Source organism: Taudactylus pleione, unplaced genomic scaffold, assembly GCF_031769625.1.
Source record: "Taudactylus pleione unplaced genomic scaffold, aTauple2 ptg000201l, whole genome shotgun sequence".
NCBI lineage: Eukaryota > Metazoa > Chordata > Amphibia > Anura > Myobatrachidae > Taudactylus > Taudactylus pleione.
In genome coordinates, this window is record NW_028284603.1 from 61623439 (window position 1) to 61767617 (window position 144179).

Below are 144179 nucleotides of genomic sequence, written 5' to 3' on the forward strand. Positions count from 1 at the left end.
CCCCCAGTGGGGACCAACCCTAACCCACTCCTGGGGATACACTGCAATTTAGATGACCGTTAGGACACACCTCTCCCAAATTTAATTCTCTCTGTACATTTTACCCTGCCCCACCTGCAGTGCAGCATGGTTTTACAAGATGCAAAGTTAGTTGCTCTATCTCACTCTATTACCAAATCTAAATCAGGCCCTTAGTAACGAAGGCCATCGGATGGGATGTCCATCGATGGTTACCAGAGATGGCATAAAGACCATCTATGGTGAACCATCAATGATCTGCCCCCCTCGATGGCCACCGCTGCGGAACGACGGGCCACGGGCCAATCAAAAACAAGGGCTGGGCTTAGTTCCGTCCCGTAAAAATAAAAATTGTCTCCCACTCATCCATCTATGTCAGGGAACCATTGGCTCTCTTCCTTCAATGGTAAAAGTATTTGACATCGGCCATAATCCATGATGCCCACCTCCAGCCCTTGGGAGCATGTCAACATGTACAAAAAAAAGTTACCTGACATTTAAAAATATAAATTACATTTTAGCAGTAACTAAGCACTATGTGGACCAGTAGTAGCACTTGCATACAATAAAAATGCTATTGTAAATTACCCTTATGTATCTACACTATGGGCCTGGTTCTGGCCGCACGTAATGAGGTTGTAATTCTGTCCGCTTTTAGTGATAGGAAATCCATGCAAATATCCACCTGTATTCTGTGTCAGAAGCATCTATGTGACCACACCACACTCAGTCCCCTGCTTGCGAGTGCAGCCATCATGACTAATATCAGCATTTGCACCAGCCCCATCTTTGGTGCAGGAGATGTGAGTGAAATCAGACCAATTTGTGACTAGCCAGCAATTAAGTACACACACCCACGGGAAGCTCTTCTATGTGCGATTAGTACCATTAGTACCCCATTGCCCCATTCAGCCGCATGTCAGACACAGCCGAGATGTGGCCGTCTCATGCAAGCACAGTTGGCTAAAAATCACGAGATTGGTTCACATTCATAATTGTGTGCAGCTCTGACAACTGGCCCTATGGCACTTATTTAGAGTTAGGAGCAAAATCAGGTAACATTTGGAAAGGTGCACCTGGACAATTCATTGTTATACAAGGGGTAGAAAAAAAAAATTTACTCTTTATATGCATAAAGGGATAAAACTACCTTTTATGGCATGCAGCACACAAACACTGCGCAGCTCTATTTTTACACTGAAGATGTAGAGTTGAGTACCAAACTCTAAATCTCTCCACACATTTCAAAACCGCCCCACCTGCAGTGCAGCATGGTTCTGCCAAGGTGCCCTCTGGCTGGAGTTACCTCTCCATAAGGTCCTATAGCCCTAAGCTGAAAAGGAGATATTCTGAGTCTGGACAACACATTTACAAATACCTGTGCACAACGTCCTGTGTCTGAGTGAGAAAGGGAGTTGAAATGTTCTCTGTAAAGATATTTATAAACAAGTCCGACCAGATTACGGACACTCATTGTGGGTGTTACTACATACTTTCTAGTTTCATAGAAACTATTCTGTCAAAATTACATGTATCTAAATATACAAAAACACATAGATAAATCCTTATAAAAGTGTTAAGCAAATGATCACATTATATAATAAGTATAAATAAGAATATATCTGTGTATATAAAAAGGTAATACAAATTATCCTGTTGCATAAAGACACTGCAACTATGACACCACGTAGTACAGTAACAAGTATATAGCGCCAGATTAGGAGGTGGACGCAAATGCAATTACAGACGCAGTGGACTTGTGGAAATATGCAAATGACTTAGCTGATGTCATGTGCAGAGAAGCCCGCCTCTGGCGCCTCACATCCGCCTCATACCAAAAATGAAAAATCGGTCGCACATCGAGCATCTAAGCAACCCTATGCTGACTCAGCATGTCCATCTCACTTACGATGCCGGGACCATTCCATTTGGCATGAATTCGCAGATGATCACTAGGAAACACCCAGAAAATGATCCTGATGTGCCTAGGCTTTCGCAGCCCCCCCCGTTATTTTTCCCCTACACTGAATTCCCGTCACTGACATTACTAATCAATTCTCACTGTGTGCGACATCTCTAATCCGTCACCATGCGTGCATACTGTACTATAGCTTTGGTGCTTGCACAGTGGCAAAAAAATCGCTCCACTACATCAGACATCGAATCCACCATCGAATCAGGTCCATAGTTACTACAAGTTACAATAATATCATAAACATATTTGTACAGGAGATGTATAAATGGTTTCTCACATTACAGTTATTTTCATGTTTGGCGATGGCTAGTTATCAGCTAGAAGAACTAATATTATGAGGCTTCCTCAATACAAGTTATTCTATTTCTTTACACATGTACATTTCATGTATGTAGAAGCAGCTGTATACACAGTACTTTACACAATACATGTAATTATATTTGCTTATTTTAAGTAACCATCTTCAAATTATAAATAATTATTAGGAATGGAAGCATTCTGTGCTGCGCTGTATACAATAAACCCTATGCAGACATTCTTGATCACAAAAGTAGTATTAGTGGCAAAGCGGTAAACCCAGAGGTAATTACTATTAAGCAGCATAAGTAGACATTATTTATGCAGAGTACAGATCATATAATTGGTGCAATATTAAAACAGATCACTTAAACAATATCAGACTTCAACTTCTGAATAGAGGAGACTGCTCAATCAGATTTCAGTTACTACTGACATTACTTGAATATCTTGAATTAAAAAAAGAGGAAATTATAGATTAATATATGCAAATACTTTGTGCACAAACTATTTCTAATTATTGTACCTGTCACAAGTAATTATGTAAAGCTTATTGCACTATACAAGTGAATGATTAAGTAACAAAGTGAAGCTTATCCAAGTGATTTCATCCCCTATTCATATCACAGCAGGTATGAACATTATTATTCACGAATCTGGGTTATTGTAATAAATCATTCAGTATTAGACCACGGCAATGCACAAATATTCTTGTCCTGTGAATTTAAGTTGGACCAGTCACCAACAGCCATAATAATTGTCACAATTAATCAACACCAAATACCCCATATCAAATAAAACAAATGAAAACAACCAGCAAAAAAAAAAACCTCAGAGCATTTTTCCTTTCTTTTATTTTTTTAATTGAGTATTTTATATTGAAGTTTCACAACTTACACCCAAGCATCAGTAAAAGATATAAAACAATTGAACTGAGGCAGATGTGGAAAAAAAATATAGCATATGGTGGGCAGAAACATAGTGATGTACATAACAGTAGATTATGGTACATAAATAACAGGATATATTGAGTACTCCTTAACATATAAATTTAAAGCAAAAAGGACTCGTAGGCACCATTCGAGCATGATTCCAGACATAAGAGAAATACAGTATACAAGCATAAAAAATTAAAAAATGAAGTGATAGACTCCAACCACATCCAGCTTAGCTATAAAGATCACATATCAAAATAACAGAGAAAATAAAAAACATCCACATCTATCCAAATATGAAAATGATATATATACCCCCTACATAAAACATAACCCCGACCCCATCTTGTATAGCCTAACCCCACCCCAGGTACACTTGGATCCCTAAAAGCCTCCCCCATCCCGCTAAGCTACACTAAACTAGCATAAACACCACCCTCCCCATTGAAGGACAGCAAAAAAAACCACATGACTAAACAGAGGCAATATACTAAAGGACCCTAAACTACATTAAACCAACTCTCCCACCTTATAAACAGAAAATGGGGTTCCTTTCATATATAATGCTTGGTATCAAACTAACATAAAAAGCAAACAATTAGTTTGAGAAAATGATCAAACATTAATGCAGAACAATAGTTTTCAAAAATATTAAATATATTAATCCAGCCAGGTCTCAGGTTACTGCAAAAAGTGCAGCACACGATACAGCCTCTGGAGCCGGAGACAGGGACACCACACGCTACAAGAAGAGGACCTGGCCGCTGAGAACACCGGGGATATATCACGAGAGGCTCCCAGCAGGATTCCACCTCCAAGCTCCTGATATGCAGTAGAGGGTACCCCACAGTAATTGTCAGCTTGGAAAGCAACAAACCATAAAGAGCAGGATTTTTATTAGGATATAGGCAGGAGAGCCGGAAAAAACACTCAGTTCTCCTAGCTACTGCAGGCCACATCTCCCAGAGTATTTTTCTTTTAATTCAAAATAATAACAGACATGTGGTTATGACACACCAAAAAAAGAAAAAAAAAAAAACCCTGGTGCAATTAGTTATCTTCAGGTCACATAGCTGATGGAAATGCACCTTCCCACCTACAGTGTGCCAGGATACATTTGGGAGTCTCATAAGTGGAGGAAGGTTAATGGTCAGATTAAACAAAGATGGAACTGTAACTTAGCACTCGGCACTATGTTTGGCGCAAGTCTAACATTGCACATCAGTCCTACCATGAAGCATTGATCCTGAACGCTGGCATGCCGAACCCAACCTGCGCTCACTGCTGAAAAGAGCCACGACTCTAGTTCCCAATGATTGCAGAAGTTGTGGTGACAGCTGCCGTCACCAAGGAGACTATGGAGATCCCCAAAGGAGGAGGCTTAGTCACTAATATTATTTTAAATAAAGGATAATAATATGAATCTGTGATCCATTAATCAAAGAATCCAAACTACAGCCATGGCCAAAAGTTTTGAGAATGACACAAGTATTGGTTTTCACTAAGTTTGCTGCTTCAGTGTTTTTAGACCTATTTGTCAGATGTTACTATGCTATACTGAAGTAAAATTACAAGCATTTCATAAGTGTAAAGGGTTTTTATTGACAATTACATTAAGTTTATGCAAAGAATCAATATTTGCAGTGCTGACCCTTCTTTTTCAATACCGCTGCAATTCGCCCTGGCATGCTGTCAATCAACTTCTGGGCCACATACTCATACTTACATTTTTTTACATATACACTGGAGAAATTCATTATGATCTGGGATCTACATTAAAAGAACGGTTATCGCCACGGCTCCACAGCGCATACACAGAAGGATTAGGTATCATTCGCTGTTGCTTTCCTTATAAACTATTAGTGTATATCCAGCGCCATTTTACGCTCAGAAATCTTTGTTTGCATATGTTGTCAGTGTGGTGATACCTTTTTCCTGAGAGGTGAATAGGCTGCAGGACTTGCGCACCTCTGGTATTTCACTTTTTCTGCATTTATCTGGGCAACATACTGACTGATGGCCGCCCATTCTTGCCTAATCAATGCTTGGAGTTTGTCAGAATTTGTGGGCTTTTGTTTGTTCACCCGCCTCTTGAGGATTGACCACAAGTTCTCAATGGAATTAAGGTCTGGGGAGTTTCCTGGCCATGGACTCAAAATTTCGATGTTTTGTTCCCCAAGCCACTTAGTTATCACTTTTGCCTTATGACAAGGTGCTCCATCATGCTGGAAAAGGCATTGTTCATCACCAAACTGTGGTGTATAGAGGGGGAGGAGCCAGCTACAATTCTGAAAAAATTGAAAGTGCATATTTTAAATTACCTTAATTTACACCTGGAAAAGCGCTAGGGGAGATTCATACACTTCCCAGATTTCTAAAAGTTTGTCTGGGTATTCCCAATATTTAAATGGAAGAATTTCATATGCGAACAGTCTTTAGGAGATAGCCATTCTACTAAAGAGTAAAGCTAGAATCTGGTGTGAAAAAAGTCCTCATTCAATGGATCAAAGAGACAAAGTATAAGCAGGGCTTGGGAAACAGAAGGTAAGATAGGTAGGAATCGATAGTTCTCTCCTAACAATTGATTCCTGCCTATACCTTCTAAACAATATTCCTTGCTATACCTTCTAAAAATTGTCGATATCCAGCGTAATGAGTCGCACAAGAAATAAATGCTTTCAGACTTTGAATGCTTTGTGGTTCCAAAGCACAAAAAAATATTATTCAATATAAAAACAGATGTAATGAGTCGCACAAGAAATAAATGCTTTCAGACTTTTTGTGCTTTGTGGTTCCAAAGCACAAAAAGATATTAGGTTACACGCTGTGACCTAAATACAATTAGCGCAAATAAATCATACAGACCCAAGGTACAGTTGTTATATACGCACGCTCTCTGGGCCCAGATACCGGCATCAGCATTAGAAACCTCCATCAACAGCACAGCAAGAAGACTCAAGACTGGGGTCAGAGAGCGCACTTATATACTCTTGCAGGGATAGGCAATACAATAGACAAGTTTGATGTGATTCCATTGGTTCTTCTTAAAGGTGCGTTTGTTACAGGATAGTTCATAGGTCAATTCAAATAGACACAAACAGCCTCCAACCGCCCTTTGTGTCCTTTTTCCCGCTGCATGCTAATCTAAGCTGCTAACATTACAAAGTACATTTAATGTTTTAACTCTCTATAGTCCATAATTTGCAGACGCATGTTCCGATCTTCTCACTGATTGTATCGGAAATCTGTTGAGACACAGTGGATCAGTGCAACACCAAACACGGTCTGGTTACCATGTACTAAACCTTAGATATCAAATAATCTTTATTTCACAACATTAATAATTACTGAATGAACCTTGAATATTACACTTTAATACTAGGGAACCTTTTTTGTAAGTGTGCAGTGTATAAGTATTGTGGAATAGGGAAAAGATGCTAGTTAGCGCTGTGCGACTGTGTGTTTTGTGGAGTACACCATGGAACGTGATTTGCAGGGTTAATCATTTTATGTTTTAGTGACTGTATTTACATGGTGAGGACTTTTAACTTCTATTACGTGGGAATCGCACAACGCAAAATAATAGCATCACCGTATGTACTTATAATGACGTGTTTCACTAAAATGGCGCTGGGCGGCCAGTCGCAAAATGGCATCTCATTGCTATTCGCAAAATGGCGTCGCCCCGATCTAATTTTAAACCGATCCTGTCTCAGCCAATTATCCAGCTTCGACAGAACCCCCACCACCTCTTCCCAAAATAAGCTTCCAGGACAGAGCATTTGTTACACAAGTTGTTGGGTAGTAGTTCTCCGTAATGGTACAGGACTGGGCTTACATATGCTTAGAACAAAAGTTTAGATAATTTATTATGTGCCAGGATAGCAATTGGAGGATAGTTGTTATGTTTCTTCCCAGTAATATACTATTAACAGTCCTATTTTATAAAACACACCATAGAACATACAGGAGCACCGATGACAAACTATATGTCACAATAGTGATATATGTACAAATAGTAAGTATAGATGTGCACATGAATGATATGGAGAAGTTGATTGATAACAGGATATAAAGATTGCAGCAGGATTAGGAAATATGTGGTTGTCCAACAAATTTCAAATTGCAATTCACAAATAGCTCAAAAAGTGCTGAAGGGTAGTTATACAGACATGGGCATGCAAGATTAAACCAGAAAAACTAGTCGTAGGCCTAGAATGACAAAATAAATTGCCCAGGGTGAGAACATGGTGGTCAAAAGATAAATGATCTGTTCCGGAAAGTGGACGAATCTCCTTTGAAAACATTTTTTCTTCTAGTTCATTGTATAGAATTCCAATCATCTTCGTAAAATAAATATCTTGTAGTTTTCTTTTTTGTGCAGGACACCCTGGAATGTCCAGGTATTTACATTTTGAAGCACGTAATCATGAAGTGTTAATGAACATTGTATTGTAGGAATAGGGGTAACAGTGATTGTCAAGATACTCATTTACAACTACACGGTTTAAATTAAAAGTAGCAATAGGATCTATATCACAGAACTATGCAAACTCATCCACGACATTTATTCCATTTTATCCATTTCCAGTCACCAGGTAATCTGTATTACTGTAAAGAATCATCAGGTAAGTGGATTCAGGTTTTCAAACGTAGTTAATAAGTAAATTTAAAAAACCAACACTAAAATAGCATACCGTTTGCTATGTAATAGGATTTTTGATAGATTACTCTATTTTTACATAATTTTAGAAAGTGTTTTCAAAAACTAATTCTTGGCGTAGCTGAATCACCCAGCCTAAAGTGAGAGGTGTCACAATTCAGTCACACGTACAGTAAGTACCTTTATACCTGTGATATGGAAGTTGATTCCTAAGGTTGCCAGCAGATGGCACTGTTGAGCAATGCGGAGCAGGCATGTGTAGTGAAGCGAAATTCAAACAGGCACAAATGAAGCTGCAGTCTGCAGAGAATTTTGCAGGAAACTCTGGGGTGCAAACAAGCTGGAATGGGAAGTGAAGTCGTACAATGGTGTGACACGGCGGCAGGATGATCCAAGCATAGACAAGCTGGGACATAGTGGCACCGTACAGCAGCATGGCACCGCAGCAGGATGGTGCAAGCACAGACAAGTAGGGACACAATGGAGCCACAAAGTAGCATGACAGAGTAACAGAATGAGCCGAGCACAAACAGGCCAGGTTGCCATGGTAGCAAACTACAGTGACCCGTACCTAATGACCAGGTGTCAAAACCGATCAGACCTCAGAGTCCTCCACCCCATAGACCACTGTAGCAGACCTTCCTGTATTCCATAATACACCATCCTGTGATGCTCCGGTGAGTTGCTACAGAGGTAGCTGCAATCTCATAAGCTATGACCGCCACATTCATCTCTCCTTTTATTGACAGCAATTGTTGCTGTGGCCTTTCAAATCCAAGATGATATTTTTGAAAATGGAGATAAAAATCTCCATGTTACAGTGCTATCACTTCACAATAGTCACTAATGCCGGGCATACACTGTCAGATAAAATGTCTGTCAGACCGACAGACGTTATATATCTGACAGCCTAAAACCTAGCAGATAATGTGGCCATAAAGTGTATGGCCACAAAATCTGCGTTCTTCTCCTGGGAAGAAAACATTTCTCAGTTCCTCCTCTGTGAAGGAGCAGGGAAATAGGATTAGTTTAGTTGTGGATGTTGAAGGATTTTTCATGCCCGACCGTCCAATCATCACTTATCGGTCGCGAACATATATTTTAGGATTATCGTCCCGATTCGATCTGCAGCAGATAAAACAATGAGAGGTCCTATGTTAGCTAAAGGTCGACAGTGTCCCTTCAAGTCCAGTCAGCATCCTGAAGCAGTCACACTGGAATCGTGTAGGAGTGCGCCAACGTCAGAATAGAGGATACCGATGGTGTCCAAGTGAATCCACAAAACATCCAAGCATTTCTTCTATAGACTTTTCCAAAGGATGGTTTTCCTGGTGGAATTGATTCTTATTTATGTCAAGGTCCATTGATTGATTGGTTAACAGATTTTGGAAAATCATGCAATGGGCCTCAACATAGAAAAAATAAAAGTCAATTCCCCCTGCAAGACCAGCCTTGGAAATGTGTTTATATAGATGAGTTGAATGATTTTTTTGGACTCATTTGGCCACTGTCGGCAACACTCAGTTGTGATGCCAGTGCACTCCCACACCATACCAGTGAGACTGCTTCAGAACTTTAACTGAACTTGAGGGAACACCATTGACCGCCAGCTAACACAGGATTCTAGGGACAGTAGTAGGGTAAGAGCACCATTTCTCATTATTTTATTTGCTGCAAGTCCACAACACCACCAACTCTTTTAAGAGCTAATTATATTACTCAAGTTTTCAGTGCCTTCTGACTTGCTGACATCTCAGGGGCATTGCATTTGGATGCTTATTGTAATAGATTGTCACACCACATCATATACCATTTTGTGCAATACTGCTCACATTATATTTTATTACATTCCACAGTACTTCTCATAACATTTATTACGTATAAGCACTCCCATCCCATTACAGTCTAACTCCTCCATTAAGAGAATTTAGACTTTAATGTGGCAGGGACTGTTGTGATTTATTATTATTAGCCTATATTTATATGGCGCCACAAGGGGTCCACAGCACCTTCAAAGTACAAAATCAGAAACAGTGTGAACAAAAACAGGAAGGAAAGTGACATACAATACAGAACATTGCAGAACATGGACATGGTTCATAACCATAATACTGAAATATGGAGCAGGGCAGCAGAACCCAGACAGTAGGGAGGATATTGTGGTAGAATCAAGGGTAGGAAAAGCATATGAGGGAAAGGGCCCTGCTTGAGAGAGCTTACAGTCTAAGGGAGAAGGGGGGGCAGGCAGACAGGGGTGATACAGAGAAGAGAGACGGATATTCTTTGTAAAGCACTAGGTATTATTGTGGCGCTATATAAACAAGTAAAAAATATATAACTGGCCACTGAATCCAAAATACAAGTTGTTCCAATATAAAAAAAATAAATAAATTTGTATTTGAAAAGTAAAAAGGTGCAGACCCTTTACCATTTAACTCTGCAATGCAACAATTAGACCCACAACATCCCATGATCACAATCCAATCTGAAATACAATTACATCTATATTTAAGGTGCTGGCAGATCGATAAAATATACTTGCATTTAAAAAGTGATCAGTTAACATCTACAAAACAATTTATTGATCGGTATATATATATATATATATATATATATATATATATATATATATTGGGTAAGTGATGCCAGCGCTCATAATCCTGATGCCGGCATCCCGAAGGGGTAGAATACACCCAACCCTCCCTGCAGCATAACCCTCCCCCTAACCCCAATACTTATGTCGGGATTCCGACGCTGGTATCCCGACTGAATGTCAACTACATCATTATATATATATATATTCCATCTATCTCCTAGAAGTTGCGGCACTAGGAGCAGAAGGCAGCTGCAGCTCCGCCTCCCGCCCCCATGTATGGCCACAGTTATTGGGCAGTGTGTATGTACAGTATGTGTATATATCTATCTATTTTTTAGTAGTTGAAAGTCTAGGCAGAACAGTAGGCTGAATATCACATCAGTTTTTTTTATAATAAATTCATAAGGTAAATATTACAAAAGCATTTATATACAGAGACTATAAAAAGATTGAGGCGCATGAAAACATAAACATACATTTATTTCTTGATTTTAGACATTGTACTTTCCCCCTTTGCATAACTGTGTTAGTAACATGTAAGGTAACTGTATGAAACAATGTGTGTGCCTTAGCATAAGATTTATATTACAAATGCTCTCTGAAATGCAAAGCAAGAACACCATGCTATGTTCTAGTTAACACAGGGTTATCCAACCCTGGCTATGCATTTAACTAATATAAGTGCATATAAATGTATCCGGTACTGGAAACAGTTTATTTTAGTGTTACAATACTGATGTTTTTGCCTGTGTCACCATTTTCCACAAGGCTACTTGTCCCATTGTTTGCATTTAGTAAAAGCACATTTAAAGAGCTCGCATTGCTAGCTATAACAACACAGGTAAAACTCTAGTAATTATAGGGCCTGTTGTAAAACTGTAAGGTTCAGAGAGTAAAACACATGTATGTATTATTCTGTAAAACCCATCCATGACTATGCGTCATAGGTACATGTTGAAATAAATGATAAAACCAAAACGCTGTCTGTTACTTTATTAAAAGTTCTGGTTTTGTTGCCTTATAACTGAAGTGTGTGCCAGAGTCTTAAAGAAAAAAAGCAAAAACAAGTTCCCAGGAAAGGAGAATGGGTGGTATCCAATTGCATGATAATTGTAGAATGTTGCCAGTCCAAAGAGATTCCCCAAAACATGATACAGTATATGAGAGTTCTTTGCCACTTTCAACATACAGAGCTGGTAAAAGAGAAAGGAAAGCAGCCGCGCTAAAATAAAGTCATTGTTTGAATTGAGCGAATTGTCCTGGAGTGTATGTTCCGTATCTGCTGGCCACGTTTGTAAAACCAGTCCGCAAACCTTGTGTGCTGCCAAGGCCAGGTACACCAAGTTCTGGGCTAAACATTGCACCATAGGGTGCAGATCCATAATGAAGTCCTAAGCCATATGGCCTTGTCTGAGTGTTTGAAAGAATGACAGGGTTCATATTTTTACCTGGTGTATTAAATGCAAATTCTGGGGGTGGGCTACTGGGTTTGGATGGTGTGGAGGTCAATGGACTTAATTCATCATTTGGAGTCTTCAGAGGTGGCATCTGAATAATATGATGTTCTGGAATGTTCAACACGTTGGGTGGCATGGGACCAGAAGACAAGACAGGCCTTGACCATTCATCCTTGAAGATCTGAACTGTGAGAGTTGCAACCAAAGAACTGAGTCGGCTTGTAACATGAGCAAGTACCAGCTGTTCATTGGCATCTCTTCTAATGCGGACATGGAGTGACCCAGCCTGAAATGCACAAAGAGATTTGCTATAGCTTGTATACTAAAGCATTATAAAGCAAAGGCGGAGAACCCCATTCATCAGCAATTACATTAATTTTCTGTAAATATTCTGTCATAAATGCATGTCTAAAGATCTGTAATCTTAGTGTATTTGCACATATATTAATGAGTGTATATGCCTTCAAGATACCACAAAATACCATCCATAGACTCCAATAGCATAGTATCTAATCTAAGTCACGTTATCATGAAAATTGTACTAGTCATCAGAGGTTGTAGTACAAAACATTCATGGGTTAATACAGAAGTACTATTTATCAACCCAAACAATAGATTAGGCTGAAGACATTCTGTAGATCTGAAGAATAATGCATTGTTATTAGCATGAGGAATAAACATCAATTGAGAACACATACCAGTAAATATGAAAAAATTACCAGTCAATACTTTTTAAAGACACCTGGAACTTCAATGGGCACCGCAATGGCACCAGTGTACACAAACCCATAGATGCACAAATTTGAAAATATTATTGTTTTTGGGATCCTCCCATTAGGTCCTATATATCTGATGGTTGCTTTATATACAGTAGATGACCATATTTTTACAATTGGAATGGTGAAGCAGTGAATCTTTTTAACTCATAACTTGGATACCATTTATGTTTCTCTTTTTACATCTAAACGTTTTCTATAACTGATCAGTAGATATAGACTAGTTTACATAAAAAAAGTACTAACAGAAACACAGCACAAAGTTTCACCCTAATGTGCTAAAAAAAAAAAAAAAAAAAGGTATTCCATATTCACAAACTGTTTTTTAACACATAGATTGAGGTTGTAGTGATCGTAAAGAGGAAGTGCCTGAGACGGAAGCCATGGGTCTTTCGTTTTCAGTACAGGTTTATGACCAAGAAATTATTCGCCAAAACTACTTATTAAATATACAACAATGGACAGAGATTACTTTCTACAACCTAACAAGAAGGGATTTTACCAAACAGCGTTTTCCAATAATAACAACTTATTAAATGGCTTCTATAAGGGTTAAAGAAAAAAGTTAAAGTCACTGGTAATTACTGGCAATGGAACCAACTTTTGATGAAAGAAATTAAAACACAGTCTTGTACTCTCCCATATATCATTATATGTCCCTGCAGTACTTTTTATGCAGGGGAGACAGTAAGAACATAGAGAAAGAATGGCTACTCACGTATTCTATTACAACATTGTCTATTGTCTAGCGAGTGTGATAGACCTGTGGCAAATTAATTTTGCATAAAGTCAGCAAGGATTACTGATCGTATCTTACATGGCTAAGGATACTGTATTTCCACAATATTAAAGGATGTAACGTTGGACTTACATAAATACAACGTGAAGCCAAATGGGTAAATCATTTGCAGATAGCTGCTCCAAAAGGGTTGCATAAATCCCTAAATCTACAATATTATTCTAAGACCTGTGCATTTACCCATCAGCTGATCGGTGTGTGATACAATACTAATTTTTTTACAATGTCTTTGTTCTTGGAAACGTATCTGTGGGACTCAAACATAACTCTATATCTACTTCAGTAAGAATCCATGTAGCAGTGTTGCACATTTCTCAATATATTGCAAAACCCCAACTTTTCTCCTTTTCAATTTAATATTAAATCACTTTGCACTTTATATGGATTTCTTTGTATGACGACTATCTGTCACACTAGAGGGATTCCCTTATTGTCAGAGATCTTATGACTCTCACAGTATAATGAGATGTGCATCATATGTAGTCAACCACACCTATTGTGAGTATTTATGAAGGTGTTTCGTGGATATATATATAATATTGTTTATGTATATATAGAAAGCCACCAGTTACGCAGCACTGTTCAGAGAATATTTGTCATGCACATCATATATGTCTTTATAGAGCTTAATTAATTTGTATCATAAGTTAAAAGTAAATCAATCTTTGTCAGATATTACTAAATTAGATAATACTTCCATTTCAAGCCATCAATCGTGTGCACTACTACCCCAGACAAAAAATATGAGATATGGTAAGAACTTACCCTTGTTATCTCTATTTCTACGAAGTCCATAGGGTTCCACAGGATACCTTGGGGTATAGGTGTGACGTCAGTCGCAGGGCACCAAAGAGTTAAGCTTTCAGCCTCCCAGGATGAACTAGGTCCCCCTGCTATACCCCGCCCCCGGGCCAAGGCACCTCAGTTAGTTACCAAGCCATAGGCCGGAGGAGGAGAAGGAAGAGAGAGAACAAAGATCTGGACACATACAAGAATCACATTCTCACCAGAGGGAGACGGAAAACCGGTGACCAGAGCAAAGCCCATCTGCAGCACAGGTGCGACAGGGTGGGAGTCCTGTGGAACCCTATGGACTTCGTAGAAATAGAGATAACAAGGGTAAGTTCTTACCATATCTCATATTTTCTACTTCAGGGTCCATAGGGTATCCACAGGATACCTTGGGGATGTCCCAAAGCAGTATCCTTTAAGGGTGGGGACGCTCCTGTGCAGAAAGGAGAATCCGCCGCCCGAAGGAAGCATCCTGAGAGGCGAAGGTGTCAAACCTGTAATACCTCACGAAGGTATGGACAGAAGACCACGTAGCAGCCTTGCAGATCTGAACTGCCGAGGCACCACGTCGAGCTGCCCACGAAGGACCCACAGACCTAGTGGAATGAGCCTTCAGAGAAGGAGGGACCGGTAGGCCTTCATGAAGATAAGCTTCAGAAATAGCCATACGGATCCAGGCTGCCAAAGTTTGCTTTGAAGCAGGCCAACCCTTTTTACAGAAGCCATAGAGGACAACAAAGCGTCCGACTTCCTAAACAAAGAAGTGCGGTCAACATAAGTCCTTAAGGCCCGCACAACATCCAAAGAGGCCTCACCCACGGAAAGACCCGGTGAGTTAAAGGCCGGAACAACTATTTCCTCGTTAACATGAAACTGGGAAACAACTTTGGGAAGAAACTCGGGCCGAGTGCGGAGCACTGCCCTGTTCCCATGAAAAACCAAGAAAGGGGGTCTACAAGAAAGAGCCCCTAACTCAGAAACACGTCTGGCTGAAGCAACGGCCAGAAGGAAAACAGTCTTAGCTGTTAGCCATTTAATATCCACTGAGCCCAGTGGTTCAAACGGCGGTCCTTGGAGAGCCCTCAGGACCACAGCCAAATCCCAAGGCGCCACAGGTGGAACAAAGGGCGGCTGAATACGGAGAACACCTTGCATAAAGGTGCGCACATCCGGGATTGTAGCAATCCTACGGTGAAACCAGACAGATAGGGCCGAAACCTGTACCTTCAAAGAAGCAAGGCGAAGCCCATGATCTAGTCCCGCTTGCAGGAAGGCGAGAATCCGAGACAGACGAAACTCCCGCGGTGCATAACCTCTCGGTCGACACCACTGGAAGAACGTATGCCACACGCGATGGTATATCCTCGCGGAAGACGGTTTCCGAGCTCGTAACATGGTACGAACCACAGAGCTGGAAAACCCCCAGGACCTCAGCATGGCCGTCTCAACAGCCACGCCGCCAAAGACAGCCGAGTCAGGTCCGGGTGAAGACAAGGACCCTGAGACAGAAGGTCCGGTCGTAGCGGCAACCGCAGAGGACTGTCCACGGACAGACCCTGAAGGTCTGAGAACCAGTGCCGTCTGGGCCACGCGGGAGCTATCAACAGGAGCGTCCCTCCTTCCTGTTTGAATTTCCGGATTACCCGTGGAAGAAGGGAGACCGGAGGGAACAGGTATGCGAACCTGAACGTCCACCGGACGGACAGAGCATCCACCAGAGACGCCCCTTCGTCTCTTGTGCGAGACCCGTACACCGGCAACTTGTTGTTGTGCCGGGACGCCATGAGGTCGATTTCTGGAAGACCCCACCTGTCCACCAGTAGTTGAAAAACGTCCGGGTGCAGGGACCATTCCCCTGGATGAACGTCCTGGCGACTTAGAAAGTCCGCCTCCCAATTTAGCACTCCCGGGATGAAGACCGCTGATATGGCCGGAAGATTGCGCTCCGCCCAAACCAGGATCCGAGAGACCTCTACGAGAGCCGCCCGACTGCGAGTTCCTCCTTGCCTGTTTATGTAGGCCACGGTGGTAGCATTGTCCGACTGGACCTGCACCGGGTGACCCTGGAGAAACCGCTGTGCCTGCAGGAGAGCATTGAAGACGGCACGGAGTTCCAAGATATTTATTGGAAGCTCCGCTTCTGTCGGTGTCCACCTGCCCTGGAACAAGTGTGGACCCGAAACTGCTCCCCAGCCCCGAAGACTGGCGTCCGTTGTCAACAGGACCCAATTTGGAACCCAGAACGGACGTCCCTTGTTGAGGTGGGTCGTCTTTAACCACCACGCAAGGGACAGGCGAACCTCCGGGGTGAGCACAATCGTCTGGAACTTCAGAGACTGAGGCAGCCCGTTCCACTTGGACAGGATCAGGTGCTGCAGAGGTCTGGAGTGAAACTGGGCGTATTCCACCATGTCGAACACCGACACCATGGAGCCCAGTAACCTCATCGCCGAGTGTAAGGACACCCGGCGGCTGTGCAGACAACTGCGCACCCTTGACTGTAAAGCAGAGATCTTGTCCTCCGTCACCAAGATCCTTTGCTGTCCCGAGTCCAATAAGGCTCCAAGATGCAGAATCCTCCGAGACGGGATTAGAGTGGACTTCTGCCAGTTGATTAGCCAGCCGTGCCGTTGCAGCAGTGCAATGGTCAGGTCCAAGTGGTGTAACAGGAGCTCTGGAGATCCTGCCACCAATAACAGGTCGTCCAAGTACGGCAACATGCGGACTCCTTGCAGCCGCAGAGAAGCCGCCATGACCGCCATAGTGTCCTGTATGTCCAATGACACCATGTAGTCCCCAGGTTCCAGCGCCAGAATGATGGACCGTAGGGTCTCCATCCGAAACTTCGGGACCCGCAAAGACTTGTTGAGTGCTTTGAGGTTGAGAATCGGACGATATGACCCATTGGGTTTCTGTACCAAAAATAGATTTGAATAGAAACCCTGGCCCCTCTGGGAGAATGGAACAGGCACTATAACTCCAGCCTGGAGCATAGTGTGCAATACCTTCCGCAGCTCCGTAGCCTTGTTCCGGTCTGATGGTAGACCCGTGGTGAAGAATCGAGCCGGGGGTCTGTGCCGGAAGGAGGGCGTACCCGTGAGAGACCACCTCCAGAACCCAAGTGTCTGTCGTAGTGAACGACCAACACCGGGAGAACTGCAGCAGGCGGCCTCCCACCCTGGGATCCCCCAAGGGGAGACCCGGACCGTCAGGCCGCAGGCTTGTCATCTGGCTTGGGGGCCGGACGTCTGGTACTCCATGCCTGTTTCCGGGGCTTGACCGATTTCTTAGGGCCAGCCTGTCGAGGAAACGACTGTGGTTTGGGCCTGCCCTGGGCCCTAGATGACCGAAAGGACGATGGTCCAGAACCAGAAGGAGCAGCGGCCGACGGGAGACAAGCAGATTTGGCTGCCGCCAGCGTGGCCACAATCTTATCCAGATCCGGACCGAAGAGAACTTCTCCGGTAAACGGCAACGCTTCCAGACCTTTCTTGGAATCTGCGTCCGCCTTCCAGGATCGCAGCCACAAGGTGCGACGAGCAGCTACCGCTGCTGAAGAAATTCTAGACACCAGAGTACTAATGTCTAGAGCCGCCTCGTTGATGTAGGTGGCCGAATCACGGAGATTGCCAATCAACTCCGCCTGTTCGGCCGGACAGTCGGATTCAAAAGAAGCCTCTAATGAATCCGCCCAGCGCTCCATCGCTCTGGCAACCCAGCAAATGGCCATAGCCGGCCGTGCTGCCCCCCCTGCAAGGGAATAAGCGGACTTCAGGCAGATTTCTACCTTGCGGTCCGTAGCATCCTTAAGGGAGGACATGGATGGCATCGGCAATGTGGCACTACGGACAAGACGGGTCACGTGAGAATCCACCTGTGGAGGGGATTCACACTTAGCAAAATAATTATCCGCGAACGGATAAGCCACCGCCAGGCGTCTTTGCGGCTGGTATCTTTTGCCAGGTTGTTTCCACGCCTCCTCTAAATGGTCCACCAACTGACCCGAAAGAGGAAAGACTGTGGCATCGCCCTTCACATCTTTGAAAAAGGCATACTTAGATTTAGCCGCTGGGGGAACTTCGTCCTCAATCACCAAGGCTGTGCGGACCGCCCGAATAAGTCCAGGAATATATACTTTGGACTTAGCATCAGCGTCCTTAGTATGGAAAGGTTCCTGATCGTAAGGATCCAGAATCTCCCCATCATCAGACGTCCCTTCGTCATCCTCATAAGGAGCGGACAGAGACGCCACCGGCCTTTTATGAGGCCGCATCACAGACTCCCCTTGCAACACATCCGACAAGTGCTGTACAGAACTCGTCAGGGAGTTAACCCACGCTGGCTCCTGAGAACCCGGGAGCGGGGAAATAGGGAGACTGTGGGGTACCACCAATTGTCGTGGGAACCCCTGCATGGGTGACGACACCACAGACTGATGGGACAAACCCATCGGAGTAAACGCGGGCTGCGGAGCTAACTGGCCCACTAAAGCTGTTAACGCCTGAGCGAAACAAGCCCAGGGCGGCTCCTGTACCGGTGCTGTAACCGTAATAGGCCGCGCCATGGACAAACACTGCCGGCAAAGGCCCTCCGCGCTACCCTCCCCCTCCGCTAACGGTACTTTGCACGTGGTACACTGTAGCCGGAGGGGAAAATCACTTTCAGACATTATGGCACCACGTATGTGACCTCTCTCACCAATTAAGTATTAAATAGGCGAGAGACCACCCTGCAGCACCGCACCGCAAGGGCTTTAGCAGAAAGAACAGGGACAGTAATAAAGCTGACAGTTTAGAGAAGAAAAGTTACAGGCAGCGCTAGCACAGTCACATACAATGCAGAGAAATAACAATTCCTACACTAACAGCGCTGATCACTCAACTACACAGACACAGGGCCTGGTAGGACACAGCGCTGCATACACAGACCTGAGCCACAGCGGAGGAGAGGTATGCGGGGGGACCCAGACCACGATGCTTCATTCCAGACTTCCAGCAGCGTTCACCATGCGTTGCAGAGAAGATGGCCGCCGAGGAGCAGAGAGAAGCTGGCCTGGGGGAGGAGCGCTGACACAGGACCAGTCAGCACAGTGCAGAGAGGGCTGTGTGCAGCGGGGGAGGCGCCGGCTGTGAGACAGGGAAGGCGCGCTCCCCTGGCATGCATTTAACCCCTGGGACGCCGCAGCGCTACCGCTCTGCTGCGGTCCGCTGTCCCAGGGGGTAGTGGAAGCGCAGGTTGGTCGCCTGGCTCCACGCTGCAGCCAGTCCCCAGGGAGCCCCCTGCCTGGGGACTTAGGACCATGTGATCAGCGGGGACCCACCGCGGGACCCCGCTGCTTACCTCTGTCCCCCTTGAATCCGGCCATGGTCCGGAGCATCTGGGGTCACCGCTAGCTGTGACCCCAGACGTCCACCAGCATCCCCGGATCAGTACCGGCGTTCTGGTACCGGCGGGGTGTAGGGAAGACAGCATGGACGTCAGGACTGACTGTCCATGCTGTTCATCCAGATGTGCAGCCACAGCTGCATGAAGAAAAAGCTTCAGGGGCTCTTCTAGCCCCCACTCCAACAGGTGCACCCGACTCCGGCCGGGCACCAAACTAAACTGAGGTGCCTTGGCCCGGGGGCGGGGTATAGGAGGGGGACCTAGTGCATCCTGGGAGGCTGAAAGCTTAACTCTTTGGTGCCCTGCGACTGACGTCACACCTATACCCCAAGGTATCCTGTGGATACCCTATGGACCCTGAAGTAGAAAAGGCCATTATGCATGGGTATCACTCACCCATTACTGGCCAATCCCCAAACACTACTGTGCTGTACACCAATATCATCCTGCATGAAGACATCCAGGCGCCCTCTGAAGAATGACATACAGTCTAAGGATTTACAGAACCACATCTTCAGTACTGTCTATATTATCCTTCTTCACAATATGAGATAACACAATGAAGTAGCTGACTGCCATATAACGTGCCACAGCATATTACAGTAAACAAGGGAAGTAAATGTGAATGTATGAATTGGTTAAATGGCAGCAATACTAACTAATGCTGTCTTTGGTGCAGACAGTTACTTATTACATTGGAACTGTAAGGCAAGTAATAAAATACAAAACTATTATACTACAGCAAAAAGAATTATGTACATGTGGAGATACTTACCTGAAGATGGATATCCATTTTCAAGGGTATTCTTTAGGATGCTGGAGCAAGTGTGTACTCATTACACTTGCCATGTGTTTTCTGTGTTTGTGCATCTCTCTCAAACACTATAAAGGACATTTGTGTTTTTCCATGGAGAAGTACCTACTGCGACAGGTCCATCACCAAGTCATTCCCAGCACCGTAGTCAAACACACACTGACTCTAATGGTGCGCTGTGATTCATTAGCACTATAAATCAGTGTAAAAGTGAGTACACATTAGACCAGAGGTTCTCAAACTCGGTCCTCAGGACCCCACACCGGTCACGTTTTGCAGGTCACCCAGCAGGTGCACAGGTGTAGTCATTACTCACTCACACATTTTAAAAGATCCACAGGTGGAGTTAATTATTTCACCTGTGATTCTGTGAGGAGACCTGGAAAACATGCACTGTTTGGGGCCCTGAGGACAGAGTTTGAGAACCCGTGCATTAGACCATATGTCGCCCGATCCGGCGGATCGGGCTGACATATCGTTCACATCGGCAACAGTGTACCCACTATGGACGACCATGCCAGCTCCCGCAGGTCGTCCATCGGGGTCGCTGGGCAAATGAATGGAGCCGGTGCCCAACACATCGGGCGGTAGGGCACCGGATTGTGTAATGTGTACCGGCCGCCTGGTGTGATGGCCCGTCGGGCGTAGCATCGTTGGGTAAAGACATATCAGTGTGTACTTAGCTTAAGAGTGTGAACCTGTGAATGTTGCAGCAAGGTCCAATTATAAACCTACCACACTGGATAGAAGTTAGGTTATAGGTAGACACTATCAGGTGGAGGAGACACTTCGAACAACTAAGGGCTCCATTTACTAATGAATGAAAATACCAGCGGCAATTTTCGTTTAGTATCACTGTGATACAATTGAAAATGCCACTAGTATTTATTAATACTTACCCCTCCGGCGAGGTCCCACGAAGTCCTCGTCGAGGTCCTCCGCTGGGCTGCTGGCAGCCTAACGCTGCCAGCAACGGGGCTCCAGTGTTATGAGCATGCACAATGGTCCTTTTGCACATGTGCATGACATGGGGACCCGGCAGTTCCTGGAAGGCTTCGCTGAAGCCGGAAAGGCACCGCATTGTCTCCATTGCCGGCAATGGGGACTGCATCGCTTTCACCATCTAAAAGATGGTGAGAGTGATGCTGTGAAAACAGCGGTAATCTTAGATTACCGCTGTTTATTAAATGCAGAAAGGTGGCATAACCCCTGTAGGGAGCGGGAAAAGGGGTTATGTTTCGTTAGTATATAGAGCCCGAAATGTAAATAAACGAACGATAGCATCTCAGCACAGATCTGATAGCTACCGGGATCTCATGAAGCCAGGGTTTCACTTGTTGCATGTTAAATAGAACATTGCATGTTAACCTTTCTAAAATATAAACAAAAAGGAAAATTCAATAGCAATTATTATATAGTTTATATTTATATTATATAGTTTAAACCAGAGGTTCACAAACGCGGTCCTCAAGGCACCCCAATAGTTCAGATTTTAGAGATGTCCATGTGAGCACAGGTGGTTAAATCAAATAGACTGAGGTACTAATTTAGTCACCTGTGGTCAAGCATGGTTATCCTTAAATCCTGGACTGTTAGGGTGCCTTGAGAACAGAGTTTGGGAACCTCTGGTTTAAACCAATCATATGCTTTGTATTACTGCAAAAACAAGGCCGGAACACAATATAGCAAGAGCTATTTGTTTACATTTCTATAGATGTACAAGACCTAGAAAACGCTGCTAAAAAGCATTTTTTGTATCAGTTAAAGAAAAAAAAAAATAGTTACATACCATGGTCCCAAATCCCAGAGTCCAAAAATGCTCATTTCGTACTTCAAGAACCCCATCTAGAGTGGAGACCTAAGCAGTGATAAATCAAGTTTGTTAGCAGAATAAAAAGCAAACCTTGCACACTTGCAATGCCAACATGACATTAAAGGAACTATTATATACAAGTTTTTGCGGCTTGCTCATGACATTTGTAATGCTCTGTTTTACCAAGTAGATTAAGTAACAACTGCACCATTGAAGTTTACGTAGCTCCTAATGATAATTTTATTAAACAAACACCTATTCGGCTACTTTATCAGGATACAGCTATCATTATGCTACTTATCATTTATCTAGCCCCTTCTAGAAGATAATAGCTAGAATCTGAAAAACTCAAAAAACCAGTACTTTAGTAAATATACCCCTTACTATCCATGCTCAGCTACCAAACCAGCCAGTACATTCTCCAAAGGGAAGCTGTACCTGCTAAAGCAGAGGCGGGGAACCTTTTTTCTGCCGAGGACCAATTTGATATATATAACATCATTCGCGGGCCCGCTGAAGGCCACGCTCCCACCATGTGACGTCAAACGATGTGGTCCACAATCGACTTTGATTACAGCAATGCCTGGGAGCATCCTGAGGATGCTCCGGGGAGCTGTAAGGGCAGCAGTGTACCGTCAAAAGGGTCCTATGGACGCTCCTGGCGGCACTGCTGCATAGATTCTGGCTGCAGGGTGCCATTCTGGGCACCCTGCTAGCCAGATGAGGCTAGCATAAAAAAGCTCAGAGGGCCAGACCAAATGACTCCGCGGGGCTAATACGGCCCCTGGGCCTGTGCTAAAGCAATTCATCAGTGCAAATTTTAATAGAAGATGGAATTATCCTTCAGCAATAAAACAGAAACAAGAAGGACCATATCTCTAAAGCCTGGTAATTACAGTGGCTGAACATCATTGCTTTAAATGAAATGTGTTAGGTACTGTAGGATGAAATGAAGACAGATTGCACTGTAAGAATGGGCATTGTTGTGTAGGTCTCCCACCCACAGCAGTCAAGGGACCGACTAAGTGGCAATTCAATTAGACACGAAAACTACATTTTGCATGTGCAAACTTTTCGCACCCTTCGTCTGAATGTGTCACTTTTCGCCACTATCTCGTATGCAGGTTTTCGGGCAATCCTATTACAAAAAAGGCAATGCGGCATTCGCCCGAAAAAATACGGCAAAAAGTGTGCATGAAAATTGGGAAAATAAATGCTGTGTTAAATTAGGGGTACATAAAAATGGGTATTTTTTGTGTCAATTTAGGTTACTTTTAAAAATGTACCTATTGCCGCAACCCCCAAAACACTTGACCCATCCATACAACCCCCCAAAATACCTACCGCACTAGTTTAAACCTATTTTCCAACACTTTTTACATTTTGACCCCCAAAAATGCCATGTCATTATTAGGTGGAACAAAGTTACCGTATATACTAGAGTATAAGTCGACCCGAATATAAGCCGAGGTACCTAATTTTACCACAAAAAACTGGGAAAACTTATTGACGAGTATAAGCCTATGGTGGGAAATGCAGCAGCTACTGGTAGTAATCCCCCCCCTGGTACTGCCCCCAGTAGTAATCCCCCCTGGTAGTGCCCCCAGTAGTAATCCCCCCCTGGTAGTGCCCCCAGTAGTACAACCCCCTGGTAGTGCCCCCAGTAGTAATATCCCCCCCTGGTAGTGCCCGCAGTAGTAACCCCCCCCCTGGTAGTGCCCCCAGTAGCAATATCCCCACCTGGTAAAACCCCCAGCAGTAATCCCCCCCTGGTAGTGCCCCCAGTAGTAATCCCCCCCTGGTAGTGCCCCCAGTAGTAATCCCCCCCTGGAAGTGCCCCCAGTAGTAATACCCCCCCTGGTAGTGCCCCCAGTAGTAATACCCCCCTGGTAGTGCCCCCAGTAGTAATATCCCCCCCTGGTAGTGCCCCCCCCAGTAGAGAGAGACGTACCGGTAATAATAATAAAAAAAACACTTACCTGAAACCCCGCTCCTGGTCCCTACGCTGCTACCGGCTCCTCCGGCCACTTTGCATTATGGGACAGACGTCATGACATCATGACGTCTCTCCCATTACCCACTGTGGGAGCCGGAAGATGGCTCCCGCAGTGGGAGCAGTAGCAGCCAATGAGAGTCTGACAGACTCATCAGCTGCTAATTACAACAAACACACAGCTGCCGGCTCCGGCGGCTGTGTGTTTGGCACTGTGTAGTGCTGACTGAACTCCGTCCGGTCAGCGCTACACACGCGGTGCAGCTTTGTCACAGAGACACAGTCTGCACCGCGGCCCGCATGGTACGCAGCTGAGTGAGGCGCCCTCCAATATGTGGCGCCCTACTCAGCTGCGTAACGGGAGAACCGGCCCTGTTCCTGGAGCATCACTCGAGTATAAGCCGAGGGGGGGCTTTTTCAGCACAATAAATGTGCTGAAAACCTCGGCTTATATTCGAGTATATACGGTAATTAAAAAATTATTTTTGACTAATTAGTCATTAGGGGTTTGTCTAAGGGGATCTGAACAAAGTACCTACAAATTTAACCCAAAATAGGGGTTTTGCACATTTTTTCACCTGCTCTGAGATGGTGAAAAACTTTTGCCGCTTTTAGCTGTGCAAATTTCGCAAGTGCGAAAAGCCGCGGCTAATAGGATAGCACAATACGCATTTTTGGCACTAAGATCGCACAAGTGTAAACTTTTTGCCAAAACGCAGCTTTTCGCAGCTAATTTAATCCGTCCCCAGGTCTCCAGATTATTAAATGGAAAATTTAAGTCATCCCTTTACCCAGATGCTAAAAACCCCCACAAAAGCAAAAAAAACTTCCCTATTTGGAGTATGGATAATCCAGGTTATTCCGCTATGGCAGGGCATGGTTAAGTATAGAATTGATAATATTCATGTGGTAAGGGATGTGTTACATTGATTCTACATACACACTTACAGAAAACAGTGCCACCCACAGGTAAAATAATAAAACTACAAAATGCATGCATAGCAATACTACAGAATTATTTTTAAGTATCTATTGTACATTAAAATATCCTGCTTTACTCATAATTTTACATTATACTATAAAGTGCTGTAATTTGAATCATTTACTGAGGAAGCTCATGTAGAGGATTGCAAGGTAAAACTGAATATATTGGTCAAAAGAAGAACATGGTCCTAACACATGGATTCCAAATTACTTCAAACATGAAGGGTCAAGGACACTTCCACCAACATCATGACTCCTTATCCCAGGTTACTTTTAGCTCTGTACTTAGGACCTACTTCAACTGCTTCAATATTCATAATACTGCAGATTATCACTGCACTATGTCCGTGATGTCACACCATGGCGTTTAATAACCAGTATACCTGAACCACTGCATCCCAGTGAATGAATAGGCAGCATTCTTTAGAATACTGGTTCAGTATACAAAATGGCTTCCTCCACAGCACGCAAGTGACAGGGGCTCTTTAAAAACTAAGAGGAGCCTTGCATTTACCAGTTTCCTGAAAATGATTTCTCAAATGGAGCTGAGCACTTAAAAAATTATACATCTCCTCACTTTTTACATTCACTTACCTCTCGAAGAAGCTTATCGAGCTGGCCAATTACATGAGGTGGTGTTGTCTTGAAAAGAGAAAATAAGGGTAATATATTACAATCCATTAATTCCCCTGTATATTCTGTAGACTTTTAGCTCAACACACTGAGGTAGCGGCATTTATACAGAAGCGGCTGCGCTGGATATAGATGTGTCCTCATACATTAGCGTACTTCCAGTCGCGCAATGCTGTGGCGTGACTCGGTAACGCAGAGAGTCTTCTCGTGAAACTTTTTATCTTCAAATGAGTTTTATTAGCATAGTGATGCCAATAGTTAGCACAAGCAGCTTTTGCTGATTAAAATGATATGCAGCATGGCTATGTTCTGCGAGCGAGTGCAGGTGATATCTGCATACGAAACGCTACTTTAAAGTGTCAGTGGCTGTAACACTGTAACGTATCATTTTGCATGCAAATACACCCGCAGTCGCACACAGAAAATAGGCATGCTGCATATCATTTCAATCAGCAGAAGCTGCTTGTGCTAGCTATTCGCATCCATGTGCGTATAAGACGCACAAAAAGACGCTCTGCGCTACCAAGTCACACGGAGCACCCGCATTATGTGTAGCGCGACTTATAGATTTATGTGGACACATCCGTAGAACAGAATTTTTTAAAAAATATTTTCTAACCTACGCTCCTAAAAACATTAGCCGTGGTAAGGAGGTTTAACAAGGGCCGCTATTTTTATTATAAGGTTTTGGTTTTTTTTGCTATAAATCATTGTACTGTTTATAGTTCTACTATTTATTGTTGCAAGACCCAGAAAATGCCATAGGGTGATAGGAGCTACATGCCTGAATAATTGTTAAGGAAGACTGCATATACATACAACCACTCTGGGACATAACCCTCAAGGCTCCAGTGAACATATAAACCAGAGAACTTTTTCTATACCCTAATAAGCAAACCCACAGGTTGCCCTGCTACTAACAGCTGATTCAGACGCAGCAAGATTAATACATGCCACGAATGGCACAACAAGAGCAATTTACTCCAGAAGTTTACTCTACAAATCAGAACCACATTCTATCAACTTCCCTCTATTTACACCTACACAACTGTACTCAGTCTGTAAAAATAATATACTATGCGTTCCAGCCAGTGAGAGTAAGCCAGAGCCTCAGGCCTTTTTTCTGGAAACCACAAATATGTTATAGCGATGACTCTTAGACAAAACCTGTATTCTGTCCCCTTCCACGCCCCACCACCATCCTTAAAGAATGCAGTTAAACCATAGACCTTGGAATGCAAGAATCTGCTTCCTATCCAACTATGTGCAGATACATACTTTCTACAAGATAATGATCAAATCAAACCTAGAAACCTCCAGTCTTTCAAAATAAATAACAAGAGATATGGTAAGAACTTACCTTTGTTATCTCAGTTTCTACAAAGTCCTTAGGATCCACAGGGATACCTTGGGGTATTGGCATGGGCTTGTCCCTGGGCAGCACACAGTTAAAGCTGTCATCCCAGGATGCACCGGGGCCCCTCCTATACCCCGCCCCCAGGCCAAGGCACCTCAGTTTTAGTAGCAAGCCATAGGCCGGAGGAGGAGAAAAAGAAGGAAGAAAGTCTGGAACACACAAGATTCACATTCTCACAGAGAAGGAGACAGAAACTGGCGACCAGAACACCACCCTACAGAAGCACAGGGCGTCAGGGCGGGTGCCCTGTGGACCCTAAGGACTTAGTAGAAACAGAGATAACAAAAAAGTTCTTACCATATCTCTTGTTTTCTACTCCAGGGTCCTTAGGGATCCACAGGGATACCTTGGGGATGTCCCAAAGCAGTATCCTTCAAGGGTGGGGACGCTCCTGTGCAGAAAAGGAGAACCCGCCGCCCAAAGGAAGCATCCTGAGAAGCAAATGTGTCAAAGGCGTAATACCTGACAAAAGTATGGGCAGAGGACCACTTGGCCGCCTTACAAAGCTGAACAGCCGAGGCACCACGGCGAGCAACTCACGAAGGACCCACGGACCTTGTAGAAAGAGCCTTCACAGAGGGTGGCACCGGAAGACCCTCATGAGCGTAAGCCTCAGAGATTGCCAAGCAAATCCACCGTGCCAAAGTCTGCTTATTGGCAGGCCAACCCCTCTTGTGAAAACCATACAGGACAAACAAAGAGTCCGATTTTCTAAAAGAACTGGTACGGTCCACATAAATCCGCAGAGCCCGTACCACATCTAAAGAGGCCTCACCAGCCGAGAGATCCAATGAATGAAAGGCTGGGACCACAATTTCCTCTTTAATGTGGAAACTAGACACCACTTTTGGAAGGAAACCAGGGCGGGTCCGAAGTACCGCCCTGTCCGAATGAAAAATTAGAAAGGGGAGACGACAAGAGAGAGCCCCCAAATCCGACACTCTTCTTGCCGTAGCAATAGCCAGAAGAAACACTGTTGCTGAAAGCCATTTCAACTCCACGGAACCCAAAGGCTCGAATGGAGGACCTTGGAGCGCCCTCAGAACCACAGTCAAATTCCAAGGAGCCACTGGAGAAATAAAGGGAGGCTGGATGCGAAGGACACCCTGCATAAATGTGCCGATATCAGGCAGCAGTACCAATGCCATCTTAGCCACCCCAGGAGCCACAAGCAGAATCTTGCCTCCTTCTTGCCTGAACTTTCGAAGTACTCGATGCAGAAGGGTGAACGGGGGAAACAGGTACGCGAACTGGAAGGTCCACCGTACCAACAGATCATCCACCAGGAAAGCCCCTGCGTCTCTTGTTTGGGATCCGTTCGCCCACAGCTTGCGGTTTTGTCTGGAAGCCATGAGGTCTATTTCGGGAAGGCCCCACTTGTCCACTAGGAGTTGATATACCTCTTGGTGAAGAGACCATTCCCTCGGATGTACATCGTGACGGCTGAGGAAGTCCGCTTCCCAGTTGAGTACTCCCGGGATGAACACTGCTGAGATGGCTGGGAGACTGCCTTCCGCCCAAGTCAGAATGCGGGATACCTCCTTTAGAGCAGCCTGACTTAGAGTTCCTCCCTGACGGTTTATGTAAGCCAACTTGGTGGCATTGTCTGACTGAATTTGCACAGGTTTTCCCTGCAGGAAGAGTCTTGCTTGTTGCAGCGCTCTGAACACTGCCCGAAGTTCCAATATATTGATCGGCAGGACAGATTCCTCTGACTTTCACCGTCCCTGTAAGATGTGTGAGCCAGTCACCGCGACCCAGCCCCGCAGGCATGCATCCGTTGTTAGAAGGACCCAATCCGAAATCCAAAATGGACGTCCCCTGTTGAGATGAGACGTCTGTAACCACCAAGTCAGAGACAGGCGTACTTCCAGAGAAAGCACGATTAATTGTGTCTTTATCCGACGGGAAATTCCGTCCCATCTGGAGAGGATCATCATCTGCAGAGTACTGGAATGGAACTGGGCATATTCCACCATGTGGAACGTCAACACCATGGAACACAGTAACATCATTGCCGAGTGAAGAGATACTCAGCGACTTTGTAGACAATTGCGTATCCTGGACTGCAACAGGGCTATCTTTTCTTCCGTCAAGAAGATCCTCTGCTGCTGAAAGTATAAAAATTCTCCGAGATGGACCATCCTCTGAGAAGGAATTAGAGAGGATTTCTTCCAGTTCACTAGCCATCCGTGAGCCTGCAAAACTGATATTGTCAGGTGCAGATGGTTGCAAAGGACCTGTGGCGACCCTGCCAACAACAGAAGGTCGTCCAAATAAGGTAACAGACGAACCCCCTGCAACCACAAGTGTGCCGCCATGACCGCCATTACCTTTGTGAACACACGTGGGGCCGTGGAAAGGCCAAACGGTAGAGCCTAAAACTGGTAATGGTGATCCGACACCGCAAATCTGAGGTAACGCTGATGCGCCCTGGCAATGGGGATATGCAGGTAGGCATCCTGAATATCCAGGGACACCAGAAAATCCCCAGGCTGCATAGCTAAAACAATAGAATGCAGAGTCTACATTCGGAACAGAAGGACCCTTAAAAACTTGTTCAGGGACTTGAGGTTGAGGATAGGTCTGTATGATCCATTTGGTTCCTGAACCAGAAAGAGGTTGGAGTAATATCCCGTCCCCCTCAGGGGTAACGGAACAGCCACTATGACTCCCATATGGAGCATAGAGCACACCACCTCCTGGATCGCTAGAGCCTTCGTTGGATCTGAAGGAATGTCTGCTGCAAAGAACTGATGAGGAGGCCATCTGCGGATGGAGGGCATTATCCCTGAGATATCACTTCCCTTACCCAAGTGTCTGTGGTGGTCTGATACCAGCACTGGGCATATTGCAGAAGTCGGCCTCCCACCTTGGGGTCCCCCAAGGGGAGGCCCAGCCCGTCAGGCTGAGGGTTTGTCGTCCGGTTTAGTGGCCGGACGTCTTGTACTCCAAGCCTGCTTCTTGGGCTTGGCTGTCTTTTTGGGACCTGAAGGTGTCGGAAGGGACTGCACCCTAGATTTGCCCTGAGGGCGATAGGGACGAAAGGACGGGTTCTTAGATCCTGACGGAGTCGGGCTGAAGGCAGGCATGCTCCTCCAGCGAGGGAATAGATGGATTTAAGGCACAGTTCCACCTTACGGTCTGTAGCGTCCATCAGAGAAGACATGGACGGCATAGGTAGAGTCGTGCTCTTTACTAAGCGCGTCACATGAGAATCCACCTGAGGGGGAGATTCCCATTTAGTGAAATAATCCTCTGCGAAGGGGTATGCACGTGCCAGACGTTTCTGAGGCTGAAACCTCTTACCTGGAGATTTCCATGCCTCCTCCAAGTGATCCACCAGCTGACCAGATAGAGGAAAAACTGCTGCAACACCTCTAACATCCTTAAAATAAGCATGCGTAGGTGCTGCTGGTAGGTTGTTGTCAGTAATCACCATGGCCGTACGAACCGCCCGTATGAGACCTGGAATATATATTTTGGACTTAACCTCCACCCCTAATTGAGGAGCGTCAGTGTCCGACAAATACAAAATCTCACCGTCATCAGACGACCAGTCATCATCATCTAGTTGTGTAGATGGAAATGACAGTAGCGGTCTTTTAGAAGGTGTCGAGTCCTGCTCTGCAATATTCTGCGCCCTAGCAGATACAGAGTGCGCCCAAACAGGCTCCACCGGAGTAAGAACCTGCTGAGGGGCACACTGCGCCACCAGCATCTGTCCCGGACCCCCTAATACGTGGGAAGGGACACCCGCCTGCTGTGCGAACCCCAATTGGGGAAACACAGGGGGGCTGTTAATCTATTCACAAGGACATTCAAGGCTTGTGCAAAGGAAGCCCAAGGGGGTTCCTGTGAGGTGCTGGGTAGAGCAGGGGTACCAGGAAGAGTTAAACATGTAGTACATATACTATCTTGAAGTACCATCCCCTCACCCACACCTGCTCTACACCTAGAGCAGGAAAACGGGAGAGATGCACCTATAGACACAGAATCCTCACTGGACATAGTGGGTGTGACAGAAATATGAGGTAAATTCCCACCCTGACAGTACTGGCACCGAGAGAGCTGAACAGGAAGAAGTAATAGGGATAGTTAAAATGGCTGACAGAAGAGTATCAGACACACAGCGCTAGCGGGGGGAGGGGCCTCCTGTGCTGAACAGGGAAGGCGCCCTCTCCTGGTAGGCTGTTAACCCCGGGGATGCTGGAGCGCTTCCATAACGCTCCAGCCCCATATCCCTGATGGCCTAGTGTGAGCGCAGGATCAGTACCTGGCTCCACTATCCTGCCGTCCCCAGGGAGCCCCCAGCCCTTGGGACACTGGACTGTGTGACAGCGGGCGCCTTCCGCAGACGCCCGCTGCATTCCTGTTGTTGTCCCTCGTGAGTCCGGCCACAGTCCTAGACCCCCAGGGGTTCAGCTAGCTGGAACCCCCAAGAGCCCGCAGAGTTCCCCGGATCGCAACCGGTGGTCGGCGCCGGCGGGGGTGTCGGAGCGGTAGCATGGACATCCGCTGGACTGTCCGTGCTGCCACTCTAAGTTCTTTAGCTCTTCAGGGGCTATGAAACACATCCCCTCTGTGCAGTGACCCGACTCCGGACGAAACTGAGGTGCCTTGGGGCGGGGTATAGGAGGGGCCATGGTGCATCCTGGGATGACAGCTTAAACTTTGTGGTGCCCAGGGACAAGCCCATGCCAATGCCCCAAGGTATCCCCGTGGATCCCTAAGGACCCTGGAGTAGAGAAAAAAAATATATATATACACACACATATAGTAGCTAGACTGCAAACTTTAAAGTAAAGACAATTACACTTACTTGGAGCAGAACTTTGCCACTATAAACACTCATTGGATACATTGTACCAAATGTCATTACAGCAATGGCGACTGCTGACGCGGTGTCCACTGCAAAATAGTTGCTGCAAATACATAAATCGGAGAATTACTCAGTTCTGGCTTATTGTCAACCAGATCAAAAAAAACCCCAGCATATACAGGATAATGAAGGAATAATAAAATCTTATAGAGCACTGGTGTTACAGATAGTGTGAACAAATCATTAAGGGTCCTATGTATTAATAATTGCAGTACTGCCGCAATTATTAATGTTCCAACTCACTGGGAATATTTAAATTTAATGGAAATATCCCGGCTATGTACTACCTGTAACTTGCAGGGACAGCGGTTACGGTAACCACTGTCCCTGCAAGTTATATCCCCCACATTTTGGAGAAGTCTTTCACTGAAGTGAAAGACTTCTCCGGGGGAAGCTGACACTGCACATGCGCACAGCAGCAGCTTCCGGAACTGGCGGGGGGCTGCGGGGGAGAGATCGAAAGATCTCTCTCCTGTCCCTGGAGCACCCATAAGCAAACAGTAGTTTACACCATCTGAAGAAGTACTGCCATCTGAAGATGGTGTAAACTACCGGCATTAAACTCTGAAAAGCTTTGCTTTTTGGAGTTTAGAACATAGGGGACAGATCGTAGTCCCCAATGATAATAATGGGGACTGCAATCTGAAATGCTAATTAGCACTTTGCAGGAGATTTCTGTGAAATCTCCTGCAATGTGCCATTAGTACATAGGATCGAAACATAAAACTGCAGTTTCTGCATAATTTTAAGTAAAAAATGGCTTGATGAAGGAAAATGCCTACAAGGTGTATTATAGATGGTACCTGGTACCTGCCCGTTTGTACAAAATGTATCGTTTAGCCTCTGACCGGTGTTGGAGAGGTTGTGGCGAGATAGGTACTTTCATACAGGTTTTTTTAGGTCATGCCCTAAAATAGTCCAATTTTGGGATGGGGTTACCAGTCTACTTGCGGAAATTTTTAAAATACCACTGATTAAGTCTCCCTGGTCATTCCTCCTTGGCTGTCCAGTTGAGGGCCTTAATAAACATGCTGATAAGCTCTCTTCACATATTTTGAATGCAGCTCAATGTCTAATTGCAAGACACTGGAAAGATATTGACCCTCCTCCTCGCCAACAACTTATAAATAAAATTTGGCACGTGGCGGCCATGGAGAAAATATCAGCTTATATCCACAATATCTCTCCTAAGTTCCTGTGACTGGTTCCTATATAACAGCACCACGCAACCTGGTACCCAGCCCTAAGGCTTTTCGAACCTCCTACTCTAACGTTCACAATTAACTTTATTTGTTTATTTTCTCTCCATTTTACTATGGCGACTTTATTCAAGTTTCCCAATATACAATGTAGACCCGGATTTGACCTCCTTCCCACTTATCCTGTCCCCCATCTTATTCTTCCTCTTTTTCTTCGCTCTTCATTTCTCCCTTCTCTCGCTTGCACGTTTTTCTGTTTCCTACTTGTTCTCTTTTTTTTGTACTATTATTTACAGTCTATTTTGAATATGTGCTATGATATATAGCAATCTTTACTCTTCTAAGTTTCATCAGTTTTCAGATTGGTTTATTGCTATATGTGTCTTTTCGATACTTTACTATTCTGTATTTTTTTTTTTAATATTTCAAATATTTTTTTTGCCCATTCACATATCGTTGTACTTTATTTTTGTAAAATTCAAAATAAATTTTGTTAAAAAAAAAAAAAATGGCTTGATATGTAGGCCCCAAAGTCTGAAAGCATTCTGAAAAGGCATAGCAATGTTGTAAACTTACTCCTAATGGAGCAATTCTCAAATTAGTCATCAAGTACAGTGGCGTAACTACAGCCCCCGCGGTGGCTCGAGGGGGGCAGAGGCTTGTGGGGTGCGGTGGCTTGGGGACTGCAGATTCCATGCGGACTAGCCGTCCGCATGAAATCTGCTGAAAATGTCCCTCCAAAAAATGGCCGCCGCCTAGAAGAAGACAAATGCTAGAGGTCCTACCGGAGGTCCTCGAGACAAATGCTAGAGGTCCTCCAGCTCCGCCGCCGCATCGGACCACGCACACTCTCTGTGTGCCTGGCATCTGGCTGCCTGTGAGGAGAAGAAGCCGAAGAGGAGCAGCATGCTTACAGAGGAGAGTCGCAGGCGGATGCTGCGGCCGAATCACCTGAATGAGGTGCACGGGTGTGGGTGGGGGATGAGCTACAGGGGGCACGGCCTATGGGCTCAGCTACAGGGGGCACGACCTATGGGCTCAGCTACAGGGGGCATTGCATAAGGGACACAGCTACAGGGGGCATTGCATAAGGGACACAGCTACAGGGGGCATTGCATAAGGGGCACAACTACAGGAGGCACTGTATAAGGGGCACGATGTGGCATAATTTGTTATAAGGGTATTACTGTGTGTCTATGTGTTATACGTGGCATCATTTTGTGGCATAATGTGTAAGGGCATTACGGTGTGGCATAATGTGTTATCAGAGGCATTACTTATTGTGTCATAAGGGACATTACTGTGTCATGGAACTACACACCTTAAACATCATCTTTTGGTGTGTTTGTTTTATGGCCGGGGGGGGGGTTACGCCACTGATCAAGTAATTTCCACATTAATCTTAGAATCAAATTGAGAACCAGTTTTGTTACACACAGGTGTAGGCATTGCACCACAGGACAGTTATATACTAGAATGGGATGGTGAAACATTGCTTATTCTGTCCATGGCTTTACTGCACTTTTGCCTGCCTATAATCATATAAATGCCTTATTGGGAGCGTGTGTGGACAGTCACAATCAGGAATAGCAAATATCCCCGCTAGCAGTGGCGTAACTATAAATTTTGCTCCCCCATGCCAAAAAAGTTTCAGGCGCCCCTCCCCCGCCCAAAGATCAAACACATCCAAAGACGACATTTAAGGTGTGTGGTTACATGATATAGTAGTGTGCCTTACACATTATGACACACTAAGTAATGCCACTTATAACACAGTATGCCACACCGGGATGCCCCTTACAACACATTATGCCACACAGCAATGCCCCTTACACATGCCACACGATAATGCCACGTATAACACATAATGACATACAGTAATGCCCTTCTAACAAATTTATGCCACGCTGTAATGCCCCTATTTCACATTATGCCACACTGTAATGCCACATACAACACATTATGCCACACAGTAATGCCCCTAATAGCACATTGTACACACAGTAATGCCAAATACACATTATGCCAAACAGTAATGCCCATTACATCCCACCCTGACAGATCTACTTCACCAACCCTCCTCTCTGCTCCTGCCAGTCTGACACCTCAGCTCAAGACAGGTTGCACAGATTTTATGTCCGTGTAGAACCAGATTATTGGGAACATAGTTTATAACCTGTAAACTGCGTGTATCAAGTTAGTGCCCCTTATACTAGTGCCCCTTATGCAATGCACCCCTGTAATAGTGCCCCTTATGCAATGCCCCCTGTAATAGTGCCCATTATGCAGGGTCCCCTGTAGTTGTGCCCATTAAAGTAGTGCCCCCTGTAGTTGTGCCCCATATGCAATGCCCCCTATATACCCATGCCCTTATGCAATGTCCCCTGTAATAGTGCCCCTTATGCAATGCCCCCTGTAATAGTGCCCATTATGCAGGGCCCCCTGTAGTAGTGCCCATTATGCAGGGCCCCCTGTAGTAGTGCCCATTATGCAGGGCCACCTGTAGTAGTGCCCATTATGCAGGGCCACCTGTAGTAGTGCCCATTATGCAGGGCCCCCTGTAGTAGTGCCCATTATGCAGGGCCCCCTGTAGTAGTGCCCATTATGCAGGGCCCCCTGTAGTAGTGCCCAGTAAAGTAGTGCCCCCTGTAGTTGTGCCCCATATGCAATGCCCCCTGTAGCAAGTGCCCCTTATGCAATGCCCCCTGTAATAGTGCCCATTATGCAATGCCCCCTGTAGTAGTGCCCATTATGCAGGGCCCTCTGTAGTAGTGCCCATTAAAGTAGTGCACCCTGTAGTTGTGTCCCTTTTAGTAATGCCCCCTGTAGTAGTGCCCCTTCTAGAAGTGCCCCCTGTAGTTGTGCCCCTTTTAGTAGTGCCCACTGTAGTTGTGGCCTCTCCTGTAGTTGTGGCCTCCCCAAACCTCTCTCCCTCCCCTCCCCCCCCTCACTTACCTGACTTTGCGCGCTTTCATCCGCGTTGTCTCTCCCGCTGCCGCGCTGACTGGATCTAGATAAATCCAGCAGACTCGGCCGCGCAGGTTCCCCATGTCGCGGGTGACGTCATGACGTCACCCGCGCACTGCATTACTGGGAACGCTGGCCTCTGAAGTGATCGGAGGCTTCCTTAGCCTCCGATCATTTCAGAGGCCAGCGCTCACAGTTGCAGTGGCGTAACCACTGCCCCCGTCGCCCACCAAACTACCCGGCGCCTCCAAGCCACCGCGGGGGCTGCGGGGGCAGTAGTTACGCCACTGCCCGCTAGGTCTTTAAGGAGAAATATTTCATTTGAAAAAATATTTTGACATCTTTAATTGAAGAATGTACAATCATTCTTTTTTGGAATGTCAGGACAGCTCTGTTTAAACAGAGAATCATTAAGAAGTTGCTCTGCTGTCAGTGTCACTATACATACCTAGTCATCAATTCATTAAACTACCTTCATAAAAGCAATGTACAGACATTCCTCTCTTAACAACTTACTTGTTTAACAAACGTTCGGACTTAAGACCAGCACTCTGACCAGCTGGGACCCATAGTACAATGACTAAAATGTTATTCTGAAGGTCTATTTTTTTTATAACTTTAATTGTACTGTACAGTATGTAAGAGTTATGCAAAGTAAAACATAGTTACAGTATCAAGTTTGAGTTTCCTTCCTTTAGACCTTTTATTTATTCAGAATAAAAATGATTACCTGTATTAAGTATATATGGCTCCTCGTTTAGTGACCAATTCGTTTAACGACCTAGCCGTAGGAACAGAAATCGGTCGTTAAGTGAGGAAAGTCTGTATTATGGTGCATACATGGTCAGATAAAAAGGACGATATAAAAGATAACGATATCGTTTGATCGTTTATAGCATTCTTTTTTTCTTTAGCCCCTCCAACGACCAAACGATGGTCGATGCGCGGGCACGGATGGTAGATATCGATAATCGACCATCGCCCGTGCATGCAGGCCAATCTGGTCGATATCGACCAGGTTACCCTGTTTACAATAGGGACTCACGATCGTTGATCGCGGGTTGTTACGTCGTTTGGGGGGTTGGTGCATGTTGCTGGATTTTCGATATCGATCATCCAGCACATGCAGGACGATCAGACAACGATATCGGATTGTTGTCTGATCATCCCGTGTGTACGGGCCATTAGACTACCCATATTCTTTACCTTGTGCTCATAATGGGCCTGATTAAGAGTCAGGAGCAAATAAAAAAAAAGGAACACTCTGCTCCTGGAACAAACCATGTCGCAATGCAAGGGGTGAAAATTAATATAATATTTTGTATGAAGGGAGAGTACTGGCTGGTTTTGCATGCAACAAACACTGGACAGCTTTGTTTTTACAGTGAAATTTACAATTTAGCTAGGACACATTCCAGCTACAAATCTCAAAGCACATTTTAAATCTGCCTCACCTGCAGTACATGGTTTTACCTAGGTGCAAGTTGTCCTTTTTCACTTGCTTTTAACTCTGAATTAGACCCATTGAGCTTCAAATGTAAATAAATAAGCATATCCAGTATCATTAAATTTACATTGGTCTATATGCAACGCAGTACTGCACATTTTGAGACATTGTCCTGGCAGCTCCCATTTGGAAGAAATTTGTCACTCTCACAAACCTATCACTGGTTATTGTGATTTTAAAACTGGCATGCCATTCATCGTTCCTTGCAATAGTAGTAGCCCAAAAACTGGACTTTTTCCTGAACGCAATAAAGAGTTTGCAGCATTGATGGGAGAAGTGTATAGCTATTGGAGACTATTTTGAAAAATAAATGCTATTTGAACTTAAATCTCTCTTTTATTCATGGTCAGAACACTGACTATTGGATCCACCCTCGTATGCGTTGTACCACTAGACCAGAGGTTCCCAAATGCGGTTCTCAAGGCTCCCCAACAGTTCAGGATTTAGAGATATCCATGGTTGAGCACAGGTGGTTAAATCAAATTGACTGAGCTACTAATTAAGTCACCTGTGCTCAACCATGGATCTCTAAAACTTGAACTGTTCGGGGAGCCTTGAGGACTGTGTTTGGGAACCTTTGCACTAGACTTTTACAAAATGGTTCATCCTAAAGTTTGATGCAAACTTAGGTATGTCAGACACACGCACACACACATTTTAAAATTGAGTAAATTTTAAGAGAAAAAATTTACAATGTACATACACAAAACATTACATTTTTAACATTACAATTGTCTCTCCTTTTCCATTAATTTATCTATAAATGTAGCACAAGTATACTTACTTAATTTCAATCAACATGTAGGTAATGCAAAGTGCCAGTGCTCCAGCAATGTCAATCAGCACAAAAGGGTTCATCCGAGGTAGGAAAATACTGCTGAGCCCGGGGATAATTCCACATAAACTGTTGCAGGTTTACAAAAAAATGAATAAAATTATTGGATGATCTCTGCACATATCACTTTTTGTTCTAGCAAAAATACAAATTAAAAAATAAATACAAAAATAATAGTCTTGATTGTGAATATTAAATGAGCACTGAACCTAAAATAGAAGCTGATTGTGACATTCACACATGTGAGGCCCATGCGGAGTTGGGAGTTTATTTGTACACAGGAAAAATAATGTCAGACGGTAAAAGAGGTGCACAAAAGCAGAACTCAGGGAGGTTTATTTGCTAGGACTTCACATTTCTGCACTGAAACAACTGATGCAAAATGTCACTGATATGTCTCTCATTTCTACCAAATACCATGCTCCTGGTTTTTCACCAGAGTTGTTTATAGTGCTACAGACATCAATCATGAGAGACATTAAAGAATGGCAGCACAGACGATGTACTGGTTAGCATTACTGCCTCACAGCACTGAGGGTGTGGGTTTGGTTCCAACTACAGCTCTAACTGTGTGGAGTTTATATATTCTCCCTGTGCTTGTGTGGGTTTCCTCCCACACCCCAAAAATATACTGGTAGGTAAATTGGCTACCAGCAAAAATTAACCCTAGTGTGTATGTGTGTTCATGTACATGTAGCAGGGAATCGACTGTAAGCTCCACTGGGGCAGGATTAAACATAAAAAGAATAAAACACTGCGCTTGATGACGGCCTAATAAATGTAAATAAATCAGATTTGAAAGAGAAATTTTATATCCCATATAAATACATGTTACTTAATATAATCCATATAACTAATATCCAAAGAAATAAACATAACATAAAATAATAAAATTACATCTGATTAGAAAAAATGCTGCTAGTAGATTATTTTAATTCTGATGTTTACAAATAGAGCAGAGGGCCTGATTCAGACCCACTCGCGAGCGCTCGCAAGCGGGTCGATGTTGGCCAAGTGCACATGCGCACGACGGAGGCGGCTCCGTCGTGCGCATGCGCGAGACCCGAATAACGACGGCCAAGCCGTTGTTATGGATCTCGCACCAAAGGGGGCGTGCTGTCGATGGTGATTGACAGCACGCCCCCTTTGTGGGTGTGCCGGGGGCGTGGCTGCCCAGACGGAGGCGTTCCCATGGGAACGCCTACCGTCTGGGGCCGGCCCCACTGACATCACTATGTCAGTGGGAGTGCTTTTGGCTCTGATAGAGCCAAAAGCACTCCAGGGCTTGCGGCAAAGAGACCCTACCACAAGGGTCTCGTCGCAAGCCAGATGGTCGCGATGGTCTCGACCATCGCGACCATCATTTTGGCCGCTCGCTATAGCTGTGGGTGGCCACCCACAGCTATGCGAGCGGCCAGGAGGCCGCTCTTAAATTCAGAGGGACGCCCCTGATTCAGAGCGAGCGCTCTGTCAGAGCGTCCGGCTCTGAATCAGGGCCAGAGTCCAATCCTGGTGGCAATTGAGTATCTATCCACTTGTAGAAAGGTGACACAATAATAGCAGCTGATAAAAAGTATATTTTGCGTCTGTGCTGGCATCCCAGCGCAGACACTATTTCATGTGAACACAGTAACAGTCTGTTGTATATACGGCTTTCTCTCCACTGGGACAGGGACTGATGGGAATGGCCAAATATTCTCTGTACAGCACTGCAGAATTTGTGCGCTCTATATAAATAACTGGTAATATATAAATAAGAATAAACAATGGTGGAATGCAACTTGGACATTAAGGGGAGAATTTGATTGTTTCCGCTGGTCGTCCAACTAATGGGCGTCTATCGTTGCAATTCAATTGATACTCCAATCTGACGCCCATTAGCCACGGCAGACAGACTTTTTCTCGCAGCCTCCGGAGGTGTGAGAAAAAATGTGTGAAAACTCTGTAGTTTGGGTGCCCACATAAACATACAGTGATAATAAACTGAATTTCAGGATTTCATGTGATTCTACAGGCATTTGGGTTTATCTATAACCTACCTTCGGCTTAGATCTGCTACATGTTCCTGAAGCCAGCTTGTGCTAGCAGCTGTAAGATAAAGACAGCAAACACTGAATGATTTGATTTGAAGTAACATACTAGATACAGTATATATCAGTGGTTCTCAGGATCCCACACAGGTCACGTTTTCCAGGTCACCCAGCAGGTGCACAGGTGCATTCATTACTCACTGACACATTTTATAAGATCAACAGGTAGAGCCAATTATTTCACTTGTGATTCTGTGAGGAAACCTGGAAAACATGCACTGTTTGGGGTCCTGAGGAGAGAGGAGAGAGTTGGAGAACCTCTGCAGTTTATTAATTGCGTAGTAGTGGCATGGCACCTTTCCAGGCCAAAAGCTGTAAAGAAATCCTCTTTGCCGACACAACTATTTCAGAGGTACATTTTTTACTACACAAAATATAGGCTACAGAGATTTGGGGTTAAAAGGAAAATAGTCAATAAAGGTTCTGAAATATATTATACACACATAAATATGAGACCACAGGCAGCCACAGAAGAGCCTGAAGACATGGGCCCTGATTCAGAGCCGGACGCTCTGACCAGAGCGCTCTCTCTCTGAATCAGGGCCCACCTCCATAATTATGGAGCGTCCTCCTGGACGCTCGTATAGCTGTGGGTCACCACCCACAGCCTATACAAGCGTGCAGGTTGATGGTCGCGATGGTCTTGACCATCACGACCATCGCCACTGCGAGCCGGAGCCTGCGGTTGAGTTTCTCAACCGCAAGGCCCGGAGTGATTTTGGCTCTATCAGAGCCAAAATCACTCCCACTGACATCACTAGTGATGTCAGTGGGCCGGCTTCTGACGGTAGGCGTTCCCTTGGGAACGCCCCCGTCTGGGAGGCACGCCCCCGGCACGCCCACCAAAGGGGGCGTGCTGTCAATCAACATCGACAGCACGCCCCCTTTGATCAGACACAACGAGCGAAGGAAAGTCCTTCGCTCGTCGTGCGCATGCTCAGTGCACACCATCGACCCACTTGCGAGCGGACAGCCGCTCGCGAGTGGGTCTGAATCAGGCCCATAGATCCTGCAGTCTACATGACTTTCCCTTAACACCTCTCAAACAGCAATAGAGGTGACTAGGGTCTGTGGATAGGAGGAGAGCTGGTGTACTATATTCTGTATGAGTTACAGAAGTGTGTATTGGATTTTCCTTACTGTGGTTTTTCCTCCCTGTTCTTTAATCAGCCACCCCTCTTTCCACTATTCATCTCTATTGACAATACGCCCCTTTCCTCTGTCACCCATGTCCAATGCCTGAATGTCAACCCCCCTGAAGGTGTCTACACACTTGGCAATATTTTACCCGATCTGGCCGATTCAGACACATCGGAACGACAGATCATGTAAAATATACCCAAATCGAGAGTCCCCACTCATGACGCGCATCCCCGCATCTTCAAGTCTGCCGTGCTGTAGGGCAGATCTGCCAATCTGGGACACAATGCACTGGAAAAAGTCTGGATGTACGACAGATAGTTTGTAAATTGGACACTTTAAACACCAAATCATGTGCAGAGCCAAGTGTGTAGGCACCTTGACTCTGCTCTCTATTTCACCTCCAAATTCAGTTCCAATCTTGTCGCTCCCACCTCCTTAATATTACAATGATTAGGCCCTGTCACACCCTGGAAGCTACGAATACTCTCATTCACATCACTAACTCTCACCTCGACTATCTCAACCTTCTCCTCATTGGCCTTCCAACCTACTGTCACGCTCTTCAGCCTGCCCTCAACCCCACTGTCTGCCTAAATTCTCTCTCTCATTGTTTTAGCTCTACTGAACCCCCTATGCCCATCCCTCCACTGGCTCCCTGTCCTATCCAGAAGCAAGTTCAACCTGCTCTCACTTACCTTTCAGCCAGTCTCCAAGCGTGACCTTAAGACTCATGTCTTCAGTCAGACCTACATGCTCCTCCTCCTAACACTATAATTTGCAGGTATTTATGTATTGTACTGAAGTAAACTTTTTGTAAGTTTTATCCCTTTGATATGGTGCTTTTAAACCATAATGGCGCCATATAAAATTAGAGTTATGGTAGACTTGCCTAGATAACTCCTTTTCTTCGGTGTCCATAGGTTCCATAGGGATACCATGGGGGATATTAAGGTTGGAGAGATCCAGGCACCAAACAGTTAAAGCTTCAGCTCCCAGGATGCCTCGGGTCCTCCTCCATATACCCCGCCCCTAGCCATAGGCCTTCAGTTTAGTTAACAAGCCTCAAGGCAGGAGAAGAAAAGAGGAGAAGGAAGAGCAATTGTACACCAGAAACCCTCTTACACAAAATGATGGAATCTGTGACCGAAAGAAAAAATTACCCATTCAGTCAGGTGCGTCAGGGTGGGTGCCCTGTGGACACTATGGACCTCGAAGAAAAGGAGTTATCTAGGCAATTCTACCATAACTCTAATTTTTCTTCTTCAGGGTTCATAGGGATCACAGGGATACCATGGGGATGTCCTAAAGCAGTTCCCCTAGGGTGGGGGACACTTCTGAGCAGAAAGGAGAACTCGTCATTCAAAGGAAGCATCCTGAGAGGCAAAAGTATCAAAGGCATAGAACCTAAGAAAAGTGTGGACAGAAGACCATGTGGCTGCCTTGCACAATTGTTCAGAAGAGGCAACATGACTAAATCCCCACGATGGCCCTACAGACCGAGTAGAATGTACTATCACTGTGCTTGGGACAGGGAGTTCAGCCTGTGTATACACCTGAGAGATAGGTCATGCGTAGCCATCTCGCCAGAGTCTGCTTATTAGCTTGCCATCCTCGTTTGTGAAAACCATACAATACAAAAAGAGCATCTGATTTTCTAACAGAGGGCCTAATTCAGACCCGCTCGCAAGCGGGTCGATGTTGGCCAAGTGCGCATGCGCACGACGGAGGCGGCTCCGTCGTGTGCATGCGCAAGCCCCATAGCGACGGGCAAGTCGTCGCTCCGGGGCTCGCTACAAAGGGAGCGTGCTGTCGATGGTGATTGACAGAACGCCCCCTTTGGTGGGCGTGCCGGGGGCGTGGCTGCCCAGACGGAGGCGTTCCCATGGGAACGCCTACCGTCTGGGGCTGGCCTCACTGACATCACAAGTGATGTCAGTGGGAGTGCTTTTGGCTCTGATAGAGCCAAAAGCACTCCAAGGCTTGCGGCAACGAGACCCTACCACAAGGGTCTCGTCGCAAGCCCGATGGTCTTGACCATCGCGACCATCTTTTTGGCCGCTCGCTATAGCTGTGGGTGGTCACCCACAGCTATGCGAGCAGCCAGGGGGCCGCTCTAAAAAAAAGAGAAGGAAGGCCCTGATTCAGAGCGAGCGCTCTGTCAGAGCGTCCGGCTCTGAAACAGGGCCAGAGTTTGTGCACTCCACATGGATACGGAGAGCACAAACTACATCCAGAGAGGCTTCACCTACAGAAAGATCTGGAGCCTGAAAAGCTGAAACTACAATTTCTTAATTTAAATGAAAACAGGACATCACCTTAGGAAGGTAACCGTCCCTTGTATGAAGAACAGCTTTATCCTGGTGAAAAAATAAAAAATGGGGAGCGACAAGAAAGCGCTGCCAAATCAGAGACACTGCGAAGAGATCGAGAGAAGGAAAAGTGCCTTCGCCGTCAACCACTTAAAATCTAGAGGTTCAAATGGGGGAGCTTGTAGCCCCTTAAGAACCAAAGACAAATCCCATGGTGCTACCGGTGGAACAAAAAGGAGGCTGAACTCACAGAACTCCTTGGAAAAAACTTCTAACATCTGGTAAAGAGGCAATCCTCCTCTGGAACCAGACTGACAGTGCAGAAACCTGCACTCTCAAAGTGGCCAGATGGAGACCACTGTCTAACCCCGCCTGAAGATAAGCCAGTACCCTGGAAATCCTAAACACCTTAGGATCATACTTCCTATGGGAACACCATTGACCAAAAGAATACCAAACTCTGTAATAGATGAGGGCAGAGGCAGGCTTCCATGCCCTAAGCATCGTTTGAATTACAGAACTGGAAAAAACCTTTTGCTCTTAGGATGGAAGATTCAAGAGCCACGCCGTCAAAGCCAGAAGAGGTAAATCCGGATGCCGGCAAGGACCGTGCGTCAGCAGATCCTCTAACGCAGGAAGAGTATACGGACTTCCTACGGACAGATCTGTATGTCGTGAACCAATGACGTCTGGGCCAAGCCGGAGCCACCAGTATTACTTGAATTTCCTGAGAACTCTTAGGAGGAGAGAAATCGGAGGAAAAAGATATGCCAGCTTAAAGTCCCATCTTACTGCCAGTGCGTCCACGAAGGCTGCTGATGGATCTCTGGACCCATACCTGGGGACCTTGTGGTTGTGACGTGATGCCATGAGATCTGTTTCTGGTAGACCCAATTTGTTTACCAGTAGCTGAAACGCTCTCGGATGGAGAGACCACTCTCCGCCGTGTATGTCCTGGCGACTTACGAAGTATGCTTCCCAATTGAGTATTCCCGGTATGAATATTGCCAAGATGGCCGGAAGATGACATTCTGCCCAAATCAGAACCTTTGTCACTTCTTTCATGGCTGCGTAACTTCTTGTGCCTCCCCGATGATTGAGGTAGGCCACTGTAGTCGCATTGCTGGACTGATCTCGACCAGCCTGCCCTGAAGCAGGTCCTGTGCCATGATAAGTGCCTTGTATACTGCTCGCAGTTCCAGAATGTTTATTGGCAGATGACTTAATGATTTGTCCATCTTCCCTGAAAGGTGTGATGACCTGTCACTGCCCCCCATCCGCGAAGACTGGCATCCGTGGTAAGAAACACCCAATTTGGAATCCACAATGGGTGCCCTTTGTTCAGATGATCCTTTCTCCACCACAGGAGAGAGTGACGAACCTCTGTAGTGAGAATGATCCTCTGAGACCTTATTAGATGATACTGTCCGTTCCACTTAGAGAATCAACTTTTGCAGAGGCCCGGAATGGAACTGAGCATACACCACCATGTCGAAGGTGGATACCATTGATCCCAGGACCTGCATTGCTAGCAGAATGGATACCCTTCGCTTGCGTATTTGCAATGACAGGGCCACAATCTTGTCCTCTGGCAGAAACACCATTTGTGCCCGAAAATCCATCAACGCTCCCAGATGTACGATCTGCTGTTTTGGAAAAAGTGATTTCTTCCAATTGATTATCCAGCCGTGCTTTTGTAGGCAGGATATGGTCAGTTGAAGATGGCTTTGTAAAACAATCGGAGTCTATGCCAATATCTGAATGTCGTCCAGATATGGCAGAATTCTGATTCCCTGATGCCTGAGATAGGCTGTCATGTCTGCCATTATTTTGGTAAATACCCGGGGAGCCGTAGATAGGCCAAAGGGTAGAGCCTGAAGTTGGTAATGTTGCTGAAGGACAGCAAACTGTAAAAATTGTTGGTGGGATGGTATAATAAGAACATGCAGATATGCATCCGGAATATCCAGGAAAACCATGTAATCCCATGGCTCCATTGCCAAAATAATTGACCAGAGAATTTCCATACGAAACTTGGGTACATGGATAAACCTGTTTAGAGTTTTTAGATTTAGTATAGGGCTATAGGCCCCATTCGGTTTCTGAACCAGAAATAGATTGGAATAACACCTTCCCTGTTGCGACACAGGAACCGAGACCATTACCCCCGCCTGCAGCAGGGAGTGAATGGCTTCCTGAAAGGCCAAGGCCTTGACCGCATCTGATGAAAGATCTGTGCAAAAAAACTTCTAGGCAGGATGCCTCCTGAAGGAAAGGGCATACCCGAGAGACCACTTCTCGGACCTAGGCATCTGTTGTTGTTGTTTGATGCCAATAATCCACAAACTGAAGAAGTTGGCCTCCAACCCTGGGATCCCCTACGAGGAGGCCCGCCCCATCAGGCCGAGGGTTTGTCGTCTGGTTTAGAAGCTGGACGTCTTGCCGGACCAGACCTGCTGATTTTGAAGCCGCCAGAGTAGCTATTATTTTATCCAACTCTGCTCCAAAGAAGTACCTTGTACTCACTGATCCTGTATCAGCTTTCCAGGTCTTCCAATACCCCCATCCATTCTTCAACAGCTTTGGCTACCAAGGCTCCAGCCATAGCTGGACGAGTAACAGTTCCAGATGATGAAAATATTTCCTTAAGACATGCTTACATTTTTCTATCTGTGGAATCCTTCAGAGAAGATGCTGACGGAATAGACAATGTAGCATTTCTGATTAAATGTGTTACATGAGCATCCACAGTAGGAGGTAACTCCCGCTTAGTACATACAGAAGCTGAGAAAGGATACGACGATGTTATTCTTTTTTTCACATAAAATGGTTTATCCGGGTTACCCCATGCCTTATCCATAAGCTCAGTGAGCTGTTCAGATACAGGAAACTCCGTTTTACCACCTTCCGGTGGCGATTAAACACTGGAGCCTTCCTTACTATGAGCAGGTTCCTCATCCTGAATATCTAGGGCTGATTTAACTGCCCTCACCAAAGAAGGAACATCCACTGTGAACGGATGGTCCTCCTCCCCGATCTAGACCCTGGAGAAGAACCCTGCGCATCATCTGATTCCGCTGATGATGCGTTTGAATCCATATGTTGAGCAGACTGATAAAAATGCTTTCAACATTAGATGGTGCCATACTCTGACTAGAATGGCCATAAACATCCTTCCAGGAAGGACGCATAGGAGGTGCAAACATAGCATGCTGTGGACACCCCATCCAAGGAGGCATCGTGGGAGCAGCCATACGATCCACAAACTGCTTCATTACCTGGGTCAAAGAGGCTACCCGAGAAGGCTCTTGTCCAGAGACAGGTAAACTGGACTGGTGAGGTGGCTCTTTATAACAGACAACACACAAACCATCCTTTACGTCCTGAGATGACACATAAGCCATACATGATTTACATGAAACCAGCACAGGGGGCTCCCCCTCCTGTTTGCATTTTATTACCTTTATTGAACATGTCAAAAGATAAAGGGAGTGTTATGTGACAGCCTTCACAAAATCTTAAATTAATGCAAAGTACTCAAAGAAAAACCTCCCCCCCAAAAGGATGGAGAGAAAACAAATAGCGATAGTTATATTTGACAGACAGTAATAAAAGATAGTGTCAATAGCAGCTAGTAAACAGTCACATACAATGCATATGTAATATAATTACAATGGACTATAAATCAACTACACAAACACCAGGAATGGTAGGATATAGAGCCCTATTAAACCTTAACCATGGGAGAGGTATACAAGGAGATTGACCCAAACCCTCCTGAGACCAACAGCTACAGCAGCGCACTGATAGTGGACCGTGAGCGTCTCATATATATACGTAGAGGGTAGGCGGAGCAACCCAGATACGTGAAACCCTTCGTAGGGACTGCGTCTGGGTCCGAGCTGCTGGGGGAGCGCCTACCTCCCCTAAGCTGCGTCAACCAGCCGGGTACGCTGGCCTCATGGCAGCAGAAGATTCTGCTGCCGATCCACGGCATCAGACGATAAGGCCCTGGCTGTTTAGTGAGGACGCCGACAAACCAGGGCTCTGACTGCAGCGGCTTCTGGTGCGTCTCTGACACCAGAAGCAAGGACTGCTGCGCGCAATTCCCCGTAAGCAAGGAACCACCTTACCTAACATCTCAGTGCGTCCGGGTCGCAGCATTACTGCTAGCAAGCTCAGCCACGATCCGCCGGAATCATCAGCCCAGTTACTGGTGTTGCGGCCCAGCAGAGGTAGATGGAGTCGCAGTACATGCGTCTTAATTCAGCCGCTTAGTACAGCCAACCCAAAAACATAGAAGCTTAGGACTGCCTGAGCAGTCCCCTGTTACAAAGGTGTCTTGATCCTGCTGCACCAAACAAACAACTGAAGGCCTATGGCTAGGGGCGGGGTATATATGGAGGAGGACCCAATGCATCCTGGTACCTGAAGCTTTAACTGGTTGGTGCCTGGACCTCTCCAACCATAATATCACCCCTGGTATCACTGTGGATCCCTATGGACACTGAAGAAATAAAAGACAATAACCAAACTTGACAGTAGTATGTTTCAAGAGGCTAAAAAGACAAATGTAGTTTTAACAAAAACTATATTGTATGAACCACTGTGAATATATTACATAAGCTTTCTTTTAATTCGGTGTTCAGACCGTAATAGTTTTTTTCACCCACTGCACACAGAAACTAAACTCACCTTCTGAAACGTAGGCAAAAGGTTTATTTTTAACAGAAAGCATAGTAAGTAGGTTGAAAAACAGGGCCACAAACGTTCCCACAAGCAGACGACCTCTGGAAGAAAAAAAAAAAAGATATACTGTTAACATGGTTATCACTAATATTTCACAGTCATGGTTTGCTTTCTGAAGAGGTACTAACTACAGCAATGCATGATGGCAGATGCAGGGGAAGAGGACAGCAGATCACCACTAATAGTCTGTTGCATCTTCCAAATCCATTAAAAGGGCCCAGCATGCCAGCAGTTATCCAGATGCTCTGCCCAAAAGGGTCTGAACCACGAATAGTTCCAAACTACGAATGGGACTAAATTTGATATTGGTCCCAACATCTGATGCCCGTGCTGACTGGCAGAACTGACCCATGTGCAATCATTTTTATCACTGTACTGATAAATTCACACTCTGGGGGTGATTCAACTCAGCGCGATGCTAAATAGCCCCGGGAAGAAGTTCCTGGAGCTATTTAATTCACCTCGCTGTTAGCCCGACTAAATGATTTCTTCTCGCACCCTCCTAAGGGTGCGAGCAGAAATCCAACTAAAGTGCTGGCCGCGATCTGTTTTTCAGCTTAACACTGCGCTAAACAGCCTTGTGGTCTGCATTTTAGTCGGAGAATGCCAGTTACCGCAACTAAACACTCTGCTTTAGTCTCGTTAACCGGCAATAGTCCATCAGACATTTGTATTAGCATAAGGCAGTAAGTCAGGCTACATTACTTCTGAATCAGAAGCAGCCACTTTATGTCCAGTCCCAAATATTCATGTAACTTTACAGCAATATGACCAAGACACTTACGTGTGTATCTCTGGCTGCTCCAAAAATCTTTCAGCACTAGAAAATAAAACATAATAATACACATATTTATCAGTTATGTGGGTTGTTGACCTTTTTCAGGTCACTACAACTTCAATCAAAAAAGTCAGACTACCGTTACACCACAAATATTACACAAAATCAATATGTTGCTGCCATGGATTTGACATGGAGAGATTCTGCCTGCATGGTGCCATTCCAGGCACCCTGCTAGCCAAATATAGGGGCCGTGGGTGAGCAGTGGTGCCGCCGCAGGGGTCTGCATGTCGGCTATGCTTGTACACTCCTTTTTACAGCCCCACATCCAAGAATATAAAACATATAAACATTAACTGCAGATGAAAAATAACCTCAGTTATGTTACTGATTTCTCCAGAATAGTGTAATTCAGCCATCGCACTGCGTGTATTGACAAAAGCACTTTTAGACTCCGTGACACAGCATTGTCATGCTTTAATAGTTTACTACTGTACATACAACCACCCCTGCGAGTAACTCAACAGAACAAAACATAGTAAAGCAGCTAATAGTCAGTGCTCAGTCAGTTACACTACCTAGTTAAAATGTTAGTAAAGAATTTGGAAATAAGTCACACTGCTGAGGTCACAGGACTGGCACCTACATTAGGAATTGTTCATACGGGCACCTACCTTTCTTTCAATATAAAGAGTGCACCAAGCTGGGCCAGAACTGTAGAGGCAAAAACTGCTAGTACTTCCAACCGTTCAAACCTGCAACATATGCAACACAATGGAAGATGTGTCTGGCTTTTTAGGACAAATATTCTTATTTGTAAGTAAATAGATACATAAATAAATACATTAAAAATGGTTATGTACTATCATAGGGGGAAGAAGACCAAATCAGAATAGGAAGTTTGAACATATTGTTATTTGTTAGTCATGTTTAAAAGACAAAATGTGTTTTTTAGATATTTTTCCTGCTAAGTAAAAAGAGGTCCCTTCAGCTTGAAATGAAATGGATCTGAGTGGCAAAAGCAAGGTATACTTTCATATATCCAGGATGGCTTGGGCCATTAGTAGCGGGTCATCCAACAAACATTTTATTGATGGGTAGAATGTTGCTAAATTAGAAAGTTCTGAGGAGAGAGGGCTGGAAAGGTTTAACTGTACATTGTTATCCTTGCCCTGAGCAGCCAAAACGGTGAGAGTCTGCGGGGCCACTTACAGAGGTGGGGAATAGTCATAGAATAAAACATCCTCTGTATTAGCTCATTGTTAATGCTGCTGTCTCTATGTAAATATACGTTATGCCCCAAAGTCATATACATCAAAGCAATAAATACGTACCCAAATGAATATGTAGGACTGTGTTTTTTCATCATTACCCAATAGCTTATCAAACATGTTATTATACTAGAAAAAGAGAGAAAATATTGGTTTAGCAGTAAAGGTCACTGACATCAGACTATTTACATAGCGAGAACCTTTACACCAGGGGTATTCAACATGCGGCCCCTCCAGCTGCTGTGGCACTACACATCTCACCATGCCCTATTAGGGCACGCTGACCCTGTGGTAGGGCATACTAGAATGTGTAGTTCCACTGTAGTTGGAATGCCTCTGATATACACCTTTAGCTCCTTACGATATTTGGTGGTGCTTAGTGAGCAGGAGGGACCGTATCCTACTATCACTGTTGAAATACATATAAAAAAATGGAATTCACATATGTTTTTATATGTGAATATTTAAGGAAGCAGTTAAAAAAATATATATATATCTCTGACCAACCCACACGGCATGGGAAAAAGTGCTAGGACTGGTGGGTCTCATCTACACGCTTCCCTTTGCACCATTACACCAGCTCTGAACGAGACTCTCCTGCGGCGATCACAAACACTAGCCGCTGATACCTGGACAAGCACCGCTGTTGTATTTACAGTTTTACTTGGTGCACAGCATATGGCAGACTGCTGCACACCAGTGGCTTTACACAGACTGGAATTAACAAGTGTGGGACCTGTTGACTGTCTGGGCACTCAATTACTGGTCACATATAGAGCTTATTCTGCGGGGAACCTCTGATGGGTGCCGCTCAATCTTGGATCAGAAGTCCCAGTATACCTGCTGTCAGACAAGACGACATTAATTATCTGTACAGCAATAGAGCCTTAATAGCTCATATCAGGAAAGCTGGAATCAGTTCCTATTAGTATAGTTCTATTTGGGAAATATTAACATTGTCAATTTCCAGCTATATTTTTTTTATCATTGGATGATATATTACAGTTCATGACCCTGGGGATATGCCGTGGAGAACTGCATTATAAAACTATGCATCTGTACTGACACATTACAGTTACTATGGGCCTGATTCAGATCCAGTCGCAAGCACTGAGCGCTCGCAACCGGGTTGATGGTGGCCCAGAGCGCATGCAAGCCGTCGCTCCAGGTCTCGCACCAAAGGGGGCGTGCTGTCGATGTTGAGTGACAGCACGCCCCCTTTGGTGGGCGGGCCGGGGGGGTGGCTGCCCAGACGGAGGCGTTCCCATGAGAACGCCTACCATCTGGGGGCGGCCCCACTGACTGATGTCAGTGGGAGAGCTTTCGGCTCTGTTTGAGCCGAAAGCTCTCTGGGGCTTGCGGCCACGAGACCCTACCACAAGGGTCTCATCGCAAGCCCGATGGTCTTGGTCTTGACCATCGCGACCATCATCCTGGCCGCTCGCATTAGCTGTGGGTGGCAACCGAGGAGGCCGCTCCATCAAAAAAGAAAAAAAAAAAACACCCTGATTCAGAGCGAGCACTCTGTCAGAGCGTCCGGCTCTGAATCAGGGCCTATGTGCCCAATTGTGGCTGATTGGGTCATTGGATTCTAAAACGATACAATTTATATGGTGCCCCTGAAGTCTTTTTCATAAAGTATTTATGCTGATCTTAGTAATATATTTTTTTTAATTTGCTGACTATTAGGTTATTGTATTTAGTTTTGATTTTAAACAGCATATTCTGATTTATTTTTTTACTTTCTTTGGGTTGTTTGAATAAATACATTTGCTATATATATGTTTTGTTTTTTTTTAAGATACCAGACTCATTTATTTTGTGTCATTACACAAATGTTGGTCAGTACAATTCTCCTTTCTGTCTAAATATAACTATCCTTAAGGAGGAGTGCAGTAACTCTGATATTACTGTAGACCTGCATTGGTGTTTGGCTGACTGGCGAAACACATGACATATCTTTTATTTACAAGTGACTAGTGCCATTGGATCTAAAAATTATTTTTCCTTTTTACAATATCGGTCTTACCTGAAAAGGTCAAAGATGGTCAGATAGGTGTAAGCAGTTAGAGCTGAAAAATAAATACCTGATATTACAATGTTTATATTGGGTGCGTGCATCTAGAGTGCGTACGTTATTGTGATCATTTATTTACTGAGTGCCAGCATACTAAGCAACACTTTGCAATTGGGAACAATCATAGTGATAATACAACAAACAAAGATGTAAGAGGGTCGAGCACGAAGAAGACAATATACAGGCAATTGACTCATGCGGGTAAGAGTCATAGCTACAGATTGCCTATTGGCCCGGGTGGTCACAAGTACATTACGCATTTGAATTAACTTTGCCTAATTTTTTTGTTGCATGTATTGCCTATTGGTCTAGTCAGATTACACAGGGAAATGTACTTAGTAAGGCATTAAGGTACAGTCACACAGCACTGTTGGTTTGAGGTGACTAGATTATAAACCTGGGTACACATTAAGCGATATATCGGACAATACATATCGGCCACATCGCTAAGTGCGTACGTGTGATTGCGCGCTCCCATACAACTTTTGTTGCATCTTCTGATCTGCTATGCATGCACGACAGATCAGAAAATCCGACGGCCACCACCATACTTCTGGATGCGGCTTGGAGACGAAATATCGGGAAATGGTACACCAAATCGTGCAGGGTGTAGGGACCACCTGATATGTCACTCTGTCGCATCTGCCGTCACTGGGTACACATATTGTCTAGCTTTAGAGTAAAGAAAAAGAACAGCTTGAAATGAATTGTGTAGACAGGTGGTAATTGGGCACAAAAGCCTTTGGCGGTTAAGAAGATGGCTTGGGAATTTCATACACATGATTAAACGTTTGAAGGCTCGGTGACAGTGTCATTGCAACAGGAACAGAAACCCATAGAGTGGGTGCAGCCAGAAAAAAAGCCCTGTAACTGGGAATAGAAGCAGTTTTTTTGAGGTGCAGATCTTGGGAGATATTTTAATGCAAATAAAGACATATGTGGGGGTAGTTTTGTATGTTAGCAGAAGTATTTTATATTGGATTTGGTAAAGTAATGACTATAAGGCTAGGCACTGACAGCATGGAGGAGCAATAGAAGAACATTTTACACTGAAAATTAGTCCAGCTGCTGCATTCAAAATGGATTGTAAGGGTGAGAGTCTGGTTAGATGAAGACCAGTAAAGCTTTGCCCTAGTAATTAGAGAGAATAGGAGAGCATCAGCTAAAAGTTTTTGTAGCATCTGGTGCAGGTGTAGCAGAGGCGTCAATAAGAATCGAGTAACGGCCTTTAGATTTAGCAGTAATGAAATCATCATCCACCTCACCCAGTGTAGTCTCTGACAGATGAAAACAAAAGCCTGGCTAAAGATCATGCAGCAGGGTGTGGAAGGAAAAGACATTGGTTCAGATGTATTAAGCTCTGGAACGTGATAAAGTGGAGAGCGATAAACGACCAACCAATCAATCAGCTTTTAACTGTCATTTTTCAAACACAGCCTGTAACATGACAGTTAGGAGCTGAGTGGCTGGTAGTTTATATCTCTCCAATTTATCACTTTCTAGAGCTTAATATTTCTGCGCCAGTGTGAGGTGAATGTAGGTAAGCCGCTCAGGCTACACGGAGGGACATGGGAGTTGATAGATCTGACAGTAATCTGAAGGGGAATTTGCGTCAAAACTATGTTTTTTCAGAAAAGGGGTAAGAATAATATGCTTGGATAATGATGGGAAAGAAGAGATAATATGAGATATGGTAAGAACTTACCTTTGTGATCTCTATTTCTACGAAGTCCATAGGGTTCCACAGGATACCTTGGGGTATAGGTGTGACGTCAGTCATTGGGCACCATAGAGTTAAGCTTTCAGTCTCCCAGTATGCACTAGGGTCCCCCTCCTATACCTCGCCCCCGAGCCAAGGCACCTCAGTTAGTTACCAAGCCATAGGCCAGAGGAGGAGAAGGAAGAGAGAGAAAGAAGATCTGGATACACACAAGAATCACACTCTCACCAGAGGGAGACGGAAAAACCGGTGACCAGAACAAAGCCCATCTGCAGCACAGGTGCGACAGGGCGGGAGTCCTGTGGAACCCTATGGACTTCGTAGAAATAGAGATAACAAGGGTAAATTCTTACCATATCTCATATTTTCTACTTCAGGGTCCATAGGGTATCCACAGGATACCTTGGGGATGTCCCAAAGCAGTATCCTTTAAGGGTGGGGACGCTCCTGTGCTGAAAGGAGAATCCGCCACCCGAAGGAAGCATCCTGAGAGGCGAAGGTGTCAAACCTGTAATACCTCACGAAGGTATAGACAGAGGACCACGTAGCAGCTTTGCAGATCTGGACTGCAGAGGCACCACGTCGAGCTGCCCACGAAGGACCCACAGACCTAGTGGAATGAGCCTTCAAAGAAGGAGGAACCGGCAGACCTTCATGAAGATAAGCTTCAGAAATAGCCATACGGTCCAGGCTGCCAAAGTTTGCTTTGAAGCAGGCCAACCCTTTTTACGGAAGCCATAAAGGACAAACAAGGCGTCCGACTTCCTAAACGAAGAAGTGCGGTCAACATAAGTCCTTAAGGCCCGCACAACATCCAAAGTGGCCTCACTCACTGAAAGGCCAGGTGAGTTAAAGGCCAGAACAACTATTTCCTCGTTAACATGAAACTGGGAAACAACTTTGGGAAGAAACTCAGGCCGAGTGAGGAGCACTGCCCTGTTCCCATGAAAAATCAAGAAAGGGGGTCTACAAGAAAGAGCCCCTAAATCAGAAACATGTCTGGCCGAAGCTATGGCCAGAAGGAAAACAGTCTTAGCTGTTAGCCATTTAAGATCCACTGAGCCCAGTGGTTCAAACGGCGGTCCCTGGAGAGCCCTCAGGACCACAGCCAAATCCCAAGGCGCCACAGGTGGAACAAAGGGTGGTTGAATGCGGAGAACACCTTGCATAAAGGTGCGCACATCCGGGATTGTAGCAATCCTACGGTGAAACCAGACAGACAGGGCCGAAACCTGTACCTTCAAAGAAGCAAGGCGAGGCCCATGATCTAGTCCCGCTTGTAGGAAGGCGAGTATCCGAGACAGACAAAACTCCCGCGGTGCATAACCTCTCGGTCGACACCACTGGAAGAACGTATGCCACACGCGATGGTATATCCTCGCGGAAGACGGTTTCCGAGCTCGTAACATGGTACGCACTACAGAGCTGGAAAACCCCCTGGACCTCAACATGGCTGTCTCAACAGCCACGCCGTCAAAGACAGCAGAGTCAGGTCCGGGTGAAGACAAGGACCCTGCGACAGAAGGTCCGGTCGTAGCGGCAACCGCAGAGGACTGTCCACGGACAGACCCTGAAGGTCTGAGAACCAGTGCCGTCTGGGCCACGCGGGAGCTATCAACAGGAGCGTCCCTCCTTCCTGTTTGAATTTCCGGATTACCCGTGGCAGAAGGGAAACCGGAGGAAACAGGTAAGCGAACCGGAACGTCCACCGGACGGACAGAGCATCCACCAGAGACGCCTTTTCGTCTCTTGTGCGAGACCCGTACACCGGCAACTTGTTGTTGTGCCGGGACGCCATGAGGTCGATCTCTGGAAGACCCCACTTGTCCACCAGCAGTTGAAAAACGTCCGGGTGCAGAGACCATTCCCCCGAATAAACGTCCTGGCGACTGAGAAAGTCCACCTCCCAATTTAGCACTCCCGGGATGAAGACAGCTGATATGGCCGGAAGATTGCGCTCCGCCCATACCAGGATCCGAGACACCTCTACGAGAGCCGCCCGACTTCGGGTTTCTCCTTGCCGGTTTATGTAGGCCACGGTGGTAGCGTTGTCCGACTGGACCTGCACTGGGCGACCCTGGAGAACCCGATGTGCCTGCTGGAGGGCATTGAAGACCGCACAGAGTTCCAAGATATATATTGGAAGCTCCGCTTCTGTCGGAGTCCACCTGCCCTGGAACAAGTGTGGACCCGAAACTGCTCCCCAGCCCCGAAGACTGGCATCCGTTGTCAACAGGACCCAATTTGGTACCCAGAACGGACGTCCCTTGCTGAGATGGGTCGTCTGCAACCACCAGGCAAGGGACAGGCGAACCTCCGGGGTGAGCACTATCGTCTGGGATTTTAGAGACTGAGGCAGCCCGTTCCACTTGGACAGGATCAGGTGCTGCAGAGGTCTGGAGTGAAACTGGGCATATTCCACCATGTCGAACACCGACACCATGGAGCCCAGTAACCTCATCGCCGAGTGTAGAGACACCCGGCGGCTGTGCAGACAACTGCGCACCCTTGACTGTAAAGCAAAGATCTTTTCCCCCGTCAAAAAGATTCTTTGCTGTCCCGAGTCCAATAAGGCTCCGAGGTGCAGAATCCGCCGAGACGGGATTAGAGTAGGGATGTGCAGGCTCGGATAGGTTAGAGTTTGCACGTGGAGTTCGGATTTTTCCCTCCAAAAAAACGGAACTCAGAAAGAGGCAAAACGTCATCTTGCATGGACGAACATCATCATTCCTGGACAAAAGTCCAGGAATAATGATGTTCGTCCGTGCAAGATGACGTTTTGCCTCTTTCTGAGTTCCGTTTTTTTGGAGGGAAAAATCCGAACTCCACGTGCAAACTCTAACCTATCCGAGCCTGCACATCCCTAGATTAGAGTGGACTTCTGCCAGTTTATTAACCAGCCGTGCCGTTGCAGTAGCGCAATGGTCAGGTCCAAGTGGCGCAGAAGGAGCTCCGGAGATCCTGCCACTAATAAAAGGCCGTCCAAGTACGGCAACATGCGGACTCCCTGCAGCCGCAGAGAAGCCGCCATAACCGCCATCACCTTGGTGAACACACGCAGTGCTGTTGCCAGGCCAAAAGGCAACGCCCGAAACTGAAAGTGGTCGCTGCGGATTGCAAACCTGAGGAACTGTTGATGGCGCAAAAGAATAGGGACATGCAGGTAAGCGTCCTGTATGTCCAATGACACCATGTAGTCCCCAGGTTCCAGCGCCAGAATGATGGACCGTAGGGTCTCCATCCGAAACTTCGGCACCCGCAAAGACTTGTTGAGAGCTTTGAGGTTGAGAATCGGACGATACGACCCATTGGGTTTCTGCACCAAAAAGAGATTGGAATAGAAACCCCTCTGGGAGAATGGAACAGGCACTATAACTCCAGCCTGGAGCATAGTGTGCAAGACCTTCCGCAGCTCCGCGGCCTTGTTCCGGTCTGATGGTAGACCCGTGGTGAAAAATCGAGCCGGGGGTCTGTGCCGGAAAGAGAGGGCGTACCCGTGGGAGACCGCCTCGAGAACCCAAGTGTCTGTCGTGGTGACCGACCAACACCGGGCGAACTGCAGCAGGCGGCCTCCCACTTTGGGATCCCCCAAAGGGAGGCCCGAACCGTCAGGCCGCAGGCTTGTCATCTGGCTTAGGGGCCGGACGTCTGGTACTCCATGCCTGCTTCCGGGGCTTGGCCGATTTCTTGGGACCAGCCTGTCGGGGAAAAGACTGTGGTATGGGCCTGCCCTGGGCCCTATAAGACCGAGAGGACGATGGTCCTGAACCAGAAGGAACAGCGGCCGACGGGAGACATGCCGATTTGGCTGCCGCCAGTGTGGCTACATTCTTGTCCAGATCTGGACCGAAGAGAACTTCTCCGTTAAAGGGCAACGCCTCCAAACCCTTTTTGGAATCAGCGTCCGCCTTCCAGGATCGCAACCACAAGGTGCGACGAGCAGCCACCGCTGCTGAAGAAATTTGAGACACCAGGGTACTAATGTCTAAGGCCGCCTCGTTGATATAAGTGGCCGAATCACGGAGATTACCAATCAACTCCGCCTGTTCAGCCGGACAGTCGGAATCGAAGGACGCCTCCAACGAATCCGCCCAGCGCTCCATAGCTCTGGAAACCCAGCAAATGGCCATAGCCGGCCGCGCTGCCCCCCCCCGCAAGGGAATAAGCGGACTTCAGGCAGATCTCCACGTTGCGGTCCGTAGCATCCTTAAGGGAGGACATGGATGGCATTGGTAATGTGGTACTACGGAGAAGACGTGTCACATGAGAATCCACCTGTGGAGGGGATTCCCACTTAGCAAAATAATTATCCGCGAACGGATAAGCCACTGCCAGGCGCCTCTGCGGCTGATATCGCTTGCCAGGCTGTTTCCACGCCTCCTCTAAATGGTCCACCAACTGACCCGAAAGAGGAAAGACTGTGGCGTCACCCTTCACATCTTTAAAAAAGGCATACTTGGATTTAGCCGCTGGGGGAACTTCGTCCTCAATCACCAAGGCTGTGCGGACTGCCCGAATAAGTCCAGGAATATACACCTTGGACCTAGCGTCTGCGTCCTTAGTATGGAGAGGTTCCTGATCGTAAGGATCCAGAATCTCCCCATCATCAGACGTCCCTTCGTCATCCTCATAAGGAGCGGACAGAGACGCCACCGGCCGTTTATGTGGCCGCATCACAGCCTCCCCCTGCAACACATCCGACAAGTGCTGTACAGAACTCGTCAGGGAGTTAACCCACGCCGGCTCCTGAGAAACCGGGAGAGGGGAAATAGGGAGACTGCGGGGTGCCACCAATTGTCTTGGGAAACCCTGCATGGGTGACGACACCACTGATTGCTGGGACAAACCCATCTGCGTAAACGCGGGCTGCGGAGCTAACTGGCCCACTAAGGTTGTAAGCGCCTGAGCGAAACAAGCCCAGGGCGGCTCCTGTACCGGTGCTGTAACCGTAATAGGCCGCGCCATTGACAAACACTGCCGGCAGAGGCCCTCTGCACTACCTTCCCCCTCCGATAAAGGTACTTTACACGTAGTACACTGTAGCCAGAGAGGAAAGTCACTTTCAGACATGATGGTAGAAAGTATGTGACCCCTCTCACCAATTGTTTTAAAAAGGCGAGAGACTACCCTGCAGCACCGCAAGGGCTTTAGCAGAAAGAACAGGGACAGTAATAAGGCTGACAGTCAGAAAAGAAAAGTACAGGCAGCAGCGCTAGCACAGTCACATACAATGCAAAGAAACTCAATTCCTGCACTAACCAGCGCTGATCAATCAACTACACAGACACAGTCTGGTAGGACACAGCGCTGCATACACAGACCTGACCACAGCGGAGGAGAGGTATGCGGGGGGACCCAGACCATGATGCCTCCGTCCAGACTTCCAGCAGCGTTCACCATGCGTTCTTGAAGATGGCCGCCGAGGAGCAGAGAGGAGGCTGGCCTGGGGGAGGAGCGCTGCCACAGGGCCAGTCGGCGTGTTGCAGAGGGGGCTGTGTGCAGCGGGGGAGGCGCCGGCTGTGAGACAGGGAAGGCGCGCTCCCCTGGCATGCATTTAACCCCTGGGACGCCGCAGCGCTACCGCTCGGCTGCGGTCCACTGTCCCAGGGGGGTAGTGGAAGCGCAGGTTATACAACTGGCTCCACGATGCAGCCAGTCCCCAGGGAGCCCCCTGCCTGGGGACTCTGGACCATGTAACAGCGGGGACCCACCGCGGGACCCCGCTGCTTACCTTGCTGTCCCCCTTGATTCTGGCCATGGTCCGGAACATCTGGGGTCACCGCTAGCTGTGACCCCAGATGCTCACCAGCATCCCCGGATCGGTACCGGCGTTCTGGTACAGGCGGGGGTGTAGGGAAGACAGCATGGACGTCAGGACTGACTGTCCATGCTGTACTTCCAGATGTGCAGCCACAGCTGCATGCAGAAAACTTCAGAGGCTCTTCTTAGCCCCTACTCCAACAGGTGCACCAGACTCCGGCCGGGCACCAAACTAAACTGAGGTGCCTTGGCTCGGGGTGGGGTATAGGAGGGGGACTCTAGTGCATCCTGGGAGGCTGAAAGCTTAACTCTATGGTGCCCGATGACTGACGTCACACCTATACCCGAAGGTATCCTGTGGATACCCTATGGACCCTGAAGTAGAAAATAGCAATTAGGTAAGGCTCGGATGAGCATAGGAGACAGAACACCTAAATTTTGAGGGGATGTGCTTGAGTGGGCAGGGAGGAGAGTGGGAGCTGAAGACTTCATGTTCATATTGGCATAAAATGAGGAAAACTGCCAGAGGTTGCAGAGAAGGAAATGAGCGCATTGTTGTTGCTTGGGGAGGACTAGGACATTTCTCTTTGGCTCTGGTCACTCTTCTGTCCGTGAAGTAGAAAGCTATATGTTAGGGAACAGTAATGGTTGGAGGGGTAACTGTGGGAGGAAAGAGATGAGATTTAAATGTAAACCAAGGCATTTGGGGTTCGAGGCCCTGGACAGATATGAGAGTGGGGAAATATATATTCATATAGCATATAGGAGAGAAAGATATATTCATCCATAGCATGTGGGAGAGAATAGAAGATAACGGTATATTTCTGGAAGTCGGGAGACAACTAATACATTCGCCAGAGACGTTCTACTTTGTGGTAGAGTTTTGAGTTTCTTTAGTGTGCCACAGATGAGATCAAAATCATAGCAGACCAGAAAGAATAGAGAATTTTCCCAGATGGGGACAGGAGAATGTAGATATCAGGGAAAGAAGTTGTTGCAGACAGATAGAGAATGGTTCAAAATAAATTGTACTGAGATCTCCGGGAGTATGAGGAGGCTTGGTTGAGCAAAAGAAAGAAGTTAAAGTAGTGAAAGAGAGGTTGCAGGTGATTGGAGTGACGGAGAGAAGGGAATTAGTTCACAGCAACAAGTGTAGAGAAAGGGTTCAAAATCCTATTAGTTTTTACTTATAACTTCCAGGGGTATATTTACTAAACTGCGGGTTTATAGAAGTGGAGATGTTGCCCATAGGAAGCAATCAGAATCTAGCTATTAGTATTTGGACAATGACTATATTGAGAATACAATGCCAGCACCAGTATGCACACGCCCATGTAATGCTAATTGAAGCATTTTAACCGTATCAATATTATAACATTAAACATGCTGCTTTCACATTATGTCTATAGTAATACCACCAAACCAGTTAAAATGCTTAAGTAGCATAACAATCGCCCCAATATTGTACTTTCAATATAGGCAGTGTTGACATACTGACCATCGACCTGCTGTATGTATCCCCTCCATGGGGCACATTTAAAGATTTATAAAACTGATGAGAGAAAGGCAAGATATTTAATATTTGCAGAATAACAGTAAAGTACGTTGGAGGGCCATAGTACATGTAGAAGGATGAAGAGGTAGAAAAGATGATACTATATTTTTTGTGGTGACAGTTTGAGGACAATGCAATTTAGGAATGAAAATAGGAAAGAATGCTCAGAAGTGTTAATTGAAGGAGGGCAGAGCGGGTATAATATGCCTAACATTGTGCAATACAAGACTCCCTTAGAGTTACAAGAATGTTTTAATTAAAGTAATGCCGTGGAGTGATAGCAAGAAAGACAAATTGTTATACATTGTGGGATTTCAGAGGCATTTGAGAATCAGGGACAATGGCAAATAAACAGATGGAAGTAGTGAGAAATAAAATCGACAAACACTGTCCAGAGCAGTGAGATTCTCAATGTAGTTCTAAGATGTAGCAGATGAGCACTGTTTGCTGGCGGCATTCAAATGTTGTTCAGTGCTTATTCAAGTGTGTAGTTTATCTGTGATTTCCGTCACTATTGCACGGTTCTGGGACAAAACACATACAACTAATAAAGCTAGATTTGCAATCCAAATCCACACTTATCCACCCTACTCACTACCTCCATGGCCCATTCCAGATTCCCTGAGACACATCCAGGAGCTTATTAAGCACATTCTAAACTCTGCTAAATGCCAGATTGCACTCAATACTGACCCCCTTCATATACTTCCACCATCAATACTATTTGGTAGAGCGACTGTGTGGAAAGCATCACAGCCACCCTGCCAACACCACTCTGGTTTATGAAAAGTGATCCCCATATTACTGAACCCCACATGATGAAAATACAATCCAAGAATGTTGCGATTCCCCTTCCTCGAACCTTGCCGTTGCAGAGAACCCTCTTCCCCCAATCTGGGTTTAAATTATTTATCTGATGGATGCTTCGCTAAATTATCATTTGTACTCAAAATCTATTGTACATGCCTCATGCATTGTGATCACTTCCCTCCACTTCTCATCTGTTCCCTGTCCTTTCTCCTGTGTCCCTCTCCCTCTCCCTTATTTTATCTTCTTTAACCTTTTTATATGCATTTTACATGTAATGCTGCTTCCTCTGTCAGTCTTTAAAACAAAAAACAATTATAAAAAGTTATTGAAAAAAAAGGTGTGTGCATGTTAAAATGTGCACTTAAAAAGGTATTTGCACACAATATTATAATTATCTCAGTAATGCTTCCTCTAGTACAGGTTGAGTCTCCCATATCCAAAATGCTTGGGACCAGGGGTATTTTGGATAACGGAATATTCTGTATTTTGGAATATTTCCATATCATAATGAAATATCTTGGGAATAGGACCCCAATATACACACAGAATGCAGGTAATTTTATACAATATTTGCAATAATTTTGTGGCTCAAGCAAAGTTTGTGTACAGAAATGAAATTAATTTATGTTTCATATACACCTTATACACACAGCTTGAAGGTAATGTTATACAATATTTTGTGCCTTAGACAAAGTTTGTGCACATTGATCCATCAAAAATCAAAGGTTTCATTATCTCAGTCATGCCAAAATAATTCCGTATTTCGAAATATTTGGATATGGGAGACTCAACTTGTAATGCCTTATATGGTTAAATTGTCAAATGGACACTAATCAACATGCCCCTTACACATTCCCTTATCAACATTATAACATAAGCCAGTGTTGGCTAACCTTGACACTCCAGCTGTTATGGAACTACATAACCCAGCATGCACTGCTACAGTTTTGCTATTAGGGCATGCTAAAACTGTGGCAGGGCATGCTGGGATATATAGTTCCACAACAGCTGGAGTGTCAAGGTTAGCCAACACTGACATAAGCAGTGCAAAGTATTCCTAAAATTGGATATAACATGCACATTAGATACTTTCCAAATTGATAAATGAAAGCATTCATTAGTTCACAAACTCATTTAACCAATCATACATGAGCCCTATGTGGCTGACTGTTGGGAGTGAGAAGAGTAGTTTAACCCCGTATAAAATAGCTGTATACATAAAACTAATCACATACCCATACTATTTGTGGAACTGCACCACGTGAGCAAGAATCCTGTGCAGACCAAATTTATTGCACCAAACAGCAAAATCTTCCATGACTGAAAATAGAAAGCAGAACTCTGTTTAAACAATATGAAAGGTAGGTAATTGTATCCAACTATTACATTACATAGAAATGGCTGATACACACCTAGGGGCAGATTTAGAATGGCACGTAAGTCTGTTTTGCAGGTGGATCATGCGATGTTCAGTACTGCTGAGCGTATGCAAATATGGGTAATTCTGAGTCATAAACATCTCAGTTGCTACTGACACTTGTGGCTGAATGGGCATAACTGGGACTGCACATGTAGGCCAAGTTTAGTGAAGGTGTGTAGACAATGCTGAGTTGTGCAAACAAAAACATGTGCCCGATATCAGACAGAACTCTTGCACCAGGTATGGGGCTGGTTCAAGTGAGAGCTGAGAATGATGATGGTTATTTGAACAAGCATATGGCTAGGGGTATAGTTGCAGTATAGATTAATATCCGCATTTAGGCCCTGATTCAGAGCCGGACGCTCTAACCAGAGCGCTCGCTCTGAATCAGGGCCCACCTCCATAAATATGGAGCGTCCTCCTGGATGCTCGTATAGCTGTGGGGCACCACCCACAGCCTATACGAGCGTGCAGGATGATGGTCGCGATGGTCAAGACCATCGCGACCATCGCCAGTGCGAGCAGAAGCCTGCGGTTGAGTTTCTCAACCGCAAGGCCAGGAGTGATTTTGGCTCTATCAGAGCCAAAATCACTCCCACTGACATCACTAGTGATGTCAGTGGGGCCGGCTTCTGACGGTAGGCGTTCCCTTGGGAACGCCTCCGTCTGGCAGGCACGCCCCCGGCAGAGCCCACCAAAGGGGGCGTGCTGTCAATCAACATCGACAGCACGCCCCCTTTGATCAGACACAACGAGCGAAGGAAAGTCCTTCGCTCTTCGCGTCTCGCGCATGCGTACGACGGAGCTCCCTCCGTCGTGCGCATGCGCAGTGCACACCATCGACCCACTTGCGAGCAGACAGCCGCTCGCGAGTTGGTCTGAATCAGGCCCTTAGTTCCGTGCATGTAGTGAGAGTAATTGTGCCTAACTTGCATGCACATCAGGAAAATGCATAATGAAATGTTGCTGTGAATTAGCCCTAATGAATCAGTTTAAATAAATGGTTGATGACACCACACTTTAAGGTTTCATCTTAGTCCTGCAACTAGAGTATTGTAGTACACACCAAGTTAAAAAGGCGTACCATCAATTTATTGTCTGTTGGGTCATCGGCCAATAAAACATGGACATGCTATAACAATAGAGATGTAGTCTAAAGTGGGAACTGATCACCAAAACATTACAATGGATTAAACATTTTAAATGAACAGTGTACACTCATAAAAACAGTTGTACAATTAACAAACTAAATCAGTCCAGTACCTATCCTGTCTGCCCGTCTGTCTAAACCAATGTCTACAGTAAGTTAAGGCAACCTGCAGCACTCCCAATAGAAACTGTGCAAATAAGTGAAGACTTGCACCAAGATCTAGGATCCAAACAACTGCTGTAATCTCAGCAAACGATGCTGCAGCCTTTACGATTATTATAATGATATTGCAGTGATATTGCATCACATACAAAGTTACCAGTCCGCTTACCATGTCTGTGGTACAGTCAGCAAGAGATGCGGGCTGTACTTTTTAAACAGCTGATAAAAAGGATATCAATGGGCCCTATAGCATTAGCATGTGCTGACATGGCAATCACTTCAGACCAAAATGAAATAATGGTATTTTAACAATGCACAAAATCACTGAAAGAGAAAATATACTTCATCCTTTTATACATAAAACTTATATGTGTTGAACTAGATAACCAAGGGAAAGCATCATATTTTATTGGGTTCTCAGTCACTATTAGATTTGTATCAAGGTCTATAAATAATAATAATAATAATAATAATAATAATTCTGTACACCAAAATCCTTTAAAACTGTTGGGGTCGTAGCATCTACTTACTCGGCGATCTGCTGCAACCAGTCGAAACTCCTGTGTTAACTTTCCAAATAGAGAACGTTGTGTTTTCCGGAAAAGATATATAGTCCCCTTTACCAAAAAAGTAAACAAAAATATATAAAAGATATTACAATTATGTTTGTCAATTATTTGATAAAACTTAATATATAGCATTACCTATCCATGCAATTTAATTTTAATAAGTGTTAAACAACAATGAGAGAAAGTGACCTTTTTTTAAAGCATTTAGCTTCTAATTAATAAATTAAAGGGGACACCTCCAATAATGAACACATTTCATTCAATAGTCCAACAATACCTAACTATATTATGGGTTTATGTCTTTCAGTACTGGTTTCTTTCCCAGTTACAGTGACACTTTACATAAAGCAAATTTAGTAGAAACACATAGGGGATGACCCAATTCAGCAGGAGTTGAATAGTACCAGGAGGTAACAGCCTCGCGGCCAGCACTTTAGTCGGAGCGTGCCGGTTCTCTAAACACCCAGGTTAAGTCGCGAGAACCAACATTCACTGACTTAACTGCTTCCCGTCCGAGTAAACATTGTAGTGAATTGAATAGATCCCTCCTGACACTACAACTCTCGGTGAATTGAATTGCCCCCATAGAAAACCCTTGCTGTTTGGGAAGTGTAAAAAAAGCTTTAATATCAAAAGTTCCTTTCTGTTATTAACAAACTGGATCTGACGCAGCAGTGGACGCTAATGCGATCGCTGCTGCAATTTCGCACGGAACCCTTGTGGTGCCATGTAACTTAAAGATAAAAATAATAATTATGCCTTGGACTACGTAGTGAATAACCAGATATCAATTGTTAACAACACAAAAAAACTTACCACGCATTGTCATTTTTATAAAAATGTAATAGTATAATAGTAAAAGACCACAACTTAACTGGGACTTTGAACTTAGTCAACCTATGACTAACCAGATGGTGGTATAGAGGTAAGAAACCAAGCAGGTAAACTATGGCCCATCAGCTGGGTGGATGAGATAGGCAATCTATGGCCCATCAGCTGGTGTGGATAAGGTGAGAAACCTATGACTAACCAGATGGTGGTAACGAGGTAAGCAACCTATGGCTCTCCACCTGGTATGGATGAAGCAGGCAAACTATGGCCCTCATTCAGAGCCGCTCGTTAGCGGCAGTACGCTCGTTCCGAGCGATGTTTGCACATCTGCGCATGCGTACGCTTTTTAGTACGCATGCGCGAACCAGTCAGTGCGCCCGAAAATCCTTTGTACGCTATATAGCGAGTGCCTGCTATTTTGAGTGACAGAATGAGGCGTATGTGGGTGGTAACAGGGGAAGGTGCTTGAAAATGGGGAGTGGAGATCCGAACGCAGGCGTGCTTAAAGGTCAAAACGGGCGTTTTATGGGTGTGTATATTTAAAACAGCAGCGTCATTGACCACGTCACTGGGTTATTTTATAGCCAGAACTGCACGCAAATTTGTGGTAGCAAACACCAACCACAAGAATAGCGAGCAGTTCATACGCTGGTCGATGTACTCGATTAATCTAATAAATAGCGGACATGACGTAGGATGCGTGCGGCCAGGGGGCGTTTTTAACAAATAAACGAGCGTATGTTTTGCTCGTTCGTTCAGACTTAGAGGTGTGAACACACTGCAATGTGCGTACGGATCATTTAAATAGCCACCCCTTGATTTTAAACGAACGACCGCAAATAGCGTGCGGCTCTGAATGAGGGCCTATGGCTCCACAGTTGTGTGGATGAGGTAGGTAACCTATGGCTCATCAGCTGGAATGGACGAAGTATGTAAACTATGTATCATCAGCTAGTGTGGATAAAGTGGGCAACCTAAGGCTTATCAGCTGCATGGGTAAGGTATGCAACATATGGTTTACCAGCTTGCATGGGTGAGGTAGGCAGCATATGCCTCATCAGCTGGGTTTATAAGGTCAGCAAACTATGGCTAATCAGCTGTACAGATAAGGTATAGGACATGAATCACCAGCAATGTGGATGAGGTAGGTAGCCTATGGCTCACCAGCTTGTATTGGTAAGGTCTGCAGCCTATGGCTCACCAGCTTGTATGGTTAAGGTCTGCAGCCTATGGCTCACCAGCTTGTATGGGTGAGGTAGGCAGCATATGCCTCATTAATGTTTGCAACCTATGGCTCATTAGCTGTACAGATAAGGTATATGACATGAATCACCAGCGATGTGGATGAGGTAGGCAGTCTACAGCTGCATGGGTAAGGTCTGCAGCCTATGGCTCACCAGCTTATATGGGTAAGGTATGCAGCCTATGGCTCACCAGCTCATATGGGTAAGGTATGCAGCCTATGGCTCACCAGCTCGCATGGGTAAGGTATGCAGCCTATGGCTCACCAACTTGTATGTGTAAGGTATGCAGCCTATGGCTCACCAGCTCGTATGGGTAAGGTATGCAGCCTATGGCTCACCAGCTCGTATGGGTAAGGTATGCAGCCTATGGCTCACCAGCTCGTATGGGTAAGGTATGCAGCCTATGGCTCACCAGCTCGTATGGGTAAGGTATGCAGCCTATGGCTCACCAGCTCATATGGGTAAGGTATGCAGCCTATGGCTCACCAGCTCATATGGGTAAGGTATGCAGCCTATGGCTCACCAGCTCGTATGGGTAAGGTATGCAGCCTATGGCTCACCAACTTGTATGGGTAAGGTATGCAGCCTATGGCTCACCAACTTGTATGGGTAACGTATGCAGCATATGGCTCACCAGCTTGTATGGGTAAGGTATGCAGCATATGGCTCACCAAATTGTATGGGTAAGGTATGCACCATATGGCTCACCAGCTTGTATGGGTAAGGTATGCAGCATATGGATCACCAGCTGTGTTTATAAGGTTGGCAACCTATGTTTAATCAGCTATACAGATAAGGTATATGACATGAATCACCAGCGATGTAAATGAGGTAGGCAGTCTACAGCTCATCAGCTGGTGAACCATAGGTTGGCGGAGGAAGAAGGCAACCTATGGCTCATAACCTATGGTGGATGGAGTATCCAACCTATGTCTCACCAGCACACACCTGGTCACAGGCTGGCAAGGCATGATGCTGCCAACTTATATACACAACTGGAGAGCTCCATGATGCCAAAAGCCCGCCGCTATATATAGCCTAGATCTCCGTCCATATCAGGTGGACTGCTGTTCGTCTATGAAAAGCAGATAATATAGCACCACAACAATGACCACTGCCCAACATGTGATTCCACATCCCTCGCACACCGCATGGCACCACCGTCCGAGCACAGAGCACTCACCATGTTTAGGAACCTGGGGCCGGCCGCCGGAGGAGCGACAGACCAGGGGCGGAACACGTTGGCATGGTGATCAACTTTCCGCTCTTTGGTTGGCTAAAAGGAAAACGTCACTTCAGTACCAAATCATGTGACTATTGAGACGACCCTTTTTCTGCGACGTGGACAGAAGCCATCTTTGTTTTGGGAACAACAAGTAGCAGAGTCTGACAAATGATCGCAGCCTGACAGTCGTAAGCGCCTGGATCCAGCTGCGGTGTTCACAACGCGGATGTACTATTAAAGTTTTATGGGAAAAAAGTCCCTTTAGCGTCACTCGCTGCAGTCCCGCGATACTACTACCGCGGGATTTTTACCAGCGCATAATGTAGTGCCTCACGGTTTTAACCGTGGACGAAGTGTCTTATAACCAACGCCACCTGCACTTAGGTTATTTTTCCAGTTAAAATAGTCTTATTTTGGTACGTCCTCTTCTTTGCGGCCCCCCTGCTGGAGCCGTCAGTGCAGATACGGAAGTAGCGTAAAGATGAGGAAATACCATTCGCAGACCCTCCAACATGACCCATTCCATTAGGTACAAAATGCTCTGCTCATGGTCTTCCCTCCTAATTTATGACTGCCGACACCTGTGCTGAAGCGCCTGTCTCATCAATTGCCTAGGTCAACACAGATGGCTACAATCATACATTAGGTGGGAAGTCCAGGAGCAGTGCATTTTGTACCTAATGGAATGGGTCATGTTGGAGGTTAGGCATTCGGCCCCTTGCGGGCTCGCTGCACAGGCCACATGGATATATTCCAACTCCATACCCACTTGGATGGTAGGGAATGATGTTGGACTCTGGCTGATCATATCTGAAGATACGTAAGTACCGTAAAGATCAGCCAGTGTCCAACGTCATTCCCTACCATCCAAGTGGGTATAGAGGGGGAATATATCCATGTGGCCAGCGCAGCGAGCCCGCAAGGGGCCGAATGGTATTTCCTCATGTTTATGCTACTTACGTATCTTCACTGAACAGTGAAGATACATAAGTAGCGTAACCACCGGCCCCAGTAGGGGGCCGCAAAGATGAGGAAGTACCCTTATTTTTTCAAGGTAAATGTTGATATGGCAATGTTTTTGTGCTGTTCATGATTGTTATATCATGTATATAAAGATCCTTTTATTAACGAGATGTATTCTCCATGTGTATAAATTAAGTGTATATATAAATACGAGTGAGGAGAGGGGGTTAAAGGTCGGGGAGGAAAGATAGATCTGAGTATCATTAGCATAGAGCTGATATTGGAGATCAAAAAAGCTGTAGAGTTCACCCAGAGAGCACAGAATCTGTATGATATACCGCTGGACGTTCTTCAATATCCCGACAGGAGCCGGTAAGTACCCTAACCCCCGCTCCCTCCCCCCTGCACCCTAAACCTAACCAGTTCCATAATCCTAATTCCCCTGTCCCCGGGCTAACGCTAGTATACTTGCCTTCGGTATGCCTACGTTGGTATCTTATTCGCTTCAGGATCGCGATAGCTTTCTGACGGGTGTCAGTATACAGACGTCCAGCATCCTGTCCGCTGGCATCTTAACCGCATCCCGAGAGGACGTATAGAGGGGCAATAGTAGAGGTCCTTGTGGGACACCTACTGGAAGTGGGGTGGGAAGAGGAGTAATGAGAGGAGACAGAGAAGGAACAATCAGATCGGTAGGAGGCCAGCCAGGAGAGGGCAGTGTCACGTAGACCAAGGGAGTGTAGGATTTGCAGGAGGATAGGGTGGTCCACAGTGTCAAAAGCAGCAGGGAGGTCAAGGAGAATGAGTAGAGAGTAGTGGCTCTTGGATTAGGCAGCAAGAAGGCCATTGCTGACTTTTGTGAGGGCAGTTTCAGTGGAGTGGAGAGAACGAAAGCCAGACTGAAGAGGAAAGAAAGCATGTAAGGCAGTTGTAAACAATACGCTCTAGGAGTTTGGAGACAAAATGGAGAAGAGGGATGGGTCGGTAGTTGGAAAGAATGTTAGGATCAAGGGTAGGTTTTTTAAGAATGGGAGAGACAAGGGCATGTTTGAATACCGAAGGGACAGTGCCAGATGAAAGTGAGAGATTGAGGAGGTGGGCAAGATGTGAACAGGCAGAGGGAGAAAGGTAGTGAAGGTAATTATTAATTCCCATAGATATAAAATGTAATTGGTATCTGTCATTTCATGTGGCTCACGTTACTTTTCATGTTAGTCTTTAGAAATTGAAATGCACCACACAGGAATGCAGCTAAAATTCAATATTTTAAAAACATGACGATATATGGGGTAGTGATAGTCATAGTGAAAAGCAGTTTTAAAATAATCAGATATTTTCTTGATACAACATAAATAACAGTTGTTTCAATTCAATCAATCGCAAATATGAACACAAAACGAAACAACTTACAGCAACCGAAATACTATCTCAAATAGGGGCCTATTCATGAGAGCTCTTTCTCTTTGCTTGTCGCTTGTATTCCTTTTCTGGGGCATCTTTTGTCACAGTCCAACAGTAGTCAGCAAGCATTGCAGCGTTCCATCTACCCTGATATCTTCCTTCTATTGCTGAAATGCGTTGGTGGAATCAATCACCGTGCTCGTCACTCACTGTAGCGCAGTTGTCAGGGAAGAAGCAAGGTGACCGTCGAGAAAGTGGATTTTGAGAGACATGTTGCAGCCTAATTGATGATACTTTTCTAGAAGGTTGTTCACAATCTCAACATAGTTTCCAGCGGAATGGGTATGTTTGACCGCCGGATGTCAGCTCCGTGGTTCAAATCCCGACGCCGGCAGCCCGATGCACAAGATCCAGACAGCAGAGGTAAGTTAAGTATTCCTAACCCTCTCCCCCCCCTAAACCTCCTTTTGGGGTGCCTAACCCTGACCTCCCCCCTTAGTGCCTAATGCTGGCCATACACAGTAAGATTTTCTGTCCAACCATCCAACTAGTTGGTTGGTTGGAATGAAAATCTGGTAACGTATGGGAGTAAATGATGATAAGCAATTTGCTCCTAAATGCCATAAACTAGATTAAAATGCTCGTTCAGACAAGTTTGTTAAATGTTTTCTCTAAACAATTTGTTCAAACAACAGTTTTTGTCCATTTTCCTGCGTTTGGGAGAAAATTGCTGATTGTCATTTGCTTTCATACCATACCAGATTTTCATTCCAACCAACCAACTACTTGAATTTTTGGACAGAAAATCATACCGTGTATTGCCAGCATAACCCTAACCTCCCTCGTAAATGCCTAAACCTAACCCCCCCCCTCCCAGACCCTAAACCTAACCCTCTCGGGGTTAGGTTTAGGGTAAGTGCCTAACCCCCCCCCCCACTAGGGCCTAAACCCCCTTCCCCTAGCCTAACCCTCCCCGGGGAGGTGCCTAACCCTAAGTCCCCCCAGGGCGCCCTAAACCTAACCCCCCCATCCCCGGCTACATATATACCCCCGGTGTTGGACGATCGGTCCGGTGTCCTGACAGGGTCCCGGCGTAGGGATTAACATAGGTGTCGGCATTTCGACGCCTATGTTAGATCCCTTGCCGGGATTGTGCTGTCGGTATTGAGACCGGCGGGCATGCGTCCGCCGGTCTCATAACTGCTTACCTTTCCAGCTCAGTAATACAAAATAGTGGTTGTTCAGATCAATTTAATAGTCTTTCAATGGTGCTTGAAAAGGGAGGGGTTTACTCTAGACTAGAAAAAAATGTTCCACCCAGCACACTGCAAAAGTCCAGCAATGAGATTTGAATATTACATGATAATAGAAATTCAGAGATCTTTGTTGCATATATTTGGAAAAATTATATTTAAGCACCGGTCAAGGTGTCCCTAACGTTACATGAAAAATAGTGACTGCTCAGATCAACTTAATAGTCTTTCACAGGTGCTTGGAAAGAGTTTCCAGCTCTTTCGTTACACAAAAAGCCATGCACAAAACCATTAAAGGCTTTCCATGCCGCTTTCCAATTAACCTGGAGGACTCAGTCAAACAAAGATTCCATCCTTAACTTTAGCATTATTCTGGAGTGGAAATTGTCTTCTCAGGTACTTGCTACCTTCTCCATCTTGGCTCATCCCCTTTACAAAGTACTTCATAAGTCCAAGTTTCATGTGGGGGCAGAAAAATTTTGCTTGAATCAACCAAAGGACTGGGATGGACATTTTTTTCCATGGCCTACAATGACTCAGCATTCCTATATTCAGGTTTGCCAACCTATTTATTACCTAGACACCATAATTCCCTAGTATTTAACAAATTACCCCTACATCATCATAAATGGGCTATTTCTCGGAACCGAGAGCTAACAGAGTTTTAATTGTCATATTCATTCCTTGCATGCTGAAATCAATTAGAAGTAACTATTTTCATGTTGGAAACATTTTCACTGTTGCGCAGTGTTATAAGTTGCTACTAATTGTGAACTATCTTATTTATAACATCTCAATTGAACACAATGTATCTAAAGCAGAACTGATACTGTTTACATTATACTGCTTGCTGGCAGAAACAACATGAAATAGTCTCTAAAGGCTCCCATACATGGTGCATTGCATCGTCCCAATAGCTGTCCGCACACACGGTGCGATCGGGTGGCCGCCCGCCCGATATGCCTGCTCCTCCCACCCCCACCCGCATAGCAATCCACGGGATCGCACATCGCATTCCCTGATCGATTGGTCCTGCAGAAAGATCAGGGGGTGCGATGTACGACCCCACGGGAGCGCGCTTGGCCCGCCATCAGGGCCATACACGATGCGATATAGCAGGCAAATCGCACCAATCAGTCGGATTGCTTGCTTTATCGCCCCGTGTATGGGGGCCTTAAGGACTTATTACTTATTTTACTATCAGGATAATAGCATCTGATTTTCAGCCAGATAATACCGCAGTAGTTCATCATTTCTGTCTATTATAATTTATCTATTCAAGTCTGCTTATGACTCACCCCTGAGAGATTGAAAACAGGATTATTCTTTCAAATTGTGGCTCAATTTCAGTTATCAAATTGATATTAATCTGATTATTCTCTCACTCATAGATAATAGTCAACATACAGTTTTTTAGATAAAAGATTTATTTCCATAAATGATTCTTATAACAGAACAATAAGTTTCGATCTATTTCTATACATTCATCAACATCACCCTGTTTGTGTCTTTTTCATATGGTAGGATAATACCCCAATATATTGATAATTGAAGGAGTACATTTTTGTATATGTGTGTGCAAGCACCTTTGGCATACTATTTTAATCTCAATTTTCTTTTCATCTCTTTAATCTATATTTTCAAGCACCGTGCCGTTATTTCAATTTTCGGAGGGGAATACACATATTTTTAATGAATATTTAATAAAGGTTATTTTTTATATAATTTGGGAATTTTTCCGACCAGTGTACCATAACACTACCCTTTCCTTTCCAATATGTACATACATTGGTAGTTGGGAGCACACACCCTATAGAACTCCATTGAACCTTGGTTCCATTTGTGGCATCCAGTATACCAATAATACTGTAGGGTGTTTGTTGGATTGGACCAGTGCGTTTTCTCTTTTTTCTGTTAATATATCATTTTTAGTTGCTGCCAGCTTGCTCCATTGTGCTCACTAAGGGCCATATTCAATTTGGAGCGAAAAGCCTGTTATAATTTTCACTCTTTTTACTTATACCCATATCCAAATTAAAAAAAGGGGATAGTTTTCACCACTGCTTAGGTGGACGAAAAAAAGTGCAGAATTGGGGTTTTAGGGTGCAGAATTAAAAAAAATAGCCTTTGGTATGTCCCCTTAAAATAATCTGTTTCAAAAAAATTAAAGCATAGGACACCCCAAAAAAAGTGGTTTCATTTTGGGGGCAAAAAAAAAAATTGGGGGACAAACTTAAAAAGTAGCGACATTGACTCAGGGGGAGTCCCCAAGTATGCGGCAGGTGTTTTCTAGAATGCGGGTGGTTGCGGCAGGTGGATTTTTAAAGAATCACTTTAGGGACCTAAAAATATGCTTGCACCCATTTTCATGTACCCCAAATTTGATGGGACTAGTTATTTCCCCCCCCCCAAAAAAAGCTAAGTGCTATTCCTCACCACTCAAAGCCGCATTTATGCACCTGCAGCGGCTGTTTAAAAACCCCAATTACCTTCAGCAGGAAGAACCACTTGGCCAATCTAGTCTGCCCTTTTTTACTTTTTGGTAACCTCAACCCTATAGAAACATAGAATTTGACGGCAGATAAGACCCACTTGGTCCATCTAGTCGAATGAACATGAACAATGTTAATGCATTGTTCATGCTCATGAATCAAAGTTCTCATGAATCATTGGTCAGGAATCATACTAAGTATTGCAGTACAGTTTGTAGCATGTCTGTGCAAGCTCTTGACAAGTTATGACACTGCACCCAGCCAGTGCCCCCTCCCCTCGCAATACATATTAGTCTGTGTCTGGAGTCAGGATTGAGTGGATGTAAGTGCATTAGTGGTGTTTTGGAAGATGTTTTCAGTTGATTATACTGTGATTTGTTATTAAATGTTTGTGTTATAAATAAACAGTGTTATCAATCAAGGTAAACATTCAGTTTTAAAGTTTTTAATAAGGTGAAGGAGTTAATAGCATGTTGTAAGTACAATAAACTGAGTTAAAAAAATTAGTTTAATTGGTTTATTTGTAAATTGATAACTTACCAAAAATATTTTTTCTTTCAGGTGCATTGGTTTTTTCAAAATACTCAATAGGCAGCCATCTAAATTACAGAATGGAAAACAGTGTATTCTTAAAATTACAGTGTTTCAATGACTAGAAAAAAAATAACCACACTGTTAGGAACAAAAAAAGGTTGAGAAATGTTTCAGAATGGATGTGTTGTTTGTTCCCTGAAATGCCTAAAGGAGCTAAAATTTGTGATTTCTGTAGAAAATAAATTGGATAATTAAAAACAAATAATAATATAGATCAACCCGCTTCTCTTCAGATTAATGAGGAATCCATTTCAGATTCGGATAAGGAGCCAAGCTTTTTGTTGCAGTCAAACATAGTTGAGACACTAAACACTTCTCTTCAGGAGCTAGGGGAGTCTCCTATTGACAAAAAGAAGATTCAATCCAAATAGTATGCTACAAGGAAACTTCAGAAAATTGACTCTGCTATGAAACGTAAACTTTTGTTAGCAGTTGAAGATTCATCTGAGAGTGATGCTGAGGATCTAAATGAGTGAGTTTTGCAAAATCATAAAGCACATTTTTTGAGTTCTACAAGTAGAACCAAGAAGTTAATGATACTGACCTGCTTACCACAAAAATGGGGTATTAGAAAAATCATGCGGAAATTTAACGCACCAAACTATATGGTTAGACAAGCCAAAAAAATTGTCAAAGAAAAAGGAATTTTGGAAAGTCCCAACCCAAAACTAGGTAAAAACCTTTCTGGAGACCTTGTTGAAACTGTTCATTCATTTTATGAAAATGATGAAGTCAGCAGAGCAATGCCTGGTATAAAACTGTGGTCGATTCAAATGGGGCTAAAATAAAAATGTCAAAACGACTTATTTTGTGTAATCTAAAGGAGGCTTACACACTATTTAAGGGAGAATTTCCTAACACTAAAATAAGTATTTCAAAATTTGCAGAGCTTCGACCAAAACATTGTATTTTGGCGGGCCAAAGAGGCACGCATACAGTTTGTGTATGTACAATTCACCAGAATGTAAAATTAATGATTGAAAGTGCAAAATTAGGAGCTTTGACCAATGGTGAATTGAACACATATAAACACTGCTTAGCAAAAATGCTGTGCAATCCTGCAAATATAGATTGCAACATGGGAGAATGTACATTGTGCCCTGGAGATGCTGGGATACGCAGTATTCTAGAAGAGGCTTTTGAAGAAAACCTCCTAGAAGAGGTCACCTTTTGCCAATGGGTATCTGTTGATCGCTGCAACCTTGAAACTTTACAGATATCATCAGAAGATTTAATAAATCTATTTTGTGACAGATTGGCTCTCCTAGTCAGACATGATTTTATTGCAAAGCAGCAATCATCTTTCATCAATAACCTGAAAGTAAATTTGAAAGAGTCAGAGTATTTAGTAAATTTAGAATTTTCTGGGGGGTGTGGCCTGGATGAGCTGGTTGTAGGCAGCTAATATCGCAGCTCCTAGGCCCTAATATCCGCTACAGCATCCTGACCCCTCTACCCAGTACCTGGCACTTATCTTCTCCTTTGGTACTTACCACTGCCTGCTGCAAGAGTGTTATGTTCCGGGGTGGTAGCAGGAGCGATCACAGAAGCGGATTTGAATAAAAAGTGCTTGAGAAGACATAAAATATGGCAGTAAATAAAAGTCCAGGAATATATAAATGTGCACAAGAGTTCTGTGGTGGGAGTAATGGGTTAATGTCCAAGTAGAAACAATTAGAGCTGTCCAGGTGTGCAGGTAGTGAGACTGAAAATAAACAACCAGGTATGCAGGTAGTGATGCAGGAAAATAATAGCCAGGTATGCAGGTAGTGAACTAAGGCAATGAGCAGGATGTCAGCAGGCTCAGGCACTCAGGTATGGGCAAGGGTGATGGAGGAAGCGGGGTAGTCCAGTGGAAGCTAGGAGCTGACAGGCAGACTGGCAGACAGCGAATTCACAGGAACAGGATAAGCACAGAGAACTCCCTCAGCTAGGCTGAGATACATGTTGCACTGGCAAAGAAGGAAGGCACTGACCCTTCCTAAATACCCCATGCCGTGCTGTTACTGGCCGGAGGGAACATGTGACTCACCAGGATTTGCCAGCTGCATCACATGGCCAGAAGGCAAGATGGCGGCACCCATGCCAAATGGAACGGAGACACCGCCAGGCCTTACCAGCGCAGAGTGACAACAGGCCCGCACAACAACACGCGCAGCCAAAGCCCCCCGCCAGACACCAGCTCCGCCACCAGACAGCCCGCGCCACAATGACCTCACAGGTAACACCCGCCTAGCACCATGCTGAAATACCCTGGCCGTGACAGTACCCCCCCTTTTGGGATGGCCTCAGATCACTCACCAGGCTTCTCCGGATGGGCAGAATGGAAACTCCTGATGAGCGTGGACATCACGAGCATTGGTCCAGCAACATTCCTCTGGACCGTAACCTTTCCAGTCCAGCAAATACTGTAGATGACCTCTGCGCAGACGAGAGTCCAAGACCTGGGCGACTTCAAACTCAACTCCCTCCGTCTGGACTTGAGGAGAAGCAGGTAGAGCATTATGGAACTTATTCAGGACCAGGGGCTTTAATAAGGAAACATGGAAGGAATTAGGAATTTTTAGGTATGGGGGTAACTGTAAACGGTAAGCCACTGGACTAATGACTTCTGTTATGGTGAAGGGACCGATGAAGCGGGGTGCAAATTTCATTGAAGGAACTCTTAGACGAAGGTTCCGGGTAGACAACCAGACCTGGATTCCTACTTGCATGCGTGGAACTATTCTACGCTTCTTATCGGCCTGGGTCTTATAGCGAGAGGATGCCTTCAACAAATCAGACCATACTTGAGTCCAGATGGCAGCAAAATTCCGCACCGTGTCCTCTACGGCCGGAACATCAAAAACAGGCAGGCTTCGGAATTCGGGAACACGAGGATGAAGGCCATAAACAACCTGAAATAGTGTTTGGTTAGTTGACGAGTGGTAGGAAGCATTGTGTGCAAACTCGGCCCACGGCAGCAAGACAGCCCAATTGTCCTGGGAAGATGACATAAAAATTCTTAAGAAAGTCTCTAGATCTTGATTAACTCTCTTGGTGGAGCCGTTGCTTTGCGGATGGTAGGCCGTGGAAAAGTTTAACTTCATTTGAAGAACAGAACACAAAGCCCTCCAGAATTTTGCAGTAAACTGCACACCACGGTCAGAGACAATTTCAGCAGGAAGGCCATGTAGACGAAATATGTGTTGGACAAACAACTGTGCCAGGTCAGGGGCAGAAGGTAACTTCTTCAACGGTATATAGTGGACCATCTTAGAGAATCGGTCTATTACAACCCAGATAGTGTTGAAGCCTTGAGAGACTGGCAGGTCTGTGATGAAATCCATGGAGAGATGCGTCCATGGACGTGATGGAGTAGGTAGTGGAAGCAATTCCCCAGCTGGAGCTTGTCGTGATGATTTATGCTGGGCACAGGAGGAGCAGGAAGAGATGAACTCCATTATATCTGCCTTCATAGAAGGCCACCAATAGTGTCTTTTCAGGAACTCCAAGGTCTTCCGAGTGCCTGAGTGCCCTGCGAAGCGAGAGGAATGTGCCCAAGCGAGAAGCCGCTTCCTTAATTCCGGGGCCACAAATGATTTTCCCGTAGGAGGCTGAAGCTGTAATGCGGCAAAGACTCTTGATTCCAAGACGGGTATTGCTTTGATTATCAGATTGATCATTACAGAGGAGAGATCTCGATAGGGCATCAGCCTTCTGATTAAGTGCTCCAGACCGGAAGGTCAGGGTGAACTGAAACCTGGCAAACAATATTGCCCAGCGGGCTAAACGAGGACTCACACATTGAAGGTTTTTGAGAAATAGGAGATTTCTATGGTCCGTAAATACAGTAAATGGGAACTTAGCACCTTCTAGTAAATATCTCCATCCCTTCATCGCCAACTTAACAGCTAGTAGCTCTTGCTCACCTATGGCGTAGTTCCTTTCGGCAGGTGAGAATTTTTTAGAAAAGAACCCACAAGGATGGACTCGGTTGTCTTCATAACGTTGAGACGAGACTGCTCCCACAGCTTCAGATGATGCATCTACTTCCAACAAAAAAGGCCTGTCCAGATCTGGTTGTCGAAGAACTGGTGCTGTGATAAAGGCCTGTTTTATAAGATGAAAGGCAGACTCTGCCTCAGGTGACCATTGGGAAGGATTAGCACCTTTGCGGGTCAAGGCTGTAATGGGAGCCAGCAATGTAGAAAATCCCTTGATGCAGCGTCTGTAATAATTGGTGAAGCCCAACAATCTCTGGATGGCTTTCAGTATCTGAGGTCGGGTCCAATCCAGAATTGCTTGTACCTTCTTGGGGTCCATTTCTAAACTGGAGCCAGAAATAACGTAGCAGAGAAAAGGTACACTGGGCACACCAAAGACGCACTTCTCCAGTTTGCAGTAAAGGTGGTTTTCTCTCAAACGGGTCAAAACTTCTTTAACATGTTCTTGATGTTTAGCCACGGAGGGTGAAAAAATCAGTATGTCATCCAGATAGACAACAACCGAAACATATAACAGATCCCGGAAAATCTCATTAACGAAACTCTGAAAGACAGCAGGGGCGTTGCACAATCCAAAAGGCATTACTAAATATTCGAAATGTCCATCTCTGGTATTAAAAGCGGTCTTCCATTCATCGCCAGCTCGGATACGAATGAGGTTGTAAGCCCCTCTCAGATCTAATTTAGAAAAAATGACAGAGCCCTTGACCCTATCAAACAACTCAGTAATCAGGGGAAGAGGGTATCGATTCTTTACAGTAATGTCATTAAGGCCTCGATAATCGATACATGGTCTTAGACCACCGTCCTTCTTGCCAACGAAGAAAAACCCAGCTCCGGCAGGTGAGGTAGAGGGGCGAATGAACCCCTTTGCCAGGTTGTCCCAGATGTACTCGATCATGGCTTGAGTCTCAGGCAAGGACAGTGGATAGGTACGACCACGAGGTGGTGTCTTATCAGGTATCAATTCAATTGGACAGTCCCATTCCCTATGAGGAGGTAAGGTATTTGCTTGCTGCTCAGAGAACACGTCGGCGAACATCTGATATTCCTTGGGAATGGCAGGAGAAACTAATGGAACTGTCTTTCTTACAGGTCGAATTTTTGGAAGACAGGATTTCTGACAGTCCATACCCCATGACAGAATCTGCATAGAACTCCAATCAATCCTGGGATTATGTTGACGCAACCAGGGTAGACAAAGAACAATTTCTTGAGAGGCCTCTGATATCACCAGAAATTTTAAGGACTCAGAATGAAGTGCCCCAATTCGGACCAATACTGGTTGAGTCTCCTTGGTGACTATCCCGTTAGTTAGAGGGCGTCCGTCTATAGAGGTCAGAGAGATGGCATGGTTGAGAGACGAACAGGGAATCTGAAATTTATCTATGAAACTAGACGTTATGAAATTTCTGGCTGCTCCCGAGTCAAGTAGAGCAGTAGCAAAGACAGGTTTGGGTTTAAGATCCAAAGCTAGGGTAATCGTGAAATCTTTAATTTTTGGAGACAGGCCCATAACTCCTAACTTGATGTCTTCAGGGTCAGTTAGGATTTGGCATTTCCCAGTTTACGGGAACAGGAGATCAGCAGGTGTCCAGACTCTCCGCAGTACAGACAGAGGTTTTTTTGCATTCTCTGACGTTCTTCTTTGGAGAGGTGTGTATGATTCACCTGCATAGGCTCCTCTTCAATAGGAGAAGGAATGGGACGGGTAGAAATGGAGGGGGCAAATGACCTTTGCCGGTCACTTATGTGTTTTTCAGGCTGACGTTCCCTGAAGCGTAGGTCAACTTTGATACACAACGAAATCATGTCGTTCAGATTAGTGGGAAGCTCTTGAGTGACTAGATCATCTTTTAGTCGGTCTGACAACCCATGCCAGAAGGCCGAGGTGAGGGCTTCCTCATTCCATTTGAGTTCTGATGCTAAAATTTGAAATTGCACGGCATATTGACTGACAGGACGGACCCCTTGTCTCAGTGTCATGATGTTTGATGATGCTGATACAGTACGCCCAGGTTCATTGAAAATCCTCCTGAAAGATGACACAAAGCCTGCGTAATTATTCAGCAACGGATCTGAGCGCTCCCAGAGTGGGGAAGCCCATTCTAAGGCCTGGCCGGATAACAGAGAGACTATATAAGCCACTTTAGTTCTTGCAGTTAGAAAGTTGTCAGGCTGCAGGGTAAAATGTATGTCACACTGATTTAGGAATCCTCGGCAGAGTTTAGGGTTGCCGTCAAATTTACTTGGTAAAGGAAGATGTAAGCGGGGAGATGATCTGCCTCCTGTATTCCCAGACGCTGATGCGGATGTAGATGCTGGTACTACAGGGGTAGAAAAGGAAGTTTGCAAACTATCCTGTCGCTTGGACATCTCTTGCAGAAATTCAGCCATCTGATGCTGCATGTTTTCCAGATTTTCTTAACGACCAGAAATGAACCGGAACAAATCCACTCCTGACTCCTGATCCGTGGCCGGCTCCATGGGGCCAGTGCAAACTGTTATGTTCTGGGTTGTTTGTGGACCCGGGGTGGTAGCAGGAGCGATCACAGAAGCGGATTTGAATAAAAAACTAGGTTTTTTATTAAGTGCTTGAGAAGACATAAAATATGGCAGTAAATAAAAGTCCAGGAATATATAAATGTGCACAAGAGTTCTGTGGTGGGAGTAATGGGTTAATGTCCAAGTAGAAACAATTAGAGCTGTCCAGGTGTGCAGGTAGTGAGACTGAAAATAAACAACCAGGTATGCAGGTAGTGTAGCAGGAAAATAATAGCCAGGTATGCAGATAGTGAACTAAGGCAATGAGCAGGATGTCAGCAGGCTCAGGCACTCAGGTATGGGCAAGGGTGATGGAGGAAGTGGGGTAGTCCAGCGGAAGCTAGGAGCTGACTGGCAGACAGCGAATTCACAGGAACAGGATAAGCACAGAGAACTCCCTCTCAGCTAGGCTGAGATACACGTTGCACTGGCAAAGAAGGAAGGCACTTACCCTTCCTAAATACCCCATGCTGTGCTGTTACTGGCCGGAGGGAACATGTGACTCACCAGGATTGGCCAGCCACATCACATGGCCAGAAGGCAAGATGGCAGCACCCATGCCAAATGGAACGGAGATGCCACCAGGCCTTACCAGCGCAGAGTGACAACAGCCCGCGCCACAACGACCTCACAGGTAACACCCGCCTAGCGACATGCTGAAATACCCTGGCCGTGACAAGGAGTCCTTGGGTCAGTCTGTGTGCGGTGGCTGCTGTGCTGCGGGAGCTGAAGATCTCTCCCTGCAGCGTCTCCTCATCGCGGGTGCCATCTTGGATCCGGTCCCCGGTCTCTGAGGCTGTTCCTGGCTCCGGCGCCTGTCTCCTCTTTCCAGCCTGGAGTGCTGGGGAGGTGAGGGACCCTTCCTCATAGTAACCACAGCATCTTGCCTGCCATCACAGACCCGCGATTCCCGATCGCGGCTGCCATCTTGGATCCGGATCAAGCTGCTTTGGGGCTCCTGCCTTCAGTGCTGGGTGCAGCACTCTGCTGGTTAGTGTCCTGGCCAGATAGGAGAGGTGGCTCATCTTCTCCCTGGATCTCTGGGGTCACTTGGGACATTATAAACCCTCCTCCTCCTGTACCCAGCTGCTGATCACTATCCTGTATTGATTTTCACTGCTGTTCCCTGCATCTGTCCTTGGGGTCCAGTAAAAATGGGTAAAAATTCCCAACAGTCAGCTGCTGCGCGGCTGGAGAGGTTCTCCCATTCTGGAACTGGCGGGGCTACGGGATCTAGCTCTTCAGGGACTCCGTCTCATTCTCAGCCCTCCTCTCCACCTGCTCCTGAAGGTTCTCCCTCGGAGCCTGAATCACTATGCATAATTTAATGCAGGCAATTACCTCTTCAGGGAAAATGCTGTCTGGCAAGATTTCTGAAGTTCATGTGGAGCTTTCCCTTATCCGTCATGATATGCAGACGATGCGAGAACGTGTTGGTGAGGCTGAGACTCGTATTTCTACATTAGAGGATATTACTGCTCCGGTTGTGGAACGGCTTACAACCTTAGAGTCCCAGATGGTGGCCTGTCGTACCAAAATCTCTGATATAGAGGGCCAACTTTGTAGAAATAACATCCGTTTTGTGGGTCTGCCCGAGAAGTCGGAGAGGTCTCAACCAGAGGGGTTCCTGGAAAAATGGTTGGTGGACAACTTTGGCCGAGATGATTTTACTGCCCACTTTGCTGTGTCCCCCTGGCAGGGCTCTGCCTTCTGGTGCCCCTCCCCCCGCACATTCATTGCCAAGATCCTGCATTTCAAGGACAGAGATTTGATTCTTCGTTTGGCTCGTCTTCGTGGTCCTTTGGAATATAATGGGAATTGGGTGGCAGTGTTCCAGGACTTTTCTATGGAGGTCCAGAGGTCTAGGTCCCAGTTTATACAGATTAAACGTCGCTTACGCGATCTGGGCTTCTCCTACGCCATGTTGTTTCCTGCCCGTCTGCGTGTGGTGGCTGATGTTCGACCTCATTTCTTTGATTCCCCACGTGAAGCTTCGTCGTCGTTGGATCTTAGGGGCCGTGGTGAAGATGCCCCTCCGGACTGACCTGGACTCATTATTCCGTGAGCTGTGTTTGCTCTTTAGATAATCTAATCATTATTAGCTTTTGGAAGCTCTTTAATTGGTATTAGTGATGTGGTACCCATTTATACAGTTATTTTAGGTGCTGGGTGCCGGGGAGGGCAATTCTTTTCTGGGCCTGGCTGATACTCCACCTTACGGCTGAGGTAAGAATTGCTCCCCCCTTCTATCTTACTCTTTATTATAACTAGGGGTGTGCACCGGCCACTTTTTGTGTTTTGGTTTTGGATCAGGATCTTTCTTCGTGTTTTGGATCTGGATTGGTTTTGCCAAAACCACCCTTCCGTGTTTTGGGTTCTGGGTTTTGTGTTTTGGATCTGTATTTTTTTTAAAAAAAGCATAAAAACAGCTAAAATCACAAAATTTGTAGGTTTTTCTGCTCCTATGCTATTATTAACCTCAATAACCTTAATTTCCACTCATTTCCAGTCTTTTCTGAACACCTCACACCTCACAATAGTGTTTTTATGTCCAAAAGGTTGCACCGAGGTAGCTGGATGACTATGCTAAGCGACACGAGTGGGCGGCACAAACACATGACCCATCTAGGAGTGACACTGCAGTGGCAGACAGGATGGCAGTTAGAAAAACTAGGCCCCAAACTGTACATAATGCAAAGAAAAAAAAGAGGTGCAAGATGGAATTGTCCTTGGGCCCTCCCACCAACCCTTATGTTGTATAAGGACATGCACACTTTAACAAATCAATCATTTCAGCGCCAGGGTCTGCCACACAACTGTGGCTGAAATGATTGGTTCGTTTGGGCCCCCACAAAACAAGCTGGCAATTAATGTGTCCCTGCACAAACTGGCTCTACGGAGGCAAGATGTCATCATCCTCCTCATCCACCGATTCCTCACCCTCTTCAGTGTGTACATCCTCATCCTCACAAAGTATTAACTCGTCCCCACTTGAATCCACCACCACAGGTCCCTCTGTACCTTCTGGAGGCTGGTCTCCCTGGAAGAGCTGATAATTCATTTTGATGAACATCATCTTCTCCACATTCTGTGGAAGCAACCTCCTATGCCTTTCGCTGACAAGGTTCCCGGCTGCACTAAACACTCTTTCGGAGTACACACTGGAGGGGGGGCAACTCAGGTAAAATAGAGCCAGTTTGTACAGGGGCCTCCAAATTGCCTCTTTTTCCTGCCAGTACAGGTATGGACTGTCTGACATGCCTACTTGGATGCTGTCACCGATGTAATCCTCCACCATTCTGTCAATGGTGACAGTACCATATGCAGTGACAGTAGACATGTCAGAAATTGTTGCCAGGTCCTTCAGTCCGGACCAGATGTCCAAACTTGGTCCTGCCTGCCCTGCATCACCGCCAGCGGGTTGCTTAGGATACCTAAGTTTTTTCCTGGCAGCCCCAGTTGCGGGAGAAAATGAAGAAGGAGCCGTTGACGTGTCACGTTCCACTTCAGCTGACAGTGTGTTCACCAGCAGGTCTTTGCACCTCTGCAGGCTTGTGTCGGCCGGAAAGAGAGACACCACATAGGCTTTAAACCTAGGATCGAGCACGGTGGCCAAAATGTAGTGGTCTGATTTCAACAGATTGACCACCCTGGAATCCTGGCAAAGCGAATGAAGGGCTTCATCCACAAGTCCCACATGCCGAGCGGAATTGCTCCGTCTTAGCTCCTCCTTCACTTTCTCCAGCTGCTTCTGCAAAAGCCTGATGAGGGGAATGACCTGACTCAAGCTTGCAGTGTCTGAACTGACTTCACGTGTGGCAAGTTCGAAGGGCTGGAGAACCTTGCACAACACGGAAATCATTCTCCACTGCGCTTGAGTCAGGTGCATACCCCCTCCTTTGCCTATGTCATAGGTGGATGTATAGGCTTGTATGGCCTTTTGCTGCTCCTCCATCCTCTGAAACATATAGAGGGTTGAGTTCCACCGCGTCACAACCTCTTGCTTCAGGTGATGGCGGGGCAGGTTCAAGAGTGTTTGCTGGCGCTCCAGTCTTCGGCACGCAGTCGCTGAATGGCGAAAGTGGCCAGAAATTTTTCGGGCCACCCAAAGCGTCTCCTGCACGCCCCTGTCGCTTTTCAGAAAATTCTGCACCACCAAGTTTATTGTGTGAGCAAAACATGGGACGTGCTGGAATTTGCCCAGATGTAATGCCCGCACAATATTGGTGGCGTTGTCAGATATCACAAATCCCCAGGAGAGTCTAAGTGGGGTAAGCCACTGGGCGATGATTTCCCTCAGTTTCTCTAAGAGGTTGTCGGCGGTGTGCCTCTTACTGAAACCAGTGATACACAGCGTAGCCTGCCTTGTAACGAGCTGGCGTTTCTGAGATGCTGCTACTGGTGACGCTGCTGCTGTTGCTGCGTAAGGTGATACATCTACCCAGTGGGCTGTCACAGTCATATAGTCCTTAGTCTGCCCTGTTCCACTTGTCCACATGTCCGTGGTTAAGTGGACATTGTGTACAACGGCATTTTTCAGGACACTGAGGACACTTTTTCTGACGTTTCTGTACAGTCTCGGTATCGCCTGCCTAGTGAAGTGGAATCTAGACGGGATTTGGAACCGGGGACACACTACCTCCATCAATTGTCTAAATCCCACTGCACTAATGGCGGATACCGGACGCACGTCTAACACCAACATAGCAGTCAAGGCCTCAGTTATACGTTTTGCTTCAGGATGACTGCTGTCGTACTTCATCCTCGCTAAGGACTGTTGGAGGGTCAATTGTTTAGTAAAAGTAGTGGTGTTCCTACTTCCTCTCTGGGATGATGAACGACTCCCAGCAGCAGCAGCAGCAGCGGCAGCAGTAGGCGTAGCAATGCAGGATCCTCCGGAGGAATCCCGGATAGGAGAGTCAGTCATGCCAGTGACATGGCCTGCAGGACTACTTCCGATCCTGACTAAGGAGGAAATTGACGAGGAGAGAGTTGACGGTGTGGTTTGCAGGCGCTTGGATACAACAGGACAACGGGATTTAGGTGTCCCTGGACTGCTTACGGTCTTAGCCAAAGTTTCTGAACTTGACAGTAACTTTTTATGAACGCGCTGCAGGTGCCGTATAAGGGAGGATGTTCCTAGGTGGTTGACGTCCCTACCCCTACTTATTTCACCTTTACAGATGGTACATATGGCAAGACAGTTGTTGTCCGGATTTGGATAGAAATATTGCCAGACCAAAGAGGTGGAATGTTTGGTCTTCTGCCCAGGCATGACCGTGATGGGCTTTTTCATCCCACGGACAACAACTGTCTCCCCCGGAGCCTGATTTAAACAAACCACATCACCATCAGAATCCTCCTCGCCAACTTCCTCCTCAGCGCCAGCTACACCAGTATCCTCATCCTGTTGTACTTCAACAGTGACATCTTCAATTTGCATATCAGCAAGTGGACTGTGGGTGCTCCTTTCAGCACTTGCAGGGGGCGTGCAAATGGTGGAAAGAGCCACCTCTTCCCGTCCAGTGCTGGGAAGGTCAGGCATCGCAACCACCACCACACTTGGACTCTCCTTGGGGATTTGTGATATCTTCTTAGAAAGCACAGTTCTTCGCTGTGCTTTTGCCAGCTTAACTCTTTTGATTTTTTTAGTGGGAGGAGGGCTTCCATCGTCATGTGAAGCTGAACCACTAGTCATGAACATACTAGGGATTGACCTTAGCCGTTCCTTGCCACTCCGTGTCGTAAATGGCATATTGGCAAGTTTACGTTTCTCTTCAGCTGATTTAAATGTCTTTTTCAAGGTCATTTTCCTGAACTTTGCCATTTGGGATTGTATGTGCCCTCTACTATGACATTGGGCATCGGCCTTGGCAGACGACGTTGATGGCATGTTATTGTCTATGTCATGACTAGTGGCAGCAGCTTCAGCACTAGGAGGAAGTGGTTCTTGATCTTTCTCTATTTTATTTTTATCGGAGAAAGTTTGGTCCTCCATTTATGTTATATCAATTTGATATATACGTGCGGCTAAACACAGAAAATAATTTTTTTTTTGGTTTGGACTGGAGTGTACTTTCGGGGGTTACAGCACCCTTAACGGTCAAGCCAGCCGGGCCCTTTACTTATGACACAGGCGCACGCTTGGCACTACTTTGTTGATGCACGTACGGCTACTGCGCACACAATTCACAAACAGAAAATAATTTTTTTTTTGGTTTGGACTGGAGTGTACTTTCGGGGGTTACAGCACCCTTTAACGGTCAAGCCAGCCGGCCCTTTACTTATGACACAGGCGCACGCTTGGCACTACTTTGTTGATGCACGTGCGGCTACTGCGCACACAATTCACAAACACAGAAAATATATTATTTTTTTAGCACTTGGGGGGAGCACCCCTGATGGACAGAGCACCCCCTGGACAACACTACAGCACCCCTTTAGGACTGGGACACTGCACAGGACTTTGGAGTGGACACAGCCCCTATGGAGAACTGACTGCACAACACAGTCCTGCCAGCCCCTATGGACTTTGAAGTAGTGGACACAGCCCCTATTAACAACAGCAGCACAGCACAACACAGCCAGCCTCTATGGACTTTGAAGTAGTGGACAACAGCAGCACTACACTACACTACACTACACAGCCCTAACTCCCACCCTCCCTCTTCACTGTCCACAGCCGAGTGAGAAAATGGCGCCGACGCGGGTACCTTATATAGGATCCAAAACCCGCGAGACTCGGAAGGCGGGATGATGACGTTTTGCCTCGATTTCAGATCCGAGTCAGGCGGGAAAAGTCGAGCCTGATTCGGATTGGACTCGGATCGGGGGGGCTCGGGGGGGTTCGGATTTCAGAAATCCGAACCCGCTCACCCCTAATTATAACTAAATAAAATAAGGGGTTTATCGGGTATTTTGTTTTGGGGTTAGTAGTTGGTAGGTTAGGGATTTAGGTATATCTGGTTGGGGTGTATATACAGCGTGGGATGCGGGTCTCTCTTCAGGGTTATTGTATGGGAATTTATTTTTTGTCTTTACGCCATTGCAATGTCATTTTCTAAACTATTTATGTCTGTATTTATTTTATTCTCAGTTTTTACTCTGTATTTTATTATGTAGTGCTGCCATGTCTCGCTGGTTGCCCCCTGCTGTGATGTCTCAGTTGTCTGTATCTCCTCCTCCCCCTGATGTGTGGCTAACCCCATGACGGCTACTAGTTTAGGTTCCCCTCTCCAAATTCTCTCTTGGAATGTCCGGGGCCTCAATGATAGGGTTAAGCGCTCCTTAGTATTGACGCAGGTTAAAAAGGCTCAGGCTGATATTATTTGTTTGATGGAAACACACTTGGTGGGTGGGAAGGTCTTGGCCTTGCGTAAACCTTGGATAGGCTGGGCTTATCACTCCACACAATCCTCGTATTCCAGAGGTGTGTCAGTCCTTGTTCGTAGATCCCTAAGTTTTGTGCTGGATGATGTTAGAGTGGACCCCTTGGGTAGATATGTCTTTATACGGGCTTCTATTCACTCCTCCCCATTCCATATTCTTGCAGTTTATGTTCCCCCTCTTTATACTAGTGAGGTTCTGAAAAAGTCTGCTGAATGTATTTCTTTATCCCCTGATACCCCGGTTATTTGTGTCGGGGATTTTAATAACGTGATAAATCCTGCCCTAGATAGGTGGCGTGAAAGTTCGAGTGTGTCTGGCCCCTCCCCTCATTCTTTTGCCAATTTGGTGGATGAGCTTGGGCTGGTGGATATTTGGCGGGTTCTGCATCCTCGCTTGGCTCGGTACTCTTGCTTTTCAGCCTCTCATCACTCCTTTTCTAGGATTGATCTTGCTCTGATATCCAGGAGGCTGGTCCCGCAGGTTGTGGAGGTGGAGTACCGATCCCGAGGTGTGTCGGATCATGCCTCTTTAACACTGACTATTGATGTTACTGCTCCACGAGGTCACTCTTTTTGGAAATTTAATCCTTTCTGGCTTACATTAATGGGTGCAGGCTCGGAATTGGAATCCCAATGGGCTAATTTTTTCGCTGAGAACACTGGCTCTGTTTCCTCTGACATTTTGTGGGATGCCTTTAAGGCTGTCTTGAGAGGCTCTTTAATTGGTAGGGTGATAAGTATTACAACTTTTCATAAAAAAAGCTGAGCTGGAAAATAGTTGTACTTTGTTGGAACAGAGATATCTGTCTTCGGGTTCTATTACTGCTAGATCCTCATATATGGAGGCTGCTAAACTTTTATCTGATTTCCTCTTATATAAGTCCAGAAGGCGTCTGCTATTTGCTAGGCATAGTCACTATTCAGATTCGGATAAATCTGGGGCTTTTCTGGTGTATCTTTCTAGAGAGGTCCGACCCACCACAGTTGTAGCTCAAATTCGGGACTCACTAGGTAATCTACACTCCTCTACACCAGCTATTACAAAGGTGTTTTATGAATATTTTGCTAGTCTTTATTGTTCTCAGGCCCACTATACTTTAGATGAATTATTTGAATATTTGGGACATATATCCCTCCCATCTATTTCCCAGGATAGCAGAGCATTTCTTGACTCCCCATTTACTGTAGAGGAAGTTGGGGTTGTTGTTTCTTCATTTCCGGGAGGTAAGGCCCCAGGAGTAGATGGGATTCCCATTGAAATTTATAAGAAACATGCCCTTTTCTTTTTTCCCAGACTTCTTAACCTTTTTAATGAACTGTGTGACCTAGGTACTCTTCCCTGTTCTATGTCAGAGGCCATTATTGTTATGATCCCTAAAACTGGCAAAGATCCCCTTGATCCTGGCTCTTATCGCCCAATTTCCCTCCTCTCTGCGGATATTAAAATATTGGCTAAAATGCTTGCACTTAGGCTAAGTAAGGTAATTGGTGAGGTGGTGCATCCCGACCAGACTGGTTTTATGCCAGGGAAGTCTACCTCACAAAACCTTAGGAGATTGTATTCGATTTTACAGCTAGCGGATTCTGTGGATGACGGGGCTGTGGTGGTGTCCTTGGATGCGGCCAGAGCCTTTGACTCTGTAGAGTGGCACTATCTTTGGGAGATCCTGTTTCATTTTGGGATGGGACCTAGATTTATAGCCTGTGTTAAATTACTATAATTCTTCCCTTTAGGGCGGATTTGTATTAATGGATATGTTTCTCCTTCTTTTCGCCTCTCTAGAGGTACTAGACAGGGATGTCCTCTTTCCCCAACTCTCTTTGCCCTGGCCATCGAGCCTTTGGCGTGTCTTATCAGAAGTCATCCCAGAATACGGGGAATTCAAATACAACAAAGGGTCGACAAGGTGGCTCGTTATGCAGATGACATGCTGCTATTTTTGTCTGATGCATCGGAGTCTTTAATCACCCTTCTCTCTGTGGTAGATTCTTTTGGATGATTTTCTGGGCTGCGCATTAATTGGGACAAATCTTGCATTCTTCCTGTTCATGGTCCTTCACTCCTGTTAGTGCTGTGAGTACTCCTTTGGAGTGGACCTCCAGGTTTAAATATTTGGGAATTTGGGTAACGTCATCTATGTCGGACTTTGTCCCACTTAATGTTCAGCCACAAATTGACTTCTTGAAATCCAAGTTGCACGTTTGGAATAAACTTCCCTTGACTGTCACGGGTCGGGTGAATTTGGTAAAAATGATTGTTCTTCCCAAATTTTTGTACGTTTTTCAGCAGGCCCCTGTTTAAATTTCTCCTCGCATATTTAGATTGATAGATAGTTATATCTCCTCTTTAGTTTGGGCAGAGAAACGTCCTCGAATAAAACTTAATACTCTATGTAGACCCAGAGAGTTGGGTGACCTGGCATTACCGAATTTCCGCCTTTATTATTTGGCTTCACAATTGGTTCATCTGTAGGGGTGGGTGTTGGGTGAGGGGAGCCGGGATCTACCTACTTTCTTGGTACATACTGTTTCTAGAAGGTGTTCCCCTTTGCAATTATTACTTGATGACAGGTGCCCTACGGGGGGAGTTCCATTGGTCACACAGGCTCATAAGTTGTGGAAACAGGCCCCTGATTTGTCTTTATGGCATTATTCGGCTCTTAGAGAGCTGGCCCTATTAGATTGTAGCTCTTTGTGGTCTGGGAGGGGGGTTCTCTCCATCAGACAGTTGTATAGTGATGGGGTTTTAAAAACTTTTGACAATGTTAGGACTGAATTTGGGGTCCTGAATACTATGTTTTTCCGCTACTTACAACTCCGACATGCTTTAGCCGTCCAGTTTTCTTCTGGCCCTCCGCAACTTACACCTGATCCTGTTAGGGTTATGCTGCAAGCGACCAGTGGTAGGAGATTAATTTCTCGACTTTATTCCTACCTCCTTACTGCCAATTCCGATGATACCCTAGCACCACTTAGACTCAAATGTGTGGATGATTTGGGTCCATTAGATGATGATGAGTGGTCTCTAATGTTGAATAGTCATGTGACTGCCACCTCTGCAGTGCGATTTCAACAGATACAATTTTTTTTATTACACAGGGTGTATCTTACTCCCTTATTATTGAATAGATTTGGATCTAGAGCGTCTGATAGGTGTCCTAAATGCTCTATTCCTCAGTGCTCATTTTGGCATCTCCTCTGGGAGTGTTCTGCTGTCCAGGTGTTTTGGTCCCAAGTCACTGTGTCACCAACACGGAACGTGGTATCCCCATGTTGTCCCCTAAAATGTGTATTTTTGGATTGGGTCTTGTGGACAGGGCTAATCGTTCGACGGTCCAGTATGTGATTAATGCGATGACTCTGGCAAAGGTCTGTATTGCCCGTACTTGGATGGCAGCTAGGAGCCCTACTTTCGGTGAATGGTGTGGGCTGATGAATGAAGTGGTGGGTCACAAACGTTTTTTATACACTAAGCGTAACTGTATTTTGAAATATGAGCGTATTTGGGGCCCATGGATTTCATCTTCCCATTATGTTAATAGAGGTGGGGGGATCTCAGATGCTGATGGATTAGCGACCAGCGAGACGGCACAATAATGTCTTGATATTTTGAGTTATTTGTAATGATTTTTCTGCTACATTGAATAGCTGAGATTTCTTCTGTGCTGAGATTTTGCTCTGTATTATTTATATATTGATGTTGATTGTGCATGGGTATTAACAAGACTATATGTAAATGGCTGCTTATTAAGTGGGGGGGGTTTCTGAGGGAGGGGGTTTCATAGGGGTGGAGGGATTTTATTTTATTTCTTATGTTGAGATTTGATGTGTATTATAAAAAAATACAAAAGTTTTATAAATAAACTCAATAAAAAAAATGTAGAATTTTCTGAAAATTACACAATTGTTGTACAGGACGAAGCCCAGAGTTATCATTGGGCTAGCGAACATGTCACAATACACCCCTTTGTAGTTTATTACAAGGGAGAGGAAAAGGTGGAACACTTCAGTTTTGTTGTAATATCTGAATGCATAGAGCATAACACTGTCGCTGTTTACACTTTCCAAAAGAAACTCATTAACTTCTTAAAAACAAAATTTAAAAAAATTCAAAAAAATATTTTTTATTTCTCTGATGGGTCTGCTACCCAATACAAAAATAATAAAAACTTAACAAACTTGTGTTGTCACAAGCTAGACTTCGATGTTGAGGCCGAGTGTCATTTTTCGGCCACAGCGCATGGGAAAGGCCCCTGTGATGGAATTGGCGGCTCAGTCAAGAGCCTGGCAGCTAGAGCCAGCCTACAACGTCCATATGAGAACCAAATCCTCACACCTCTCCAACTTTATGAATGGGCAGTAGAAAATATATCTGGAATTAATTTGACGTTCACAATGAAAGAAGACTATATTGAGTCTGAAACATTTTTGAATGTTCGTTTCAGCCAGTCAGTAACTATTCAAGGAACACAACAGTATCATGCTTTTATACCTGTTGATTCAAGTACATCAAAAATATCTGTGAAAATCTTTTCTAAGGCTGCAACATCATCTACAGTATTCGTTACAAAATCTCTAGACAAACTCCAGTTGACACAAATAAATGGCTATATATCCATTCTGTATAACAAGAAATGGTGGCTTGTTTATGAATGAAGATGAATTAAAAGTGACCTTTCTTCATCCAGCTTGACCTTCACCATCATTCTTCTATCCAAGGAAGTCTGATGTACTATGGATACCTCTAATAGATGTCTTATGCAAAGTTGACCCTATAACAACTGAAAGAATTTATGTCATGTCTCCTCATGACACTTTAAAAACCACTGAGGCATTGTCAAACTATCTTCAGCTAACATTGTTGACTGACTAATAAAATGCCAAGTATTTCTATTCAACTTGATTTATATAATTAAACTAATGAAGCCATCAAATCTATAATTACCTATTACTACTTGTAATACACCCTGCTTTTTTAAATAAACTACCTTGCTTTAAAATTATTTTTAACTATTAACCCATTATCCTCCCACTTTTACATTTTGAGAAACATTTAACATTACACAGGGGTTCCCAACCACGGTCCTCAAGGCACACTAACAGTCCAGGTTTTAGGGATAGCCATACTTGAGCACAGATGACTTAATTAGTACCTCAGCTATTTTGATTTAACCATTTGTGCACAATCATGGATAACACTAAAAACCAGAACTGTTAGTGTGTCTTGAGGACCGAGGTTGGGAATCACTGGTATAGACTATTTCCAGAATTTTTTTAACTTTTTTGTCGAAGCACTTTTTGAGATAATCATCAAAAATTTCAGTTTGAATTCGGAAAAAGTTTTTCCTCACAAAGCCTATTGTGTTGTTTAGCCATATTTTGGAAACGGCATGATATATTTAAATAATACTTTGTATTTTTCTTAGACTACATACAGTATACAGTATATACTCTCCATATACCAAATTTTAAAACAAAATCTAAGCTGGTGAGGTAAAATCAGTGTGTTGATTTGACACAGAATGATCCCTCCGTAAAACTGCTTTTTTATTTTTGCCCACATCTTTAGGATTAGTATTTCCAGCTATATTTTCTTTACTATGTGTAGATGTAACTTTTGTTAGTTATACTGATATTTTCATATTATGCAGTCCCTTAACCAACAGAGATGTAAGTTAAACTTTTGGGTTAGCGCTGGGTTGTAAGTTTATGGTATGAGACCCTATCTTCTGCTTCAGCCCCCAAATGTCTCTCCAGCCAGCCCCCCTCTATCTCTCCTATGCTTACCTCCCTCTTTCTGTCCTATGCTTACCCCCACTCTGTCACTCCTGCAAGCCCCCTCTGTCACTTTTGCTAGCACCAGTGTTTCTTCAGCGATCCCCCCACTGTCATTCCTGCCAGACATCCACTGTGACTCCTATGCCATTCCCCCTCTGTTTCTCCTACCAGCCCCTGTCTCTCCAGCCAGCCCCCTCTGTTTCTCCAGCCAGCCCTCTATTGTCTCTCCTGCCAAACCTCCACTGTGTCTCCTGCCAGTCCCTCTCTGTCACCACTACTCTGCCTTGCAGGCCGCTAATAACAGTAAGGGGGAGTCACAGTGATATTGAATAGATGTGATTATATCACAGAGGCCTTTCGCCAGTTGAAAGATATCACTTTCTATGCATCGTTAACCTCAGATCCATCCAATCAATATAAGGCTTTTCCAGACGGAGTCTTAAAAGACTGGGTGATCTCCAGTCTCTTACCTCTATTTTATCCTTTTATGTGGATTCCTTCCTTCAGCCCCGTGTTGCTAGTCTTTTTAAATTGTAATTAACAAATGGAGTGGAAAGATTCCTATGCATTTTTGAAGCTAGACATTAAGGGGACTATGGGCGTCATTCCGACCCGCTCGCGAGCAAAGGACGCTCGCAAGTGGGTCGATGTTGTGCGCATGCGCACGACGGAGGAAGCTCCATCGTGCGCATGCGCAAGACCCGGCGAACGACGAGGAATACGTCGCTCGGGGTCTCGCACCAAAGGGGGCGTGCTGTCGATGGTGAGTGACAGCATGCCCCCTTTGGTGGGCATGCCGGGGGCGTGGCTGCCAGATGGAGGCGTTCCCATGGGAACGCCTACCGTCTGAAGCCGGCCCCACTGACATCAGTAATGATGTCAGTGGGAGTGATTTTGGCTCTGATAGAGCCAAAATCACTCCTGGGCTTGCGGCAGCGAGACCCTACCGCAGGGTCTCATCGCAAGCCCGATGGTCGCGATGGTCTTGACTATCGCGACCATCTTTTTGCCCGCTCGCATATGCTGTGGGTGGTTACCCACAGCTATGCGAGCGGCCAGGAGGCCGCTCCATTTTCAGGTAGGAGGGTACTGATTCAGAGCGAGCGCTCTGGTCAGAGCGTTCGGCACTGGATCAGGCCCTATGGCCCTGATTCAGAGCTGGACGCTCTTTCACAGCGCTCGCTCTGAATCAGGGCGTAATTTTTTTTTTTGAGAGCTGGCCTTCTGGCCGCTCGCTAAGCTGCAGGTGACCACCCACAGCTTTTGCGAGTGGTCAGATGATGGTCGCGACCATCGGGCTTGCGACGAGACCCTTGTGGTAGGGTCTCATCCATCGCAGCCCCAGTGAGCTTCCGGCTCTAATAGAGCCGGAAGCTTACTACTGAGGCCGCCCACAAATGGCAGGCATTCCTTCGGGAACGCCTCTGTTTGGCCTGCCACCCCCCTGTCCGCCTCCAAAACGGGGCGAGCTGTCAATCACAATCAACAGCCACCCTGTTTTGGTTGCGAGACCCGTAGCGACGGAGCGCCAGTCGCTGGCCGGGTCTCCAGCATGCGCATGCGCAGTGGGGGACCATCGACCCACTTGCGAGCGCTGTGTGTTCGCGAGCGGGTCTGAATCAGGCCCTATGTTCTAAGCCTTAGAGAGAGAGCAAGTTGATGAAGATAGAGTACCAACCAATCAGCTCCTGACTGTCCTTTTTCAAACAAAGGGGTTTATTTACTAAGCCTTGGATGAAGATAAAGTGAACCAAAATTAAGTATCAGCCAATCAGCTCCTAACTGCCATGTCACAGGCTGAGTTTGAAAAATAACAGGAGCTGGTTGGTTGGTACTTTATCTCCGTTCACTTTATCTCCATCCAAAGCTTAGTAAATAGACCCCATAGCCTGTAAAGTGACAGTTATGAGCTGATTGGTTGGTAATGTATCTCCATCCACTTTATCTCTCCCCAAGACTTAGTATGTAGACTCCAAAGGCACTAATACCCCTTTCAGACATCTCGAGATTCCCGGGAATTTGGCCTGCCTCAGCCAAATTCCCGGGTAGCCGCGTCTGTCTGAAAGGTACCTACACGGGAACACGTTCCCGGGTAGCCGCCCCTGCAATCGACCAGGGTTTTTCCTGGGACTTAAGTCCAGGGAAATTACCCTGCTCTTGTCTGAATGGTGCTACCCAGGAATTTACTCCCGGGCTTCACCAAAAAGCTCCTGATTGGCCTGGACGCGGCTGCCTGTTGATGAGATCAGCAGCAGCATCCGGACAGTGGAGGGCAGACGCCACAGACGCACACATAGCACTAAGAAGGCAGTGCAGTGCTACAAGGCGGATTTAGGTCCCACAATAGCTGCAGAGAGACCCGCAACACTATGAGGTGACAGAGGACAGAGTGCAGTACCAGGTGGTTGGAGAGTGGTGCCAGGTGTGTAAAATTACTGTTTTATTACCTTATTAAAAGAGCTTCTTTCTATTATTATATATGGCATATATTTTAAAACACTGAAATACATTATTAATACACCATACAAGAGATTTATTTTTTATTCATTTGCTTATTTATTTATTATCTAAATTTTCTGGGTTTTCTTTAGTGCGGTAATCTTTATTTTTTCTGTGTACAGGTGGTTGCTGATCATGGCACATTGGAAGGATGAGGAGGTCCGTGAGCTCTTACATGTGAGGGGAGAGGAGGAAATAAAAGCTCAAATCACAGGCACTGTTAAGGATGCCATGATCTATTGCAACATTGCCAAAATCCTGGCCAGCTGGGGTATTGTGAAGACACAGCAGCAAGTCCTTAATAAGCTAAAGAACCTAAAGAGACAATACACAAAGGTCCATGACCACAATCGTAATCGCAGTGGTGTGGGAAAGATGGAGTGGCCCTTATACGATTTATGCACTTCCGCTTTTGGGCATACAGCACTATGCAACCCCATTGCTCTATCTCAGTGGTTCTCAAACTCGGTCCTCAGGACCCCACACAGTTCACGTTTTGCAGGTCACCCAGCAGGTGCACAGGTGTATTCATTACGCACTGACACATTTTAAAAGATCTACAGGTGAAGCTAATTATATCACTTGTAATTATGTGAGGAGACCTGCAAAACATGCACTGTTTGGGGTCCTGAGGACCGAGTTTGAGAACCTGTGCTCTATCTTCTTCAAGTGATGCTGGTACACTGTCTGCAACAACGACATGCATGCCTTCAACAACTCCTGAGAGCAGCCAGCCGACCCCGGCATTATCGCAGGTCCTATTTGATGACGCCGATGAGGACTCATCTAATACCATCATCATTGAACCAAGCACTGGCACAGATGTGATCTCTCCAACGCAAAGGCAAGATTCTGAGTCTAAGCCACAGACCCAGGGAGACAAGCCCACCCTACGCGGTAACAGTAAGTTTAATTCAAATAACTTATGTTCTGCTGCATTAATCTATGTAATGTTGTAGTTCAATTTCTAGTATATAGTAGAAACCGTATTGTTTCTGCATTTATCTTGTAGTGGAGGATGAGCACCGCATGCAAACAGATGTGCTGCTTTTTGACTTGGGACCATTTATTGTTTTGTATTTCAAATATTTTTTACATGTGTTGCTCAATGTTTTCTCTCTTTTACTTTCAGTTTTCACAGTGCCAACACGTAAAAAGAAGAAGAGTAAAATTGATGTTGCTACCAAAGCCATGACAAATATTCTTTGTGAACAACTACTCGATCTAGATTCGGAATGGCAGACACAAGAGGATGCCAGACTGCAGCAGTTTATGGCCAATGAGAGAGAAATGCAGAGTAATTTGCTAAAGGAAATGATGGCTATGCTGGAAAGGCTTAGTCGCGATAACCGCAAATTTTTTACTCAAATCTTGAGCACAATCCACTACAAAACAACACATGTGCCACCACCCACCCATTTTGGGCACCAAGCTAATTATCCAAACTCATTTGGGGAACCATCCCAATATGTGGAACAACCTCAGTCTCCCACCTCATTTGAGCATACATCGCAGTATGACCAACACGCTAATTTCCCCACAGCATTTGGGCAAACTACATACAAGTATGCTCAACAACAAGCAAAGCCCCCCCCTCAGCATTTGGGCAGACATCCCAGTTTGCGCAACAAGTAAAGTCCCCCCCAGCATTTGGCAAAACATCCCAGTATGCGCAACAACTAAAGTCCCCCACAGCATTTGGGCAAACTACATCACATATATCCAAGCATCCGCAAACACCTCAGTCATCCTCAACATTTACAGATAATACATTAGATAATGTACTCGAAGGTCAATTTAAAGATACTTTGCCATCTAATACTCTGTCACAGGAACTTCTGTCAAAAACCCAGAGTTTACAGTTTACCGAAATATTTAACTGTGGTAATCAAATATACAGTATCTAGTGATGTTAACTAGACATATCCGTATCATGATGTTGAAAATGTTATGGTTACTGCTTGTCATTTTTTTGTTTTAATGCCTAACAGCTATATGCGCAGTGCGCACTTAACATTGTTCTCATTGTCTACGCTTCAACAATATCAATCCATACATACATATGGAGTACTTTGGGTTCTGAAGTAAATGTGCACTTTTATTTATTTTTATACTATTGTTTGGTTTTGAATTGTGTTGTATTTTGTGCAACATTATTTCCTATGTAAGAAATATGGAAATGCTTTCAAACTTCGTATGCAACTTAAAATGCCTTTATTAAAATAAAAGATTATTTGAACAATTCAAAAATTAAGTTTTTGTATATATTACAATAACACCATAGAATTAATGTTTTTTGAAATGGTGGTTCTAATCAATTCTATGTCATTGGTTCGATAAGCAAGTGAGGTTGATGAAAGGGTAGAAGGATTACTCCCAACAGGCTCCTCCACGATGTCCCACTCTGGCAGGTATTCTTCTCGCTGTATCTCACAGATGTTATGCAAGATACAGCATGCCGCTACAACATCAGTAATCAGCCGAATGTCCACATTGTTTCTTTTTAACAAGCAGCGCCAACGTCCCTTCAGTCTCCCGAATGCATTTTCAACAACCATTCTAGCTGAACTGAGGGTATGGGTGTAGGCGATCTGCTCGTTCGAAAGCACAACCTGTTGGCTGTACCCTTTCATCAACCACCTCCGTAGTGGATACGCAGCATCCCCAATGATGTGGACTGGTATCTCCACTCCATCCACAAGCTTGGACTTCTGCAAATGGAAACAAATATTACAGTTATTATTAAAGGCTTTACAGGTAACAGTGTTGTATGCAGATACGGTATATCAGAGCAAATTGCAGGTGACATCCCAAAAATCATGTTGTGGTTTGGTAAGGAAGATAATACATATCGGTTTTGCAATAAAAAGCATGACATATATGTGTGTATAGTTACCTCACGAGGAAACAACCAACCATTCTGCCTCTCCTCCGCAATCTTGTACAGATCAGAATTGGCCAGAACATGAGCGTCATGAGCACGACCAGGCAAGCCAATGAAGACATCAGTGAAGCTGTGAGAGCAAGATAATATCCAGTTAAAACTAGACATATAGACCATGTGAAGTAGAATCTGATTGGTTGCTAGGCCCAACATTTCCACTTCAAATGACCCTCACTTTATTAAATATACCCCTAACTTTTAAATACACTACAATATATACATTTATTTATTTCTGATAGAAAGCATATATAAGATCCGGTTACAACTATACATATAAACTTTTTAGACACACAACATTTTAGATACTTTACTTTGCATGCAGGTCACAATATATATCTAATTAAAAGTAATAAATGTGGCTTACCAATACCGATGGTCAACTACGGCTTGCAGAATGATGGAATGCCATCCCTTTCTGTTATAGTAGTCTGCTGGGCTGTCTGTGGGAGCAATTATGGGGATGTGGGTGCCATCAATTGCCCCAGCACACTGTGGGTAACCGCGGCGCAGAAACCCAGACACTGTCTCATCCAGTCGCTGCCCATGGGGTAGGGCAATAAACCGGTGGTACAAGGTATCCAGGATGGCCTGGGTCACTTCACGCACCAAAACACAAACCGTGGAGATGCCTACACCAAACAAGCAGGATATTGTGTGGTACTCGCCAGGGGTAGCATACCACCACAAGACGATTGCAAGTCTGCTTGGGGCAATGGGCTGTCTCCATCGAGTAGTGTGCCTGGTAAGTGATGGGGTCAGGAGTTCCAGGATGTAATTAAAGGTGCCTTGAGATATCCTAAAATTTGCAATCCATTGGTTCTCTGTAAACCCCTGTACCGTAGCCCAGAAAGCCTCTCCATGTTGTCGATCTCGAGACCATATTGTGCAAGATGACCCTCCGGTCACTCTCAATATGGATGAGACACTGAACATTACCAAGGCTCTCCTCCAGTGTAGGTAATGTCGGCGCTTGGATGCCCTCTCCACCACAAAATGCTCCCTTCTCAGGATCTCACACTGTACGATTATGAACAGTGTGAGCAGCTTCAGCCATGCCTCAGTTGCTGTGTAGCACACCAAATCCACCAGACAATACAAGGTTTCCATGCTACACAGATGCTTGGAAATACAGCAATGCCTTATAGGTGCCCCTCCCAGTCCCCTTATACCAAACCCCCACCTTTGCATGACCTCATGTGTGCCAGCATAACATCCACTTAAAATGACAAAACTGATTTTCTGTGTAAAACTCTGAAAAACCCTGCTCTTGTCTGAAAGGGGTCTACCTGGGAATTCCCCTTGTAGATGTTGTAGTGTGAAAGGGGGGTCTTGACCAAATACCCGAGAATTTCCACAGGAGAATTACCCGGGTCTGACAAGGAAATTTCCTGGGTCGTATGTCTGAAAGGGGTATAAGGGGGAGATTTATCAAACAGTGATAAGAGTGGCGAAGTGGACAAGTTGCCCATAGCATAATGGTGCAGATGTATGAAGCTCTGGAAAGTGATAAAGTGCAGAGTGATAACCGTCCAGCCACTCATCTCCCAACTGTCATGTTAAAGGCTGTGTTTAAAAAATTACAGTTGGGAGCTGATTGGCTGGACAGTTATCACTCTGCACTTTATCACTTTCCAGAGCTTCATACATCTGCCCCATTGTCTCACTTGTAATTATGTGGTGAATAAAACAAAAATTGTAAGATCTGACTACAGTAATAAAAGTGCTTGGAATTAACAGCTTTATAAACTGTGATACCAGTTATGTAAGTTACAGGTTGAGTCTCCCATATCCAAAATGCTTGGGACCAGAAGTATTTTGGATATCGTATTTTTCTGTAATTTGGAATATTTGCATAACATAATGAGATATATTGGGAATGGGACCTAAACCGAAACATAGAATGCTTTTTTGTTTCATATACACCTTATACACACACAGCCTGAAGGTAAATTTATACAATATTTTTAATAATTTTGTGCAGATACATGAAATTTATGTTTTATATTCAACTTATACGCAGCCAGAAGTTGATGTTATACAATATTTTTTATAATTTTGTGCATTAAACAAAGTTTGTGTACATTGAACCATCAGAAAGCAAAGGTGTCACTATCTTAGTCACGCTCAAAAAATTCTGTATTTCAGAATATATGGATATGGGAGACTCTACCTGTATATGCTACAATGTGGATGTGAGAAAACATATGAGAGACCACACAATGTTTATGTGAAAGATTCCTAGAACTTAGGAGAAATATTATAAATAGAAAATTGAATTGCAGTGTTCCTAGACACTTTGTAGATCATTATAATAGTGATCTTCATGGTTTAAAACTTACAGGCTTGGGGGTAAATTTACTAAAATTAGAGTTTTTAGAAGTGAAGATGTTGCCCATAGCAACCAATCAGATTCTAGCTATTATCTTCCAGAAGGTGTTAGTTACATGTTAAGTAGAATCTGATTGGTTGCTATGGGCAACATCTCCTCTTCTAAAAATTCTCACTTTAGAAAATATACCCCCTAGGAGTCTACTTCTGCTACTAATAGGGGAACAGATGGGTATAGAGTCCTACAGTATTTTGTCAGGAAATCTATTGGATTTTCAATATAAATAATCTTTACCAAGACAGCTTAAATGATCATATTGAACTCAATAGTATTTCCTGAGGATTGGTCTACACCTCTAATATCTTTTCCCCTTCCCCGTTATCCTCTTTTTTTCTAGTATCTCCTCAGTAATTTACTATTTATCTCCTAAGGAATGTGAGGTTTTAACTGAATTGTCCCACAAAAAAAGAAAATATAGCCTCGGCGCTTTAAAATAAGATACAAATAATATAAATAAAATAAATCAATTAATAATAAATAAATAATAACATATAAAAATATTACTAATTCTAATTGGTAGTAATCCCTTAGCTGCAGTATTTAATGGATGCTAACCAATTTCAAACAGAAAAGTAAATAAAGGTTTAACTGCGCTTAAGAATTACCCAATTACAATGATAATCAGCAAAATATTAAAAGTGAATGCCAATTTGGTATGATAAGAAAATGATAAATAAAAAGCAAAAATATTTTAATAAAAAATGGTATATATCACATAAATTACATACAAATACAACACAATATCACATTTGACAGTACTGTATGGTTCATCGGTTCTACGAACATTATATCGCATAGTGGGCCTGATTCAGACCTGCTCGCGAGCGTTGAGCGTTCGCTAGTGGGTCGATGGTGCCCTAGTGCGCATGCGCAGGACGGAGGGAGCTCCGTCGTGCGCATGCGCGAGACCCAGCTAGCGACAGGCACTCCGTTGCTCCGGGTCTCACACCAAAGGGGGCGTGCTGTCGATGGTGAGTGACAGCACGCCCCCTTTGGTGGGCATGCCGGGGGCGTTGCTGCCCAGATGGAGGCATTCCCATGGGAACGCCTACCATCTGGAGCCGGCCCCACTGACATCACTATTGATGTCAGTGGGAGTGTCTTCGGCTCTGATAGAGCCAAAAGCACTCCAGGGCTTGCAGCAGCGAGACCCTACCGCAGGGTCTCGTCGCAAGCGGACCATCTTTTTGGATGCTCGCATAAGCTGTGGGTGGTCACCCACAGCTATACGAGCGGCCAGGAGGCCGCTCCATTTTTAGGTAGGAGGGCCCTGATTCAGAGTGAGCGCTCTGGTCAGAGTGTCCGGCTCTGAATCAGGCCCAGTGTGTACCCAGCTTAACTCATGTTTGCTCTGACATCAGAAAGTGCCAAAGATAAGAGTATTTCTTACAGTTATTTGCATATAATCAGTGTTTACATATGGAACAAATATACTTATATGCATATAATACATCCATATGTCTATTAAACATATTTCTCCTTCATCCACTAGGGAACACTGGAGACTGTACATGAGGTATAGATGGGTTAAGAGAGTGGAGCCTGGCACTTAAAATTTCTTTAGAAGTGTAGTTGACTGCTCCCCCTCTATACCACGCCCAACCTCAGTTTAAGATTAGTGTCTGAGCGGGCCAGGTACTACTCATAGGGCTGTCGCCAGTCAATTTTTACTTAATGAGAGAGAGTGTGGCTCATCAGGGGCTTATTACACTGTAATAAGAGTGTAAAGTGACTAGTTCAGCACCAGCTATGGTATGTATCTATCTATATAATTGTATTATGTATATTTGATCTATGTATATCTCAGTGTCTATGTATTTGTATGTACATCTCTATGTCCCAAGAACACATTCAGATCCTGACCAGTCCCAGCACTGGTGCCAAGGTGGACATCATGTCTCACAATACTCCTAAGCGGGGACGACTATTTCTTGAGGTCTCTATCTCCAGACTAGGACTAGGAAGTAGCTGCTTTATAATATATATATTAATATATATATAATTATATATATATATATTAGGGATGAGCGGGTTCAGATTTCTGAAATCCGAACCCCCCCGAGCACCCCCGATCCGTGTCAGGCTTGACTTTTCCCGCCTGACTCAGATCTGAAATCGAGGCAAAACTTCATCATCCCGCCTTCCGGATCTCGCGGGTTTTGGATTCTATAAAAGGTCCCCGCGTCGGCGCCATTTCTCACTCCGGCTGTCTACAGTGAAGAGGGAGGGTGGGAGCTAGGGCTGGCTGGGCTGTGTTGTGCTGCTGTTGTCCATAGGGGCTGTGTCCACTCAGTCCATAGGGGCTGACTGAGCTGTGTTGTGCTGCTGTTGTCCATAGGGACTGGCTGGGCTGTGTTGAGCAGTCAGTTGTCCATAGGGGCTGTGTCCACTCCAAAGTCTATAGGGGCTGGCTGGACTGTGCTGGGCAGTGTCCCATAAAGGCTGTAGTCCTAGAGGGGTGCTGTAGTGTTGTCCACGGGGTGATCTGTGCATCAGGGGTGCTCCCCCAAAGTGCACTCCAAAAAAATAAAAAACATTTTTCTGTGTTTGTGAATTGTGTGCACAGTAGCCGCACGTGCATCAACAAAGTAGTGCCAAGCATGCGCCTGTGTCATAAATCAAGGGCCAGCTGGCTTGACCATTAAAGGGTGCTGTAACCCCCAAAGTGCACTCCAAACAAAATAAAAAATGATTTTCTGTGTTTGTGAATTGTGTGCACTGTGGCTGCACATGCATCAACAAAGGAGCAGCGCCAAACGTGCGCCTGTGTCATAAGTAAAGGGCCGGCTGGCTTGACTGTTAAAGGGTGCTGTAACCCCCAAAGTGCACTCCCAAAAAAATAAAAACATTTTTTTTGTGTGTTTGTGAATTGTGTGCGCAGTAGCCGCACGTGCATCAACAAAGTAACGCCAAGCATGTGCCTGTGTCATAAGTAAAGGGCCGTCTGGCTTGACCGTTAAAGGGTGCTGTAACCCCCAAAGTGCACTCCAAACAAAATAAAAAATGATTTTCTGTGTTTGTGAATTGTGTGCGCAGTAGCCGCACGTGCATCAACAAGTAGCGCCAAGCGTGCGCCTGTGTCATAAATCAAGGGCCAGCTGGCTTGACCATTAAAGGGTGCTGTAACCCCCAAAGTGCACTCCAAACAAAATAAAAAATGATTTTCTGTGTTTGTGAATTGTGTGCACTGTGGCTGCACATGCATCAACAAAGGAGCAGCGCCAAACGTGCGTCTGTGTCATAAGTAAAGGGCCGGCTGGCTTGACTGTTAAAGGGTGCTGTAACCCCCAAAGTGCACTCCCAAAAAAATAAAGAAATAATTTTCTGTGTTTGTGAATTGTGTGCGCTGTGGCTGCACATGCATCAACAAAGGAGCAGCGCCAAACGTGCGTCTGTGTCATAAGTAAAGGGCCGGCTGGCTTGACTGTTAAAGGGTGCTGTAACCCCCAAAGTGCACTCCCAAAAAAATAAAGAAATAATTTTCTGTGTTTGTGAATTGTGTGCGCTGTAGCCGCACGTGCATCAACAAAGTAACACCAAGCGTGTGCCTGTGTCATAAGTAAAGGGCCGGCTGGCTCGTCTGTTAAAGGGTGGTGTAACCCCCAAAGTGCACTCCAAATAAAATAAAAATTATTTTCTGTGTTTGTGAATTGTGTGCACTGTGGCTGCACGTGCATCAACAAAGGAGCAGCGCCAAGTGTGCGCATGTGTCCCATAAGTAAAGGGCCGGCTGGCTCATCTCTTAAAGGGTGGTGTAAGCCCCCAAAGTGCACTCCAACAAAAAAAACATTTTCTTCTGTGTTTGTGAATTGTGTGCACTGTACGTGCATCCTCAAAGCAGCAGCGCCAAGCATGCGTCTGTCTGTTAAAGGGTGGTGTAACCCCCAAAGTGCGCTCCACAAAAAATAAAAAAAATCTTTTTTATTCTCTTTGTGAATTGTGTGGGCTGTAGCCGCACCTGCATCCTCAAAGCAGCAGCGACAAGTGTATGTCTGTCTGTTAAAGGGTGGTGTAACCCCCAAAGTGTGCTCCAGCAAAAATAAAATAATCTTTTTTTCTGTGTTTGTGTGTGAAATGTATGCGCAGTAGCCGCACCTGCATCCTCAAAGCAGCAGCGACAAGCGTGCGTCTTTCTGTTAAAGGGTGGTGTAACCCCCAAAGTGCGCGCCAACAAAAATAAAATAATCTTTTTTTCTGTGTTTGTGTGTGAAATGTATGCGCAGTAGCCGCACCTGCATCCTCAAAGCAGCAGCGACAAGCGTGCGTCTGTCTGTTAAAGGGTGGTGTAACCCCCAAAGTGCGCTCCAACAAAAATAAAATAATCTTTTTTTCTGTGTTTATGTGTGAAATGTATGCGCAGTAGCCACACCTGCATCCTCAAAGCTGCAGCGACAAGCGTGCGTCTGTCTGTTAAAGGGTGGTGTAACCCCCAAAGTGTGCTCCACAAAAAATTAAAAATATATATTTTTTTCTGTCTTTGTGAGTTGTGTGGGCTGCAGCCACACCTGCATCCTCAAAGCAGCAGCGCCAAGCGTGCGTCTGTCTGTTAAAGGGTGGTGTAACCCCCAAAGTGCACTCCAACAAAAATAAAACATTTTCTTCTGTGTTTGTGAATTGTGTGCACTGTACGTGCATCAACAAAGGAGCAGCGCCAAGCATGCGCCTGTTTCCCATAAGTCTGTTAAAGAGTGGTGTAACCCCCAAAGTGCACTCCACAAAAAAGAAACAATTATTTTTTTCTTGTGTTTGTGTGCGAAATTTATGCGCAGTAGCCGCACGTGCATCAACACGGCAGCAGCGCCAAGCGTGCACCTGTGTCATAAGTCAAAGGCCGGTTTGGACATCTGGTCCGGACTGAAGGATGTGCCAACAATTTCTGACATGTCTACTGTCACTGCATATGATACTGTCACCACTGATAGAATGGTGGAGGATTACATTGGTGACAGCATCCAAGTAAGGATGTCAGACAGTCCATACCTGTACTGGAAGGAAAAAGAGGCAATTTGGAGGCCCCTGTACAAACTGGCTCTATTTTACCTGAGTTGCCCCCCCTCCAGTGTGTACTCCGAAAGAGTGTTTAGTGCAGCCGGGAACCTTGCCAGCGAAAGGCGTAGGAGGTTGCTTCCACAAATGTGGACAAGATGATGTTCATAAAAATAATTCATAAAAATTAATTATCAACTCTTCCAGGGAGACCAGCCTCCAGAACGTACAGAGGGACTTGTGGTGGTGGATTCCAGCAGGGACGAATTAATACTCTGTGAGGATGAGGATGTACACAACACTGAAGAAGGTGAAGAATCGGTGGATGAGGAGGATGAGGATGACATCTTGCCTCCGTAGAGCCAGTTTGTGCACGGACAGATTAATTGCCAGCTTGTTTTGTGGGGGCCCAAACTAACCAATCATTTCAGCCACAGTCGTGTGGCAGACCCTGGCGCTGAAATGATTGGTTTGTTAAAGTGTGCGTGTCCTGTTTATACAACATAAGGGTGGGTGGGAGGGCCCAAGGACAATTCCATCTTGCACCTTTTTTTTTTTTTGCATTCTGTACTGTTTGGGGCCTAGTTTTTCAAACTGCCATCCTGTCTGCCACTGCAGTGTCACTCCTAGATGGGCCACGTGTTTGTGCCACCCACTCATATCGCTTAGCATAGTCATCCAGCTACCTCGGTGCAACCTTTTGGACATAAAAACACTAAATGTGTGGTGTGAGGTGTTCAGAATAGACTGGGAATGAGTGGAAATTAAGGTTATTGAGGTTAATAATAGCATAGGAGCAGAAAAACCCACAAATTCTGTGATTTTAGCTGTCTTTATGCTTTTTTAAAAAAAAAATACAGATCCAAAACACAAAACACGGAAGGGTGGTTTTGGCAAAACTAATCCAGATCCAAAACACGAAGAAAGATCCAGATCCAAAACCAAATCACAAAACACGAAAAGTGGCCGATGCACACCCCTAATAAATATATATATATATATATATATATATCGTATATACTCGAGTATAAGCCGAGTTTTTCAGCACAAAAAATGTGCTGAAAAAGTACCCCCTCGGCTTATACTCGAGTCAAGTGTAGCGCTGACCGGATGGAGTTCGGTCAGTGCTACACACTGCCAAACACACAGCCGCCAGAGCCGGCAGCTGCGTGTTTGGTGTAATCAGCAGCCGCTGAGAGTCTGTCAGACTCTCAGCGGCTGCTGCTGCTCCCACTATGGGAGCCATCTTCCGGCTCCCGCAGTGGGTGATGGGAGACACGTCGTCATGACGACGTCTCTCCCATGCAAAGCGGCCGGAGGAGCGGACAGCGGCGGGACCAGGAGCAGGAATTTAAGCTAAGTGTTTATTTTTTTTAAATTCTTTTCACGTCTCTCTCTACTAGGGGGGGGGACTACAGGGGACACTACCAGGGGGCGATGACTACAGGGGGCACTACCAGGGGGCGATTACTACAGGGGGCACTACCAAGGGGCATTATCAGGGGGCAATTACTACAGGGGGCACTAAAAGGGGGGATTACTACTGGGGGTACTAAAAGGGGGGGATTACTACTGGGGGCACTACCAGGAGGGATTACTACTGGGGGCACAACCAGGGGGAATTACTACTGGGGGCACTACCCGCTGCTGCCATTTCCCACACTAGGCTTATACTCGAGTCAGTAAGTTTTCCCAGTTTTTTGGGGCAAAAGTAGGTACCTCGGCTTATATTCGGGTCGACTTATACTCGAGTATATACGGTGTATATATATATATATATATATATAAGCTTTAGTCTACAGCCATGGCCAAAAGTTTGAGACTGGCCCAAGTATTGGTTTTAACAAAGTCTGCTGCTTCTGTTTTTATGATGGCAGTTTGCATATACTCCAGAATGTCATGAAGAGTGACCAGATGAATTGCAATTAATTGCACAGTCCCTCTTTACCATGACTATGAACTTAGGCCCTGATTCAGAGCCGCTCGTAAGCGGCCGCTTGTTCGTTCTGACCGATGTTCGCACATCTGCGCATGCGTACGGATTTTAATACGCATGCGCGAACCAGTCAGTGCTATACAGCGAATGCCTGCTATTTTGAGTGACAGAAGGAGGCGTATGTGGGTGGTAACAGGGGAAGGTGCTTGAAAACGGAGGTGTGGAATTAGATCGCAGGCGTGCTTAAAGGTCAAAACGGGCGTTTTAAAGGAGTGCATAATTAATACAGCAGCGTCATTGACCACGTCACTTGGTTTTTTTTTACTCCGAACTGCTCGCAAAATAGCGGTTGAAAAAACCAGCCACAAGAATAGCGAGCAGTTCATACGCTGTTCGATGTACTCAATTAATCTAATAAATAGCGGACATGACGTATGGTGCGAGCGGCAAGGGGGCGTATTTTTCAAAATTACAACTGCAAGTTTTGCTCGCTTGTTCAGACTAAAGGTGCCCATACACATACCGATGTCCTCACGATACGATTTTATGGCCAATTTCCTCATGAACTTTCACGGGAGCTCCCTTGCCGTCGTGATCACGATTTGGAGTTAAAAAAGGCCAATCTGACTAAAGATCTATCTTGCAGCCAATGCATTGTATCCCAGATTGGCTAATCTGCCCTACAGCACGGCAGATCAGAAGATGCGATGTACGACGAGCGGGGACACGCATCGGCATCGTGCTCGTGAGTATAAACTCACGATTTGTACTTTTTTTACCCGATTCGTCATCACGATTCGTTGAAATCGGCAAAATCGTGTAAAATGTCGCTATGTGTGTGGGCACCTTTAGAGGCGTGAACAGACCGCAATTAGCGAACAGTTCATTTGAATAGCCACCCCTTGTTTTAGAACGAACGACCGCAAATAGCGAGCGGCTCTGAATGAGGGCCTTAATCCCCAAAACAACATTTCCACTGCATTTCAGCCCTGCCACATAAGGACCAGCTCAGTCAGTGATTCTCTCGTTAACACATGTGAGAGTGTTGACAAGGACAAGGCTGGAGATCACTTTGTCATGCTGATTGAGTTAGAATAACAGACTGGAAGCTTTAAAAGGAGGGTGGAGCTTGAAATAATTGTTCTTGCTCTGTTAACCATGGTTACCTGCAAGGAAACACGTGCAGTCATCATTGTTTTCCACAAAAAGGGCTTCACAGGCAAGGATATTGCTGCTAGTAAGATTGCACCTAAATCAACCATTTATCGGATCATCAAGAATTTCAAGGGCACCCAAGAACGCCCAGCAAGCGTCAGGATCGTCGCCTAAAGTTGATTCAGCTGCGGGATTGGAGCACCACCAATTCAGAGCTTGCTCGGGAATGGCAGCAGGCAGGTGTGAGTGCATGTAAAAGAATAGGTATGATGTGGGTCAGGGCGCTAAATTTCTGGTCACCTGGTGTTAATGTGTGAATTAAATATATACTTATATTTAACTTTGGACAAAGGTAGTCCTGGTTCCTTTATATGTTGCAGTACATGTCCTCAATGTCTGTTTGATTCACCAAAGGTTTATGAAAGCAAATAAATGTATAAAGGGATTGGATAGCTGAGGACTGGGATAAAATTATTTTCTCTGATGAATCCCCTTTAAGATTGTTTGGGGTACCTGGAAAAACGCTTGTCCGGAGAAGGAAAGGTGAGTGCTACCATCAGTCCTATGTCATGCCAACAGTAAAGGATCCTGAGACCATTCATGTGTGGGTTGCTCCTTATCCAAGAGAGTGGGATCACTCACAATTTTGTCTAAGAACACAGCCATGAATAAAGAACGGTACCAAAACATCCTCCAAGAGCAACTTCTCCCAACCATCCAAGAACAGTTTGGTGACGAACAATGCATTTTCCAGCATGATGGAGCACGTTGCCATAAAGCAAAAGTGATAACTAAGTGGCTCGGGGTACAAAACATCTAAATTTTGGGTCCATGGCCAGGAAACTCCCCAGACCTTAATCCCATTGAGAACTTGTGGTCAACCCTTAAGAGGCGGATGGACAAACAAAAACCCACAAATTCTGACAAACTCCAAGCATTGATTAGGCAAGAATGGGCGGCCATCAATCAGTTTGTGGCCCAGATGTTGATTGACAGCATGCCAGGGCAAATTACAGAGGTCTTGAAAAAGAAAAGTCAACACTGCAAATATTGACACTTTTTTCATAAACTTAATGTAATTGTGGATGAAAACCTTTGACACTTATGAAATGCTTGTAATATTACTTCAGTATACCATAGTAACATCTGACAGAAAGGTCTAAAAACACTGAAGCAGCAAACTTTGTGAATGGATACCCTTATTAGCATAGGGTGGCATATTGGGCTGCTACGGACATCCGTAATTGCGCCCGCTTTGCGTTCGATTTAGAACCAGCCCTAGAGGTCTATGTACACTATGTAGACAAAAGTGATTGGACACCCCAGCGTAAGCGAAATGTATACCATGCACACCATATCATTTCGACAAGGACACTTTGTAGGATGGCCCATGCACTTGCAGTTCTATGGAAACAACAAATATTTTTATCAGGACGACAATGCCACCTGTCATGTTTCCAGGGCAATGCTGGACTGGTATACAGAAAATTTGGTACCCGGGTGGACTGGCCAGCTCAGAGTCCAGATCTTAACACCATTGAGAACCTCTGGCACGAATTGGAGCGACAGGTGCGTTCTAGGCTGACTCGATCTTCTCCAGTGTCACAGTTGGTCACTGTACTTAGGGGGAATGGCAAAACATACCGCCTGCTGTTGTCCAGGAACTTGTGGACAGTTTGCCAAGAAGGGTGTCTGCAGTGGAATGGATATGTAATGCCGGCTGTCAGGATGCCTCCTGTCACAATACCGACAGCAGCATCCCGATGGTTGGTATCCCGACAGGGGTTGGGTAAGTATACTTACCATCTCCCCTTCTCCCCCTAACCCTACCTTCTTGCAGCCTAACTCTTCCCACCCGCACCTTAACCCTCCCAGTTAGTGCCTATACCCAAGTTTCCCCCCTTTGTGCCTAAAAGTAACCCTCCCCTTTTTGTGCCTAACACTCCCCCCCCAGTGTTGCCTTACCCTAACCCTCCCCCCTAGGGGTGCTTAGCCCTAACCTCCCCCCACAAAACCTAACACTAACCCCGCTAACTTACCTAAACCTAACCCTCCGCCCCCCCGCACAAAACACTAAGGGGGCCCCGGCTTACCTTTGTTCGGGCACGCGTCCTCCTGGATTCCGGCATCGGGATTAAGATAGGCGCCGGTATTTTGATGCCTATCTTAATCCCACGGCCTCCTGGATTCCCTTGTCGGGATTCCAGTGTCGAGATTGAGACCAGAGGCCTCGCGGCTGCCGGTCTCATCACTACATCCAGTCTGCAGTAATCCCTGCACGTGGTGGACCTACCTATTGTTTGGTACTTTAACGCTCTCCAAGGCTTAGTACATAGACCCCTATGTCTGTAAGATGAAGGATACTCTAGTGCAGAACACAGATAACTGGAACAGATGGAAGTAACATTTATAAATTTATTACTACATGAAATAGTAAAACATTTACTGCACTCAGGACCTTCACTGAAGGTAATTTGTGTGCGATTTTCTAATCGAATACGATTAAGATTTCAATTCTCGTAAAGCTTCGTCAAGATGCACAAGTTTGGCACTTTCTTGCCAAAGCTTCTTTGCCGTCTCCTCATCCAAAGCTTGCTTGGCTGGCTCTTTTTCTTTCAATGCATTGAAATATTTTCCAGATGTCCCTTGGATATCCTCACTCACTGCCAGATAGACACTTGACTGTGCAGCTTGTGCTGGTGTTTTTATTAGGAACCAAAACATAGGTCCTGAAATAAAAGGTTACATTTGTTTAGTACAACAGCCTTACATTTTAATCAAAATGAGCAAGAGTGTTTTTTTTTTTTATTGAAGTTTTTGTTGCTAAATTCTGCCGTCCCAAGTTAAAAATTTATAATGCCTAGACCGACAACGACAAGGTCACTTCTGGCACCTGTTACCACAGTCAGAAGGTGACAGCTTTTGCAGTCATCTTCAAACCACAATCACAGATAGATCTAATAATGACCCTTTCAATTATGAAACAGTCCTGTCTGAATTTATTGAAATTTTACATGTTTAAAAAAAAACCCATTTGCTGATCACAATCATATTTTGATCATGATCGGCAAATCAGTGAAATCCAACATGTTGGATTTCACTGTTACCCCAACCTCGAAGTCTGGGGACCAGGTACTTGCGGCAATCTGTTGCTAGTGTGTGGGGGCCTATAGTCAACACATCCCATTCTCTTGATCCTGCTGATGTACAAGTGCAAAGATTTTTTTAAAGTGAGAATGGAGCTGTTGAAGGCACACCTTGGTCAGTCACCTTATTCAAAAAACTCCAGGTTCTAAGTTGAGAGCAGTGCAGAGAATGTGTTTGGTCATTTTGTTAACCACTTGCCTGGCATGGATGTAATTTTCTGACCACACCAGGCAGCTCTTTAACTGTACTGGACGTAAAATTTCGTCCAGACATATAAACATGAGGGCGGCTGCAGGAAGAAAATCTTCCCGCAGCTGCTGCTCTCAGAGGGACCTTCTGGTCTCTCTGCTTGCCTGCACCCTCTCCCCCTCTGTCTGCTGTGCTGCCGATCACTGCTGATCGGTCAGCAAAGATGGACCCCCTACCCTGCGCCTGCAAAACTGAGGAGCCGCTGGGGAAAAGTAAGTTTAACCTCCCCCCCAACGCCCCTGACATACCTGGTTCCTGTATCCGTCTCTAATTGAACATCGCAATGTTTCCGATGTTTTGATGGTGGTTCCGATGTTCAGTTATTTAAAAAATATATATATATATTTTTTTTTTTCACGAAACCATTTTGGATAAGTTAAAATAGATGTTCCTCACCTAATTCACTCATAAAAAAACCCGACAATTTTGGAGCGGTTTTTGGAAGAAAAAAATCGTCAGTTAAGTGGTTAACTTGATTCTACTAGTTGGTTGGGATGTGGGTGTTATGTTTAAAAAAAACCACAACAAAAACAGTCTAGATATCTACAGTACTTCAAGGAGGTACATAATGTACAATTAGTCTTACCTAATACGGTGCTGGAAAATGTAGATTTGTGCATTCCTGTGTGCCTGCCCAGTTCAGTATCAGCAACTCCTGGGTGTAGGGAATTGGCCGTGACGGATGTTCCTATATGGAAAGGTTATTTAAACTTATTAACAAGGAAACACAATAAGACCCTAAATAAGAAGCAAAGGATTAAACAGTTATACAAGCAATATTCCATTTAAGAAACTTAATTAATCTAAAAGCCACATCTAGAATTACATTTGTGAATGAAAACATGTTGCATAGAAAGTAGCAAATTTAATCGATCATATATTGCATTAAGGCATTTAATCAATCTGCCATAATAAACTGTCCCAATTTACCCCTTTTCTTTGTGATAATGTTCTTTCTACAGATCACTTTCTATAAACTATTATTTATCTTGTGCTGGGATATTTTGTTTGGAAAGTGCAATATATATATATATATATATATATATATATACTAACTCCTGTTGGGCTTTAGCTTCATAGTTTAGTGTTGAGCCCTATATGCTGAAGGTGTAAGCAGTACACTCACCACTGCAGATGGACTGGACCTGTTATTTCCTGGAAGGGCTGCAGTTTATTGCAAGAGGTGTCATAATAAAAAGTACACAGTCTTGCTCTACACATACAGAGTAAAAGAGGACTGAGGGAAGGAGTAATGTATGAGACATCTCACAACAAGAAGTACATGATAGCTGTTTCCATATCTCTGGGAAGTAGACTTGTCTGGTCCTTGACAACTCACCACTTGGGCACTGTTGACTAAGCTCCCTTAGTTCCCATCCTTGTACCACCAACAGATGTGTTGATCAAATGAGGAGTGACCCACTGCACCTCCATAATCTCTTGTGTGTCACCTCCTTTTTGTACATACATTTACACCACATCAATCAATTCCACACAGACAAGTGTTGCTGTGATCGTCTTTTGCATCCTTCTCACTATGGAATCTCAGACAGGCTTTAGAAACCCCCCGGGGCTGCATAACAGTACAAAGTCATGAATTGTGTTTCTACTTTCTGTTATGAACTCACCTTGTAGCCTATTTGTCATTTCGGTTGTAAACAGAATGTTGGCGAGCTTGCTCTGACAGTAAGCTGCTTTTGTGTTATATTTCTTCTTCTCCCAATTTAAATCCTCAAAGTCAATCTCTCCTGCTATGTAAGCTAAGGAAGATACATTAATGATACGGGACTGGCCAGAGTTCTTCATCTTATCTAGCAGCAGGTTAGTGAGCAGGAAGTGGCCTGCGGAGAGGAATGAGAGCAGTACGGTAAGTCAGTAAGGGCCAAACACCTCTGTTTATTCAGAACATAAATAAAAGCGTTCTAAAAATAAAAAGCATTATACTAAAAACAAAATAAATGCTTCTTAATATAAAAATAAAGTTACTCTAATGCCAGAGAAATGCTATTGATTTTTAAAGTATTAGTTTTAAAATATACTTTTCCAAGCTCTGTTCTACTGATGTCTACTACATGAATACTTTATTATCACTCGACAAAAAAAGTACAATGCTTCTGACACTTCACACTAGAAACCCAAACTTTATATGAACCCAATTCAAATACCTACACATCAAACCCTCAAAAAAGCTTACCCAAGTGGTTAACTCCAAACTGCATTTCAAACCCATCTTCAGTTTTCCAGTGAGGGCACCTCATTACTGCAGCATTGTTTATGAGAATGTCTATGTGTTCCTCCTCTAGAAAAAATAGCAAGAGTCACTAAAATATAATATCCTAATTCAAGGGTTATTTCACACTGTCACTATTAAATGATGCAGGGAACCCATAACTGCGGTTCTGCACATTACCACGGAAGATAATAGGGAGATCTTGCTGTTCAGATTGTAAATGTTTAGACTCATAGGAATTGCAAAAAGCAGTTTGTCGACATATCACAAATGGGGGGAAATGCATCAAACATTCTAAAATGTGGAGAAGTGGGCAAGTTGCCCATAGCAACCAATCAGCTTCTAGATAGCAATGGTCAGTATACATTGCTCTGTGATATATCATGCCATTACTTAATAGGACCCTATAACGTCACATCATACATTGTTATGCCATATGTCGTCTAATGGCAGGATATACTGCTAGACGATGCAATATCCTATTTACGATCATGGTATTCTGGTAATGCCTTGCCATTATATCCTGCTCTGTGATAAATAGTACTCTGCCAAGATAAACTGCACCAAGCTACTATGTATGTACTACTACTACTCGTATATACGGTCCTGCTAACTGTGCCACTATTCACTGCTGTGAGATAACAGACTGACATGCTGTCATCTGTCAATTTAAAGGCCCCTGTGACAGAGAATGCAGCTTAGAGCTATCAACTCACAAGGAACAGTCACCAAGGGGTATATTTACTAAAGTGCAGATGTCGCCCATAGCAACCAGATTCTACTTAACATTTTTTCTAGCACCTTATAGAATAGCTAGAATCTGATTGGTTGCTATGGGCAATATCTCCACTTCTAAAAACCCGAACTTTAGTAAATATAGCAAGTCTCTGGATATGTAAATTAGAAACAAAATAAAATATCTCAACATGAATTGCTAAGTGATTAGCTTATATTCATATCTGAAAAATTTGTTGTTGCTACTAATGACACTTTCTTACCTACATTTTACACTCATACTTTAATTGTAATAGTGTCCATTTTTATCACATTTACATATACAAATGCTTGTCAGTATTAAACAATGCACTATATATTGCATGTAAAGCTAAAGGCACTCTAGACAATATCTTGAGCGATTTGGCCGATTCCAACGCATCAGAACGATAAATCTTCCATATTGTGAAATGTGTACGCACGATGCCGAGGCGTGCTCCCGTGGGTCGTCAGTCACATCCTCAGGTCTTTTGTACATGCAGAAAGATCTGTGGATGTAGCTAGCGACGCCATGCTGCCGAATGCAGCATGGCTCCCCGCTAACCCCCGCCGTCGCTCCCGGCATCGGCAAGTGTGTATGCACTTGCCGATGCTGGCACCCCCGCTGGGTCCCGTCGCTCACAAGATCGTGCTGGGTACACATCGTCTAATGTGTACCCCAGTTTAAGATTAGTGTGTTGATTTAATCAAAATAGTATATTTTGCCTGTACACATATCAAATCTGTTAAAATAATATGTTACCTTGTAGTATGTTTTTTGCAAAGTCTTTGATAGATTTAGTAGATGCCAAGTCCAGATGTTTAGCAAACACGTCATGATTTAATGTTTTGCCACGGATTTCTTTTGCAGCATTCTCACACTTTCCCATGTCCCGACATGCCATAATTATTCTGCCACCTTGAAGTTGGTATTAAGAAATAGAAAACAAACATCACATTTCAAATTGTATGTGTGCAGAATCTGTTACCTAAGCATGGGCCAAATTGGCGGCAACTTACCTATACCTATAAGAAAAGATCCCATAAATTTTGCTCTTGTATTGCAGACTAAAATTTTTCAACTATTACTTTATTGCGATATAAAAGATTATTACATTGAAAAGTTGTTTATTTAGGTTTTAATGGTGATGCCTAGTATTGTGTAGGACCCCCTCTACTCGGCAAAGTGCAGCAACTCGATGTGGCATAGATTCCACAGGTAGACGGAAGACCTCTGGAGAGAAGTTGACCCATGCTATCTGGATAGCTTTCCACAGCTCCCTGATATTTGTAGGTGCAGGATCTTGGGTACAAATGAACCTCTCCACCATGTACCATAAATGCTTGATTGGGGTCATTTCGGGCGAAAGTGGTGGCCACACCATTCGTCGGAACTCTCCAGAATGCTCCTCGAACCAATTCTGGACAACATGGGACCAACAGAATGGTGCATTATCCTACAGGAATATTCCACCGTTGTGGATGTACATCAGGGATGGGGTAGAAGGCCCCCGGAATCATTTGGTCTGGCCCTCTGAGCTTTTTTCTGCTAGCCTCATCTGGCTAGCAGGGTGCCTAGAATGGCACCCTACAGCCAGAATCTATGCAGCAGTGCCACCTGGAGCATCCTTAGGACGCTTCAGATGGTCACACCACCGCCCTTACAGCTCCCCGAAGCATCCTCAGGATGCTCCGGGCATTACTGGCATAACTGGCGATTGTGGCTCTGTCCCCGTGTGACATCACACTGAGGGGGCATGGCCTGCACCAGGCCCGCAAATAATGTTATATGTATCAAAATGGCCCTCGGCAGAAAAAAAAGATTCCCCATCCCTGGTGTTCATGAAGTCCACGAAGGGCACATGTTGCCAGTACTCCAGAATCCAATAACCGACACATGAGCCCAGGTGAGGCGCTGTGTCCGGTGTCGTAGTGTTACCAGGGGCACTCTGGAGTAGATGAAAGTAAAGTAAGGCGAAACACAAGAGGGTAGAGGGCCCTGCTCAGAAAAGCTCCCATGGAAGCTAAAGAATACTGCACTGACCTGCTGGATATGCATCTGGTACCTCCTGCATTGAATGTGGATGTGATTTGAGTCTGTGTCGCTTGTCTGATAGCATGGACAGTTCTGGCCAGAAGCCTCTGGTCACGATTATTACGCACCCGTGGTCAGCCACTGCGCTATCCTTGGTGGGTGATAATGCCTTCCATGAAGTATTCCCGGTACATATGCAAACGTAGATTGAGGAATGTCAAAAGTCCGCACAACATCGGAAATGGAATGTCCCATTCGTTGGGCACCCACTATCATGCCCAATTCGAACTCCGATAATTCACGCCGCCTTGCCATGAGCAGCCTAGCTGGTGTTCAAACTGACTCACGAGATGTCAGATTACAACTGATGCAGGTCTGGGTATTTCCAAGACGTCACTGTACGATGACGCAAACTACATATACATACTGCTATCCAGTGGTGGCTCCAGAGGTGGGGCTGCAGCGAAGTCCAAAATTCAAACAGGGGAGCCACACCAACTGCCAGTGACTCCTAGCTGATGATGTTTGGCAGCGTTTGGGGTGGCAGTTGGTGTGGCTCCCCTATTTGAATTTTGGACAGCGCTGCAGCCCCACCTCTAGAGCCACTGCTGCTATCCCATGACAGAGAGAGAGATGGAGAGATGATTACACAGCTTCTTACCTCTTTTTGCAAGCTCCAAAGCTGTTTCTTTTCCAATGCCTGTATTAGCTCCTGTTACTATCACTGTCTTTCCTACTATCGTTGCTTTGCTTGGACAGGGTCCACCACCTGTGTAGTCTCTAAGATAATTAGGCGAAGCATATTTCAATTAATGCTTATCACTTATTTCTAACAAAACTATATAGAAAAATAATAATAATAATCAAAAGTTAGCTTAGTATAGATAAGAAGACTGAGAGCCAGATAATAAATCATATATTTCTATATTCCGATAAACCGCATTACTAGGAGCTACCATGAATTAAAAATAAACTCTTATTATGATCAAAATGAGGTCACATAAAAAGCATATCATGGTCACATTTTATTTTAAAATGACTAAAATATGCTACGCATGGCTCCATCCATTTATAATTCTTATTTTGTTTATCAATGGATAACGCTATAAAATATGTACTGGCCTATAATATCTGTTTTTCTTTCTTTTTAAATAAATATGTATTATCTGCTTTACATATGACCTATATCATACATTGTGCCCTTACAAATATTTAAAAAATGAACTTTTCCTATGTATTCTCCAGTTACAATATCTTGGACTGCATTAGTTGATTACTGTTAGAATACTTTTAACATTTAATTAATTGAGCTCAGATAATAACATACGAGAAGCAGATTATACAGTGAATGCTTTACATGCAAATAATACAGTACAAAGACCAATACTGACTTTAGAAGGATCGATCCCCCCACAAGTGTTCCGACCACGGAAGCGCCTACAACATACTTATTCATTTCACCAAACTATTCTGACAGCTGTATAATGTGAGCAGCAGACAGAGGTCACTGGCAGCTGCACGTTACAGGAAGAGGCTAGTAGTAGCTGCCTGCCAGTGCCAGCACTTCCTGGTATCAGACACACTACGGATACTCGTTTGGCTCAGTTATTTTATTCTATCTGACTACTTTTCTTGCTGTAGTGTAATGCTGGGAATGCACTGCACTACTGCCCATAATAACAGATGAGGGGTTTGGAAGTTGGGGAATAGAAATTAAGCACAATGACAGTAGCAATGGAGACAGTGCATTGAGGGGGGAGGGAAGATAAACAAGTGCTTTAAAGTCATATTTTGTAGGCTAATTGATTTGTAAACATATTCTAGATACGTTTATTTGTATTATCCTATATTTAAAAAAGCACTTACCTATTTGTGATGGAATTGTACATTGGGGGTCATGATACACAATTTTGGATGATGACAGGAAACAGAAGGTGCCAGATGCCCCTGCACATGTGGGATTATAAAATAAAGGGGCCCATTTATCATTAAATATTTGCGGCTTACTCCCCAAACACACCTACCCAAACGGGGGGGGGGGGGGCTGTAACAGATATCTGTGATACCTGCTGCGAGTCCTCCATTTCCACAGGCAGCCACATCACCCATAGGTTTCTCTGGGGGATGCGTTGCTGTCAGTTATACCAACATCCGGATTGCGATGCCGTCTGGATATTGCCCCCTGCAGCTAATGCCACATGTGTAGCAACGGGCTACACATAGCAAACCTTACCGGGAGAGGGTTCTAATCGCTTGATTTGATGTCGGAATCCTGGGAACCATTAGATCCTGGGCTTCCGATCCCTTCCCTAGTGAAAGGGGGCAGGGCTTCATAAGCAAAACACAGGGAGGTTTTCCAGTTACCTGTGTATCTATTATGGGTGCAGGGTGTGGAGTGCATATGGGCTCCTGGGTCCAAGGGGGCCCACACCGCACACCCTGCACCCATTTATTCAATACTTAACTCCAGGGCTATATTACTTGAAAAATAGGTTCAGGAACTGTAGGTGGAGCTACTGGGGGTGGAGCTATAGAAAAACAATTATATATATATATATATATATATATATATTTATATAATTTAGAAAAGAAAGCACTGAAAAGGGCCTTTAAAATAACTTATCTTATGTAAAATAAATTTTGGCCGAGGACATTACGTCATAGTTAATGAGAGGTTCAGGAACTGAGGACCTCATTCAGACCTGCTTGCTAGATGCGTTCGCTCACTCGATGCTTATGCAAATTTGGAAAGGCAGGCGATCACACGGCAAGGCATTAGCACTCCCACTATGTCTTGGTGTGCGATCGCTCTGTGTATGCAGACGCCCACCAGCTGTGCCCACTTGCGCACGTCATCTCCAGGAAGTATATGCAACCATCGGAAAGTGATCGCAGCGCTTGTGGCTGAACATACCCTACCTCAAGCACTGAGAGCACTTCAGTGTATAAACCAGCCAGGTGACTGTACTATGACACTAACTCTAAATTATGCACACCTCTGAAACGGCGTTGAGACGCTCAGGCACGCCTGTGTTCGCACCTCCACCCCCCATTTTTAATGGCCAGCCCCTGTCACCACCCACAAATGACTTCTCCTGTCACTCACTCTGCTGGGCAGTCTATGTGCAACGATCGAACACTTCCCGATCTCTTGCACTGGTTCGCACATGCACACAATGCGAAAATTGTCTGGCTACGAGCAAACGCACACTAGCAAGCGGGTCTGAATCAGATCCTGAGTTCCTGCTGAAAAATAGCACTGCTTACCTATCCGGAGCTCCGCATCAGCACACTGCTGTGCAAATCACTGGCAAGATGGCAAAGCGGCCATTTTCCCAGAGTTTTGCGCATCCACAGTAGGGAAATCGCCAGGAAAATGGCTGCCGCATCATCTCTCTGGTGACCTGCACATGCATAGTAGACTCTGGCAAAGCGCTAGAGTCTACTAGTGCCCAGAGTCTACTGCTGCGCTCAGTCTGCTGCCGGTTCTCCCTGGGCCGTGCAGCTGCTATAATTGATCTGCATGCCCGTCGGTGCGTGCAATAAAGGTTTTTTTTAAAGACTCAGCACGCATTACGCCGCGCCACTGAAAGAGAGGCAGAGGAGCAGCATCGCATTAGCAGCAACAAGGTAAGTGTAGGGGTTGCTGGGGCTGGGTACACAAAAGGGGGGGCTGCTGGGGATGGAGACACCGAAGGGGGGCTGATGGAGCTGGGGACACAGAAGGTGGACTGCTGGGGACACAGAAGGGGGCTGCTGGGGACACAGAAGAGGTGGAAGGCTGGAGACACAGAAAGGAGGCTGGCTGGAAAGACAGAATGTGGGCTGGCAGGGGCTGGAGACACAGAAGGGGGACACAGAAGGGGGCTGGCTGAGGACACAGAAGGGGGGCTGGCTGGGGACAGAGAATGGGTGCTGCTGGGGCTGGGGACACAGAAGGGGGGATGCCAGAGCTGGAGTCACAGAAGGGGGCTGCTGGGGCTGGAGACACAGAAGGGGGCTGGCTGGGGACAGAGAAGGGGGTCTGGCTGGGGACACAGATGGGGGGCTGGCTGGGGATGGAGACACAGAAGGGGGGCTGCTGGAGCCGAGGACACAGAAGAGGGTCTGGCTGGGGATACAGAAAGGGGGTAGGCTGAAGATACAGAAGGGGAGGCAGGCTGGAGACACAAAAGAGCTGGTTGGAGAGACAGAATGGGGGCTGGCTGAGGACACAGAAGAAGGGATGCTGGGGCTGGAGACACAGAAGGGGGCTGCTGAGACTGGAGATAAAGAAGAGGGGGCTGGTTGAGGACACAGAAGGGGCTGGCTGTTGAGAGAAGGGGGGCTGCTTGGGCTGGGGACTGATAAGGGGGGCTGGATGGAGATACAGAAGAGGGCTGGCTGGAAAGATAGAAGGGGACTGGCTGGAGAGACAGAAGGGGCTTCTGGAGCTGGAGACACAGAAGGGGGTTGGCTGGGGACAGAGAAGGGAGGCTGACTGGGGACACAGACGGGGGCTGCTGGAGACACAGAAGGGGGCTGCTAGAGCTGGAGACACAGAAGGGGGGCTGCTGGGACTGGAGATACAGAGTGGGGCTGGCTGGGCCACATGTAAGGGCTTACTAGGATTACTAGCCCTGTATATGTTTGATGAATTACATACACTGCACTATGTCCTCTTCATTGGCCGGCCACACTCGCTCTAATATCAATAATTTGGAAACACCGATCCTGAAATCCTTTGTTCTTCCGGTGCTTGATGATACAGTTTGCACCAATGTCTTCCAGATGGATGGTTTGAAAAAAGCAAATTGAACATATGTGTGAACACAATTCAGTTTATTTATGTACTTGTGTTTTAATATGCAATAAAAACACAATGCAAACACTAGTGTGTATGTCACCTAATAGAGGCTTGTCACCAGTCAAACAAAAACAAAGTAAACAAAACATTTTTCTGAGCGATGCTGCAATAAGCAGAGTTGTATTTGTTTTTACTCCACTATTTATACTGACCTACTATTCTGATATATCTGGGAGTTCTCTCCGAAGATCAGACCACCCTTCCCTAGTGAAGTGGGCAGGTTAATGATTACACAAATCACACTAATACACTGCCTGCTCTTCCCCCTGGTTCTCCCCACCATGATCACCAGCACACTAGGCTCACCTCCAACACGCCGGAAAGCTGGGGCTTACAAAAGCCGTGACTTCGTAAATAAAGCCCTTAGGTCTGTATTCAATTTGGGAGCGAAAAGTCTGTGCTGGACATTGGAGCTTTTCCTGGGATAAAGTATCGGGCGCATGCCCGCTTTATCCCCATATTCAATTTAATATCAATGAAAATGGGACCCGGCGAATTGGGATCTACGAAAAAAACGGAAATTTTCAGAAATTAATTGTAGGACCCCCTAAAGATGTCCAGACAGGGGGGGATCACTATGGGTACCCCCGTTTTTGCCTGCAGAAGAAAGTCAGGTCTTTAACTAGCCGCGGCAAGTGTTTTTTTCCTGACATTGAAGAAGTGATGCAGAAGAGCACTTAGGTTTTTTATTTTCGTTTTTTAAAGTGGTCCCATCAAATTTGGGGTACATGAAAATGGGTGCTAGCATATCTTTAAGTCCCTAAAGTAATTTTTTTAAAAATCTGCAATAATGCACCTGCCGCTAATAGCCTATTCTAGAAAACACCTGCCGCATATTTGCAGAACACCCCTAAACCTATTTCCCTATTTTTAAACACTGTTTCCCCTTTTTTCATCCCAAATTTTTAATTCATTTTTTTGGGGTGTCTCTATTTTTTTTTTTTACTTTCTTTTGACACAGTTTGTTCTTAAATGACATTCCCAGGGATGCAGGCTATTTTTTTTAAGCCTGCACCCCTAAACCCCAATTCTGCACTTTTTTTCGCGCTGTAAATCATGGTGAAAAGTTATCCCTGCGTTTTTTCAAAGACTTTTCGAACCTGCGAAAAGCCTTTGAAATTGAATACGGGGATAATTGAAATAGGCGAAAATTACGTCCCGACTTTTCGCAGCCTAACTGAATACCCCCCCCCATAATATTGATTGAATTTTAAGTTAAGGAATTTGACCACTAGGTGTCAGGCTTTGATTTTAAATATAACTTTTTAATATCCTGGTGAACTGTATTTCAGGGACAATTCTTTCCATTCTTCGGGTATCAAATTTTTATGAGATGTAAAAGTATACTGATATAGTGGAAAGAGAACCTGTATCGTTATCATAGAGACATATACACATTGTTACGCAGTAGTGGACCAGGTAATAAATTCAAGGTTCACCAAGAAACCCGTAGGAAACGTTAACACAGGCATTTGCAATGCATTTTTAACGCATGTTAAAATACAAGTAAATATAAATATAAAACACATTGCAGTTATGTATGTGTTTAGATTAATGTACAGTCTGTAAGGTAAATTTACTAAGAATCGTGTTTGACTTCTAAAACAAATCGCTGAACATCACTGGTGGTTTGCAGGGTCTAAATGCAGTATTTACTAACCATCGTATCTGAGTGTCTACTGGAAATTGCAGGTGATGACCATCATTTTATTTTTCAGTGTAAAACCCCTTAGATTGTTCTTATATGATAGACTCCGTAGTCAAATAGAAGGATTAATCTGTCCTCAATCTGCAATGGCTTCAAAGCACTGCACAGATCAGTATGATCTGTGCTGGCTTTGTTATGTGTAAAAGAGCATAAATGGTTAATATATAAAAAATACATTTGTGAGGTCCCCCCCCAAAAAAACAAATCCATAACCAGCCCTTGAACTCACAGCCAGGGCTGGCTTTGGAAAATCAGCTGAATAAATGGTGAGAGGTTCCCCTTATTTTCCAAAAGCCAGCACCTTGCTGAACCACCCGGGGGGGATAACGGGACACATACAGAATGGGCTACCCCTCATGGGCAAACGCAGGATTTTTCCAAGGGGTTTCCATACACACACATATATATACACATACATATACACACACACATACATATATATACCAGCGATGTGCTGTGAGGTAAGGCGGGTAAGGCAGAACTTTCCTGTCATACTTAGGTATACTCCAGAGTTTTGACTAAAAAAGTTACAAGAAAAATGTAAAGAAAATATTATAAATATCTCCTTTGCATTATTCTAATATTTTTTATAGTCAAAACTCTGTAGTAAAAAGTATATGGCAGGGGAGGCACTGCCTCCCCCGTATACCTTTTCCGCACATCCTTGATCAAAACACACCAAATTTACAGCACTATATACTGCTGCACAATTGTATTATGCCCACATGAACCCTCGGTTTCATATATATATCTGTAATTCTGGCTCTGACACTAGCCAGTGCCTCCCCAGCCATTTACCTCACCGCTCGTCACTGATGTACACACATACATATGTCACACATACCTTACACAAAAAATATATATGTCAAACATACATTACACTTACCTTGCAGCAGCTGCGGGGATGAGACCTGGCAGGCTTGTACCATGTCATTAGGCTCCTCCCCCTAGCAGCCAAATGCCGCTATTCGTGGGTCAATTGAAAGGGGGGTAAGGCCAAATAATGTGAATATTGGCTCCGCCTCCCCCTTTTTAACCCGTGTATCGCGGCATTTTGCTGCAAGGGGACGGGGCTTAATAACATGGTGTCTGCTATTTAGGCTGTCAGGGTTTCTGGGTACTCAGAAACCCTCCCTGTGTGTACTACTGGTCCCCCTACCATAATGTTAATCAGACCCAAACTGGTCAGCCCAGGGCTGGAATCCCTCAGAAAGTCTGGAACCCAAAAGGAATGGTGGTTCCTCCTTCCAAGGGATGACAAGTCCTAGGTTGAAGGCCCAGGGGTCTTTCCCGTATCCCTAGGCGGAGGGTGCAGGGATAATGGTAACAAATAGGTTAATAATATTGTTCATTACAGGTGGACTATAAGCCCCAGCAAGCCTGCTGTGGCATGATGGCACTTGTAAAAACCACAAGTGCCAGCATTCCCAGACATTAAGGGCCTGTTGGCCCCTATAGTCCGTCAGTAAAGAAAATATTAAAATAAACATAAGGCAGAGACAACGAATATTATATCCATTTATTAAAAAAACACTTCCCTACTAATCCCTCTTTCACTATGATTTCCTGCAAGATTACTCCAGACATCCTGAGTAACATGAGGGTTACTCATGGTCACGGACATAGCACAAGTCGCCTCCTGTGGCTTTTACATATTGTAGCACAGCCGCTGCGTACAAAGATGCAGTGTTTGTGCTACAGCGTCCACCTCTGAATTAGGCCCTTAGGTCACGAACTGCTCCAAACTAAAACATTCAGGAGGCATGGCTGAGCAGCGATAGTAAGCAGCGCACCCTTCTCAAGCTCCAGCAACATCAGTGTTGGTGTTGGGCTCTTGTAGGCTCTACAGCATACTTTCCTACTTTAAACGAATATTCCTTGCCAGCAGAGGAATGAGCGAATTTTACACAAGACAAAATGAATCTCCGAACATCTTCTTTCATGGTAGGCCACGAGTAAGATTGCTGTAAAAACTTGTAAGTCTTGAGGATGCCGGTATGACCAATGAAGAGGGAAGCATGAGCCCATGTCAGTAATCTTTTATGTAGTTGGGCAGCAACAAAGATTTTACCAGGAGGAGGAAACAAGATTTGAGTGGGTGCAAAGACAACAGGATCCAAAATTGGATGAACTTGAGGTTGATCCTCTTCCTTCTGAGTGGAAAGGAATGACCGAAATATCCACTTTCCTATTCAAGGTGCCGGGACGAAACTGGAGTTTGAAATCAAATCTAGAAAAAAAAAGAAACCAGCGAGCTTTTCTGGCATTTAAACGATGAGCTGTTTGAAGATATACTAGATTTTTATGGTCCGTAATGATGGTGACCGGAAATTTAGCCACTTCCAAAAGATGTCACCACTCCTCTAGTGCCAGGCGCATCGCCAGTAACTCTTGGTCTCCAATAGCATAATTTTTCTCAGCTGGAGAAAATTTTCGTGAGAAGAACCCACATGGATGAATCCTTCCATCTTCAGCGGTTTGGGACAAAAAATCTCCTACTCCAACCGAGGTGACATCAACCTCAAGAATGAAGGGCATATCAAGTTGTGGTTGGCAAAGGATCGGCGCAGTAGACAATGCTGTTTTAAATTTTTGAAACGCCATCACAGCCGGGGCAGACCATTGAGGATTAGCTCCTTTTTTGGTGAGAGCCATGATAGGAGCCACCAGAGTTGAGAAATTTTAAATAAATCTTTGATAGTAATTTGAAAATCCCAGGAATCGCTGGGTAGACTTTAGGGAGTTAGGTTGGGGACACTCAGAAATGACTCTCAGTTTCTCAGGATCAATCTGAAGGCAATTTCCAGAAATAATGACCCAGGAACGGCACAGAGGATTGTTCAAAGAGGCACTTAGAAATGTTTCAAAAAAGACATAGACAGAGAGAGAGTATATTCGACCATGAGGTGGCATTTTCCCAGGGTAGAAATCTTTACCACAGTCCCAGGCACGATGAGGAGGTAACTTGTCTGCAACCTGTTCACAGAAAACATCAGCAAAATCATGGTAAGTTTCAGGTAGACGAGGATCAGGGAGGGCTTCCAAAACACCAGGAGTAGGAGACATAGCCACAGAACTGGTAGCAACTGGGTGGACACGCACAGGGATCACACGAGACAAGCATCCTTGGAGACAACTTGAACCCCAGGCCAGGATTTGCATATTGGACCAATTAAATGTAGGATTATGTCTTTTCAACTAAGGCAGACCTAAAACTAAATCATAAGGGTATACGTTTATGATGCCGGTGGTCACAATGCCGACCGCCGGCATCTAGACTACAGAATCCCGGCGAGGGATAACTAACCTACGACGGGAGACCGGCTCCCGGCATCCCGATCGAAGGGATGCCGGGCGCAGAGCGCGGACAGCAGGGGGGGGAGGATTAGGTTTAGGGTTCCCAGGAGGCACTTAGGGTTAGGCAGCCCCCCGGGAAGATAGGTTTAGGCTAAGGGGAGGGAGGGTTAGGCACCCCTCTGGGGGACTTAGGTTTAGGTGGCGGGGAAAGGGGGTTTAGGTACTTAGAGGGGGGATTAGGGTTAGGCACAGGGGGGGAGGTTAGGGTTAGGCACCCTAAAGGAAGGTTAGGGTTAGGGGGTAGAGTTAGGTTAGTAAGTACTTACCTTCTAGACGATCAGGATTTCCTTCCATGTCGGGCTGGCGCTGCCGGGATTTATCATACTAAATCCATCATAAGAGGTCTTCGGAAGAATTAAAAATTCCAGCATTTCCTGATGGAGACATCCTACTCTGAGAGACACAGGATGGGTAATGGAGAAAATAGACTCTCCCAGAATAGTGTTACCGTCTACCTCGGAAAGGGACAACTTGTTGGGTAGGGGAGTAACTGGAATACTCAGGGCTTGTACTAAAGACTCGGAAATAAATTTCCGGTGGCTCCAGAATCCACCAGGGCTTTTAAATTCTTTGTCCTAGACTTGTGGGAAAGGGTTACAAGTAATAGACTATCTACTAGCTGGGAAGGCTTGATCACAACCCCCAACTGAACGCTCCCAATTTCAATTAGTCTCGCGTTTCCGGCAAGAAGAGGACAATTCTTCAGAATGTGGTGCGGAGCGGCACAATAAAGACAGAGCTTATTCTGGAAGCTGCGGTTTCATTCAACTGTGGTCAACCGGGACTTATTTACCTGCATAGGTTCTTCCCTACTGGTAGCAGGAGAGTAGGAGCGGGCATACAAAAATGGCCGATCCTGAAGACGATCCCCTCATCCTCTACAAGCCAATTGTTCCCTATGACAAAGATCAATCTCGATGCACAGGGAGATTATGTCAGCAAAGGACTCCGGGAGATTCAGAGAGGCTAATTCGTCCTTAACTTTTTCAGAAAGCCCATGCAGGAAGACTGCCTTAGGAGCCTCCTCATTCCACTTTAATTCAGAGATGGTTTGAAATTGAAACACGTATTGTCCTACAGCGCGGGTTCCTTGTCGTACTCAAAGGACATCAGAAGAAGCCAAGGCAGAACAGCCTGGTTCATCAAAAAATCTTTTGAAGGAGAAAATTACGTTTTCATAATTGGACACCAGAGGATCGGCTCGTTCCTATAGTGGGGAAACCCAGTCCAAGGCGGATCCTGTCAAAAGAGAAATAACATATGCCACCTTTGACCTTGGCGTAGGGAAATTCTGTGGCAGGCATTCAAATTGGATCTCGAATTGGTTGATGAACCCCCGGTATCGTCGAGGGTTTCCATCAAAGCGTTCCGAGGATGCCAACTGTGGACGAGACTTCTGAGACACCGAAACCTGAGGATGGACTGGAGGGTTTGAAGGAGCCGAGACAGCCGGGGGAGGGAGTAACATAGCCAAAGTAGACTGGATAGAAAGTAGATGTCCCGAGAGCTCCTGTAAATACTGAGCCACTTGATGTGCTGCCTCCTGATTGTCCATATGAGAGGCGAGATCTTGCCCTGCACCCTGGGATCCTGGAGCTTCCATTAGGCATGTCCAAACTGTCACGCCTGACTATGGAGAATCTCCTGCTAAGGAGTTGAAAGCTGAGGTCTGGGGCCGAGGGAGGAATCGGAGGTGAAGAGCCTGGATGTATGATCTCCTCATCCACAAATATCAGATGTTGGCGAGACCTGACCAAAGGTGCAGAGTCTAACCTGTCAGGAGGTGTTCACCAGTGACCCCTCTAAGTGGGATATGGGTTTAGCTGCACCCAGCAAGCAGGTCGCTGTCCTTTGGTCAGGTATCCGATATTCATGGGAATGGAGACAAACACAACTGATGGCCCGAGTGATATACTTCAGAAAGAAGCACTAGCAGAGTATCTGTCCTGGAGAGTGATTCTAAGTATACAGCCAAGAGAATAGATGCAATAGTCGCACTACTGCACTAGGAGACGGCACTTGTAGATGCTCACAGGCAAGTGTTCCTGACACACTGCTGCCCCCGGAGATGGCACTGGTGGTTGCACGCAGGCAAGATGTTCCTGACGCACTGCTGCACACGGAGATGGCACTTGTAGATGCTCACAGGCAAGTGTTCCTGACACACTGCTGCACCTGGAGATGGCACTGGTGGTTGCACGCAGGCAAGGTGTTCCTGACGCACTGCTGCACACAGAGATGGTACTTGTGGATGCTCACAAAGTATTCCTGACACACTGCTGCACCCGGAGATGGCACTGGTGGTTGCAAGGTGTTCCTGGCACACTGCTGCACACAGAGATGGCACTAAATACCCTAAGGTAGCAAACCATTGGAAGGCAGCGTCAGCTGACAACAACCATACTACCATTGAATGGAGGGTTAGTCAGATGATACAGACTGTCATGGCTGCGTCCATGACGGAAACCAAATCACAGAGCAGCCACTGACGATAATGCACCTTAGGAATAATTCTCAGCGCGTCACCCGCTGCCACACCAGATATCTGACCACACGAGAAGTCAGGGGAAGTCGGCGCAGCGGTGAGTAACGGCCAATCCTAGGCCGGAACCTGACAAGTCCCTGGATAGCACTGTCATCGATAGCAGAGAGAGCCAATGTCCGTGGAAGTGGTTTAACCAAAATCTTAAGTTCACGCACCAAAGTTTCTGAGGTAAAGTTACCTGCTGCTCCAGAGTCAATTAAAGCATTAATTATCTTAGTACGGGACCCAACACAGACTTTGACAGGCAACAGAGAATCAGCTAAATGAGAGCTGTTAGATAGAACCCCAACTGGAAACTCCTAGAACCGGCCAGAGATTCCTGTTAGTTGAGAACATGCGCCAATGAAATGTCCCGGAGTGGTACAGTAAATGCAAAGCTTATCACAGATATGACGAGTCCGCTCTGCTGTTGTCAAACGAGAACGGGAAAAGAAGGTTTCATATTGGTAGACATAGGACAATCCTTACTACGATCCTCTCGCCACTTACTTGACTGTCTTTCTCTATGACGAAGATACATTTTAATAGAGAAAGAAATTAATTCTGAGAGTGAATCAGAGAGATCTTGCGAAGCCAACACATCTCTCAATTTTTCAGACAAACCATGTAAGAAAGCAGCCCTAAGAGCTCTGTAATTCCATTCCAGCTCCAATGCAATGGTTTGAAACTGGACCACATACTGACCGTGCGCGAGCCCAGGCGAATCCATAGAATATCAGAAGAGGAAGAAATAGACCTGCCTGGTTCATCAAAGATCCTCCTAAAAGAACAAGTAAAATCCTCATAATTGGGGACCAAGGCATCCGCAAGTTCCCACAAAGGAGAGACCCATTCCAGAGCAGATCTGGAGAGTAAAGAAATAACATAGGATACTTTTGATCTTGGTGTGGGAAAATTCTGATGCAGACATTCAAATTCAATCTCACACTGGTTAATGAAACCATGGCAGAGTCTGGGATTCCCTTCAAAACGATTGGGGGTAGGTAATTGAAGACAAGACTTTGGAGGAGAATTCACTGGTACAGTTACGGAGGAAGCTGGAACTACTGTAGTTAGGGTGGACTGAATAGTAATTAATTGAGTAGAAAGTTCCTTTCCTGAAGATAGTGTGCCACCTGTTGCTGAGCTGCTTCTTGATTCTCTGTACGAGAGGCAAGGTTCTGTATTGTCCCGACACCTTGGAAACCCTCTGCGTTAGGCCCGAACAAACTGTCACGACCTGGCCCTTGAGGTTTCCAGTCAGAGGACTGGGAGCTGGGGTGACTAGGTGGGGAGGCAGCAATAGACGAGGAGGAATAAATACGACTTCCTCATTGGCTAATTCTGAGTGTTGACGAGACCTGACCAGGGGCGCAGAGTCTAACTCATTGGTGGTTTTCACCAGTGACCCCTCCAATTGGGATATGGGCTTAGCTGCGCCCAATGAGCAGGTCGCGGCCCCCTGGTCAGGGACCCAGGAATTAGCAACTAACAGGTAGATAAGGAAGACAACTGAGTGGTTGGATATTATCACTAGGGAATATCGGTAGTACCCGATGAAGAGTATCACTGGAGAATATCGGTAGTGACTGATGTTGAATATCACTGAAGAATATCAGTAGTGACTGATGTTGAATATCACTGAAGAATATCAGTAGTGACTGATGCTGAATATCACTGAAGAATATTGGTAGTGACTGATGCTGAATAACACTGGAGAATATCACAGAAACTGGTGAAGTGCACGGAGGATACAACAGCATGGAGCCTGGAACAGCGATCTGAAGCTAGCAGCTACTGGAGAAGAGAAGTTGTTCAGGTGACTTCCTGTTTCCTGGAGACCTGCTTTATACCCTTAGGTAGCTGTCCATTGGACAAGAGAGTCAGCGGAGAGATGACCAGGCTACCATTGGTGGAGGGTCCGGTCAGGTGAGACAGACAATATGGCTGCGCCCATGACCACCACCGCAGAAACTCCAATATGGAGGAATGCGTGGAAGTCAAAAGGGCCCCGGTGATAATACTCAGCGTGTCACCAGTCGCAGCACCTGGTGTCTGACCACGCGGCTAGTCAGGGGAAACCGGCGCGGCGGTGAGTAACGGCCAATCCCAGGCTGAATCCTGACACCCAAAATAATTGGACTCTCAACCGACAGGAGTACATAGAAAGAGTGCAGCTCCATATGGAGAGCACCAACTTGAATTATCAATTTCTGAGTTTGATAACGGTCAGTAGCCGTAGGAATTTTGTTCCCATCAACTCCGATTATATGGAGGTAAGACTGAATAGGCACAGTTGGAACTCCAAGCTCTTTAACTTTCTTGGCGGTGATGACATTTCCGTTGTCACCAGAATCCAAAAGAGCTACAAAGGACTCTAGATTTGTTCAACAAAAATTATACTTCCAATAAGAGAATTGTGAAGCAACTTCTTTTGGGGTGAATTGAACTGAACTTAAACTTATTAGTCCTTGATTAGTTAGGCTTTCTTGTTTCTGAAACGCTTGGGATAACTAACAAAAAAGTATCCCGGTTCCCCACAAAACAAGCAGAGCATGTTCCTAAACCTGGCTGCGACCCGTGTCAGACCCCTTTCACACCGCACCTTCGACCTGAGTTATTCCCAGGTCGGCCCCGTACACACTGAACCCGGGACTGCCCTGTAAAACCATATGGATGTCATTAAAAATTTCCTTTTTACAGGTTCACATAGATGAGGTCACAAATGGGAACCCAAGGGAGGGGTGGGGACTGCTCACAGCATTGCAGCAAACATGGCCGTCGGACTACCTGTGTGTTTTCCAGAGCTCATGAGTGTTTGTACTTTCCTGCTGTTTCATTCAACCAGTGAGAGCATGATGCAGCTACTGTACAGTTATTTCAGGAGGAGGAGGGCGCAGTTTGTGGCAGTTTTTGTAGTCAACAGCGTCTTTCACTGTGCCTGTCATCTGTCTTCTTATTTCCTCCTCGTTCCCTTATGGCTAGCAACTCCCTCACCTTTTTATCACTCCAAATGGACATTGCTGTAGCATACCTCCCAACATTTAAGTGTCCGAGTTTGGTACTTCAGCACATCAGAGGCGCGTGCTCCCGAAAAAGGGGAGTGGCCTGTACGTAAAGGGTTGTGGCCTAGCAACACGCCCCCTTTTACATCACTAATGGACGTGCCCAGCATCTCCGAGATGCTGGGCTGCCCACGGGATTCCTCCCCGCACTGTGAATAGATGCCGTGAGCATGGCATCTATTCTCTTTCTGCTCACCCAACTTCCCTCTCAATGTGGGACAGTGCGGCCAGCGGATGTGACAGCGGGACAGTCCCAAAAAAACGGGACTGTCACGCCTTAATGCGGGACTGTTGGGAGGTATGCTGTAGTGGTGTTATGGTATTAAACACGTTTAATACAGGAAAGCTGCCTCTGCTGTTGTCTGCAGTGTGCTGCACATGTGTCCAGGACTCTGGCTGCTGACCTCATCAAATGAGACACGGGAACATCCAATCATCGCTGTTTGCTGAGTCCAGGGTTGGATAACCCGAGTTGGGCCCGTTCACACTACACATCATGATCAACTCTTCTCGATTGCAGGGTTGAAATGCTGAGTCGCCGGACGCAGCAATTTTTCTGGTGGCGTGTTCACACTGCACCTCAACCTGGGTCGACCTGGCAATATCCCGGGTTACTTTTGCCAAGTGGAAGGGGTATAATATTCTCTCTGCACTGCAAAACGGCATCAAGAATTTTAACTGCTCTTTGTGAGCTATTTGTAGTGATGATAAAGCTGCTTGAAGGAAATAAAAAAAAAAAAAAAAAAAGCACAATAGTGGCTCTGGCCGGGGCTGGGCGCGCGTGTCACGTGACCGCGCCAGGCAGCCCTCCGCCCCCAGCAGCGCGCAGGCGCGGTGCGAGCCTCTTCCAACGGCTGCCGAGCGCTACTGAGGGGAGAGAGAGCGGCGGAATAAACAACAACAACACCAGTATTTACCACGGAGTGACGCAGCGGCCGGCTATCTGCGCCACCACCAGCGCCGCGCTCTGCTCGCCAGCACAAGAGAGAGCTGCCTGAGGAGGAGGCTGCAGCAGGGGCGGCGGGGGAGCAGACAGGAGGGAGGGGAGCCGGGGTGTCTGGGGTGCTGGGATCTCCCTGGTGACGCCGCTCGCTCTCCCTTACCCTCCACACTCCCCCCATGCACCGGGGCAGAAAAGAGCTGCTGCGGATGATTCAGCGGCCGCCTCTTGTCTGTGGGCCCGGGTTACCGTAAGCAGCCGCGGCCTCCAGCTTCACCTGAGGGCCAGAGGGGCTGTGCGATCCCGGGGTCAGTGAGCCCAACACCCCCCGCACCGCCTGTGCCTCCCCCATCCTCCCCCTCTCTTGGCTGTATGTATACACACAGCTGTCATATATGTGCAGGCAGCTGTCAGCTCCAAGCGGTGTCCCATGAGCCGCCCCCCTGCTCCTTCCCCCACAGGGGTGCTCCCTCCATATGCTGCCCCTACTAAGGGGCACCAGCTTTAACCGTATGGACGGTCTCCTGCCTTAATACTGGCCTCTGCCGCCTCCCAAAGGGATCTGTCGCCGGGGGACGTGAGACAGCTCCCCTGCTGGACCAAGCCTTCCTCACCTTGTCTGCTTCAGGGTTACACTGCACAGCACAGACCTCTGCAGGCCTAGTCATGCAGGCCCCCCAGCTCCAGTACGATTTCTTCTGTGAGGAAAATGCACCTAAGTGGAGGAATTTGCTTGTGTCCTCCCTGAAGAAGGTGAGAAGTCTGACATGTTTGTCATGGAGATTTTCCTGCTAAAGGACATGTTTATTTGCTTCTAACGTGTAATATTATTGTCTCCGGGGCTCATTCTCGAACATAGTTGTAGGTGCAAAATTTTCCCTAATTTGTGACAGCCAATCATATGTTCCCTTTCTATGTTGCAATGGAGAAAAAAATAAAAGCTAATTTGTGATTGGGTGCTGTGGTTCATGTGTAAACTTTGCATCTTAATGCAGTGTTAGTAAATTATTTTTTCTGCCTTAAAGTTTAATCCTTTAAGATGAACGTCCACTAAGCGATGGGCTAACGACAGTATGATTACAACATTGTACCGTCATTCCCCCATCCCCTGCAGTGCCTACACTGAACGATTAGTCAATCAGTGTAGGCACCCTACCTCATCCCCGATCATGGTCAATATGTCGTTATCGGCAGATTGACTGGCATGTTCGGGCAATGATTGATGTCGGAAACTACCAGTGGGAGTGCACATCGCTGGTCGTTTCCGACATTATAGTGCACGATTAATGAGTGATTGCATGATTACGATATCTTAATCCTGCAATCGCTCATTAATATCGCTAGTGGATGTGTGCCTTCAATAAACCAATACAGGGGTTGATTCACTTAGTAACGGCACCTCATCTCGCATCTTGATCTCGCCCCAGACTTGCAGATTTTTGTACGCAGCCCTGTTGAATCCAAAAAAAGTACGGTACTACCTTAAGTGCAGCATAGGGCCACACTTACGCTCATGGGGTGAGGTTATTTGAATCAGCTCCAAAATTGGCATCTGTGGGCACTATTCAATTCAACATAAATTGAATAGCGCCGTGAAGGAGCTCCCGGACCTATTCAATTCAGCGCGCTGTTTTGTCGGAGAATGCCAGTTCTCACGCCTTAATTTAGTTGCGAGAAACTGCATTCTCAGACTAATCTGCCCGGCGCGATGCTGTGTCTGCGGCGCTAAGGACAGAAAACAGCATAGCGCCTGTAGTTTTGTCAGATTTCTGCTTGCACCCCAGGAGTACTCCGGGAGCTCCTTCCTGGTGCTATACAATTGATTTGAATCGAGCCCTATGAATCTGGTACCTTGTTTATTTGCTCATTTCTAACTGGGTTGTGTAATATGGTTATTGCATTTTGCATTGTTAAGATGCAGACTTTGGAGCTTTGTCTAACCAATGTGTGTGGTACTTGCAAACTGTGTGTTTTGAATGTCACAATATAGCATCAGCAACTGATTAGATGGATTTAAAAACCATTCATTTACCCTAGAATGATCTAAACCCGCAATGAAGATGATCTTCATTGTGAGTTCAGATCATTCTAGGTATGAATTTTTGTTTCTTTAGTCGGTGAATCTCCTCTGCAAGCTAGAGCAGTAAAGTTTGTTTGTCACCTGAGCATTTTGCCTGTGTTTTACAAGCAGCCCTATAAGTACACTATAGTGTGAACAGATGAGGGGTGATATTTGTAATCAGAGACCTTGCAATTCAGTGCGTTGTGCTGTGGCGATACCCGGCTGCACACCTTGGTCATATACGGTAGTGCCAACACCTCTAAGGTGTGAGGAAAAATAGTGCAATGCCAGTGGCGGCACAATGTGCTGGTCCAGAACGGCACATTGTGTCCATCACTTTGAATTGAATTTCCTCCATTAATCCTTTGTTGTTCACTTTACATGCGAGTTACAGTAAAGCTTTCACTTATAAGGTGCAACCAAAAATTCAATTATTGCTCCGTTCGTGCATGCAAAGACGCAGTTAGACACAGCTCTGCTCGCTGCCTCCTGAGGTGACAAGCAGAAATGCGCGATAAGTAGGTCTTTAGACGGGGTAGCTGCTAAACGCGGCTAAACTCTGTGCTATTGGGCACAGACACGCAGCGCGGGTGCCCAGACGGAGCAACAATTGAATTGCTCTGTTGGGCGCCCAAAAAACAATTGAATCGCCCCCATAGTGTCCACATAGTAACTGTGTAAATCAACGTAATGGGGTACTTTAATTCAAAGTCAAGTGCTGTTGAGCATGGCGGTGATGCCTGGCTGTGCACATAGTGCAGACATGACAAGTTTTCCTTCGCATCTCTATGGTGCGTGAGAGAAAACTTAGTGTGGGCATGATGTGCCATTCCGGGAACAGTGTATCATGTTCATCACTTTGAAATTAGGGCCCAATTCGAACCCGCTCGCTAGATGCGTTCGCACACAGCCAAAGTATGCAAATCCCGCGATTGCACAGCAAGGCATTAGCACGCCCACTATGTCTTGGCGTGCGATCGCGGTGTGTATTTAGATGCCCACCAGCTTGTCTTAAGACGCCCACTTTCCCTTAGCAATACACGTCATCTCCAGGAAGTGTATGCAATAATCGATAACATCGGAACCATACGCAGCACTTGTGGCTGACCATACCCTAGCACAAGCACTGCGAGTGCTTCAGTGTACTTCAGCCATGTGATGTGTTAATTATGCACGCCGCTGAAATGGCATTATGCTCAGACACATCTGCGTGCGCACCACCACTCCCCCGTTTCCATCGACCAACCTCTGTCACCACCCACAAACTGCTCGTCCTGTCACTCATTCTAGTGAGGAGTCTATGTGCAGGGTGCGAACGCTTCCCGATCGCTTGGAGTAGTTTGCGCATGTACACTGCATCTTAAACGCATGCGCAAATTGCAAACATCGGCAAGCTACGTTCGAATGCAGCCTAGCGAGCGGGTCTGAACCGGACCCTTAATTCCCCCAATTAATACAGTAAATGTGAATTGACTATCTTTTGAACAACACTGACCAGTAAAACAGACTAGGTATGAAAAAAAGGGATGAGGGTAGAGTAAACTCACTGTAACATGATGGCCATCTTAGGTGAGGTGCAGGGAGGGGAATGCAGTGCAGCATTCGATGAGCCTTTACTCAATTTAAGGGGCCAATTCATTTATAAGTGTTGCTTACCGAGGGCCTGTGCATACTGCGTATTTCTGTTCGCACCCTCCTGAGGTGCGTACAGAAGTCTGCAGTAAGTATGGCTTTCTGCCTTTACCGTGGCCACCGCGAGTGAGGTACCCCAAAGCTCCAGGTGCTTAACTAGGAATCTATGGGTTAAAGCATGTTGGTCTTTACCACGAGAGGAAATGGGCTTATAATTGAATAGTTCCTGGCGTTAAAGCTCGAGGCTCTGTCCGCGGTAATCACCGCGTCTAATTGAATCTAACCCTAAGGGTGAGCATATGGTTTCAGAGGCACTGAATGGGACATGGAGATAAGGAGTACAGGTGACATGAGTAGTACTAGGGTTCTGAGGAAGAATGTCCCTGCTCGTGAGTGTTTACATACTAAAGGGAGTAATTAACAGTTGGGGGTGAATTAACTTTTAACAAGTTCTTATTATTAGTTAGTTATACAGCACTAGCCTTTATTTTTTTCTAGCTGCTCAATGCAGTTGTGTAGTATTCAGTTGGTCACATACAGATAACATACAAATGTGTTGGCTCACGTTTGACATTCAGATTTGTACTGGTAACATTTGAATTTCCTGTTCGACTCTTAGATTTTAGAAAACATTCTTAGATTTGTGATATATTGATAATTCAAAACTTCTACAGTGCTCTGTGAGTCAATGTTAATGACCTAGATCCGGTATGTACTTGAGAAAATATTGTATATGGTGTATTTTTGCTGTTTATTCTTGTAGGTGGGTACACAATTAGCGATTCTGGCCCCATGGGACCAGCTTTCCAACCATTTTTCTGGCATTTTGTGACTTCCAGCATTGCAGATTGTTTATCTACTCCTTGGAGGTGTGTAGGAAAATATGCAATGTTGGGCTACCTTAATTAGCTTTGTTGTGCCCAGCTGCGCAATACCGCTAACAGATTACTCTGGTTTTATGTTATATGTATTTATACAGGGCTTCATAACATGCCAATGATTAGTATGTTCCCTGCCTTTATAATCCTGTGCGGGTCATATTCGTTATATCTGCCATCCAGTAACCATGTTTTTTAGCTACAGTAATTAATGGGCGACAAATCAGTTGTTTAATTATTGCATTTGTCGCACCTATTTAGACCGGATTTAGTTGCATAAAACTGTTAAACTCGTCTAAAGCTGTTAGGGCACTGAAACCATGGGCTTATCGCTCATTTCTGCTTGCCACCTCAGGAGGCGGCAGCGCCTGTCGTGCCCGAGCAGAGCACCCATCATAGCCGCCGGCGCAAACAATTGTATTCCCTTTTTGTTATTGTATGAAATCATGAAAATGTGTTATTAAACAGGGATTTCAAGTTCAACTTCTAATAAAATGAACCTCTGTAAAATTTCAACACAAATGGGCCGTATTCAAATAGCCGTGATTAGCCGCATTTGTGCGATAACTTTACACAAATGCGGTTTATTGTGCAGTCCTATTAGCCGAGGCTTTTTGGAGGTGCAAAAAGATTTCACCACCTCAGAGCAGGTGATAAGTTGTGCAAAATCCCTATTATTGTCAGGACTTGATTCAGAGCACCTTGGACACCTAGCGTTCCCGCTAGGCTGTTTTAGCGGGGCATGGAGGGCAAAAAGCACCCTGCCCTCACAGCCAGCAGGTGCCGTCTTCACCCGCAGGTCGCAGTGTCCCGTGGGTGGAGAAATGTGCGGTGACCCAGTCATCGCTGGAGATTAGACGCCGGGCACATGCCCCCGGCATCTATTCTCCCTGTCTGCAGCGCTTGGGGGCTGCCCGGCGTTTCTGTAAGTGCATGTCACGCCCCCAAGAGTGACGAAAAGGGGACATGTCTTATAGACATGCCCCCTTTTCAATGGCCACGCCCTCTTTTCGGGCGCGCGCGCATTAAGGTGCCCTCTCTGGCTCCAGCACCCTGCCTGCTGCCGGAGCTAGAGTGAACACTAGACACCCCCCTTAATGATTAAGTAAAAATATTTTTTTAACTATATTAATTGAACTAATAATGACATGTAATTTTTGTGGTGAAAATGTTAAAAGTATTTGAAAATGGGTTTAACGTAGTAGGGTAGGTATTTTAGGGGGCTGTAAGAATGGGACAGGTGTTTTTGGGATTGCAGGTGCAAGAGACAGGTGAATTTCTAACATTTGGAAAAAATGCACTTTTATGACACAAAAACATACTTACACCCATTTTAATGTACCCCCAATTTAAATACAACATTAATTTTCCCCCCAAAATATTGCATCCTATAATTGTTTCACTGATTGACACAAACTAAAAACCCAAACCCTTTTAATATGGTCACTAAAACACTTTTACACTATTATCTTAGGGCTTGATTCAATTCAACGTGAATTGAATAGTGCCGGGAAGGAGCTCCCGGAGCTATTTCAATTCAGCGCACTGTTAAGCCCAACTAAGGACTTTTTCTCTTATCCATTTTGGGGTGCGAGCAGAAATGTGACAAAACTACAGTCGCAATGCTGTTTTCTGCCTTTAGCGCCGCAGAAACAGCATCGCGCCGGGCAGTTCAGTTGGAGAATTCCAGTTCTCGCGACTAAAAACCATGTTTAAGGAGCGAGGGGCGCGAGAATCGGCATTCTCCGACAAAAGAATGCGCTGAATTGAATAGCTCCTGGAGCTCCTTCCCGCTGCTATTCAGTTCGCGTTGCATTGAATCGTGCCCTTAGTTTGACTTCTTTTGGGGTACAGGCAGATTCTTCCATTTTCTCCTGCACTTTTCTCCGCTATGCCAAGAATATTTTTCGTGCGATTACTCGAAGCCCAGCAGCTGCGTAAGAGGACGAACAGTTTACACATGCGACAAGTTAACGTTTTCACGGCTAATTCAATTCCCCCCCAAAGTGTGCCTGACCTAAATGCATGACTATAGCTGGATACCTAATATAGTTTATTGCTACTTGTTTTAGTGTGTGTGTGTGTGTACTTAAATAACTCTTTAAGTATTGTATTATAATCTAAGTCAGGTATGAAGAAATCTAAAGTCAGGAACAGGGACTAAATCAAAGCTGTACTTTCCTGGCTCCGTAAAATTACAGATATCTTGGCTCCAAACTTTAATGTTAACCACTTTTGACTTTGCGTCTTCTATTTAAAATCTATGCAGAAGATTTTTTTTTTCAGTTAATTCCTGAATAATTTCAAGCCATATAGGGGAATTAAATAGAAAGCGATGGACGCATTATCCTTTTCCGGAATGGCATATCACGCACGCAGGCATATCATGTTTTCCCTTACGCCATTAGAGGTGTGAGGGAAAACTTGCGATGCAGTGTGTACAGACTGCCCGATATATCGTCTGCCGTCATTGGGTGTACACATCGTATAGTGCAGTGGTTCTCAAACTCAGTCCTCAGGACCCCACACAGTTCACATTTTCCAGATCATCTAACAGGTGCACAGGTGTATTCATTACTCTGTGAGGAGACCTGGAAAACATGCACAGTTTGGGGTCCTGAGGACCGTTTGAGAACCTGTGGTCTAGTGTGTTCCCGGCTTAAGTATCCTTTAAACTAAACATCTACGCATCAACAAATCTGCAGGGTCAACATAATGGGGATAATGCAATTACTTCCAGTGTATGTGCTGTGCTATTGTGAATGCTGGAAAAGGCACCCTACATCCCCCCTATTATGTGCGTTTTACCTCACGCTTGTAGTTGTGTCCAGGAGAAAGTACAACG

General features: G+C 45.2%; 3 protein-coding genes across 5 annotated transcripts in view; 1 reads left to right on the plus strand and 2 right to left on the minus strand.

The window, feature by feature from the left end:
- Window positions 1-10945: 10945 nt before the first annotated feature.
- Window positions 10946-69814, minus strand: SLC30A6 (solute carrier family 30 member 6). Of its 2 annotated transcripts, XM_088477419.1 has the most exons (14): window positions 69559-69814; window positions 66262-66348; window positions 64235-64319; window positions 53107-53149; window positions 51141-51206; window positions 50481-50561; window positions 49813-49848; window positions 48975-49069; window positions 40777-40825; window positions 38687-38806; window positions 32170-32272; window positions 25892-25939; window positions 22297-22365; window positions 10946-12227 (listed from the first exon to the last, which is right to left on the minus strand). In XM_088477419.1, the coding sequence occupies exons 1-14, from the start codon at window positions 69559-69561 to the stop codon at window positions 11718-11720; spliced, it is 1395 nt and encodes a 464-aa protein (XP_088333545.1). In that variant the 5' UTR covers window positions 69562-69814; the 3' UTR covers window positions 10946-11717. The 2 variants fall into 2 exon arrangements, with proteins under 2 accessions (XP_088333545.1, XP_088333544.1); XM_088477418.1 differs by lacking the exon at window positions 69559-69814.
- Window positions 69815-114343: 44529 nt separating this feature from the next.
- RDH13 (retinol dehydrogenase 13) lies at window positions 114344-122635 on the minus strand. 2 transcript variants are annotated; one of them, XM_088477649.1, is made up of 7 exons: window positions 122556-122635; window positions 120984-121102; window positions 119051-119206; window positions 117499-117603; window positions 116933-117145; window positions 115891-115992; window positions 114344-114637 (listed from the first exon to the last, which is right to left on the minus strand). In XM_088477649.1, the coding sequence occupies exons 1-7, from the start codon at window positions 122603-122605 to the stop codon at window positions 114411-114413; spliced, it is 972 nt and encodes a 323-aa protein (XP_088333775.1). In that variant the 5' UTR covers window positions 122606-122635; the 3' UTR covers window positions 114344-114410. The 2 variants fall into 2 exon arrangements, with proteins under 2 accessions (XP_088333775.1, XP_088333774.1); XM_088477648.1 differs by lacking the exon at window positions 122556-122635 and adding an exon at window positions 121714-121897.
- Window positions 122636-136602: 13967 nt separating this feature from the next.
- Window positions 136603-144179, plus strand: part of SOS1 (SOS Ras/Rac guanine nucleotide exchange factor 1) — a 172898-nt gene continuing 165321 nt past the window's right edge. Inside the window, exon 1 of the mRNA XM_088477420.1 lies at window positions 136603-137515. Coding sequence (XP_088333546.1) covers window positions 137429-137515 — 87 coding nt within the window. The 5' untranslated portion in view covers window positions 136603-137428. The remainder of the gene's footprint in view (window positions 137516-144179) is intronic.

What these genes read in the sequence shown, in the direction of transcription:
- SLC30A6 (XM_088477419.1), bottom strand. An exon ending in ACCATCTTTGACCTTTTCAG is followed by an intron (nt 51,207 to 53,106) that starts GTAAGACCGATA and finishes CTCTTTTTCTAG; the next exon opens with TATAATAACATGTTTGATAA. An exon ending in GTGGCAAAGTTCTGCTCCAA is followed by an intron (nt 25,940 to 32,169) that starts GTAAGTGTAATT and finishes TCTCTTTTCAAG; the next exon opens with ACAACACCACCTCATGTAAT.
- RDH13 (XM_088477648.1), bottom strand. Translation starts at nt 121,778, where the DNA reads ATGAATAAGTATGTTGTAGGCGCTTCCGTGGTCGGAACACTTGTGGGG. An exon ending in GGGGGATCGATCCTTCTAAA is followed by an intron (nt 121,103 to 121,713) that starts GTCAGTATTGGT and finishes TAATTATCTTAG; the next exon opens with AGACTACACAGGTGGTGGAC. An exon ending in ATTTTCCAGCACCGTATTAG is followed by an intron (nt 114,638 to 115,890) that starts GTAAGACTAATT and finishes CTTTTATTTCAG; the next exon opens with GACCTATGTTTTGGTTCCTA.